Source organism: Amblyomma mixtum, chromosome 7, assembly GCF_055824585.1.
Source record: "Amblyomma mixtum isolate Tamu chromosome 7, ASM5582458v1, whole genome shotgun sequence".
Classification (NCBI taxonomy): Eukaryota; Metazoa; Arthropoda; class Arachnida; order Ixodida; family Ixodidae; genus Amblyomma; species Amblyomma mixtum.
Window position 1 is genome coordinate 92,420,429 of NC_143018.1, and position 143,699 is coordinate 92,564,127.

At 48.9% G+C, this 143,699-nt stretch overlaps 4 protein-coding genes and 1 long non-coding RNA gene across 5 annotated transcripts; 4 read left to right on the forward strand and 1 right to left on the reverse strand.

Annotated features, from left to right (window-relative positions):
* Positions 1-20,754: 20,754 nt before the first annotated feature.
* LOC149336846 (uncharacterized) lies at positions 20,755-83,944 on the reverse strand. The gene is made up of 2 exons (XM_089554254.1): positions 82,475-83,944; positions 20,755-20,928 (listed from the first exon to the last, which is right to left on the reverse strand). The coding sequence occupies exons 1-2, from the start codon at positions 83,669-83,671 to the stop codon at positions 20,755-20,757; spliced, it is 1,371 nt and encodes a 456-aa protein (XP_089410380.1). The 5' UTR covers positions 83,672-83,944.
* LOC149336847 (uncharacterized) lies at positions 23,556-28,659 on the forward strand. Its single transcript, XM_089553165.1, has 2 exons — positions 23,556-23,951; positions 28,119-28,659. Exons 1-2 carry the CDS (start codon positions 23,637-23,639, stop codon positions 28,176-28,178), a joined length of 375 nt encoding a protein of 124 aa, XP_089409291.1. The 5' UTR covers positions 23,556-23,636; the 3' UTR covers positions 28,179-28,659.
* On the forward strand, positions 52,166-57,810 carry LOC149336848 (uncharacterized). Its single transcript, XR_016284340.1, has 2 exons — positions 52,166-52,924; positions 57,201-57,810. It is a non-coding gene; the product is annotated as an uncharacterized LOC149336848 (long non-coding RNA).
* Positions 83,945-91,166: 7,222 nt separating the features above from the next.
* LOC149336849 (uncharacterized) lies at positions 91,167-102,185 on the forward strand. Its single transcript, XM_089554778.1, has 2 exons — positions 91,167-91,686; positions 101,562-102,185. Exons 1-2 carry the CDS (start codon positions 91,372-91,374, stop codon positions 101,622-101,624), a joined length of 378 nt encoding a protein of 125 aa, XP_089410904.1. The 5' UTR covers positions 91,167-91,371; the 3' UTR covers positions 101,625-102,185.
* A 20,894-nt stretch (positions 102,186-123,079) lies between these two features.
* Positions 123,080-134,858, forward strand: LOC149336850 (uncharacterized). The gene is made up of 2 exons (XM_089554779.1): positions 123,080-123,478; positions 134,325-134,858. The coding sequence occupies exons 1-2, from the start codon at positions 123,164-123,166 to the stop codon at positions 134,385-134,387; spliced, it is 378 nt and encodes a 125-aa protein (XP_089410905.1). The 5' UTR covers positions 123,080-123,163; the 3' UTR covers positions 134,388-134,858.
* The last annotated feature ends 8,841 nt before the right edge of the window (positions 134,859-143,699 follow it).

Here is a 143,699-nt window from a genome sequence, read left to right on the forward strand (position 1 = left end):
CCTGAGGGTAAAATAATTCATTGCAGCATTGCCTCGCGGTCCACCTGCCTGGTATGGAGGTCAGTGGTTCGAACTCGCGCGTACCCACAGATGAATTCAGGCGACTGTGTTGTGTGGCTGCCTTCTCGTGGAACCCAGTACGTTAATCTTAAGGACCATCGGTTATCTTGCCTTCGCGTTACATGCCCTAACCAGGCCCACTTCTTCCTGTTGATTTCTGCTAGGATGTCATTAACTCGTGTTTGTTAGGCGGACATATTGGCGGACATATTAGGATAAGGTCCTAGCGTTATAGGTTCTAGCAGCCGCTAGGGACCTAGGGCCTAGTGTCAATTTGTTTACTCATATGGATTTAGTCATTTACTGATAAGTAATCTTTCTTGAAGAACCTGCTTACCTTTTTTGCTTACGCACCACTGATCAGTTTTTTTGTCCGGTGATATAATAATTCTTAGTTAGGCAAAATCTTGAGTTGGTTTTTACCGAACTAGAAAATGGAAATTTTTGCTATAGCAGAAGGTGTAAAACAGACGCTTGGGCGAGTTTGTAACCCATGTTTGCAGACAGCGTGAAAAAGACGGGGACGTGAGAAGAACACAGTGTGTTATTCGTACGTCTTTCTCGCGCTGTCGGCAAGCGTAGAAGTTGAATGTTGCGGTGGACCCAGGCAATGACAATGCGGATGTTGGAGAGCAGCTACCTGGAGCAGAGGAACGGTAGGAATAAATCGACACCTGACCTAGCGCTTTTATTTCTTTTTTCTACCGCTCCCTTCCTCCTGTGAGGATCCGCAGAGAGCGGCTAGAAGCGACCGAGGCATGTACAGTGCAACTCGCCCTCCAACGCTCATGCAACACATGTGGCGCACCATCGACTCTGGAAATAATGCAGTGTTTTCGGCTGCTTTTTGTAGACAACGCGTGTAGAGTGCTCTCATAAACATGTCATGCTTTCTGCTTGCCCGATATTAGTTTCCGTGCGTGTTTGCGTTGGGTCAATTAGGGCGCGAAAGAGTCGCCATGTGTTCCGGCTGGACATTTGCCGCGCGGCCGTATTGCATCGGGCCACCCAGTTGGAGTCGGCGAGTTGGGCCGCATACTCAGCCGCTCGTTGAGTGAGCTCGGCGATGCGAGCTTTAAGTTTCCGGTTGTGCTTCTGCCGGCGCCACCGACGGACGAGGCAATGCCGGGCCTCCCAGAGATGGAGCAGGTGGTTGTCCACGTCCGAGACCGCCTCTGAGAGCTGAATTTGAGTTTCGGAGGAGCGAAGGCCAGAGACCAATTGTTGTGACCAAGACTGGTAGCCCTGCTCATGTATGGGTGTGACATTGTTCTAATTTTGCCTGAACTTGGTCCAATCTGGGAGTCGGGCTTGTGTTGTTGGTCGCGCGAAAGGAAGGGTCCTAATCGTAGTATTCAGAAGGCAGTGGTCGCTGCCGAGGGTTTCCTCGGTGTTGACCCAGTCTGCATATTGAATGTTGCGGGTGAAGGTCAAGTCCGGACATGTATCCCTAGTCACGGAGTTGCCTATACGAGTTGGGTGGACTGGGTCAGTGTGTAGAGTGAGGCCCAGCGTTGACGCAAGCTCCGCCAACTTGCGTCCCCGCTTCTCTTCACGGCAGTAACCCCACATCCGAGCGGGAGCGTTGAAATCGCCCACAATCAGGAGGGGGTCTCGACCCGCAACTCTCAGTGCGCGGCTAAAGAGGTCCGCGAATGATACATTCGGCAATTTCGGATTGCAGTATACATCGAGTATGTGTATCGGTGGGTCCTGTTTGCGGAGTGGGAGGAGGGTCACCATTACATAGGAGTATTCAGGTTGCACGTCTAAGTCGACCTGGTTGGCTGTATAATTTCTATGGACTAATAGACAAGACGCGGGATCCTGCTGGAACGTCGTATAATTTGTTAGTACGGCGCCTTTCCCTGGCTCTTGGAGGGCAACTACGGCAGGCAAATGCTGAAAGGTTGAAAGGAAAAGTCGGAGGTCGGCCCGCTTGGAACGGGACCGGAGCCCCCGACAGTTCCATTGAGTAATCGTAATGGGGGAAGCCGATTTGGAAAGAGGGGAGCGCCTACACCGGTGGTGTCCCGCCATGATCAGATTTAGAGGTGAGAGGTGGAAGTGAGGTTGCTCCCGAGCCAGATACCAGGGGCTGAAGCTCAGCAACTGGAAGGGGGCAGCTGTCTTCGTCATCGTCAAGGTCATTTACTCGGCGGGACAATCTGGAGGGCCGACCAGATACGTCCTTAAGAGGACCGGTTCTGCGAGAAAGGCGGGTATTAGTCGCGACGTGTTGAGCGATCATAGAGGGGATAGCCTCCATGACTCTAGCGATGAGGCGTTCCATCGCAGTTTCCAACAGGGTGTCAATTTTCGCATTAAGACGGGCTTCGAGTTCGGCAAGGGAAGGTTCCAGAGCCGACGCCACCGCCGTCTCGCTCTTCATAGCGTCCGCGTCGGGGGTACTAGGGGGAGGGGGAGTTGTTTTAGCTTCTAAGGCTTCAATTTTGGCAAGTAGCATCTCGTTTTGTGCCCGGAGAGAAGCTACAAGGTTGTGGAGCTCAGCGTCAGCCGCCGAGCGAGGGGGAGGGGAGAGGGGGTGTGAGGAGGAGGCAACCCTGCCTGAACCGCTCACCTGTTTGCCATTTTTGACGACGCTGGCCCAGGAACCGGCCGCGCCATTCTTGTCCTGAGAGCGGGCTTGCTTCTCCTGGCCGCCGTGTGGAGGCGGTGTTTGTACTGGACAGCTCTTGACGTCCTTCCCGCTAGTAGGCGTCTCTCGTTTTGAAGCATCGCTGCTTGGGTGACGTGGCTGCCTGCCCGTCCCGCTGGATTTCCCGCCCTTAGGGGCGGCTGGCTTGGTATGCCGATATTTAGCACTGCAGTCCCGCGAGTTCGTGGCATGGCCACCACCACAAACCGCACATTTTGGCATACACTGGTGAGGGGCCCGCACCCCCTCTTTTATGGGTGCCTGCTGTCCACACAGGCCACACTTGTCTTGTGTTGGGTTGGGACAAGAGTCCGCCCGATGGCCGACAGTTCCACACAAACTGCAGGCCGGAATAGTGCGCAAATATTGGTGCACTGTGACAATCTCGGAGTTGTAGTGTACGTATCGAGGCCTCACCGTGCCGGCAAAAGTGAGCCGAGCCTTGTTTGAGGAGCCGAATTTGCGGATATCGAGTAAAGTGCCGCTCCTCCACTGCACGCAAGGTTGGAGAGACTCAGACGTCTCTTGGTTGGCCACCGTAATGACCCCATAGCATACGTCCGCTTCGTGTTCTTTGAGATGGCCGGCGAGAGGCACATCTCCTATGGTCGATTTGATATGATGATGAAATAACTTTATTGGCACCCGTCAAGGAATCAGAGGGCGAAAAAGACGATTCTTGACCGCCGTCATCTTCCTCCCCTTTCAGCAGGCTGGGATCCCTTGGGATTCAGCGGTGTCCAGGGCCAGACGGATAACTTCTTTTTGTCCTTCTTCTTTCTGGCTGGCCATTAAAGCCTCCCAGGACTCTATATTCCTGTCTGGTTTGTTGTGGCTAGGGCATGTCCACACCATGTGGATCATGTCTGCTATTTCATTACAATGTTTACACCTGGGGTCTTGGATCGCCGGATGCCATCTGCTTAGTGCGAGTGGGTTCGGAAAAACTCCCGCCTGTAACTTTCTCCATATGACCTCTTCCTTTTTGCTAAGGCCCTTGTATGCTCCAGGTAATGTCTGTCTTCCTAATCTGTAATGGCTAAGAATATCTTGGTACGTGTTCAGCTCCTCGCTCGTCTGAAAGGGCTCTCTGCTTGACGAGACCGCATTGGGGTCCCGGTGTGTGAGTCCTCGGGCCAATGCGTGCGCTGTCTCGTTTCCCCGGAGGCCCTCGTGGGCAGGAGTCCAAACAAGGTTAATTAGTTCTGCCGGTGTCGGGCCGGCATTCAGAATTTTGACTGCTTCGACAGATACCCTGCCTGCGTTGTAGTTGCGGATAGCCGATTTGGAATCTGTTATAATCACCCTGACATTCCGTTGAGTTAAAGCCAGCGCAATGGCTACCTCCTCAGCCGCTGTTGCATCTCTCTGTTGGGTGCTGCAGCACGAGACTCGGTCTCCGCCCTCCCTGGTTGCTAGGGCTACGAAACCCGTTCTGCCTTCATATTCCGCAGCGTCCGTGTAAACCACGTCCTGTCTATTGGCTATTTTTTTCTGCAGAGCTTTCGCTCTGTCCTTTCGCCTACCCTCATGGTGTACCGGATCCATATTCCTTGGGAGTGGTGGGATTCTGATTTTGTTCCTTATGTCTGTTGGGATATTCTCCGTGTGTTTGAGCCGCGCTCGAGGTTCGAAGCCTAGCTTTTCTAGTATTTTTAGCCCCGAATGGCTGCGTAGGAGTCGTTGTTGTTGCGCTACTCTGGTGGCCTCAATGAGCTCGTCTAGTGTGTTCGAAATCCCCATGTTCAGAAATTTCTGGGTGGATGTGTACGGGGGGAGGCCCAGAGCGGTTTTGACGCCTTTCCTAATTAGGATTTCAATCTTGTTTTTTTCTGCTTTGGCTAGCCGTAGATATGGTGCCACGTATGTGATTCTGCTGATTACAAATGATTGAACTAGTCTTAAGAGGTTCGTCTCCTTCATTCCCGCGTGTTTATTTGCTATTCTTTTGAGTAGCCTACACGTCTGGCTTACACTCGATTCGAGTTTTCGTATCGTTTCGGTGTTCTTACCGTTTGCCTGTATCCTAAGACCCAGTACTCTAATCATCTCTACTGAGGGTATTTTGTCCCAGTTTACCGTTAGCGTTATCCCATGTTCATGGGGCTTTCTTTGTCTCTTTTGTGGGCCGAGGAAGAGCGCTTCCGATTCCTCGGCAGAACATTTCAGTCCTATTTGTTTTAGGTACGACTCAATTTCCTCGATCGCTCTTTGCAGGGTACCTTCCATGTGCGCGTCACTGGCTCTGGTAACCCGGAGGGTGAGGTCGTCCGCGTATATTGTGTGGTTGAGCCCTTCTATACACGCCAATTTATGTGGTAAGCCAATCATTGCAATGTTGAAGAGTGTTGGTGATAGGACCGAGCCTTGGGGAGTACCTTTGTTGCCCAGCCTTATGCCTTTCTCTTCCTTCCCTCCTAGGCTGATAGTAACTGTTCTGTTTGAAAGAAAGTCCTTCACGTAGTTGTATACCTTTCCCCCTACATTTAGACTTTCTAAGCGTTCTAGTATGGCTGCGTGGTCAACGTTGTCAAAAGCTTTGGCCACGTCAAGGCCGACTATTACTCTGGTATCAACTGTTTCGTTGTCTAGCACTTGTTGTTTAAGTTGAAGCATAACATCGCATGCAGAAAGATGTGTCCTGAATCCGATCATCGTGTCGGGGTAAAGCTTTTGTTCTTCTAGGAATCTGTTTAGCCTCGTTTGAATAACGTGCTCCATTAGCTTACCTACACATGAGGTAAGCGAAATGGGCCTCAGGTTTTCGAGACTTAGTTTCTTACCTGGTTTTGGAATAAGGACTAGGTTGGCCTCTTTCCACGAAAGTGGGATTCGGCCCTTATCCCAACATTCCTGCATGTACGCTGTTAGGTTTCTAATTGATGCATCATCCAAATTCCTCAACATGCGATTGCTGATTCTGTCTGGACCTGCCGCAGTTTTAGTTCTGAGTATGTTCAACTCCGCCCTAACCTCTCCGATGGTGATGGGCCCATCGAGAAGAGGATTCTCTGCGCCCTTGTACTCGGGGAGGGGTGTGGGTCGTGTGCACCTCAAGTACTTGTCCCTCACTTCAGAGATTAGTTGATCACTAGTGCCTTCGTATTTATATACGAGTTTCTGTAGTTGTTGTCGTGCCTCATACTTTGTCTTGTCCGGGTCTAAGAGATGTCTGAGCATTTTCCACGTGTTGGCTTTGCTGATTCTGCGGTCCATCTGCTCGCAGATACTACCCCAGTTTTGTCTGGTTAAGTTCAGCGCGTGCTCCTCGATATCTCTATTCTGTTTGGCTAGGAGCTTACGTATGTTTCTGTTCCCCTTGTTTTGAGCAAGTTTTTCTTCTAGCTCCCTTTTCTTACGCCACAGGCCTATCATACGCCTGTCTACCTCTTCTTGCGTTTCGTCTGCTTCCACCTCTTCGGTGGCTTCTTTAACTGCCGCGAGAATGTCTGTGCCCCAAAATTCTATGTCCCTGATTGCGTCTCGGGTATGAAGGTTCGCCCTGAATAGACCCCAATTTACCGCTGCGACCTTTTTGGGTTTCGGTGTGGGCGGTCCGTCTTCTACCACGATCTCAATAATTTTGTGGTCGCTTCCTAGGTCCTCCCCCGTGTTACACCACCTTGCCGTGATTTGGCCTCCGGTGAGAGTTAAGTCAGGTGTAGTGTCCCTACTCACGCTATTGCCCTGTCTTGTTGGTTTGATGGGGTCAGTGATCAAGATGAGCTCATTGTGGAGAATACTGTCCCAGAGTTCTCTGCCCTTGATTTGCTTATATTTGTATCCCCATGCGGGATGATGAGCGTTAAAGTCCCCGACAATGACGATAGGGTTTTTGCCCGCTATCTGTTTCGTTTTTGCGAATAGCCTGCCGAAGCCGCAATCCTTTCTCTGTTTCGGAGAGCTGTATACGTTTAAGACGAATAGGCTTTTCTCTCTCCGCTTACGCGGTATCATTTCGATTAGAGTGTGATCTAATTGGACGTGCCCTGTCTCGTGCTGCAGCGCGGTAATGTTGCGTTTGACAAGGGTGGCAACCTGCGTGTTGTCCCCTCGGCCCGGGTACGATTTGTAACCGGGCAGCTTCGCGTTTTTCCCGCACTCTTGTAAAGCTATAATTTCGGGTTTGTCTCCGTTTGCAAGGAACGATTGTTAAACAGCCCGTTTACGCAGAAAGCCCCTACAGTTCCACTGCCAGATAGTATTATTGTTCTTTGGCCAAGGCATTTTTGGTTGCTTGGAATTCCGCGTATATCCATTGGTCCCTTTTCTCAAATTCCGCCGTGAGAGCAGCGTCTCGCTTTGCAAATTCTACTCTGATCGTTTCTGTGACTTGTTTCATGAATTGCATTAGTGTTCCGTTCAGTAGTTTCATATCCTGTTGTTGTTTGTCGTTTAGTTGTTCGAATTTGGTCTCAAGATTCGACTCTTTGGTACGTTTCTTTTTTGAAGGGGTTTTTTCAACCTTCGCTGTCTCTACCTCTTTATCCTGCTCCACTTGCATAGGCGCCATTGCCTTTTCCTGTTGCGGTTTGTTTTCCTCGGGTTCTTTAGCTGTCGTTTCTAGCATTTTGATCCGCTCTTCTTGCTTCTTAATATAATCAGTTAAAGTCTTAATCTGATCTGCCTGCTGTTTAATAAGTTCTTTTAATTCTTTAACTGTCTCGGAGTCCTGGGAAACTTTAGTTGGCCAGCTCACCTTTGCAGCTTGCTCCTTGCGTGGCTGTTGCTGTCCGGTTTGTAGCCGGGGGAAGGACTCTGACCGAAACCTCGTTCTGCTGCCGGATCTATTACGGGAGCGGCTGTTCCTTCCGTCTTCTTGCTTCGCTTCTTCAGCCTCCTGTTTGGCTTCCCATTGGCGTTTCTTGACAATATAAGGGGTGCGAAAGAGATTTTTGCACCTCTTGTCCCCGGTGTAGTGTTCTTTGCCGCATAGTTGGCACTGCGGTGTACATTGGTGCCCCTCGGGGGGCGATGTCATGCCACAGCCGCGGCACTTGGTCACCTCACTGTCGCAGACGTCCGAGCGGTGGCCAAGTCCTCCGCACTTGTAACAGACCTCATAGCGTTTCTTGTATAGAAAGCATTTGAAAGTGATTCCGCTCAAGACTACTCTGCGTGGTACTTTCTCTTCTTCGAAGGTGATTAGGAAAGATTTGGTCTTCCCCATTCTTCGTGCATCTATGACTGAAGGGTTGAATCCGTTAATGTTCAGTCCTTCTAGTACATACTTGTGTGTGTATTCCTCATCGATGCCATGTATGACTCCCCTGCCGCAACTCTCTGGTGCGTTCATGTAGGTGGTCACACCGCGTTCCTTGTCTCCGATCTTGACAGTTTCAATTTTCTCCACCTTCCTCGCGTTTTCGTAGCTAGGCGAGTGGTAGGTAATCGTACCTTGCTTGACGTTTATAGCTAGTCTGTCCTTCAGTGCCTCCTCGTCCTTGATTCCGGCTTTCTCCCTGATGGCCGCCGCAATTCTCATCTCGGTGGTGCTCTTCAGCATTGTTAGTCCTTCTTTGGGACTCAGAACTACTTTCCATCCGGTCGCTGGAAGTCTCGGGAGGTCTGAGGCTATTGAACGTTCAGCGAGTTTCCGTCCCACCTCTCTGTAGGCTCTCGTGTCGCTGCCGTCGGTCGCCGCAACAGTGGCGGCGTTCGCTGCCGCCGCGTCTCCGGCACCATGTTGGCGTCCTAGGTGGCGTTCGTCGTTCTCCAATTTTTCCGCTCGCTTCTTCAGTCTCATAATCCATTCCTCTTTTTCTTTTTCTTTGGGGTCGATGTCGGTTCCCACCACCGTCACTTCCATCGTCATCGTGGAGCCGGGCGTGGTCGGCGGTGGCGGGAGCTCGCCGGTCGCCGCCTTCTCGGAAGTAGGCCTATCGTGGCGTGTAGCGCTGGCGAACTTGGAATGACGATACAGTCTTTAAAGATGCACTTACAGGCACAAATGTGGTATCCTCAGGTTGCTTGCACCTTAGGAAACAGGTTTAAAAGACATTTACGGTCAACGTAGGAAAAAATCCGCCATGAAATCACTGATTTCGCGGAGCCGACGTGAACGCGTCCGTACTCCTCGACGCCCCCTGGCGGTCCTCTCGATTTGATAGAAAAGTCGCCTAGCAGACGGTCTGCGACGTGAGCGTTCCGGGTGCTGGCGAGGATTAAATTTTGTTCCTTGCTCAAAAGGAGGCTCAACTCAAAAACACCTCCAAAGAGCAATACACAGCTTTCAGGGCAACACAAATCAATTGGCGCACAAGCTCCGGGACCAGTACTTGTGCACCACCCAGGACTCCCGCGGGCCGGCGTACTCTTATGCAGGTTCTGAGAACGTTGAGCTGGATCAACCGTTCTAGCTCCATGACCTGAGGGCGGCCCTGGCAAAAATGAAACGTGGCACCGCTCCGGTTCGGGACAAAATTACAGTCAAATTGTTAGCCAACCTCCCCGACCCAGCATACCTGTCTTTATTGAATTACATTAACTCAATCTGGCTTGGGGAAGTGCCACTACCCATCGAGTGGAAGACCGCCCTGGTCACCTTCATTCCTAAAGCTGGCAAGGCCATCAACACGGACAACCTCCGCCGCATCTCTCTGACTTCCTGTGTGGGCAAACTCATGGAGACGATGGTACGTGACAGGTTGTCCGAGTTCATGGAATCCAAACACCTTTTCGCAGACACCATGTTCGGGTTTCGCCCACACAGATCTGCACAAGATGTCCTGCTACAACTGAATCGGGCTGTCCTCGACCCCGTGGAATACCCTCACAATGACAAGGTCGTACTCGCCTTGGGTTTGAAGGGTGCATTCGACAGCGTTACCCACGAGATCATTCTCACCCACCTCTCACAAACTAACTGCGGCAGAAATGCCTTTCAATACATTCGGCAATTTTTAACCGACAGACAATCTTACATTCGGATCCAGGATAAAGAACATGGCCCCTTTCATTTAGGAACCAGGGGTACACCCCAGGGCGCGGTGCTCTCTCCCCTCTTATTCAATTTGGCTATGATGCGCCTACCGGCCCAGCTGGACGCTGTCGCCGGTGTGCAACATGCGCTGTATGCTGATGACATCACCCTGTGGGCCATGCAGGGTTCCCTTGCAGACATTGAGGCTAACCTGCAGGAGGCGGCGACCATAGTGGACCGTTATGCTCGCCGCTGCGGCCTCCAATGCTCCACCCAAAAGTCTGAATTTGTGCACATACGCCCCTCACCAAAGTGCACAGCCAAAAATTTCATTGTCTCTCGAGACAGGTCCAATCCCTGAAAATATCGAAGTCCGGGTACTGGGGCTCTTTATACATCAAGACAGACGGTCAGAAACAACATTGGCCAAACTCCGTCAGGTGGGGGACCAGGTGGGCCGGTTGGTCCGCCGGGTTTCTAACAAGCGCGGGGGGTTACGATGTAAGGACGCCTTGCGGCTGGCGCATGCATTTGTAACCAGTCGAATTCTATATTCGACTCCATACCTCCACCTGCGGAAGCAAGACGAGGATTCACTCGAAGTCATCCTCCGCAAAATTATTAAGCGGGCTCTAGGCCTCCCCGTGACCACCTCCAACAAGCGCCTCCTGTAGGCATGGTGAACACATTTCGGGAGCTCCGGGAAGCCCACTTGACGAACCAATACACACGTCTCTCGAAGACATCGTCGGGTCGCCGCCTTCTTGCCCGACTACACATCCAACATACCACTCTCATGGAAGAGCGCGTACGTATTCCATCCCAGTGGAGATGCGCCCTCCACGTGCGCCCTCTTCCCGCGAACATGAACCGTGAGGACCATAATGGCCGGCGCCTGGCGCGGGCAGAGCCCTGGCCCGCCACTATGGATCGAAACCCGGCGTATTCTACGTGGATGTCTCAGGCCCCCACCATGGGGGATGGTACACAGCCGCAGTCATCCACCAATCCAAAACAGTGAACGGCCTTACTTTCCGAGCCCGTGACATAACACACGCGGAGGAGGTCGCCATTGCGTTGGCTGCATCTGATTGCAATTCAAAAACAATTATTTCCGACTCGCGAGGGGCATGTTGGAACGTCGAGCAGGGCTGGGTACCGTATCTAGCCTACCGCATTCTTCAAAACAGCGTCTACACCGATGATCCCGCGCACCGGAGTATCGTTTGGGCTCCCGCTCACATGGGCCTTGAGGGAAATGAGGCAGCTGACGCCGCCGCCCGCGCGCTTTCTCACCGGACATTCCCCTCCGACCCTGACGATCAGGAACTCGAATTTATTCCAGCTTACACCTTCAAAGACATCATTTTACTCTATCAATCTGGCCATGGTCTTTATCCCCGCCCGTGTAAAGGTCTGCCAAAGGCGGAGGAGCGGCTTCTGCTCCGCCTGTATACTAATACTTTGCTGTGCCCGGCAGCTCTGAAACACTTCGACCCTTCTTTCTCGGGCAGCTGTCCGCACTGTGCGGAGAAGTCTTCGGACATCTACCACATGGTGTGGGCCTGCCCCTCCAACCCTGATATCCCCCCTCACCCCAACCCAACCCGGGAGGACCGGGAGGCGACCCTGCTCGGCTGCTCTGACCTGCAGGCCCAACGGGCCTTGGTCGGGCGAGCCTGGGCGGCGGCTGATGCCACTGGGGTCCCGAACTAGGGACCTCCACCTAGTATTTGTAAGGGCTGGCCCCCTCAGGGTCAGCTCACCTCCTGTATTATACCTGTACATAAATGTTTTCCACCACCACCACCATGTCCGATATTATCCGCGCCGCATAGGGCTCTGGATGAGGTGGTACTTCTTGTCGCCTGTACAGAGCGACATTTGTTCAAGATGCAGACACTACAGGTTACCTTCCATTTTATGAACTCGTCAACTGTGAACACCTTGTTGGTAAACAGCCGAGCCAGGTGCACCGTGCCTCGGGTCTGATAAGCACATTGATGCGCTGCAATCCGCGCTAAGCTTTAGTGAAGCGCTTTATGAAGCTCTGCAGTAGAAGGAGCTACCGGTACAGCCTTTGTCAAAAGTTTGGAGCCCAGGGGGATTTCTTTTGAGCCACACTGTGTTGTTCTTAGTAGATTCTAGTGCTCCAAATTTCCTGGACATGAGAAGCTTTCTGGTACTGCCTCCTGCAATAGGTATGACTTCCATGAATGCTCCTGGAGTCCCAATATAAAGCTTAGAAATGAACCCCCTCGGCTCTAAACTTCTGACAAATACTGAACATACGTGGAAAGCTTTCGTTTTGTCTACAGTCACCTTTCAGGTAGGCTATGCAATTTATGAACATGTATGCTGTGACGTGACATATTATCAGCTCTAGCACTCGCCCGTCTGCGACAAGAGCAAGAAGGAACGGACCATAACGCAATGAGTACAGGTGAGAGGGGCATCATCACTGGCAAGTGAGGGAGGGAGCCATCTATCCCGTACAAAGTAAAAAAAACCGTTTTAGAGTTCTACATTCTGCAAAATAGGACAGTTTTTCGTTAGCTTCTTTGGGGTGAATGGCGGTAAACAAAGCGGTCCCAATCAAATTTCATACCCACTGTGCCCTGATGTCCTATTTTGACTTCATACATCTAAATCCACTGATAGTTGCACCACGATCTCCCAATTTTCGCTGCACTGACCTCCACTCAAACCCAGACTCATCCTTTCAAACACAAATAACTTACTTCGATTTTTCCAAGGCTTTCACCCCGTTCCCAACCAGCGCCTCATGACCAGACTCTCTTCCCTGTCTCTGAACCCTCTAATGTTATCCATTCAGTGCTTTTTAACTAATCGTTCGCGATACACCGTCACTGATAGTCGTTCTTCTGCAGCTACAAATATAACCTCTGGAGTCCCTCAGAAATCAGTTTTTCGCCCGATTCCGTTTTTAATCTTTTTGTTAATGACCTTCCTGCTGAAATTTCGTCTTCCATTAGTCTCTTCGCACATGATTGTGTTCTATACCGTCGTATTTGTACTAATAGGGATCATTCTCTGCTGCAGGACGACTTAAACTTAATCCAAAACTGGTGCTATACCTGGCTTATGAAGTCAAATATGACTAAATTGTCTGTTTATGCACGTGTCCCGGAAACGATCTAACGCTCTACTCATATACGCTAAACACGACCGTGCTATCGCAAGTTGAATATTATAGGTATTTTTGCATCGAAATAGCAAGTAATCAGAACTGGTTGAAGCATGCACGTCAAGTCACTTGTTGCACGCGTCTCGAAATCATACGTTTTATTAGACGATCACTCACATCTTCACCGCCCACGATTAGACTAATCGCATATGAAACATTCATCTCTACCAAAATTTAATATGCATCGACTATTTAGGACCCCCATCAAGAATACCTAATACTGGCGTTAGAAGCAGTCCAAATCCGAGCTGCTCGTTTCTTAACATCCAAATATGATTCTCGGCTTAGCGTTACCAACATCAAATCTTCCATCGGTCTTGATAGCAAGACTTTGCCTATTTGACAAACTTTATCACAGTTTCCTGCATTTACGTGAGAGCCTTATTCTGCCCCCCTTGAGATCCTCCCGACGTTTGTTTAATTGCAACAATGTTCAGCGCGTTCACGGTACCACTAACGCTTTCAATAATTCCTTTTTGCCAACTGTTATATCCGAGTGGAATGTACTTCCTGACCGTATGGTCACTGAAATCAACTCAGTAAAATTTAAACACTTATTGATTGCTTATTTCTCTCGTCATTTCCTGTAGAAGCCTTTTTATTTACCTTTTTAACCTTAAAATCTTCAGGCCCACTGAAGATGACTTCAAACCACTTTCCCTTTTTATGCACAGGTGCTTATTACGTCTAGACATATAGCGCAAGCAAACTTACTTTTGCATAAGTTTGGTACGGGTAGACACAGATTATCTCTCTCAATTACACTTTTTGCTCAATGTCAACGCTTCTTGTCGCACAAATGACGCGTACAATGCGAGGACCCCTGCATTTGTCTCCTCAGATTCTGTATGCATAAAAGCTAATGTTGGCTATTTGCATTACTGTAATTCTTTTAAGTTCAGGTACACTCCAATCAAGACAATTCCGCAGTAAAACACAAGAACTAACGGCTCCTGGTATCAAGGACCGCTGCGCCAATGCTGGCGAAAGGGGACTTCAGTAAATAAAGCCCACCTCTCCTCTTTGTTAGAGCGACACACCGTGTATTGAATGTTTTGTATATAATTTTAATAAATGGATTCTTCAGAAAACCATTGGGCAGGAACCTGACAAATTGGAAACTATTAAAAAGAATCCTTGAGAGAGAGCCATGATCACAGCCGCTTCTTTTACGGTCGAAAGCGGTTTGGGGTAGAAGCGGCTGGAGGCTCACAGTAGTCGGCCCACCAGAGCCCAAAAATATCAGGATGAGAGTGGCGTGCTACTGCGCTATGCTTCCGAAAAACACAAAATAACGACGGCGTGAAGAGGATGACGAGTACCCGCGGTGTCCCGGGAAGACAAAAAAGAAATGCTCTTCCCTGACTCGCTCCGTCAAATACGCACCAATACCTGGAGCTAAGAGCGCGTGACATGAGGACCACTCATTCCCTCACCCCTCTCTTTTCTTCCGGTCGATCGCACAGTCATCTTCTTCGCGCTTTCTCGCCACCGTCTTAAACCAGGTATATCCCTTTCTTCTCCGGCCACCTCTTCAACGACGAGCGTTTATAATCATAACAACCTTTTAAGAGGTGCCCGCCTGGGCGGCTCTTAAAGAGGACGCCCAGTGCTTCTGGGTACTTCACGTAATTTTGTTGATGTTGCTTTATCGCGGTTTTGTTTCTTGTCGCAGGTTGAAAATTTTGGCCCGCGGCCAATGAAGAATGATAAGTAGTATGGTTGGTAGAACGCTTTTAAGGAAAAGAACAAGCTACACGCGTGGCAGGCAGCAGAACAACAAAAAGGAACTCATCGCCTGTCATCTTCACGTGCTAGCAGATAGCTAGAGGAGTGCACCACAGCGCAGGAAGACAAGGACAACACCAAGTAACCTAACATTTTGTTGGCATCGTTTTCTGCGCGACTGTGTATACGTAAAAGAAACTCGGCTAGCTTTTCGTTGTTCTTTGCTAAAGGCGTCTGTTAAAAGGGCAAAGAGAGCAAACACGAAGTAGCGTTCACTACTAACCTGAAAAGATAATGCTTTTTCAAGCAAGACTACATTCTGCACGCAGTTGAGTATCAAAGCTCCCAAAAAGAAAACTTTTTACTGCCAAGAACGTCCGAGATCTCTAGATTTAGATGTGCGTTCAACGTTTATTCCTAAATTGTTCATTTTCATTGACTCGGGTATTCGTAAAGTGTTGTGGCTGAAGCATCGACTGTGAAGATATGGCTGAAACATCAAAGTGGCTGGAAAAATAAATGTCAGTCGATTTGAGTAATTAGGCCAAATGAGGATATGAGCATGACTTCAAATGAGCATGACTTCAATTGTCGGTTAAAGCTACGACAAACTAGGTGGTACCAGGTTCAAACTTGATTACCACCTTCTCTCGTTAAACTACTGTGCAGCTATCATCATTGCAATCACGTTCTCCTCCTAACCACTGCCGATCATTCTGATTAGCTCGGTGCTCTTAGGGGTGGTGCCGCCTAATTAGCACCCAATGTTCTCGCCTGGTTACCACCGGCTACATATGGGTAAGTAAGTCATCCAGCATGGAAGTGCTATGTCAAGCGTCAGCATCGATGGGACTTGGGTTGCTTGTGTTCGGCTGCCACCCAGGTTGCTCTTCCGGAGCACCGTCTCACGATTAAATGGGCTACCGCGGGTGAGCGGCTAGCCCCTAAACCCCCGGCTTCGCACAAACTAGCAGACAAAAACACATTGCTCAGATGCAAAGAATAGCCACTGTAAGTGCTGGCGCACTAAAATTGTTTCTGATCGCACTGCTACCTTTTGCGCACTACGCACCAACACGTGGGTGTATAAACCAGGAAGACAAAGCAAACTCTATACTCCGTTTCTTTTCCTTATCAGGATTATGAGACGAGCTTGTTCCTGCCGATGACGGGCGAAGTTGAGCACTGATAGCCACTGTAAACAACCCGAAGTGATAAGAATATTTAGTCAAAATGGGCTAAAATAGAGCAGGAAGTCCGCGTGAGAATGCGAGGAGAAATAAAAGAACGCTAAAATAACGAGACATAAAACAACAGATGCAGCGGTCACTGAAATGATATGACGTGCATTCTTCAACTGATCAGTTGACTTTGGCTTGAAATTTTCGTGTCTGTGGCTGGCAGAACTGGACTCAGTTTTCCTAACTCTATGGCCACGTTGCCACGTCAGAGTAAAACGGTTTATTAAATTGTAGTAAAACGGCCTTGTCACGATTCATGGTTTCGCTTTGTGCAGTTTAACGCCACAAATTGACTCCTGCTATGAGGGACGCTGTATTGGAGAGGTCCTGATAATTTTGACCACCAGGGGTTCATTAACCTGCCGTGATATCGCTCAGTACTCTAGCTTTTTGTTTCCATCGAAATAAGTCAGCAGCAGCCAGCGGCTTATTAAGTAGTACCAGCTGATTAAACGTCAACCAAATTTTATGCCGTGTGGATAGCTTTATTTAAAGCAATATTTCATTTTATTTTGAAGGGGAGGGGGGGGTTATTGGAAAGCTGGAAGGGCTGGCAGCGGAACGGTGGCATAGGCTGATCGAGTATCGGTGGTGGTGGTGAAAAACTTTAATCAAGAGAGCTTGAGGGTTAAAAAAAATAAATAACCCTGCTGCATGGTCGGTATCCTTAGTCCGGGACACCGCATGACGAGGCCCCGTCTCGCGCCCGCTTGACCAGAGCCCTTTGGGACTCCAGTGTGGAGCAGTTGAGGAGGGCAGTCTCCCATGCCTCTCGGGTGGGGGTGGGGGAGGGGGGAAGGTGAGGATTCTGAGTACATGCCCACACCATGTGAAAGATATCGCAGATCTCTCCACAGTGCGGGCAGCGCCCATCTGTGTTCGCATCGAAGTGTTTTGCTATTGCAGGGCAGAGAAGGGTTCCTGTCTGCAGGCGTTGCAGAGTTCGCTCCTCCGCCTTACTCAGCCCCTTGGCAGGTGCCGGGTAGAGACGGTGGCTGTCGCAATAATAAATTAGGATTTCGCGGAACCGCAGAAGCGGTTTATGAGCTTCTGAGCCATGAGAGCTAGGATGAGGAGCCCGGTGTGTGAGCGCTCGGGCGGCCGCATCAGCGGCCTCATTGCCTCGTAGACCCTGGTGGCCAGGAGCCCAGATCACTTTTGTGCGAGTTGGATCGGCGAGAGCGCGTCTTAGAATTTGCGAGGCCAGAGGTGATATTTCGCCTGCAAGATAATGTTCACAGGCCCGGCGAGAGTCTGTAATAACCGTTTTCGATTTTGGATCGGCGGCAGCGAGAGCTATTGCGAATTCCTCCGCTCGTGTTGAATTTGGGGCCCGAAAAGATAGCCCATCGATATTCATTCCCCGGTGGACTACGGCAGCCGTGAAGAATCCTGCGGGCGACGGCCCTGTGATGTCCACGTAATAGACGCCCTCTTTATACCCATATTGCCTCTCAAGCGTGCGAACCCGCGCTTGTCGTCTGCCTTCATGTGAAGCCATGTCCATGTTACGCGGGAGCGGAGCGACCAAGAGCATGTGGCGCCACTGCACCGGGTGTTCTCCGTCCCCTCTGGTATGCATGTGTGTTGGATGTGTAAGCGGTTTAGCAGGCGGCGCCCAGGCACCGTCTGCGATAGCCGCGTATATTGGTTCACGAGGTGGGCCTCCCGCAACTCCTGATAGGAGTTTACCACTCCCAACACCTTCAGTTTGGCGTTGGAGGTAGCCACCGGAAGGTCCAGTGCTCGCTTTGTTGCCTTCCTGATGATGGCGTCAATGCGCTCGTCTTGTTGTTTGGTGGTGCGTAGGTACGGCACGGCGTAGAGGATCCGGCTGGTCACGAAGGCATAGGCGAGCCGTAGCGCGTCCCTGCCCCGCAGACCACCCCGCTTGTTGGAAACACGGCGGATCATGCGCCCTACCTGTTCACCTATGCTCTTGAGTTTCGCTATAGTAGAGTCCGGCCTAAGTTTGCTATTGATGAACAGACCCAGGATCCGGAGCTCCGCCACTTCTCTGATGGGACCGCCTGACAGAGATATGTGTAGAGACGTGTTGTCCTTGTGGTTTGTATCGGCGGCACCAGGACGAAACCAAGAGCGAGCTCGAGCTCTCGACGCGCGCGGCTGCCGGTTGGTTGGTTGGTTGGTTGTTTGGCCGCTAATAAAACGGCACATACCCACAATGGGGGAGTGGCCAAGACACAGGCGGTGGTATCGGAGGGCGCACAAATCGCTTCGTTGTCGTCGGTGCTGGCGCATTGCCTTCCTCATTCCACTCTATGTATTTATTTAGTTTGAACAGATATGCAAGGCCTGCTGCAGGGGCAGAGGCTGAAGGCTGCAATGCTTGACTAGGCCTCTGTCCCTCTGCAGTCAAATGTAGTGCGCGTATAGAAATGGAAATATGAAATACAGGTGGAAGCATATCTAGGGTTTGCTTAAAATGCAAGAGGAAACTGAAACACCACTAGAAACAGCTATAATTTTGAAACACAGCTGTTTAAACACAAGAACATGAGAATAATTGAAGAAGTAGTGCCATGTACAGATAAGAACGGTCTTAGATTCATTTACTATACGATCTGAACAAAAAGCCTGGTAATCTCAATTGGCGTAGAATCCGGGCTATCGGGCGTTGGAGTTGACGGAACCTCGGACCAGGTCACGGTGTGCGGCTCGAGTCGTAGCCACGTTGAATGTTTTGAGATGCTACGACTCACTCGGGGCGCGCCGCCGGCGTAGACGTTAGGTCGTAGGCCGCCGCCACGATACGCAAGTGAAGATCCGCCTTAAAATTACCGAATACACTTTGCAAATTCTAAAGTGTGCTTGGCGAAAGCCTTGTGGTCAACCCACCACCGCTTCCCCGAACCGCTAGGGGCGTGGCGGGATTCCCGCATTTGCGGTTTTTATTTGGTCACTGCGGTCTATATTTTGATTGTAGTGTTTTAGAGCCCAGCTTTTTGGCGCGTGTTTCGAGGCGTCGCCGTTCTTCGTTCGGCGTTCGTTGTGTTCATTGGCGTTGGCGTGGAAGTTTTACACTCAGATCATTTTAAAGAAAGGAAGCGCTCATAAGTGGCGCCCTGGGTCAGTGGACGCCTGAATCGCGCTTTTGTGTCGTTGTTGCGGCTGCAAGAGCCGTTGCCTAGCAACCGTCGCGGTGGGCACCCGAACCGCACCGTACAGAAAGGGAGGAAGTGGGAGTGAAAGAAGAAAGACAAAGAGGGGCCGTAGTTAAGAAAATCAAAATTGTATTTGAGGAGAGGAAATTCCGTAGTAACTGTATCCGTCATCCTTTTGCGGAGGAAGTGGGAGTGAAAGAAGGAACAGAAAGAGGACCCGTAGTGAAGAAAATGAATTTCAGGAAAGGAAATTACGGAGGAGGTTGCGCCGCTGGGCGGAGGAGAGGCCACACTTGGCACGATTCTAGAGCAAAGACGGACGCCGCGAGCTTGAGCCATTAAAGGCTTTCGCCTTAAAAGAGGCGTTTTACATACAGCATTTAAGATACATCGGCGTTTTGAATTCCTTCCAAACGAATTTAATTCTATTCGACTGCCTAACTTAGGCTTCTGAACGAAGTTTTTATGCGAAGCATATTACTAGAGCTACACTACAGCCCGTCGAGCGCGGCGGTTGAGCTACCACCGTGACCACTTGACACCACGTGACTACATGACGTCACAGCAGAGGAGAGATGGGCTGCCGGCTCGCGCGGTCGGCCGCGGCGGTGGAGGCTCCACATCAGAGGCGCTGCCTGCTGCTGCTGGGGGTACATCAATACAGTCTATAGGGAATGGTGGCGGTGGTGGAATAACTAAGGGTGTTTCCAATGTACTTTCCAAGGGTGCCAAGAATGCTGTTGTAGCCGGTGCTGGGGCCGCGGTTGTACACTCTGCATTGAATTCACCAATGATCCCGTATATAGCTGCCACGGCAATCCTTGCTAAACTTCTAGTGGTTGTATTAAAATGACCAACTATTCAACCAAGGAAAGCCATGTATTACCAAGCCCAGCCATCAATATGCTTCGCATCTGACTAGGCTTTACCTTAGGTAAGCCTCAGCCATTTTTCTTTTCAACGGCGTCCGCTTCAGTTGAGATCCGCGTCGACATAGCGCCGCGAAGACATTAGAGATTTTGCAATGCCTTCCAAGCACGAACATAGTCATCTCCCCCCCCCCCCCCCCTCTGACCAATTGCCGTTGCTGTCGCCATTCCTTCACCACGCCCGCAACCGCGCCGTGTAAATGCTTCGTCTCCGTGGCTGTTGATTGCGATATCTGCTGCTCGCTCTTTATTGCGAGCAGCAGATACGCTCATGAACAGCCTTTCGCCTAGCGGCGGCCGGTAGCCACGTTTGACCTTTAGAATGACCTCTGACGTCATGCAGTGTGAGAGATGGGCTACCAAGTCGAGTAGACATGCAGCGTCTTCCGGTAGCCACGCGTGACATTTAGAATGACCCCAGACGTCATACCATGCCTAGTGACGTCCCAGCGTGACGTCATACCAGGAGCGAGAGACGGGCTACCAACTCGGCTCGTTCGGTAACGGCGGCCGGTAGCCATTCATGACCTGTATACGCGGCGCACTGCGTTCCTACTTTAGACGCGGCGCGCCGCGTTCGTTCCGTTAGAGGACTGCGCTCGCTTTCGCAACCTACCAGGCTTAAAGAAAGCTACCCTTAAACAGCTACCAAAAGCTACCCAGGCTTAACCAAAGTTATACGAGCGCAATTCGTAGTGATTGCCGAGGTTTCGTGCTCCTCCTGTGCCCCCACAGTTGCCTTGCCATGCTGCCGGCGCGGTGATGGCAGCGGCGGCGGTACCATTCACCAACAGTTGGGGTGGACAGCAGCCTCGTCGGGGCGGTAAGGAGCCACTCACTGTCTTTATCCCAGCGTGGGACACAGCGATGCCAGCGAGGGGATCATCCCTTTTTGACTTGACAAGGAGCGCCGACCAGCCGTCTTGTCGGAGGAGACCAAGGGCGGAACAAAGCCACTTCCCCGAACTGAGTAATGAAGGCCTCTAATCCCACTGGTGAAATGTCCGGACAGGTGCTGTGACCTTGGCGGGATATCTCAGCCGTCGGTTTGTTTCCCTGTCATCGAAATGAATATCACTCGCGTAAACGTTAACACAAAGAATGAGTGATGGTATAACATCTATATCATTCGCCATTTATTTTTCAACAACAAAGCGCACAAAATTTTTGTGTAAATAAAATGGTTGGTTTGGCTTATGGGGTTTAACGTCCCAAAGCGACTCAGGCTATGAGAGACGCCGTAGTGAAAGGCTCCGGAAATTTCGACCACCTGGGGTTCTTTAGCGCGCACTGCTATCGTACAGCACACGGGCGCCTCTTGCGTTCATTGAGGCGGCCCTCCTGGCCCAGCGCCAACGCCTCTCCCTAACTTCCGCAGGCCGCTCTATCCTCGAACGACTTCGCATCGCTCCCTTCCGTCCGCCATCCTCGGTGGTCAATCTCCCACCTGCCATCAGGGCCAACATCAAGACTCTCCCTCTCCCCCGCAACATGCATCCAACTCACCATCAAGATCGCAGAGAAGCCCGGGCCGCGTCACTCCAGCAGCGATATGCTGGCCGACTTGACGTGCTTTACACAGACGCGGCAGACCATCCTACCCGGACTGGTGCAACAGCAATTGCCACAGATGAGAACATGACTCTTCATGCCTCCTGCTCCGTACGCATTTCACATATCACTACAGCGGAGGAAGTAGCTATTGCTCTCGCGCTGTCCACTTCTAAAGCTAGAGTAGTCATAAGTGACTCACAGCGCGCCATTCTTAATTTTACTCATGGCCGTATTTCAGTCGAAGCGTTTCGCGTACTCGTATCAAATCCTCCTAAACACCTGACCCTACTGATATGGGCTCCAGCCCACATGGGTCTGAAGGGTAATGAGGAAGCACATGAGCTAGCTCGAGGGCTCACTTTCCGAGCAGCTTATCACCCCGCCCCCAGCATGCCCGCCTTGGTCAGGAAGGACACCATAATCACTTCACGCGATCTGCACCAGCACTATCGTCTTTCTCGCCAACTCTATCCAGGTCCTCACCAAGAACTTACAAAGACAGAGGCCATCACATGGCGCCAACTCCAGACGGACACTTTCCCCAATCCCAAAAGATTCCATAATATATTTCCTGAACGGTATATGCCGATGAGTAAACGCTGCAATATCCCAGCAGACCTCCTTCATATGGTCTGGACTTGTCCACGACAACACATCCCAACACCCACACAACGTACCTGGGAGGCTCGTCTACGCAGCTCTACCCTAGACGACCAACGAACGCTCATCGGTCTCGCTCTAGAGGCTGCCAGATTCCAAGGAGTCTTGGCCGACCCCTAGATCTGGGCCTTCGGCCCCTTGACTGTTTTAATAAATGTTTACCAACAAACCAACCTCTTGCGTTTCGCCTCAATCGAAACGCAGCTGCCGCGGTCGGATTTTGAACCGTGTGCTGTGCGATGTCAGTGCACGTTAAAGGTCCCCAGGTGGTCGAAATTATTCCGGAGACCTCCACTGCGCACCTCTTTCTCTCTTTCTTCCTTCACTCCAACCTTCCTGCCATCCCTTACGGCGCGGTTCAGGTGCCCGCCTAGATGTGTGTGACAGATACTGCGCCATTTCCTTCCCTCAAAAATCAATTTATTATTATATTTATTATTTAAATTCTAGAGTCTCATGTGCTGTGTGATGTCAGAATTTAACCTTCATCGATATTCGGCCGCCGCCGCCGGGATCGAACCCGCATATTTTAGGCCAGCAGCCGAGCACCGTAGCCACTCAGCCACCGCGGCGGCATAAAATAAACAAAACATTCTTTCTATTTTCTTTTCTCACATATCTCACTCATCACCCCACGTACCTATAAACGCGCTTCAGGCGTCCGCTGACCCAGGGTGCCAGTTATGCGCACTTTCTTTCCTTGAAATGATCGGAGTGTAAAACGACAACGCCAATGAACAAAATAAACGCCGACGGCCTATGGCTTCTGCTCCGCGTTTCTGGCACAACGTTGTCAATGACTGCAACTCGCCTATCTCTCTCATCACCCCACGCACCTATAAGCTCGATTCAGACGTCCTCTGACCCAGGGAGGTAGTAATGCACACTTCCTTTCCTTGAAATGATCGGAGTGTAAAACGTTTTCAACGCGAACGCCAATGAACAGATGAACGCTTCAGCGCCCCGTTTCTGGCACAAAGTTGTCAACGCCTGTAAGCCACATCTCTCACCACGCCACGTAGCTGTGAGCGCGATTCAGGCGTTCGCTGACCCAAGGAGCCAGTTATGCGCACTTCCTTTCCTTAAAATGATTGGAGTGTAAAACGTTGACAACGCCAACGCTAATGAACAAAATGAATGCCGACGGCCTATGGCTTCAGCGCTGCGTTTCTGGCACAACATTGCCAGTGCCTGCAACGCGCCTCTCTCTCTCATCACGCCACATACCAGTAAGCTCGAACCAGGCTTCCGCTGACCCAAGGAGCCATTATGGGCACTTCCTTTCTTAAAAATGGTACAACGTTGTCATTGCGAACGCATGCAGCACACATCTGTCACTACCGCCACGTAGCTTAAAGGACGATTGGGGTGTCCACTGTTCCGAGAGGGCACTTATGCGCCTTTGCTTTCCAAGCTCGCGCTCCATTGGTTTCGCAGATTAAAAGCGCGAGTAAGGTGTCCACTGCTCCAGTCCTGCTGCAGTCCGCAGCAGCAGCAGCAGCAGCTGGGTTGTGGGCCACAGACGGAGTTCGTGCAAGACAACGAGAGCCATGCTTAAGCGCTTCGTTGAGATGACTCGATTCTGCAACGCCGCTCTAGGCGACGAGGTGCCAAACGCTGCACACAGTGGACCTACGGCCGGTTCTGCGGACTCCGACTTAGAAGCTTTCTTGTGTGGTACGGGCATCATGGTGTCCCAGAGGTGTCCCATGCCCCGCCGTCGCAGCATCCGTGAGCTGATTCATCTTCGATGGAACTCTTGGCGGCCTGTAGCCCGGAACGCAATCCAGGGTGACGTCCCCGTCGCCGCCGCAGCGTCTTCATCCGCGGCGCGTGACCAGCCAGGGCTTCGAACGGCAGACGAGGTATGGAACAAGCTGTGGCTGCTGTCGATAAGTCTAGGTTAGGCAACTGCTAGTTGTATTTTTAGCTACGTTGTCTGTGCTCGTATGGATGAGAGGGCGGCTCAAAAGGCATTAGGAACGCGCTGGAAGTAACAAGTGCACTATGGGCGACACTAAGTTCGAGAAAACTGCACTGCCGATGCTGTACGCATGTAATGCAGTGAAGCCTCCATTGCTAACCGCAAGAAATTCCTGGTAACACAACCTGCCGTAAGAGTGCAGAACGCGGCAGGATCCCTCCCGCCTGTCCCAAAATCTCTTACTTAAGGTCATGTGCGATTAATCAGGACACCGTATCTATAGAGCTCGGAAGTCTTTCGTGCTGTTTGAGCGAAATATTTTCCAACGTATCATTCAGATGTACGCTTCTGATTTGTCCCCCTCATTTGGCTATTTGGCCCCGTAAATTCCGTCGCGAAAGAACGCGAAGACCGTTTTCTGTCGACGAATAGCATTTCTGAGCAGAAGTCGCTATAACCGACTGGTCGTAGCCAAAGGTGGACGCTCATTATCTGCTTCATGCGCCTTTTCTTCACTGATGGAAGTAAATATTTGTTTTTAAGGCGAAAGATTTTAATGCGTCATACAATTTGTGGTAGCAAGTGCGTCCGCGTTTCGTTCTCACTACTTTAAAAAAAATTGTGGGGGGGGGAGCACATTGTTGACCTTAAGTGCGTGAGGCGAAAGCCTTAAGCGCAGTGTTGCTGCTTGTGTCACTGATGTGTGGTTAAGATGTTAAGCTTCGCCTCTGAGTGGAACGCGACAGCGTCTTGCAACGCTGCCAGGGAGTCTACAGAACGCCGTCGCCCATTCGACTCACGCCTTGCTCGACGGTAAATTGGTTTTTGAGGAAAGGTTCGCTCGCATATCTCGGTGGACACCAGAACCTCGCTGTAACGGGAAGGTAGGACGATAGGAGTGAACGAAGAAGTCGTATTTGCTAGACGCGCCTTTGTTCATTCCAAACCATCGAGCTGGCTTGGCGGAGTTAGCGTGCTCGTCTCGCACTCCAGAGACCCTGGTTCGATTCTCCAACTCAACCAGTTTGCTACTCGGTTTTATTTATTTATGTGGTCTGACTAGCAAAAGGGTTAATTAGGCTAACTGGTTTTTACCATTGTTCTAATGCAATCCATCATGTCCTGTCACTCACCTGCCGTGACGTAACTCTCTAGAAAGTTCGACACAATACCTATGAAGCGTCTAGCTATTATTAATGGCTAATGATACTTAAGCATGACTTGCACATTTCGTGATAGTAGTTAATGTATGGTTAGTGATAAACGTGACCTTAACTAGTACACTGATTAGTGCTAAGGTACAGGCGCAGTGCACAGTCCCACATGCACTTCTTTACTACTAATCACCGATGATTCATTAGTTACAATATTATAATCATGAAATCCCTATATATCATGTTCCGATGTCTTTCGATTGCACCCGATAAAGTATCGATTGGTCCATGCCCATATAAGGCATGTATCCAAAACGCGGACACATTTGCTAACACGTCTTGGTCACGAGAGTATGAGGCATTAAAGGTTTAGTTTGGTTTATTGGGGTTTATCGCCCCGAAGCAACTCACGATATGAGGGACGCCGTAGTGAAGGATCCGGAAATTTCGACCACCTGGTGTTCCTTCACGTACACTGAAATCGCATAGCACACGGGTCTCGTGAATTTCGCCTTCATCAAAATTCGGCCGCCGTGGCCGGGATTGAACACGCGTCTTCCGGGTCAGCAGCGGAGCGCCGTAACCACTGAGCCACCGCGGCGGGGAAGGCATTAAAGGCTTTCACCTTAAAAAGCCTGTGTCGAGGCTCGGAATCGAACAAGGGCGTTTGGCTATTGAAGATGTGACGCTACCACTCCGCCATCTAGTGAATGCACGTGTTTCGTAAATAAACGAAATTACGAGGAATTTTAGCGGCTAAAGTGGTGAAAGGCGAAAGCCTTAGTGCTGCATTCTGCTACGCGATTGTTCACTTCACATTCTGTTGGTGCAATAATTAAATGCCAATTAATGACGTTTAATCTTTGCCTTTAGGAGTGGAATGCGACAGCGTGTTGTAGCGCTTCCAGGCAGTCCACAGAACGCCACCACCCGTTCGGGGAGAAGACTTGCCATTTGAACGCGACGCTTTTTTGAGGAAAGGAAATTACGCAGTAATTCTCTATCATCTCGGTGGACACCCGAACCGCACCGTACGGGAAGGAATGCCACCGCCCGTTCGGCGCGATGCCTTGCCCTTTGAAGGCAACGCTTTTTAAGGAAAGGAAATTGCGCCGTAATTCTCTGTCATCTCGGTGGACACCTGAACCGGACCGTACAGGAAGGGAGGAACGCCACCACCCGTTCGGCGCGAAGCTACCGGCACTTGTATGCCGGTCCTGTAGGAGGGCTTAGAGAGTCTGGTTAAATCTCGCACGGTGCCCGCACGCTCTCGGTTCAGCTCCCGGATGTGTGGAATTAAGTGCCCGGATGTTGGCTCTCGGTCTCGGCGTGATGTCACCACACTGCCGACAGCGGGACCTGAAAAAATTTCATGCTTAAAATTACCGACGATTACGTTACTTCTTAATGCGAATTTTAAGTGAAACACCTCATCTGTTTCAGCTTTTCGATAGATTGCGGCAAAGAATTCGGGCAAGGCATGTATGTACAATTAAAGAAAAATAATTTTTCGCACATACTCCTTCTTCAAGAAACACTCCACTAACAGTTCTTTATTGTCATGAAGGAAGCTTTGTGTATGGAGAAATAGACGAATATATATGCTCGACAAGTTGCACTAATGCCTGGATCTGAAAGACGAGGTCTGCGCAAGTATTTCGCGACGTTGTCACAACTGTGGGAGCCGTTACGAGGGAGAGCAACGGGATGTTCTCCCGCATAAATGGTCAAAAATTCCCGCTTGTCTTTGTATCTACATTAAAGTCCCCATCCACCCTACTACCCTGGCAGGTGGTAGCGTTTCTGGCACAACGTTGTTAATGCCACAGCATGCAGCGCACATCTGTCACTACCGCCACGAAGCATAAAGCACGATTTAAGGGGCCACTGTTCCAAGATGGCATTTATGCGCCTTCCCTCTGGTTCAGGTGTCCACTCAGATATGTGAGACAGATACTACGCTTTGCGTTTCCTCAAAAACCAATTTACAAATTTTACCCACTGCTTTCGAAGCCCTCGCTCTATTGGTTTCGCAGCTGTGGGGACAGATAATGCGCATTTCCTTTCATCAAGATTTGTTCCCTGAAGCGTAAACGACAGCTCGGGCGGTCAACGCCCTTCTTATATAGGCTGAGCGCTCCACGTCTGTCTGTTCTTCGCGCCAAGGCAGGCGTGCACATACGCACAGTGTCGACTGTCCAGTCTCCTTCTCCTTCTCGCGCTGGGCGTGCGTCCTCATTGGTCAAAGGCCAGGAGTGGCTTCGAGGAGCATCTGGAACTTTCTGGCGTGACGACATCGCGCGAGTGAAAAGGTGTAGGGCATCCCTTAGCACAGTCAAGGCTACGCCCTCTCCGTCAACATCGTGTAGAAATTACTTGTAATGTCTAGAACAATCGACAGCAGTGCTCCCGCGCGCTGTGGCGGCAAGCGGTGGGAGAGAGGGCAGCCACACACGCAAGGCTAGTCGCTCTCCAGGGGTTCCTTCTCCCCTTTTTTACCACGCGCTCCGGCGAGAGCCGTCTGCGTGGCGCTGTTTTTATTTTAATTTCTTGCTAAGGAGGGGCCGAGGCTGCGCTTTTACCCTCTGCAGATGGCTGCAAGCTGGTTGCAGAGCGCTGTGAGGCATAGGGGGGGGGCCGTTTTCTTGAAGCAGTCGACGAAGAAAACTACGGCTTGCCTAATTTCACGTTCATGCCACTTACTTGAACTGTATTCGAAAAATTCTGAATTTATTCGGCTCTTCGAAATTAATTTGATCATGCGTTATTTGATTCATTCGACGCGTCAAATAGGAGGATATTCGATTAGTTCTATGCTCTAATGAGTCAGGGCAGAAGATAATTTTAGAAGTTTTAAATGAGCCAGATAAAGTGCCTCGCCCGCACCACTACTCTATTGCGGGTGCTCTGACGAGGCAGTAGAAATTTATGCTTTTCGTTTTTCTCACGCGCAGGATCACGGCGCTTTTGGGGTTCGCTCGCCAGGCAAACTGCAGTCCAAACCTGTGGATTAAGGTGGCCCTACTACCAACGACACCTGTCTAAGTCGTCACTGCAGTCATCCATCTACGCAGTTGATTCGCGTCCAGCACGGCGACTTTTTCCGCTCCACTACCCCAAGGCTGCAGGTCGACAACATGGATCTGCCGTTTTTCCCTCGCTGCGACAATGCACTCGCCTCATACTCATTCTGCGAAATCGAGGCTTATGGAAGACAGGATTTTTATCGTGGCCTCCTGCTATGCCCTCTGCTCAGGCGGAAACAGTATGGGCGAGTTTTGTGGAGATTCGGAGCAGCGTTACAACTTCGCTGACGCTGCATTTTTTTTTTCGCTGTGGACGGCTTTTTGGTGTCTTTGCAGTAATGCACACGGCGATGTTAATTTTTTTAATACGTGATTTGTATATGTAGAGCTTTTCGGCTAGAAATTTCTCTTTCTGCAGCTTGATGTACACGAATAAATTGTGTTGTGGACATGTGCACTGCCCCCTCGACAGATGTGTGTGTGTGTGTGAATGTTGCAGGTTAAGTGGGCAGCGTTCGGGGGGGTATTCCGGCCACGGGAGCTTCTCGATCTCCCAATGCGCTTTCCATGTGAAGCCTGTAAGGGTTTCGTTACCTCTGAAACGCAGCTCCGATTTTCTCGTATTTCGAGAATCGGAAGTTTGCTCTCTATTACAGTCTGAATTCCAATAAAGCTTTCCAAAAGGAGTCGCAACACGAACGTGTAGACATACCTTAACCTGAACGTAAAAATAGATCTTCTAATACGCCCATGCTCACCAGGTTCTTATGCTCAGCAAAATTTTTGTTTTTTCGTCGTCGTTGTTGTTGGTGCCTAATTTCTCTTTTATTGTTATTTTTTCCTTTTCTAAACCAAATTACAGAGTGTCCTTTGTATATCTGCCCCCCCCCCCCCCCTCTACAATGCTTTTGTAAGCCCTGAGGGTAAAACAATTCATTGCGGCATTGCCTCGCGGTCCACCTGCCTGGTATGGAGGTCAGTGGTGCGAACACGCGCGTACCCACAGATGAATTCAGGCGACTGTGTTGTGTGGCTGCCTTCTCGTGGAACCCAGTACGTTAATCTTAAGGACCATCGGTTATCTTGCCTTCGCGTTACATGCCCTAACCAGGCCCACTACTTCCTGTTGATTTCTGCTAGGATGTCATTAACTCGTGTTTGTTAGGCGGACATATTGGCGGACATTAGGATAAGGTCCTAGCGTTCTAGGTTCTAGCAGCCGCTAGGGACTTAGGGCCTAGTGTTAATTTGTTTACTCATATGGATTTAGTCATTTACTGATAAGTAATCTTTCTTGAAGAACCTGCTTACCTTTTTTGCTTACGCACCACTGATCAGTTTTTTTGTCCGGTGATATAATAAATCTTAGTTAGGCAAAATCCTGAGTTGGTTTTTACCGAACTAGAGAATGGAAATTTTTGCTATAGTAGAAGGTGTAAAACAGACGCTTGGGCGAGTTTGTGACCCATGTTTGCAGACAGCGTGAAAAAGACGGGGACGTGAGGAGAACACAGTGTGAAGAGGGGTTTATTGGCAAGTTCGAAGGACTGGCAGCGAAACGATGGCACAGGCTGTTCGAGTAGCGGCGGCACCAGAACAGAACCAAGAGCGAGCTCGAGCTCTCCACGCGCGCGGCCGCCGGCATCGGAGGACGCACAAATCGCTTCGTCGTCGTTGGTGCCGGCGCTCTGCCTTCTTCATTGCAACTGCCCCGGCGAAAACAGGGAGCCATCCTGGCGACTCAGGGCGAGCAGGTGACGATGGGGTCGTAGTAGGGTTTTAGCCGGCTCACGTGAACAATTTCGCGGCCGCGACGGCGGTGGTCCGAGGAAGGCGTGACCGGTTCGACTGTGTAGTTCACAGGTGAAGTGCGCTGCACGACACGGTAGGGACCGAGGTACTTAGCCGCAAACTTGGATGCAGCCGGTACAGACAGCCAGACGAGCGAGTCAGTTGGAAAGTCATGGGCACGGTGGTCATGGGTGGGCTTGCCTTGGTCAGTCTCATATTTGCGGAGGCTTTGAGTGGCGGATGTCAACGAGCGAGCCAGCTGGCGGCACTGCTCGGCATGACGGGCAGCGTCGGAGAAAAAGGTGCATTCAGAACTGTTGGGGTTGTAAGGAAGGATAGTATCCAGAAGACAGGAAGGTTCACGGCCGTATAAAAGAAAGTAAGGGGAAAATCCGGTGGTGGCCTGGGAAGCAGTATTGTATGCATAAGTTACGAATGGTCGGACTTGATCCCAATTAGTGGCGTCAGAGGAAATATACATGGCGAGCAAGAGCTGAGCACTAAAAATTCGACGACATATAAAACGTCCGCGATGACGACACGTGCCGTGCAAGCGGCAGAAGGATGAATGGGCTCGGCGCTAGCGGTGCAAAGAGAGAGTCCAGAAGTAGAAGTGGTGACTTTACGAGTGAACGGCAGAAGTTTTCGGCTATCACGGAAACGGCAGCACCAGTGTCCACAAGGGCAAGTGCTCGAATGCCGTCAACTAACACGTCTAAAAAGTTCGGTGGTGAAAGGCGAGGTCTTGAGCAGGTCGAAGTGTGCGCAGTTCGTGCCCCCAGAACTGCGGCTCCTAGTTTTCCGGATTGTCGGTCATGTTACGACGCCGCATAGGTGACAAGGACCGACGACGAGGGGAAGGTGACCGATCAGAAGAAACGTGGGGCCGGCGTGGCAAGTGGTCAGCAAAAGCCTCCCCAGGTAGCCCTGAAGGTGTGCGAGCGGCGCGAGACGGGTAGTAGTTCGGCACAGCGGGCACAGGCGCAGCCAGAACCTGACGACAGTGGCGGGCGACGTGGCCTGGGAGACCGCACGTGTAACAAATCGGCCGGTTGTCAGGAGTGCGCCAAGAACTGTAGGAAGTAGGCGCCGGTCGGAGCCGGGGAGCACGAGGTGTAGGCGGCGTTGTCCGGACGTATGGAAAGGCCAGCGGTTGCGGTGGTAGGGCGACGGCTTCGGCATACGTGAGAGGCGCACGCATAGGGGCAGGCGGCGTAGCAATAGGAGTGCCGTAGCTCAAAGGTGCAGCGACGGGGGCGGTCTGCATCGAGAGGAGATTGACTTCAGGAGCCAGTGGAGCCGGAGCCGGCTGCCGACGAACGGGAAGCGCATCGGCGACCTCCTGTGCTATGGTCTGCCGTATCTCAGGGGTCAGGGTGTGGGGCGTAGAGGGCGCGCCAGAGAGGAGGGAAAGCTGCCGGGCCACCTCATGACGCACGAAGTCTTTGATGTGATCCAAAAGGTCACTATTGACGGCCAGGCCGGAGATGGACTCTGCAGGTGCGGGCGGGCGACGAGCGTTAAGTCGCTGCTTGCGCAACTCATCGAAGCTCTGGCACAGGTTGTACAGAGAGAGAGAGAGAAAACTTTATTTACAAAGGAATTCGGGGCACGCCCCAGGGTCCCCGCACGACCCCACTGCACTCAAGTGTTATGTTCCTGAGGTCCATAACACTGGCAGCACGGCCGGTGGCGATGGTCTGCACGGCTGGGTCCTCCGAATGCAGCAGGGTCTCCCAGTCCTCCCAGGTCTTGAGGTTCTCTAGGTCCCGCGGGGGAGGGTCCGCAGGGCAGAGGGAAAGGATGTGGAGGGAAGAAGCGAAGGGTTCTGGGCATAGGGCGCAAGCAGGAGTGGGGAAGGAGGGATGATAGTGGGTTAGGGTAAGGGGCGAGGGGAGAGTATGTGTTTGTAATCTGCGCCAGAGTGTTGCGTGTCTGTTATCTAGGGAGGGGTGGGGCAGGGGGTAGAGCTGGCGAGAGGCTCTGTATGCCTGGGTCAGCTCACTGAATGAGTGCATGCGATCCTTCGTGAATCCCCGATCCGAGGCCACCTGAGCCCGGTTTAAAGAACCTCGGGCTAAAAGGTTGGCGGCCTCGTTTCCGGGATTCCCGGAGTGCGCAGGCACCCATATCAGCTCCACTTGGCGGGGCGGGGGTGCATCGGGCGAGTCCAGTATGCCAAAAGCAGGGACATGAACTCGGCCTCGAGCAAAATTTAGAATCGCAGTTTTAGAGTCAGTTAAAATATACCGGGCTTCCGTGCGGGTTATAGCAAGTGCAATGGCGGCTTCCTCTGCAGCCTCTGGGGACGTATCTGGAGGGAGAGGTAGTGTGAGGAGGATGGATGAAGAGGAGTCCACCGCAGCTGCTGTCGCTTCATCACCCGTGCAGGCAGCGTCCACCCATACGGCGTCCGGCTGGGGGCCGTACGCTCGATGGAGTGCCTTCGCACGGGCTCTGCGGCGCTGCTCATGGTGGGACGGGTGCATATTCCTCGGGAGCGGCCTGATGAGAAGCTCTCGGTGAAGGGATCGTGGGATGGCGAGAAGGGTTGGGTCGTTGGCCGGTATTTTGATTCCCAGGGAGTCCAGGATATACCGACCTGTGGAAGTTTTTGTGAGCCTGATGTATTGGGCCTGTCGGTGGGCCTCCACCAGTTCCCCGATCGTGTTGTGGAGGCCCAGGCCTAGTAATCTGTCTGTGGGTGTGTTGAGCGGAAGATGAAGTGCTACCTTGAATGCCTTGCGAATCAAAGCATCCAAAGCGTTTATGTCATGTTTGGATAGTTGTAAGTATGGGGTAGTGTACAGTACACGGCTGAGGACAAAGGCATGAATGAGGCGACATAGGTCGCGCTCCTTCATGCCTCTATGATGTCCCGAAACCCTGCGGATGAGGTGCGATATCGTGCCTGCAACCTGCTTGAGTTTCTTGAGGGTAGTGGTGTTTTTGCCATCGTTCTGAATGTGCAAGCCCAATACACGGAGGGTGCCAACCTCAGGTACCGGGTAACCATTCAATTCAATGGCAATGGGGGAGCGGGGACAGCGGTGGTTCTTAGGCCGGATGAGGAGCAGTTCGGACTTCTCTGGGGAGCAAGACAGTCCGATGGTCCGTGCGTAATTTTGGGTGAGCGTGGCTGCTTCCTGTAAGGTGTTCTCTATGTCGCCGTCACTGCCGTGGGTGGTCCACAGGGTGATATCGTCGGCATAAAGAGTGTGCTTGAGGTGGGGAATAGTTGACAATTTCCGGGCGAGGGGTATGAGGGTTATGTTAAAGAGAAATGGGGAAAGGACGGACCCTTGAGGAGTGCCGATACTCTGAAGTGTGTAGGAGGTGGAAGACAGAGGCCCGAAGTGTATCTCAGCCGTGCGGTCAGTCAGGAATGCTTGAATGTAGGCATACGTGCGCACACCCACATTCAATGGGGATAGAGCAGTCATAATCGCCTGATGTTCAATGCGATCAAAAGCTTTGGAGAGATCCAAAGCTAAGACTGCCTTGGTGTGACCTGGAAGAAGCGGGTCAAAAAGGTCGTGTGTGAGTTGCAGCATGGCATCCTGTGCGGATAGATGAGGGCGGAATCCCACCATGCTATGCGGCTAGAGATTGTTGTCCGCCATGTGACTTGTGAGTCTCGCTAACACAACATGCTCGAGGAGCTTCCCGAGGCATGAGGTTAGCGAAATCGGGCGAAGGTTTTGAATGGTGAGTGGTTTGTTGGGTTTTGGTATAAATATTACCTTCGCGTGGCGCCAGGACTGCGGGAGGTTACCCTCCCTCCAGCACTGGTTGAAGTATTTCGTAATGAGGTTGTACACGGAGGCGACGGTTGTGGGACTTTTGGCCACCAGCATATGGAAAGCGTCGGCGTCGATGCCCTTCATAATATGGTTGATCTTGTCGGCCTCAAGCATAGACGGGTCGACACGCTTGCATAGATCGACCACATCTTCGATGTAGGCGGTGAAACTTTCACCCGCACACTCAACACGAGCGCGCAAGCATTGTTCAGCGCGAAGTTTACGCACGGCGGGACGGCCAAATACTTCGGCAAACGTTGTCTTGAAAGTAGCCCATGTTGGAATATCAGCCTCGTGATTGCGAAACCAGAGATTCGCGACGTCGCTCAGGTAAAATATTACGTTGTTTAGTTTCATGCGGTCATCCCAGTTGTTGTGACGGCTCACCCGCTCATACGAAGCCAGCCAATCCTCGACATCTTGGTCGCAGTGTCCGTTGAAAACGACGGGGTCTCTCTGCCGGACGGCACCGGAGCAAATGACGGGCTGCGATGGGACTGCTGGCTGCTGGCTTTCGTTGGTCGTCGCCATCGGAATTGTGCGGCTGCGGAGCTCCAAGTTGGTAGTGTACTAGGCGAACCCGCACGCTCCACCAAATGAAGAGGGGTTTATTGGCAAGTTCGAAGGACTGGCAGCGAAACGATGGCACAGGCTGTTCGAGTAGCGGCGGCACCAGAACAGAACCAAGAGCGAGCTCGAGCTCTCCACGCGCGCGGCCGCCGGCATCGTTGTTGTTGTTGTTGTTGTCCTCTAGAAAATGGCGCATACCCACTTCGGGGGATTGGCCAAGACACAGGCGGCAACTGATAGGTGTACAAAATGTTAAACAAGAAAATAATTGTGGGGAAAAATAAAATAATCATGATAATAATAGCAATTAGGAAATAAATGAAAGGATCTCAAATGTGTAATTGAAATAGGTTAAACAAATGCTGTGAGATCGGTGACTGAAATAGAGAACGGGGCTAAATATTCCACGTTTCAGAAAGCTTTCATTCCAGAGAAATATTGGTCATGAGAAAGACCAGAGCTTAAGACGGCAGCCGTTTAGTGTCTGTAAGGAAGTTTTGCATGGCGGAGAGCACATTCCAGTTGCTGTGCCCAAGGGAGGAAGCCCCAAGAGACAGAGCAACCCCAGCTGACAGACTTAGACCAAGCTGTCGTAACGGAAGCTCCAGCAGGCGGCTCCGTAAAGAGGAGAAACGGCGGCAGGTCAACAAGAAATGATCTATCGTTTCGGGTTCTCCGCAGAACGGGCACAATGGGGAGACCGCCAGACCAGATCTATAAAGGTAGAAGTTTAAAAGAGGCACGCGACAACGTAGACGAGTGAAGGAAACCTCAAGCTTGCGTGATCGCCATCCTTTACTGCACCACGGGTAAAGGAGATGCCGGAATTCGGGAGAGGAGGTCAGAGCTGATGCTGCGAATTCTTTCAGGAGCAGATACCTGCGAAACCTGGCCGCGGTAATATATGCGCTGGGTGGAAGCACAGATACGACTGGGCCTTGAAGAGATGCCTTTGCCAGGGTATCAGCAACCTCATTCAAATGGATTCCTCTGTGCCCAGGCACCCAGACCAACCGTAATGAACACAGGTGGGGTGGAACCAAGCATTTGAATAACCGAAGTGCCTGAGATGTTGTAGGCGCGGTGAGAGAGGAACACAACGATAATGAATCTGTCATAATTATGACAGAAGACAAGGAGCTGTTTAATTTGCGCAACGCTAAGACTACTGCTAGAAATTCGGCCAAATAAATAGGTGTGTAATCGGGAAGGCGGTGTGAGAATGACCAGTCAAGGGAGATGGAGAAAATGCCAACTCCGGCCTTTTCTTCACACTGTGAGGCGTCTGTCGCTATGAGCACATGAGATTTAAAGCACAGCAGGTAATCCTGCAATAAACCGCTGAGCAAATGAAAAGGCATTAACTTTGCATGTTTTGGAAAGATGTCATCGAAGAAAATCTGAATAGATGAGTTGGCGCATACCGGACGGATGTCCGAAATGCGGACGTTTAAGGGGTCCAGGAGGGATTGCACCAAACATATCTGAGGGGTACGGAAACGAGACCAGGTTTCGTTGAAAAATAGCCTAGGCTGACGAAGGAAGATCAAATTGGAGGCATGGAGCGAAGAATCGCACATTCTTACGAACGTTTTCACCGTTAAGAGCCTAAATCTAGAAGTCAATGATGGAGTACGCGCTTCCAGGTACAAAATGGAATTCGCCACAAATTTTGGAAGGCCCAAACAAAGGCGCAACGCCTCCCGCTCCAAGAGAATCAAGGGGCGAAGTTTATACGCTGGTGCACCAGAGAATAAAACACAGCCGAACTCTAAGACTGGACGGACGTATATTCTATAAATCATAAGAAGTGAGTGCCTTCTCATGCCAGAATGAACACTGCTCAGCCTGCGCAGCATACCGACTGCTCGGACTCCTTTCACAGTGATCTGCTCGATATGGGCCGCCCAGGAAAGAGAAGGATCATAAATTACTCCAAGGTATTTGACACTTTGCACTTGAGGAATTACATGGTTCCGGTAAACAATAGAGATATTAACTGGACGAGAGAGCGGAAAAACCAATAAAGCACATTTATTGACATTAAGGGACAGATTAATGTCTCCTAACCATTGGTCTAGGACATTGAGGTAGGACTGTAAGGACTGGTACAAAGAGGAAATGTCGTTCTCTGAAGCAAAAAAGGCGATGTCATCAGCATACACATAGGTGGCCACCTGAGGACTGCAGGCAATACTGCTGAGTAAGATGTTAAAAAGTACAGGGGAGAGGACCGCCCCTTGGGGCACTCCTCTCGATTGTCGAAATTTGCTTGATGAAACACCGTTCTGAAAGCAGTAAAATTCCCTGTCAGCAAGGAATTCAGCAACCCAAGCCACAGTATCTCGGAAGTCCTACTGCCTGCAGTCTTTGCAAGAGCGTCCTGTGCTCAACGCTGTCATAGGCTTTAGATACATCTAAAGTAACAAGCGCTGCGTATTGATTTCGGCGCCGAGCTAACTGTATGCGGCTCTCCAGATCGGTATGGGCACACCATATAGAGCAGCCTGGTCTGAAACCAATCTGGCAAGGGTTCAACAACCCAGCCTCTGAAATAACAGACATTATTCTACCATGCAACACCCTCTCAATTAGCTTAACGAGATTCGAAGTTAAAGAAATTGGCCTTATATTGTCTAACACATAACCATCTCCCTGCTTTTTAAGCAACGGGATAATCTTTGCTAAACGCCACTCATTTGGAATCCATGGCCCCTTAAGAGAGTAATTTATAAGCGCCAGTAAGTCGGTGGGAGATTCCTCGAACAATATTTTAATCATAGAAGAAGTCACACTATCAGGGCCAGGGGCCGCGGGTGGAAGGCGGGATACAGTGTTCGAGAGCTCAGTGAGGGTGACCTCCTCGAAATCGTCCAAAGTGGCAAGAAATCTCTGAGGAGAAGGAAGAAGAGCCGTAAACCGGCGCTCAAGACCTCTGCCTATCTCTTCCAGGGACTGTGCAAGTTCAGCCGGTGACTGAACTAGGGAGACAGCGTTCATGGTGGACGAGATTAGTTTCCTGGATTTTAGGTAATTGAATAGAGCACGCCTATTACCAGATTTTGAAAGGAATTCGTAGCGTTCAGTATCGTGCAACTCCTTTGCACGAGATACGGTGCGCTTAAACGTAGCTGCAACGAACTTATAATCGATCCAGTTTTTGGGACACTGATTATGGAGGAGTTTCTTCCAAGCAGCCTTTCGGCGCCTATAATCGCGAGCGCACTCTGCGTTCCACCAAAGGCACGGCGATGTTCCCTTATGTGCCTGAACCAAGAACTCCGATTTTTTACGAGCTCCATCCAAAATTGAACAAATGCGGATGGCATTATCTCCACTGTTGGAATGAGATAATTCCTGAAGGTCTGCTTTGAGGGCATTTTTAAAACTGTCGTAATTTATGAATGTGCGCCGTGTGCTGTTAGGAGAGGTCAACTGGCACATAACTTGGAAGCTGATCGGAAGGTGATCACTATTGGAGGCACAGTCAACTGGCGCCCAAGAGGACACAGTTATTCCGGGGGAAGAAAATGACAAGTCTAACGCTGAGCGAGCCTGACCACGGACAAATGTGGGGAGACCCGAATTTAAACATATTAGGTTATTCACACAAGCCCAGTCCCATAAGAGCGTACCGCAGCGATCTGTACGAAACCCCCACGAAACATGATGCGAGTTGAAGTCTCCAACAATTAAAACCTGTTTCCTGCAACTAGACAAAAACGAGTCAAGAGGCCGAACGTCATGCACACCTGTTGGAAAATATACATTAGCCAGAGTGAGTGGCTGATATCCAGGAATATTGAGATCAAGAGCCTGAATTTCGCACTGCCTGTCCATATATTGAAATGACACAGTTGCCCTGTGGCAAAATTTTGTGGATACGAACAATAGCAACCCACCACCTCTTGAGGGCCGGTCAAGCCTGAAAGAACGATAATTTTGTAAATTGTACCTAGAATCTTTAGAGAGTCACGTTTCCTGAAGAGCAATTAAATCTGGACTTAATTTACTGATTAAACAAACTAAATCTGTTGAAGCAGAAAGAATAGACCGGCAGTTCCACTGCAACACCTTCAACGACCCTATGTCGCCGAAAGGGCCGCAGCGGAGACCGCCTGATCCAAAATGCTGCCTTTGGGTGTAGATCTAGGGTGATTCTTTTTATTCTTCGACTGAGAGCAAGACGGACTAGCACCACCTATCGGAGACGCACTGCGCTTTTGAGCACGCATCTCAGTCTCCATATCAACGCACTCTTCAGATGAGAGTTCTGTCTCACTGTGATGTGAATAACTGGTTGTAGGGATAGACGAAGGCTGTGATTGAGTCTGACTCAGTGGATTGGAAGTCACGGGCACAGAAGGTTGGGGAGGTGCAACCAATGGAGAAGTGATTGTGCCACAAAGGGGGGCAATAGAAGCTTGCAATAAAGTGGACATTTGGGATGCCATGACCTGCGAAATGCACGCGGACAGATTTTCAACTATGCGATCCATGGCACTTGCCATTGCTTTCTCCACCGCCGCCGCAATCGCTTGCGACAAGGAGGAATCCACAACGGTTGCATGCCGCGCTGCCACACTTGCATAGCCAGATGTCCTATCTTTGATGACTGCAACTGCCTCACGTCTTGAGCACCTGCGCTTGTCAATCAACTCTAATACTTGCACTTCCTCAGCCCGCGCTGGGCATTCGGAATGGCTTGCTGAGTGTCCACCGCCACACAAACAGCATTTCTCTTGTTGAGCAGAACACCCAGCGGGGTCGTGGCTCTCTCCGCACCCACAGCAGCGAAAACTCGATTTACAGGCCTTGGCGCTATGGCCAAACCTCCAGCAATTACGGCACTGAAGGGGCCGAGATGTAAATTGATCCACACGGAAAATCAAAGGCCACACCTTAACTTCAGATGGACAGGACAGCCCCGCAAATGTAGCAATAACAGTCTCCGTCGGTACCTTTGTTCCATCCACCACACGACTGCATCGGTGAATGGCGATCACGCCAGCCGAAGTGAGCTTTTCTAATGTCTCGGACGCGCTTAGACGTGGGTCTACGCCACGGACTAGCCCTTTCGAACACGCCAGATGAGGAGGTATGAACGCGCTCACCGGGTGATTGGCAAACGACGAACACTTCAGCAGGTCGGCTACGCATGCCTGGTCTGGCGATCTGCATACGATCCCTCCACGGCCGAACTGCCGGACGCCTGTAATCTTCATGTAATGGGGGGTGGTAGATTTAAGCGCAGCCTGAACAGCCTCGGGGTTATTCAGCTTGATGGAGCCGTCATCCGCGGGGACGAGAGCAACCGGTATGCTGCTAACTCCGCCACGGAGGAAACAATCAAGAGGCAGCTCATCTGGGGCGAGACAAGCTGACCAGGGGGTGTTCCCCTGGCCGGGAGAGTTTGTGGACATCAGTCCACGTTCCCGCGTTCAGTCACCCTGGAAAATGGGAAGAAAACACAAGAAATCAAGCAGAAATTCGAGGAATAACTCAGCACCGCCTGGTACTTAGCCGCAACCCAACAGCAGGGCCTGTGAGGTCGAACTGTCGGCTCGCATCGGAGGACGCACAAATCGCTTCGTCGTCGTTGGTGCCGGCGCTCTGCCTTCTTCATTGCAAGTGTGTTATTCGTACGTCTTTTTCGCGCTGTCTGCAAGCGTAGAAGTTGAATGTTGCGGTGGACCCAGGCAATGACAATGCGGATGTTGGAGAGCAGCTACCTGGAGCAGAGGAACGGTAGGAATAAATCGACACCTGACCTAGCGGTTTTATTTCTTTTTTCTACCGCTTCCTTCCTCCTGTGAGGATCCGCAGAGAGCGGCTAGAAGCGACCGAGGCATGTACAGTGCAACTCGCCCTCCACCGCTCGTGCAACACATGTGGCGCACCATCGACTCTGGGAACAATGCCATGTGTTTTCGGCTGCTTTTTTTCTTGAGAACGCGTGTACGGTGCTCTCATAAACATGTCCTACTTTCTGCCTTCCCGATATATATCCGCGCCGCATAGGGCTCTCGATGAGGTGGTACTTCTTGTCGCCTGTACAAAGCGACATTTGTTCAAGATGCAGACACTGCAGGTTACCTTCCATTTTAAGAACTCGTCAACTGTGAAAACCTTGTTGGTAAACAGGCGCAAGCCATGGCACTGTGCCTCGTGCCTGATAAGCACATTGATGCGTTGCAATCCACGCTAAGCTTTACTGAAGCGCTTTATGAAGCTCTGCAGTAGAAGGAGCTACAAGTACAGCCTTTGTCAAAAGTTTGGAGCCCAGGGGGTTCCCGTTTGAGCCACAGTGTGTCGTTCTTAATGGATCTCTAGCGCTCCAAATTTCCTGGACATGAGAAGATTTCTGGCACTCCTTCCTGCAATAGGTATGACTTCCATGAATGCTCCTGGAGTCCCAATATGAAGCTTATAAATGAACCCCCTCGGCTCTAAACTTCTGACAAAGACTGTACATACGTGGAAAGCTTTCGTTTTGCCTACAGTCGCCTTTCAGGAAGGCTATGCAAGTTATAAACATGTATGCTGTTGACGTGACGTATTATCAGCTCTGGCACTCGCCCGTCTGCGACAAGAGCAAGGAGGAAAGATCCATAACGCAATGAGTACAGGTGAGAAGGGCATCATCACTGGAAAGTGTGGGAGGGAGCCATCTTTCCCGTACAAAGTAAAAAAAAAGCCGTTTTACAGTTCTACATTCCGCAAAGTAGGACAGTTTTTAGTTAGCTTCTTTATGGCGAATGGCGGTAAACAAAGCGTTCCCAATCACATTTCATACCCACTGTGCCCTGATGTCCTATTTTCACTTCATACGTCTAAATCCACTAATAGTTGCACCACGATCTCCCAGTTTTCGCTGCACTGACCTCCACTTAAACCCAGACTCATCCTTTCAAACAAACATAACTTACTTCGATTTTTCCAAGGCTTTTCACCCCGTTCCCGACCAGCGTCTCATGAGCATACTCTCTTGCCTGTCTCTGGACCAACTAATATTATCATCGATTCACTGCTTTTTAACTAATCGTTCGCGATACACCGCCACTGATAGTCAATCTTCTACCGCTACAAATATTCAATTTGGAGTCCCTCGAAAAATAGTTCTTCGCCCGCTTCCGTTTTTAATCTTTATTATTGACCTTCCTGCTGGGATTTCGTCATGAATTCGTCTGTTCGCAGATGATTGTGCTCTCTACCGTCGTATTTGTACTAATAGGGATCAGTCTGTGTTGCAGGACGACTTAAACTTAATCCAAAACTGGTGCTGTACCTGGCTCATGAAGTCGAATGTGACTAATTGTCTGTTTATGCACGTGTCCCGGAAACGGTCTAACTTATATTCGCTAAACACGACCGTGCTATCGCAGGTTGAATATTATAGGTATCTTGGCACCGAAATAGCAAGTAATCTGAACTGGTCAAAGAACATCAAGTCATTTCCTGCACTAAATCTCTAGATGGTTTTTGGCGATCACTCACATTTTCTCCGTCCACGGTTAGTGTAATTGCTTATGAAAGATTCATCCGTGCCAAACTTGAATATACATCGACTATTTGGAACCCTCATTTAGAATCCCTAATTCAGGCGTTACAAGCAATCCGAAACCGAGCTGCTCGTTTCATAACATCCAAATATGATTCTCGGCTTAGCGTTACCAATATCAAATCTTCCATTGGTCTTACTCCCCTGTCATCACGACGTAGGATAGCAAGACTTTGCCTATTTGACAAACTTTATCACAGTTTCCTGCATTAGAGAGTTTTAGTATTGCGTGCTTTGCGCAATTGCGTGCATAGCGGAATAGCGGGTCCAGAGTGCGCATGCGCAGAACGCTAACGGGGAAATAGCGTGAGCGTACGAACGCAATTTTCAGAATTTAGCGTTGCGGCAGTTGCGGCTTTTGCGCCCTTAGCGTGGAAACATGGCGGCGTCCTTCCAAGCGACAGCCGCCCGCTTCAGCCGATTCAGCAGTCCTAGAGATTCCGGTCGGCATGTTTACCGGCAACTACTGGTGTAGCTGGTTTTCTCTGTGACTTACCTTGCTTCGACGATAAAGTATAAGCTGCCATTCAGCCCAATTTTTGAGCTACGCTCTCGATTCTGGAGCGCGCAAGCCTAATGGGACCTCCAGCTGCACTGCTACCGTCTGCAACTGCCCAAAACGCAGCCGAAACCTAGCACAAACGTCCGGAACAAAACAAAAATAAATCTGGAGCATTTTTGCGATGTTTTATGGACTTAAATGATGAAAAGCGAGTTAATATTAAATTTATAATAGTTTTTTGACATTACACGTGATTTGATGGCAAATATTCTTGCTGGAACGGCTTGTAGTTAACACTGCCTTGACTAGATGGCGCCACTGCTTTACGTTTGTTTCTTCATTTTATTTAAATTTCGGGGTCATTTTGCAGACGAAAATAAGCACTACAGTACTAATTCGTTTAAAAAACTCGGAAATATTATATTTTGGCAAGTGAGTGGCAGTGTCCACCATTTAAGAAGGACCGTTCGCATCCATGTCAAGCATGTGGCGTTTAACGTTTTCAGAACGCTATACTAAAACTGTCTGTGGGGATAAGTTGCTTGCGGCACGCTAACGTAATTTCCTTAGGTCCGCTATCCCGCTAACGCTATACTAAAACTCTCTATTTACGTGAGAGCCTTATTCTGCCCCCCTTGAGATCCTCCCGACGTTTGTTTAATTGCAACAATGTTCAGCGCGGTGATGGTACCACTAAACCTTTCAATAATTCCTTTTTGCCAACTGTTATATGTACTTCCTGACCGTATGGTCAATGAAATTAACTCAGTAAAATTTAAACACTTATTGATTGCTTATTTCTCTCGTCATTTCCTGTAGAAGCCTTTTTATTTACCTTTTTAACCTTAAAATCTTAAGGCCCACTGAAGATGATTTCAAACCACTTTCCCCTTTTTATGCACAGGTGCTTATTACGTCTAGCCATATAGCGCAAGCAAACTTACTCTTCCATAAGTTTGGGACGGGTAGACACAGATTATCTCTCTCAATTACAGTTTTTGCTCTATGTCAACGCTTCTTGTCGCACAAATGACGCGTACAATGCTAGGACCCTTGCATTTGTCTCCTCAGATTCTGTATGCATAAAAGCTAATGTTGGCTATTTGCATTACTGTAATTCTTTTTAGTTCAGGTACACTCCAATCAAGACAATTCCGCAGTCAAACACAAGAACTAACGGCTCCTGGTATCAAGGACAGCTGCGCCAATGCTGGCGAAAGAGGACTTCAGTAAATAAAGCCCACCTCTCCTCTTTGTTAGAGCGACACGCAGTGTATTGAATGTTTTGTACATAATTTTAATAAATGGATTCTTCAGCAAACCGTTGGGCAGGAACCTGACAAATTGGAAACTATTAAAAAAACTCCTTGAAAGAGAGCCATGATCACAGCCGCTTCTTTTACGGTCGAAAGCGGTTTGGGGTAGAAGCGGCTGGAGGCTCACAGTAGCCGGCCCACCAGAGCCCAAAAATATCAGGATGAGAGTGGCGTGCTACTGCGCTATGCTTCCGAAAAACACAAAATAACGACGGCGTGAAGAGGATGACGAGTACCCGCGGTGTCCCGGGAAGACTAAAAAGAAATGCTCTTCCCTGACTCGCTGCGTCAAATACGCACCAATACCTGGAGCTAAGAGCGCGTGACAGGAGGACCACTCATTCCCTCACCCCTCTCTTTTCTTCCGGTCGATCGCACAGTCATCTTCTTCGCGCTTTCTCGCCACCGTCTTAAACCAGGTATATCCCTTTCTTCTCCGGCCACCTCTTCAACGACGAGCGTTTATAATCATAACAACCTTTTAATAGGTGCCTTCCTGGGCGGCTCTTAAAGAGGACGCCACGTGCTTCTGGGTTCTTCACGTCATTTTGATGATGTTGCTTTATTGCGGCTTTGGTTCTTGTCGCAGGTTGAAAATTTTGGCCCGCGGCCAATGAAGGATGATAAGTAGTATGGTTGGTAGAACGCTTTTAAGGAAAAGAACAAGCTACACGCGTGGCAGGCAGCAGAACAAGAAGAAGAAACTCATCGGCTGTCTCCTTCATGTGCTAGTAGATAGCTAGAGGAGTGCACCACAGCGCAGGAAGACAAGGACAAGACCAAGTAACCTAACATTCTGTTTGTATCGTTTTCTGCGCGACTGTGTATAAGTAAAAGAAACTCGGCTAGCTTTTCGTTGTTCTTTGCTAAAGGCGTCTGTTAAAAGGGCAAAGAGAGCAAACACGAAGTAGCGTTCACTACTAACCTGAAAAGATAATGCTTTTTCAAGCAAGACTACATTCTGCACGCAGTTGAGTATCAAAGCTCCCAAAAAGAAAACTTTTTACTGCCAAGAACGTCCGAGATCTCTAGATTTAGATGTGCGTTCAACGTTTATTCCTAAATTGTTCATTTTCATTGACTCGGGTATTCGTAAAGTTGTTGTGGCTGAAGCATCGACTGTAAAGATATGGCTGAAACATCAAAGTGGCTGGAAAAATAAATGTCAGTCGATTTGAGTAATTAGGCCAAATGAGGATATGTCCGCTAGCATGACTTCAATTGTCGGTTGGAGCTACGACAAACTAGGTGGTACCAGGTTCAAACTTGATTACCACCTTCTCTCGTTAAACTACTGCGCAGCTATCATCATTGCAATCACGTTCTCCTCCTAACCACTGCCGATCATTCTGCTTAGCTCGGTGCTCTTAGGGGTGGTGCCGCCTAATTAGCACCTAGTGTTCTCGCCTGGTTACCACCGGCTACATATGGGTAAGTAAGTCATCCAGCATGGAAGGGCTATGTCAGGCGTCAGCATCGATGGGACTTGGGTTGCTTGGGTTCGGCTGCCACCCAGGTTGCTCTTCCGGAGCACCGTCTCACGATTAAATGGGCTACCACGGGTGAGCGGCTAGGCCCTAAACCCCCGGCTTCGCACAAACTAGCAGACAAAAACACATTGCTCAGATGCAAAGAATAGCCACTGTAAGTGCTGGCGCACTAAAATTGTTTCTGATCGCACTGCTACCTTTTGCGCACTACGCACAAACACGTGCGTGTATAAGCCAGGAAGACAAAGCATACTCTATACTCCGTTTCTTTTCCTTATCAGGATTATGAGACGAGCTTGTTCCTGCCGAGGACGAGCGAAGTTGAGCACTGATAGCCACTGTAAACAACCCGAAGTGATAAGAATTTTTAGTCAAAATGGGCTAAAATAGAGCAGGAAGTCCGCTTGAGAATGCGAGGAGAAATAAAAGAACACTAAAATAACGAGACATAAAACAACAGATGCAGCGGTCACTGAAATGATATGACGTGCATTCTTCAACTGATCAGTTGACCTTTGGCTTGAAATTTTCGTGTCTGTGGCTGGCAGAACTAGACTCAGTTTTCCTAACTCTATGGCCACGTTGCCACGTCAGAGTAAAACGGTTTATTAAATTGTAGTAAAACGGCCTTGTCACGATTCATGGTTTCGCTTTATGCAGTTTAACGCCACAAATTTACTCATGCTATGAGGGACGCTGTATTGGACAGCTCCGCATAATTTTGACCACCTGGGGTTCATTAACCTGCCCTGGTATCGCTCAGTACTCTAGCTTTTTGCCTCCATCGAAATAAGTCCGCAGCAGCCAGCGGCTTATTAAGTACTACCAGCGTATTAAACGTCGAAGAAGTTTTCTGCCGTGTGGATAGCTTTATTTAAAGCGATATTTTATTTTCTTTTGAAGAGGGGGTTTATTGGAAAGCTGGAAGGGCTGGCAGCGGAACGGTGGCATAGACTGATCGAGTAGGAGCGGCACCAGGACGAAACCAAGAGCGAGCTCGAGCTGTCGACGCGCGCGGCCACCGGTTCGTTGGTTGTTTGGCCTCTAATAAAACGACACATACCCACAACGGGGGAGTGGCCAAGATACAGGCGGTGGTATCGGAGGCCGCAAAAATTGCTTCGTCGTCGTCGGTGCTGGCACACTGTCTTCCTCATTCGACTTTATGTATATATTTAGTTGGAACAGACATGCGAGGCCTGCTGCAGGGGCAGAGGCTGAAGGCTGCAATGCTTGACTAGGCCTCTGTCCCTCTGCAGTCAAGCGTAGTGCGCGTATAGAAATGGAAATATGAAATAATGGTGGAAGCATAGCTAGGGCTTGCTTAAAATGCAAGAGAAAACTGAAACATTACTCGAAACAGCTATAATTTTGAAACACACAGCTGTTTAAACACAGGAACATGAGAATAAAGAAGTAGTGCCATGTACAGATAAGAACGGTCTGAGATTCATTTACCGTACGATCTGAACAAAAAGCCTGGTAATCTCAATTGGTGCAGAATCCGGGCTATCGGGCGTTGGAGTTGACGGAACCTCGGACCAGGCCACGGTGTGCGGGTCGGGTCGTAGCCACGTTGAACGTTTTGAGATGCTATGTTGCTCCGGGTGGACGACTCACTCGGGGCGCGCCGCCGGCGTAGACGTTAGGTCGTAAGCCGCCGCCACGATACGCAAGTGAAGATCGGCCTTAAAGTTACCGACGACACTTTGCAAATTCTAAAGTGTGCTTGGCGAAAGCCTTGTGGTCAACCCACCACCGCTTCCACGAAACGCCTAAGGGCGTGGCGGGATTGCCGCATGTGCTGTTTTTATTTGGTCACTGCGGTCTCTATTTTAATTGTAGTGTTTTAAAGCCCAGCTTTTTGGCGCGTGTTTCGAGGCGTCGCCGTTCTTCGTTAGGCGTTCGTTGTGTTCATTAGCGTTGGCGTTGAAGTTTTACACTCAGATGGTGGTGGTGAAAACTTTATTTACAACTGGGGAGTTTCGGACACACAGGTCCGTGGGCCCCCGCACGGCCCCACTGCAATAAAACGTTCATGTCCCGGAGGCTCATGACGGTGGCAGCCCGGCCGGTGGCGATGGCTTGCTTGGCCGGGTCCTCAGAACGCAGTAGGGTCTCCCAAGCCTCCCAAGTGGTAAGGTGCTCCAGGCCCCGCGGGGGAGGATCCGCCGGGCAGAGGAAAACGATATGGTCTAGAGTGGCTTTGGGGTGGTGGCAGAGGGTACAGGTGGTGTTTGTGTGGACTTGGTGGTAGCGCGAGCGTATATAAAGGGAGGGTAAGTGCGTGTTTGAAGCCGCCTCCAAAGTGTCTGATGATAATGGTCAAGGGAGAGATGGGGTGGAGGGTAGGGCCGACGCTCGGCTTTGCAGGCCTGCGTCATTTCACTGAATGAGTGCATGCGCTCCCGCGAGAACCCCAGGTCGGAGGCCGCCGGTGCCCGGTGGAGAGAACCTCGGGCTAAAGCGTTGGCGGCCTCGTTTCCGAGATTCCCGGAGTGGGCAGGCACCCATATCAACTCCATGTGGCCGGGTGGGTGTGCGGCGAGGGAGTTCAGTATGCGAAATGCAGGGACGTGAACTCTCCCGCGAGCAAAATTTAGTATGGCAGTTCGAGAGTCGGGTAGAATATATCGGGCCTCCGTGTGTGTGATGGCCAGGGCAATGGTGGCCTCTTCGGCCTCCTCCGAAGTGGCAGTAGGGGTTATGTGAAGGGTGGCAATGGTTTGGAGGGAGGGGTTCGGGATGGCTACAGGTCATTTTAAAGAAAGGAAGCGCTCATAACTGGCGCCCTGGGTCAGTGGATGCCTGAATCGCGCTTTTGTGTCGTTGTTGCGGCTGCAAGAGCCGTTGCCTAGCAACCGTCGCGGTGGACACCCGAACCGCACCGTACAGGAAGAGAGGCAGTGGGAGTCAAAGAAGAAAGACAAAGAGGGGCCGTAGTTAAGAACATGAAAATTGTATTTGAGGAAAGGAAATTACGCAGTAACTGTACCCGTAATATTTTGCGGAGGAAGGGAGGAAGTGGGAGTGAAAGAAGGAACAGAAAGAGGACCCGTAGTGAAGAAAATGAATTTGGGGAAAGGAAATTACGGAGGAGGTTGCGCCGCTGGGCGGAGGAGAGGCCACACTTGGCACGATTACAGCGCAAAGGACGGACGCCGCGAGCATGCACGGACGCCGCGAACACGGGCGGACACCGCGAGCATGAACGGACACCGCGAGCATGAGCCATTAAAGGCTTTCGCCTTAAAAGAGGCGTTTTCTTAAGCATGAAATGCTTTTAGCCCCTGTTGTCGGCAGTGTGGTGACGTCACGCCGAGACCGAGAGCCATCATCCGGGAACTGAAATCCACTCATCCGGGCACTGAATTCCAGTCATCCGGGCTCTGAAACGAGAACATCCGGGCACCGTACGAGACTTCACGAGATTTCACGAGACTCTCTAAGCCCTCCTACGCGACCGGCATGCAAGCGCCGGTTGGTCTCCAAAGGAGTCACAAAAAATAACTGCTGCCAGTGCCGTCTCAATGTTTATCAAGATATCAGTCGCTGTGCGCTTGATAATGCACGGAATTATAATTTCCGATTTCTAATAACGCGTGCAAAAAGCACATAAATGCCACGATACACTTCGTTGTCATACGTGATCTCTTAGGGGCTTCGCGCATCGAAGCAAAGCCGCGCAGGCGCACAGGGGCCCGGGGAAGAAGCGCTGCGTTCAAAGGGCAAGGCATCGCGCCGAACGGGTGGTGGCGTTCCTCCCTTCCATTACGGTGCGGTTCGGGTGTCCACCGAGATGGCAGAGAATTACTGCGCCATTTCCTTTCCTCAAAAAACCTTGCGTTCAAATGGCAAGGCATCGCGCTGAACGGGTGGTGGCGTTCCTCCCTTCCTGTACGGTGCGGTTCGGGTGTCCACCGAGATGACATCAGGCCCGTAAACATTTCATCCTTACTCTACTCTCGGTTACGGGAGAGGCAGAGATTTTTACATACAGCATTTAAGATACATCGGCGTTTTGAGTGCCTTCCAAACGAATTTAATTCTATTTGACTGCCTAACTTAGGCTTCTGAACGAAGCTTTTCTTTTCAACGGCGTCCGCTTCAGATGACATCCGCGTCGACATAGCACCGCGAAGACATTAGAGATTTTGCAATGCCTTCCAAGCACGAACATTGTCACCTCCCCCCCCCCCCACCCCCTCTGACCAATTGCCGTTGCCGTCGCCATTCCTTCACCCCGCCCGCAACCGCGCCGTGGGAATACTTCGTCTCCGTGGCTGTTGATTGCGATATCTGCTGCTCGCTCTTTATTGCGAGCAGCAGATACGCTCATGAACGGCCTTTCGCGTAGCGGCGGTCGGTAGCCACGTTTGACCTTTAGAATGACCTCTGACGTCATGCCAGGGTGAGAGATGGGCTACCAAGTCGAGTCGTCGTGCAGCGTCTTCCGGTAGCCATGCGTGACATTTAGTGTGACCCCTAACGTCATACCATGCCTAGTGACTTCCCAGCGTGACGTCATACCAGGAGCGAGAGACGAGCTACCAACTCGGCTCGTCCGGTAACGGCGGCCGGTAGCCATTCATGACCTATATAGGCGGCGCACTGCGTTCCTACTTTAGACGCGGCGCGCCGCGTTCCTTCCGTTAGAGGACTGCGCTCGCTTTCGCAACCTTCCAGGCTTAATGAAAGCTACCTTTAACCAGCTACCAAAAGCTACCCAGGCTTAACCAAAGTTATACGAGCGCAATTCGTAGTGATTGCCGGGGTTTCGTGCTCCTCCTGTGCCGCCACAGTTGTCTTGCCATGCCGCCGGCGCGGCGATGGCAGCGGCGGCGGTACCATTCACCAACAGTTGGGGTGGACAGCAGCCTCGTCGGGGCGGTAGGGAGCCACTCATTGTCTTTATCCCAGCGTGGGACACAGCGATGCCAGCGAGGGGATCATCCCTTTTGGACTTGACAAGGAGCGCCGACCAGCCGCCTTGTCGGAGGAGACCAAGGGCGGAACAAAGCCACTTTCCCGAACTGAGTAATGAAGGCCGTTAATCCCACTGGTGAAATGTCCGGACAGGTGCTGTGACCTTGGCGGGATATCTCAGCCGTCGGCTTGTTCCCTGTCATAGAAATGAATATCACTCGCGTAAACGTTAACATTGAAAGAATGAGTGATGGTATAATATCTATATCATTCCCCATTTATTTTTCAACAACAAAGCGCACAAAATTTTTGTGTAAATAAAATGGTTGGTTTGGGTTATGGGGTGTAATGTCCCAAAGCGAGTCAGGCTATAAGAGACGCCGTAGTGAAGGGCTCCGGAAATTTCGACCACCTGGGGTTCTTTAGCGCGCACTGCCATCGCACAGCACACGGGCGCCTCTTGCGTTTCGCCTCCATCGAAACGCAGCTGCCGCAGTCGGGTTCGAACCTTGTGCTGTGCGATGTCAGTCCCCAGGTGGTCGAAATTATCCGGAGACCTCCACTACGGCACCTCTTTCTCCCTTTCTTCCTTCACTCCCACCTTCCTGCCATCCCTTACGGCGCGGTTCAGGTGCCCGCCAAGATGTGACAAATACTGCGCCATTTCCTTCCCTCAAAAATCAATTTATAATTATATTTATTATTTAAATTCTAGAGTCTCATGTGCTGTGTGATGTCAGAATTTAACCTTCATCGAAATTCAGCCGCCGCCCCCGGGATCGAACCCGCATCTTTTAGGCCAGCAGCCGAGCGCCGTAGCCACTCAGCCACCGCGGCGGCATAAAATAAATAAATAAATAAAACATTGTTTCTATTTTTTTTTCTCACATATCTCACTCATCACCCCACATAAATATAAACGCGCTTCAGGCGTCCGCTGACCCAGGGTGCCAGTTATGCGCACATTCTTTCCTTGAAATGATCGGAGTGTAAAACGTCAACGCCAATGAACACAATGAAAGCCGACGGCCTATGGCTTCAGCTCCGCGTTTCTGGCCCAACGTTGCCAATGACTGCAACTCGCCTCTCTCTCTCTCATCACCCCACGCACCTATAAGCGCTATTCAGGCATCGGCTGACCCAGGGAGCAATATGGGCACTTCCTTTCCTTAAAATGATCGGAGTGTAAAACGTTTTCAACGCGAACGCCAATGAACAGATGAACGCTTCAGCGCCCCGTTTCTGGCACAAAGTTGTCAACGCCTGTAAGTCACATCTCTCACCAGGCCACGTACCTGTGTTCGCTGACCCAAGCAGCCAGTTATGCGCACTTCCTTTCCTTAAAATGATTGGAGTGTAAAACGTTGCCAACGCCAGCGAACAAAATAAATGCCGACGGCCTGTGGCTTGAGCGCTGCGTTCCTGGCACAACGTTGCCAATGCCTGCAACTCGCCTCTCTCTCTCATCACGCCACATACCAGTAAGCTCGATTCAGGCGTCCGCTGGCGCAGGGAGCCATTATGGGCACTTCCTTTCCTAAAAAAATCTCTGCCTCTCCCGTAACCGAGAGTAGAGTAAGCATGAAATGTTTACGGGCCTAATGTCATCTCGGTGGACACCCGAACCGCACCGTACAGGAACGGAGGAACGCCACCACCCGTTCGGCGCGATGCCTTGCCCTTTGAACGCAGCGCTTCTCCCCCGGGCCCCTGTGCGCCTGCGCGGCTTTGCTTCGATGCGCGAAGCCCCTAAGAGATCACGTATGACAACGAAGTGTATCGTGGCATTTATGTGCTTTTTGCACGAGTTATTAGAAATCGGAAATTATAAGTCCGTGCATTATCAAACGCACAGCGACTGATATCTAGATAAACATTGAGAAGGCACTGGCAGCAGTTATTTTTTTTACTCCTTTGGAGACCAACCGGCGCTTGCATGCCGGTCGCGTAGGAGGGCTTAGAGAGTCTCGTGAAATCTCGTGAAGTCTCGTACGGTGCCCGGATGTTCTCGTTTCAGAGCCCGGATGACTGGATTTCAGTGCCCGGATGAGTGGATTTCAGTGCCCGGATGATGGCTCTCGGTCTCGGCGTGACGTCACCACACTGCCGACGACGGGGGCTAAAAGCATTTCATGCTTAAAATGGCACAACGTTGTCATTGCGAACGCATGCAGCACACATCTGTCACTACCGCCACGTACCTTAAAGCACGATTGGGGTGTCCACTGTTCCGAGAGGGCACTTATGCACGATTGGGGTGTCCACTTTCCCGAGAGGGCACTTATGCGCGATTAGGGTGTCCACTGTTCCGAGAGGGTTTGCTTTCCAGGCTCGCGCTCCATTGGTTTCGCAGCTTAAAAGCGCGAGTAAGGTGTCCACTGCTCCAGTCCTGCTGCAGTCCGCAGCAGCAGCAGCTGGGTTGTGGGCCACAGACGGAGTTCGTGCAAGACAACGAGAGCCATGCTTAAGCACTCCGTTGAGATGACTCGATTCTGCAACGCCGCTCTAACCGACGAGGTGCCAAACGCTATACACAGTGGACCCACGACCAGTTCTGCGGACTCCGACTTAGACGCTTTCTGGGGTGGTAGGCGCATCATGATGTCGCAGAGGTGTCCCATGCCCCGTCGTCGCAGCGTCCGTGAGCTGATTCGTCTTCGAAGGAAGTCTTGGCGGCCTGTGGCCCTGAACGCAATCCAGGGTGACGTCCCCGTCGCCGCCGTAGCGTCTTCATCCGCGGCGCATGACCAGCCAGGGCTTCGAACGGCAGACGAGGTATGGAACAAGCTGTGGCTGCTGTCGATAAGTCTAGGTTAGGCAACTGCTAATTCTGTTGGCTACGTTGTCTGTGCTCGTGCGGACGAGAGGCCGGCTCAAAAGGCATTACGAACGCGCTGGAACTAACAAGTGCGATATGGGCGATACTAAATTCGAGAAAACTGCTCTTCATGCACTGCCGGTGCTGTGCGCATGCAATGCAGTGAAGCCTCCATTTCTAACCGCAAGGAATTCCCCGTTACGCAGCCTTCCGTAGTGTGCAGAACGCGGCAGGATCCCGCCTGTCCCGAAATGTCTTACTTAATGTCATGTGCGATTGATCAGGACGTCGTATCTATAGAGCTGTGAAGTCTCGCATACTGTCTGAGCGCAAAATTTTCCAACGCATTATTCAGATGTACGCTTCTCATGTCTCCCCGTCATTTGGCCATTTGGCCCCGTAAAATCCGTTGGGACAGGATGTGAAGACAGTTTTCTGTCGACGAATAGAATTTCTGAGCAGAAGTCGTCATAACCGATTGGTCGTAGTCAAAAGGTGGACGCTCATTATCTGCTCATGCGCCTTTTGTTCGCTGATGGAAATAAATAGTTGTTTTTAAGGCGAAAGCCTTTAATGCCTTGTACAACTTGCGGTAGAGATGTGGTAGAAAGTGCGCTCGCGTTTCATTGTCACTAAAGAACAATTGGGGGGGGGGGCACTTTGTTGACCTAATGTGCGTGAGGCGAAAGCCTTAAGCGCAGTGTTGCTGCTTCTGTGACTGATGTGTGGTTAAGATGTTAAGCTTTGCCTCAAAGACTGGAACGCGACAGCGTCTTGCAACGCTGCCAGGGAGTCCACAGAACGCCATCGCCCGTTCGGTCTTGCTCGTCCGTAAATTGGTTTTTGAGGAAAGGCAATTTATCTGCCTCGAATATCTCGGTGGACACCTGAACCTCGCCGTAAGGGAAGGTAGGAAGATGGGGGTGAACGAAGAAGTCGTATTTGCTAGACGCGCCTTTGTTCATTCCAAACCATCGAGCTGGCTTGGCGGAGTGCTCGTCTCGCACTCCTGAGACCCTGGTTCGATTCTCCAACACGACCAATTTGCTACTCGGTTTTATTTATTTATGTGGTCTGACTAGAAATAAGGTTAATTAGGCTAATTGGTTTTTACCATTGTTCTAATGCCATCCATCATGTCCTGTCACTCACCTGTCGTGACGGAACTCGCTAGAAAGTTCGACACAATATCTATGAAGCGTCTAGCTATTAATGATGGCTAATGATAGTTAACCATTTCTCGCACATTTCGGGATACTAGTTAATGTATGGTTAGTGACAAACGTGATCTTAACTAGTACACCGATTAGTGTTAAGGTACAAGCGCAGTGCACAGTCCCACATGCACCTCTTGACTACTACTAATTACCGATTATTCATTATGTACAATAACATAATTGTGAAATCCCTATATATCATCTTCCGATGTCTTTCGCTTGCACCCGATTAAGTATCGATTGGTCCATGCCCATATAAGGCATGCATCCGAAACGCGGACACAGTTGCTAACACGTCTTGGTCACGACAGTATGAGGCATTAAAGGTTTAGTTTGGTTTATTGGGGTTTATCGTCCCGAAGCAACTCACGATATGAGGGACGCCGTAGTGAAGGGCTCCGGAAATTTCGACCACCTGGTGTTCCTTCACGTACACTGAAATCGCATAGCACACGGGCCTCGTGAATTTCGCCTTCTTTGAAATTCGACCGCCGCGGCAGGGATCGAACACGCGTCTTTCGGGTCAGGAGCCGAGCGCTGTAACGACTGAGCCACCGCGGCGGGGTAGGCATTAAAGGCTTTCACCTTAAAAAAGCCTGTGTCGAGGCTGGGAATCGAACAAGGGCATTTGGCATTTGAAGATGTGACGCTACCACTCCGCCATCTATTGAATGCACGAGTTTGCTAAATAAAATAAACGAAAGTACGAGGATTTTTAGCGGCTTAAGTGGTGAAAGGCGAAAGCCTCAGTGCTGCATTCTGCTACGCGTTTGTTCACTTCACATTGTTTGTGCATTCATTAATTAACTGCCAATTAATGACGTTTAATCTTTGCCTTTAGGAGTGGAACGCGACAGCGTGTTGTAGCGCTTCCAGGCAGACCACGGAACGCCACCATCCGTTCGGCGCGAAGCCTTGCCATTTGAACGCGACGCTTTTTTGAGGAAAGGAAATTACCCAGTAATTCTGTCATCTCGGTGCACACCCGAATCGCAACGTACAGGAAGGGAGGAACGCCACCACCCGTTCGGCGCGATGCCTTGCCATTTGAACGCGACGCTTTTTTGAGGAAAGGAAATTACCCAGTAATTCTGTCATCTCGGTGCACACCCGAATCGCAACGTACAGGAAGGGAGGAACGCCACCACCCGTTCGGCGCGATGCCTTGCCATTTGAACGCGACGCTTTTTTGAGGAAAGGAAATTACCCAGTAATTCTGTCATCTCGGTGCACACCCGAATCGCAACGTACAGGAAGGGAGGAACGCCACCACCCGTTCGGCGCGAAGCTGCCCGCGCTTGTATGCCGGTCCTGTAGGAGGGCTTAGAGAGTCTGGTTAAATCTCGCACGGTGCCCGGACGCTCTCGGTTCAGCTCCCGGATGTGTGGAATTAAGCGCGTGGATGTTGGCTCTGGGTCTCGGCGTGATGTCACCACACTGCCGATAGCGGGAGCTAAAAGCATTTCATGCTTAAAATTTCCGACGATTACGTTACTCCTTAATGCGAATTTTGAGTGGAACTCCTTATCTGTTTCAGCTTTTCGATAGATTGCGGCAAAGAATTCAGGCAAGACATGTATGTAGAATTACAGAAAAATTATTTTTCGCACATACTCCTTCTTCGAGAAACACTCCACTAACAGTTCTTGATTGTCATGAAGGAAGCTTTGTGTATGGAGAAATAGACGAATATATATGCTCGACAAGCTGCACCAATGCCTTGATCTCAAAGACGAGTCCTGCGCAAAGTATTTCGCGAGGTTGGCACAGCTGTGGGTGCTCTTACGAGGGAGAGGAAAGGGATGTTCTCCCGCATAAGTGGTAAAAAATTCCCGCTTGTCTTTGTATCTACACTAATGTCCCCATCCACCCTACCACGCTGGCAGGTGGTAGCGTTTCTGGCACAACGTCGTCAATGCCAAAGCATGCAGCGCACATCTGTCACTACCGCCACGTAGTTTAAAGCACGATTGAAGGGCCCACTGTTCCAAGAGGGCACTTATGCGCCTTCCCTCTGGTTTTAGTGATCACAGAGATGTGTGAGACATATACTGCGCATTGCGTTTCCTCAAAAACCAATTTACAAATTATACTCACTGCTTTTCAAGCCCCCGCTGTATTGGTTTCGCAGCTGTGGGAGACAGATACTGCGCATTTCCTTTCCTCAAGATTTTTTCACTGAAGCGTAAACAGCAGCTTTGGCGGTCAACGCCCTTCTCATATAGGCTGGCTCCACGTCTGTCTGTCCTTCGCGCCAAGGCAGGCGTGCACATCCGCACAGTGTCGACTGTGCAGTCTCCTTCTCCTTCTCGCGCTGGGCGTGCGTCCTCATTGGTCAAAGGCCAGGAGTGGCTTCGAGGAGCATCTGGAACTTTCTGGCGTGACGACATCGCGCGAGTGAAAAGGTGCAGGGCATCCCATAGCGCAGGCAAGACTACGCCCTCTCCGTCAACATCGGGTAGAAATTACTTGGAAAGTCTAGAACAATCGACGGCAGTGCTCCCGCGTGCCTCGTCGGCAAGCCGTGGGAGAGAGGGCAGCCACACACACAAGGCCAGTCGCTCTCCAGGGGTTCCTTCTCCCCTGTTTTACAACGCGCTCCGGCGAGAGCTGTCTGCGTGGCGCTGTTTTATTTTAATTAGTTTTTGCCCTCTGCAGATGGCTGCAAGATGGTTGCAGAGCGCTGTGAGGCGTAGGAGGGGCCCTTTTCTTGAAACAGTCGACGAAGAAAACTACGGCTTGCCTTATTTCACGTTCATTCCACTTACTTGAACTGTATTCGAAAAATTCTGAATTTATTCGGCTCTGAAATTAATTTGAACATGCGCTATTTGATTCATTCGACGCATCAAATAGGAGGATATTCGAATAGTTCTATGCTCTAATGAGTCAGGCAGAAGATAATTTGAGAAGTTTTAAATAAGCCAGATAAAGTGCCTCGCCCGCACCTCTACTCTATTGCGGGTGCTCTGACGAGGCAGTAGAAATTTATGCTTTTCGTTTTTCTCCCTCGCAGGATCACGGCGGTCTTGAAGTATTCGCTCGCCAAGCAAACTGCAGTTTCAAGCCTGTGGATTAAGGTGCTGCTACTAAAAACGACACCTGTCTACGTCGTCACTGCAGTCATCCATCTACGCAGTGGATTCGCGTACAGCAGGGCGATTTTTTCCGCCCCAGTACCCTAAGGCTGCAGATCGACCACACGGATCTGCCGCTTTTCCCTCGATGCGACAATACAGTCGCCTGACACTCATTCCGCGAAATTGAGCCTTATGGCAGACAGGATTTTTATCGTGGCCTCCTGCTATGCCCGCTGCTCAAGCGGAAACAGAAGGGGCGTGTTTTATGGAGATTCGGAGCAGCGTTGCAACGTCGCCGTTAGGGCGCTTCTGTAGTTCAGGAGAGCCTTCCAGTGTTACGGCTATAAGGGCTAGCCGCTGACACCGCATTGTTTCTTTTTTTTTTCGCTGCGGGCAGCTTTTTGGTGTACTTGCAGTAATGCACACGGCGATGTTATTTTTTTTTACTACGTGATTTGTACATGTACAGCTTTGAGGCTGGAAACTTCTTTCTGCAGCTTGGTTTACACGAATAAATTTTCTTGTGGACATGTGCACTGCCCCCTCGACAGATGTGTGTGTGAATGCTTCAGGTGAAGTGGACAGCGGTTGGCGGGGGTATTCTGTCCACGGGAGCTTCTCGCTCTCCCAACGCGCTTTCCAAGTGAAGCCCGCAACAGTTTCGTTACCTCTGAAACGCAGCTCGGATTTTCCCGTGTTTCGAGAATGGTAAGTTTGCTCTCTCGTCCCAACAGGAACGTGTAGACTTACCGTAACCTGAACGTAACAATAGACCTTTTACTAAGCCCATGCTCACCAGGTTCTTGTGCTCGGCAACATATTACAGCATTGCCTCGCGGTCCACCTGCCTGGTATAGAGGTCAGCGGTTAGAACACTCGCGTATCCGCACTTCAATTCAGGCGACTGTGTTGCGTGGCTGCCGAATGCACAGCTCTCCTTCTCTTGGAATCCATTACGTTACCCTTTAGGACCATCGGTTATCTTGCCTTCGCATTACATGCCCTAACCAAGCCCATTTCTTCCTCTTCATTTCCGCTAGGATGTCATTAACCCGCGTTTGTTACCCCTCCTGTAAACAAGCAGTGAATAGCAGTGGCGACATCGTGTTTCCCTGGCTTTCGCTCTTTCTTTTTTAGGAATTTTGTTAGTGACTTTATGGAGGTCTATGGTGGCTCTGGAGCCATTATAGTTATCTTCCAGTATTTTAATACAGGGCTCTTCCACAGCCTGATGCCGCAATGACTGCTGAGGTTTCAACTGAGTTCAATTTTCTCGTAATCTATGTTCGCTATGTATAGGAGCTTTTTATAGTCTGCCCATTTCTCTATCACCTGGTTGATAGTGTGAATATCTGTATTGTGCGAATATGGTCTATTGTATAGTATCCGTTACGAAGGCCTACCTGATCATTTGGTTTGCTTGAAGTCTAAAGTTGTCCTGATTCTATTAGCAATTGCCTTGATATATATCCTAGAGACAACCGACAGTAGTCTGATCGGTCTGTAATTTTTAAAGTTCATTGTGTCTTCTTTCTTGTGGATGAACATGATGTTAGCGTTAATCCAAGCTTCTGGTACGCTCGAGGCCATAAGGCATTGCGTATTCAAGGTGCCTAATATTTCTAGAACAATCTCTCGTCTGACCTTTAACAGTTCTGCTGCTAAACGATTCTCACCAGCTGCTTTTCTCCTTTGCATTTCTCATAAGGCATTTTTCTTTGTCTTTCGTTGCTTGCGGGATGTCCCATTGCCGAGTGGTACCACATATCTCATTTATGCCCTGATTTGATTGACTACTGTATAGATTTGTGTAGAACTCTTCAGCTACTTTATCCATATTGCTAATGACGTTTACCTATTTGTCTCTGAACGCATACATCTGATTTCTGCCTGTGCCTAGTTTATACTTCACCGCTTTTAGGCTACCTCCGTTCTATAAAGCATGCACGATTCTCTCCATATTAACCTTCCTTTTATCGGTTACCTTGCGCCTATTGGTTATATTTGATAGCTCTGCCAGTTCCATTCTGTCTGTAGGGTTTGAAGCTTTCATGCTTTCGCCTTTCTTAAACAGATTTTTCCTCTCCTTAGATAGCTTGCCAGTATGCCGTCGAGCCATCCTATCGCCTACTTCTACTGTGCACTCCGTAATGACAGCTCCGAGATTATCGTTCAGCGCTCGAACATAAAGGTCGTTATCCTCAGTTAAAACTGGAAAGCTGTTCTGCAGCGAGGTCCTGAATTCCTGTACTTCAATTCTCAACGCTAACCCGTTGATGGGCTTCCGCTTAGTAATTTCTGCAAAGTCTAGGCTAACACGAGAGCTTACCATCCTGTCGTTGCTGCTGCTCACCTCTCCGATGACATCCATATCCTGCACTATGCCAGGGTCAGCACATAGTATAAGTTGATTTATTTTTAGTTTCACCACTGGGGCTCTTACACGCCCACTTCCGCTCTCCTGTCCTTTGCGAAAGAAGCTATTAATGATCGGAAAATTTTTGTCTCTGACAACTATACTAATAACTCACCCAGGCTGTTCCTTCAATCTGTGCCATAGTCGCCGACTGCCTGGTCTGCAACATGCTTCTTTCGTTCCTTGGCATTAGAACCACCCATCAATACAGTGTGCTGTGTTTTTACTTTGCTCACTGCTGATTCCAAGTCTTCATAAAAGCGTTCGTCGATCTGGCCATCATGGCTGGTGTAAGTGCGCAAGCTTTTGAAACCTTCAGTTTGTGCCTTTTATTAAGCCTAGTTACAACTGCCACCATCTGGTTAATAGTATAGATTGCCTCTGCGTTGCCAGCTATATCCCGATTGATGAGGAATCCCACACCTAGTTCTCCTCTGTGCGCTAATCCACGATAGCTTGTGTGTTTGTTTGTTGGGTTTTATGGCACATAGGGAACCGAGGCCATCATGCGCCAAGCTCGAGCATTGTGTGTAATGCGTATGCAGCGCCCTTTTGCGCTGCATACGCATTTTCTGTCCTCCTAGCCTCACTAAACCCTAGGATAGCCTCACTGGATAAACGTCTAACTTAAAGCGTTGCGAGGTTCAGTTTCTAATGGAGTGTTAATTTGTTTGGTCATATGATTTTGGTCATTTAGTGATGATAGGCAATCTTTCTAGAAGAACCTGCTTGTATTTTTTGCAGATGCACCAGTGATCAATTTTTTTGGTCCGGTGACTTGCTAATTCATAATTAGACGACATCTTGAATTATTTTTTGATGAACGGGAAAATGGAAATTTTCGCTGCCGTAGAAGGCGTAAAGCCGACGCTTGGGCGTGTTAGTAATCCATGACTGTAGACATCGCTAAAGATACGAGGACTTGGGAAGAACACAAAGACGAGAAACCGTCTTTGTGTTCCTCCCACGTCTCCGTCTTTTTCGCGCAGTCTGCAATCATAGAAGGTGAATGTTTCGACGGAGCCAGGCACTGACAATGCGGAAGTTGGCGAACAGCAAACGAAACAGAGGAACAGTAAGCATAAATCGACCCCTGACCTCGCGCTTTTAATTCTCTTTTTACCGCTCCCTTTCTACTGTAAGCATCCCCAGAGAGCGACCAGAAGCGAGCGGGGCAAGCACACTGCAGCTCGCGCTCCATCACTCTTGCAACACATGTGGCGCACTCTCGACTCTCGGAACAGTGCAGCATCTTCGGTTGCTTTTTGTAGTGAACGCGTGTACGGTGCTCTCATAGGTTCTGCTTTCTGCTTACCCGTTATATATCCGCGCCGCATAGGGCTGTGGATGAGGTGCCACTTCTTGTCGCCTGTACAAGACAGCATTCGTTCAAGATGCAAACAATACAGGTTATCTATCATTTTATGAACTCGTCAACTGTGAACACCTTGTTGGTAAACAGGCGCAAGCCTTGTGCACTGTGCCTCGTTCCTGATAAGCACAATGATGCGCTGCAATCCGTGCTAAGCTTTACTGAAGCGCTTTATAAAGCTCTGCAGTAGAAGGATCTACAGGTACGTGGAAAGGTTTCATTTTGTCTACAGTCACCTTTCAGGAAGGCTATGCAAATTTTAAACATTTATGCTGTTCCCATGACGTATTATCAGCTCTAACACTCGCCCGTCTGCGACAAAAGCAAGGAGGAATGATACATAACGCAATGTGTACAGGTTAGAGCGGCATCATTTTTGGCAAGCGAGGGAGCCATCTATCCCGTACAAAGCAGAAAAAAAATGCTTTAAAGTTCTACATGCTGCAAAATAGGAGAATTTTTGTTAGCTTCTTTGTTGTGAATGAAACAAAGCGGCCTCAATCGCATTTTACACCCACTGTGCCCTGATGTCCTATTTGACGTCATACATCTAAATCCACTAATACTTGCACCATGACCTCCCAGTTTTTTGCTCCACTGACCTCCACTGAAACATAGACTCATCATTTCAGACAGACATATTTTACCTCGATTTTTCCACGGCTTTTCACCCCGTTTCCGACCAGCGCCTCATGACCAAATTCTCTTGCCTGTCTCTGGACCCACTAATATTATCATGGCTCCACTGCTTTTTAACTAATCGTTCGCAATACACCGTCATTAATAGACGTCCTTCCACCGCTACAAATGTTACATGTGGAGTCCCTCAGGGATCAGTTCTTGGTCTGCTTCTGTTTTAATCTTTATTAATGACCTTCGTGCTGATATTTCTTCATCCATTCCACTGTTCGTAGATGACTGTGTTCTCTACCGTTGTATTTGTACTAATAGTGACCAGTCTCTACTGCAGGACGACTTAAACTTAATCCAAAACAGCTGCTGTACCGGGTTCATGAAGTCGAATGTGACTAAATGTAAGTTTATGCACGTGTCCCGGAAGCGTGTTTATTTTTCAGCGCAAGCCGAGCCAGGCCACTGCTCATTGGCTCGCTGTACTGTGTACGTCACTTCCGCTCCGATTAGTACGCAAGCATTAAAAGTAAATGGCTGTTCTAAAGAACTATCTATACAAACGTTTCATATGCATACAAAATATAATGAATCTTTGAGAAACTAGATTTCAACGTTTAGTTTGGTCACGTGACTAGGCGCACACGAGCAGACGACGCCCAAGAGTGCGATCACGTGACATGACGTCACTTTTGTCAACAATCAAAATGGCCGCTTTAAAGGTCGTCGCGGCATGCATGGAGGAAGAAGTTTTTTTTCCTCCATGGCGGCAAGTCACGGTAGAGTGTCACGGTTACAGGTTCTAGAGCGCTGTATCACAGTGTTTTCGGGGAGTTGTACGCAAGTGGTTCCAAGACCAGTGCAAGCTGCCTAGTTGGATCCAGGATACTTGCCTCTGAATGGTTAAAGTGCGTCGATTCCAAGGTGCTATGTAAGCCGCGCGGTTAGATGCTAGATATGCGTATTGCATTGCTCTTCAAACCGACGTAGGACCTACGCGGTGGCGATGTCACAAAGCGTTTGTGACCGTGTTGCAAGCGTTTCTAATTCGTGTGGGGATCACCACGGACAGCGACGAGTAACAGCTGCTCACCTTGGAGAAAGGAAGCTGCTCATGGTGAATTTCCTGTGCGTGCATAAGCTACACAGCACAGTGACAGTGTCCGAGAAGTGAAAGTGGTTGCGGTCGGAGCAAGCGCTTCTCCGCCGAGGCAGAGAAATACACACGTGCGAAAGCTCACTACGCACGCAGTGTTTTCCGAATGCTGAAATGAACTTGGCGTTGTGCAGCTAGTCGTACTGGTTGCAGTGATTGCGACCGCAGCGAGCGTTGTTATACGACGTTGTTTCTGTTACGTATCCATCACCGACTTTGATCGCGGTTCGTGTAGGTTCGTGTAGGTACTGTGCTTCGAAACTGCTGTGTGTGCGACGTGACGCGATCTTGGCTGTGCGGCCGTCGAACTGTTTTCTTCCGCGACAACAACAGCGTCGCCATTCTTCGGCGTGTTGCTGCTTCATACAGTACATTTTGTGATTATGGATGCTCGGGTTACGACGTGCGAAAACATCCGTGTGTAGTGCACTGGTCTCATGTGGAGCGTCGTTTTTTTTTTATTTCCTGCCTGCTATGTGGACCTATGTCTGCAAAAATATTTGCGTGAAGAATTGGTGACAACACAAACTTCTCTGCATGATGGTGGGCTGAGCCAGAGGAGTAGTTCTCGGTTTAGGTTGTGACATGGTGCACTCCGTTTAAAAAGTGCTATAGCAGTGTGGGCGGCGGAAAGGCATCTGTGAGTCTATAATGTAAGCCTTCGACTCTGTTCTTTATTGTTAAGCAGCTTAATTTATTTTGTGCAATGAGTAATCTGAGCCAGGATGTGAGTCGCCGAGCACTGACAATGCTTTTGACACCAGAAAAAGAAGTGCTTTGGCATCCAGAAAGTGTGTGAGCAGGAGTCGTCGCTGGGCCTGGCAGTTCATGGGTTAACACAAAACTCTCTGCACACAGTGCGACAAACAGTATGATAGCAATTACAGTGTGTAAAAAAAGCATATGATTAAGGCTGTGCTTGACTTATCTACTCAAATTCAAGAAGTCTTAACAGTCTTTGCACTCTGCACAATTATGCGACAAAGGGCTGTATTTATTTTCACTCTGTCCACTGTGTTATGAGCGAGTTTCCATGTTATTGAGGTGTGAGTGCATTGAAAATGTTTTGACCCCAGAAATACTGTCCATAATTTGAATCCATAATGGGGTCTGTATTAACGAGCAATGACCGTATAAATGAAATTAGTTATTTTTAGTCCTGATGATGACACAAGTTATTCAGCTGTGTTATTTGCCTAGACGACTTATGAAGTAAATTTGCCATTGCAAATTATGAAAGCTGATTAACAGAATGTTGTATGGCACAGCAGTTTGGTGGTTGAAGAATAACAATTGGCTTTACCTGACACCACTTTGAAACAGCGGATAGGAAAACAAGGCCTGTGGAGCTAGTGAAACTACAAGGAACAAAGACGACAGGAAAGAACACCACCACCACCGCACCCAGTAGCCATTCTTGTTCTGTCATTCTCGTCCTTAGTACAGCGTCGACATGCCGTCTTTCCAGCAGTTCACCCGACAGCACACTTAAGCCCTGTGAAACTTTGAGAATGCAACAGCAGGACAGGACACAGTGTGTACATATATCTTGTGCATGCCATGAAGATAGCCTCCTGTCTCATCATAGCTTGGCCCCTGTATGTGTCTTGCCAGTCATCACCCAGCACCTATGACCCTATTTGTGCCGTTGGCATGTGCGCCCAATTGTAAACATAATTTATACTCTTGTGGTGCTATAATGTTATGGCCAATTAAGTTGTTTCATCCAAATTGGCAAGGCTTTAGAAAGCATTCCTGCGATAGCCAACTTGCTCTCATTCTCCTTCAACGGCAACATCCCCCTTAATGCTTTTTTTTTCTGGGCTTTGAAAGAGCGTGTGATGAAATCCCTCATTTATATAAATGTGGCGTAATTTCTCATGCTATAACTTGTATCCAGTTGCTCTAAACTGGTTGCAAGCTTTAACAGCCAGCCGTCGACAGAATTCCCACACTAATTCTTACGCGTCCTGCTTTTTTCCTGCAGTCTCTGGCGTCCCCAAGACATTGCCCTTGGGCCTGAGGTTTTATTAAATACAATATGACCTTCCTTTCAGTGTTTCCTAACATGCCTTCATTGACGACTATGGAGTCTGCCCTCTGCAATCAATAACAGTATTTCAATTCTCAGAACAATATTTCGGATGCTCTCGACTAGCCTGTTTGCTAATGTTATTAAGAATGCACTAACGTTTTTTACTTTCAGGATAACTACATCTTGCCCACTTATAAGGCCTTACTGAGAAAGGCATATTCACTGCATACTGAAAAAAAGAAATTGGTTATTGAGGAAAGGAAATGACGTAGTAACTGTCACATATCTCGGTGGATACCCGAACTGGGTGACAATGTAACATCGTCTCACCCAACGTTCTCACCTAACAATCCTTCATCATCATCATTTATTGGCCATTAAAGACCCCTGGAGGGGTATTACATAGGGGGGGGGGCGAACATCAAAACAAGTACTGACATTATTAGGTCCAAAACAAAAACAAAAAATATACAATGAAACAGTGAAAAAAAAACAGTGATACAATCGTTGCTTGGGGAAGAGAAAAAAATAAATACACGTTCATAAATCAGGCAGACAGGTGCAGTAGTAAATTAAACAATCATAACATAAAAATAAAACGCAAAGGCAACAGTTACCCACATTGGGATTTCAAGTGAAATGACAGCATTTGGCGGAATTTAAGAGCATCGCGTTCAGTGACAATACATTCGGGTAGCGAATTCATTCTTCAATGGCAAGAGGCAGAAATGACTTGTTAAATGCGTTTGAGGAGCCATGGAGTCTTAGGATGCTCATGGAGTTGAAAAGACGGCGTGATGTTCGGAGGGGAGGGAGCAGAAGGGAGTCTCAAAGTGAGGGAAAACAATAGTACAATTTATGCAGTAATGATAAACGGGCAATTTTACGCATATGCGCGAGAGGCTTGATGTCGGCAGATAATTTTATTTTGGCAATGCTAGAGCGGGTGTCATAGTTGGAGGAAATAAAGCGGGCTGCACGGTTTTGGACGGCTTCTAGGCTGGCTATTAAGTTGGCTTGATGTGGGTTCCATATTGGGGATGCAAATTCAAGTTTGCTACAGACAGAAGTTTTGTAGGCTAGGCTGCGAATGGAAGAAGGGAAGAAACTGAGGTGACATCTGATAAAGCCGAGTGTTTTCGATGCATCAGCAGCAATCTTCGTGATATGCTCGGACCAAGTGAGGTTTCTCATGATATGGATTCCAAGATACCGGTATGATTCGGCTTTAGTGAGGATGGTTGAACTGAGTGAATACGTGTAGTCGATATTAGTGCGCTTGCGTGATACCTGCATGTATTTGCATTTTGTTACATTGAGCGTCATTAGCCATGTGGAACACCGGCTTCCAATCCTGTTTAGGTAGCTTTGGAGCAATTCCTGATACAACTACCCACAGCTGAGGATATTTACACCATAGCATGTCCTTACCCTGCTGAAAAAAGTTCTATGATGCAATAAATACCTGCAATATGATGCAATTCGCCCAGACGAAGACAAGTCCCCTTGTCGAAACGTTGGCTCAAGCAACCTGAGGTTTTCCCCTCCCTTGTTCATTTTGTGGTCGCCAAGGACCATCTACCACACCCTCTCTCTACAATAAACTCATACAGTTTATCATACAAATATCATAGACTTATCATACAAATCATAGAAAATTATCATTCAAATGTCATACATTTCTGTAAAATCATACAGTCATCATAGAGATGTCATAGGATATCATACTAATTGTATGATATATCATACAGATTGTATGATATTCTATGATGAATGATCTATGAGGTTATTGCATCATAGAACTTTTTTTCAGCAGGGTAGTGTCACCGTCTTCCATGTTGCTTGCATTCAAAACTCCTGTGCGGCATCAGCAGAATATTGTTATGCCATATGGCACAAATCTAATTTTTCTCAGATCCTGGGATGAATTCAGAACTGAGCCGCTTGTTTTATTCTCTCAGACTATTGTAGAAGCTCCAGCGTCCCAGCACTAAAGATGAATCTTCTCATTTCTTCGTCTCATGTAGAAACTGCAGGTTTCTTTTGCTCTTTACTGTCACATAACCAACTAATCTTTTCCTGCTCATGGTTACTTCTGCACTAGCTGCACAAGCACTGTCCATCCCTTAGCTTATGCCATTGCATTTCAAGATTCAATTTTGTTTTTGCCACGAAAGGCTAGAATGGTCTTCCATCTCGCAAGGCTATGCTTACTAACCTCTTGTCCTTCGAACTGGTCACTGTAGAAATCCATGCAGTTAATGACAATTTAAGTCCAATATTTTTGAGGAATCCCCCAGTGTGGAGAACGTCTGTAATAAGGGAGTAATTATTCATTATCACCCACCCAAGCGTAGCCATACTGCTACAAAAGAAAGCTACTCAGGTTCCACAGAAACTTTGTAGTTAGAGGAAAAGTTACCCTAGTCTGGGGTTCGAACCCGGGACTACTGCCTCACCGAGTTGCCCTACCAAGTGCGCGAACCGGGATGGCTAGCATATGATGGAGCGAGCTCGAAATGGGAGCGGTGTTGGTCCAATATTTTAGCCGAATCCCTCAAGGTTGAAATGATTTTTAATAAGGCAGTCATTATAATTATTGGCATCCACCCAAGCACGGCCATACGGCTACAAAAAGAGCTACAAAGCTTTTCATTGCAGCTGTATGGCTGCGCTTGGATGCTAATGAGTAATTATTCCCTTCTTAGTACATTGCGAACTCATCAATCACCTACTTGCCTCACCATGTCAAAGTTCACCACTCAGGTATTGCCACTTAGTACCGTTGAGGTATAATAAATATTAAAATAAATTGATCTAATAAAGTGCCTAGTGAGTCGTTCACTCGGGCAAACCAATAAAATGCTCTATTATGCATAATGTGGTCATCGAGAACTTTCCTCTATTTCAAGTAATATCATGGCATATAAATATGTCCTTTGCACAGCCGCTTTTAGAAATGTTATCCTTTACTATGATACATGTAATGCCCCTCTGCTAAAGTTTTAACCAGAGGCTGGCAGTGTTCCAAATAAATAAATGTATGCGCACAGTAGTTGCATTCAGGCTAACTTGCACACTGCACACGAATCCTCTATCGGGTCGTACACACTGAGTGGAACAAGCCAGACTGCAGTACAAGCTGCTAACAACCGTCATAATTACAAAATCACATTTTTCAAATAGCTAAGGTTATATATTTTAAATTATTAGTGAGTTATTCAAAATAGCACACAGCAGTGGTTTTACATTTGTGATAGAAAAAAAAATATTGGGCAAGGGAAGGCGCAAAAAAGGACGATCACGAGAGAAGAGACAGGATGGGACGAGCTTTTCCCTAACAGTGCACAGTAGTTGTCACTGTAATATGTAAACAGGCTTCCTCCCTGCTGACAGTTATTGCAAAAGAGATATGCGTATAACAACGCTCGCTTCGGTAGCGATCACTGCAACCCGTGCGACTAGCTGCACAACGCCAAGTTCATTTCAGCATTCGGAACACACTGCATGCGTAGTGAGCCTTCGCACGTGCGCACTTCTCTGCCTCGGCGGAGAAGCACTTGCTCCGACCGCAACCACTTTCACTTCTCGGACACTGTCACTGTGCTGTGTAGCTTACGCACGCACAGGAAATACACCATGAGCAGCTGTTACTCGTCGCTGTCCGTGGTGGTCCTCACAGGAATTAGAAACGCTTGCAACACGGCCACAAACGCTTCGTGACATCGCCAACGAGTAGGTCCTACGTCGCTTTCATAGCATCTTGGAATCGACGCACTTTAACCATTCAGAGGCAAGTATCCTGGATTCAACTAGGCGGCTTGCACTAGTCTTGGAACCACTTGCTTACAACCGCCCGAAAACACCGTGACTGCTGCGACGGGCGACGACCTTTAAAGCGGCCATTTTGACTGTTGACAAAAGTGGCGTCATGTCACCTGATCGCACTCTTGGGCGTCGTCTGCTCGTGTGCGCCTAGTCACGTGACCAAATTAAACGTTGAAATCTAGTTTCTCAAAGATTCATTATATTTTGTATGCATATGAAACGTTTGTATAGATAGTTTTTTAGAACAGCCATTTACTTTTAATGCTTGCGTACTAATCGGAGCGGAAGTGACGTGCACAGTACAGCGAGCCAATGAGCAGTGGCCTGGCTGGGCTTGCGCTGAAAAATAAACACGCGTCCCGGAAACGATCTAACGATCTACTCATATCGCTAAACACGACCGCGGTATTGCAAGTTGAATCTTACAGGTATCTTGGCATCGAAATAAGTAATCTGAACTGGTCAAAGCACATCAAGTCATTTGCTGCACGCGTTTCCAAATCACTGGGTTTCATTTCACGATCACTCAGATTTTCTCCGCCCACGGTTAGACTAATCGTGTATGAAACATTCATCCGCGCCAAACTTGAGTATACATCTACTATTTGGAACCCTCATCAAGAATCCCTAATTCAGACGTTAGAAGCAATCCAAAACCGAGCTGCTCGTTTCATAACATCCAAATATGACTCTCGGCTTAGAGTTGCCAATATCAAATGTTCCATTGCTTTAACTCCCCTGTCATTACGACGTAGGATAGCAAGACTTTGCCTAGTTGACAAATTTTATCACAGTTTCCCGCACTTACGTGCGAGCCTTATTCTGCCCCCCTTTAGATCCTCCCGACGTTTGTTTAATTGCAACAATGTTCATCGCGTTCACGGTACCACTAACGCTTTCAATAAGTCCTTTTTGCCAACTGTAATATCCGAGTGGAATGTGCTTTCTGACCCTATTTTCAATGAAATCAACTCAGTAAAATTTAAACACTTATTGATCGCTTATTTCGTCATATCCTGTATAAGCCTTTTTATTTTCCCCTTAAAAAGAACCTTAAGGCTCACTGACGATGATTTTAAACCGCTTTGCCCTTTTTATGCAGAGGTGCTTATTAAGTTTAGACATATAGCTCAAGCAAACTTACTCTTCCATAAATATGGTACGGGTAGACACTGATAATCTCTCTTAATTACAGTTTTTCCTCAATATCAACGCTTCTTGTCGCGCAGATGATGCGTACAATGCGAGGACCCTGTTTCCTCAGATTCTATACGCATAAAAGCTAATATTGGTTCTTTGTATTACCGTAATCTTTTTTAGTTCAGCTACATTCCAATCAAGACAACTTCGCAGTCAATCAGAATGACCAAACGGCTCCTGCTATCAAGGGCAGCTGCGCCGATGCAGACGGAAGTGGAGCATACTCCTTCTCCGTTAGAGCAACACGAAGTGCATTAATGTTTTGTACATGTTTTGAATAAATGCATTCTACAGCATACCGTTGCGCAGGAATCTGTCAAGCTGAAACTATAAAAAAAAAACTTTGAAACAGAGCCATGATCACAACCGCTTCTTTTACGGTCGAAAACGGTTTTGGGGTAGAAGCGGCTGGAGGCGCAGAGTAGCCGGCCCACCAGAGCCCAAAAATATCGGGATGAGAGTGGCGTGCTAGTACGCCATGCTTCCGAAAAAGACAAAATAACGAAGGCGTGAAGAGGACGACGAGGACCTGCGGTGTCCCGGGAAGACTAAAAAAAATGCTGTTTCCTGACTCGCTGCCTCAAATACGCACCACTACCTGGAGCTAAGAGCGCGTGACATGAGGACCACTCATACCCTCACCCCTCTGTTTTCTTCCTGTCGATCGCACAGTCAACTTCTTCGCGCTTTCTCGACACCGTCTTAAACCAGGTATATTCCTTTCTTCTCCGTCCACCTCTTCAACGACGAGCCTTTATAATCAGAACAACCTTTTAAGAGGTGCCTTCCTGGGCGGCTCTTAAAGAGGACGCCAAGTGCTTCTCGGTTCTTCGTGCCATTTTGTTGACGTTGCTTTATTGCGGTTTTGTTTCTGGTCGCAGGTTGAAAATTTTGGCCCGCGGCCAATGAAGAATAATAAGTAGTATAGTTGGTAGAACGCTTTTAAGGAAAAGAACAAGCTACACGCGTGGCAGGCAGCAGAACAACAAAAAGGAAGTCATCGCATGTCATCTTCATGTGCTAGTAGATAGCTAAAGGAGTGCACCACAGCACAGGAAGACAAGGGCCCATAACTACCGCGCAAATGCTTTTGTCGAAGACAAGGGCAACACAAAGTAACCTAATATTCTGTTGGTATCGTTTTTCTGCGCGATTGTGTATAAAAAAAAATCGGCCAGCTTTTCGTGGTTCTTTGCTAAAGGCGTCTGTTAAAAGGGCAAAGAGACCAAACACGAAGTTTCGTTCTCTACTAACCGGAAACGCTAATGCTTTCTTCAAGCGAGACTACATTCTGCCAAGAACGTCCGAGATATCCAGATTTAGATGTGCTTTCAACGTTTATTCCTAAATTGCTCATTTTTATTGAGTCGGGTATTTTTAAAGTTGTTGTGGCTGAAGCATCGATTGTAAACATATGGCTGAAACATCGAAGTGGCTGGAAAAATAAATGTCAGTCGATTTGAGTAATTAGGCCAAATGCAGATATGTGCGCTAGCATGACGTCAATTGTCGGTTGGAACTACGGCAAACTAGGTGGTACCAGGTTCAAACCTGATTTCCACCTTCTCTCGTTCAACTACTGTGCAAGCATCATCATTGCAGTCACGTTCTCCTGCTAACCGGTGCCGCTCATTCCGCTTAGCTCGGTCCTCTTATGGGGCGGTTCTAGCGAATTAGCACCCCATGTTCTCGCCTGGTTACCACCGGCTACATATGGGCAAGTAAGCCACGCAGCGTGCAAGTGCTAAGTCAGGCGTTAGCATCGATGGGACTTGGGTTGCTTGGGTTCGGTTGCCACCCAGGTTGCTCTTCCTGAGCAGCATCTCAGGATTAAATGGGCTACCGCGAGTGAGCAGCCAGCCCCAGAACCCCCGGCTTCGGACAAACTAGCAGACAAAAACACATTGCTCAAATGCGAGGAATAGCCCCTCTACTCAGAAACAAAAAATGTTTCTGACCTGCACTGCTACCTTTAGCGCACAATGCACCAACAAGGAAGAGAAAGAAAAGTCTATACTCCGTTTCTTTTTCTTTTCGGGATCATGAGACGAGCTTGTTGCTGCCGATGACGAGAGAACTTGAGCACTGATAGCCACGGTAAACAACCCGAGGTCATAAGAATTTTTGTGTCAAAACGGGCTAAAATAAAGCAGGAGGGCCGCGTGAGATGGCGAGGAGAAATAACAGAACACTAAAATAACGAGACATAAAAGAACAGATGCAGCGGTCACTGAAACGATATGACGTGCATTCCTCGACTGATTAGTTGACCTTTGGCTTGAAAATTTCGTATCTGTGGCTGGCCGAAACTCCTAACTCTCTCTATGGCTACGTTGCCACGTCAGAGTAAGTCGGTTTATTAAATTGTAGTAAAACGGCCTTAGTCACGATTCATGGTTTCGCTCTATGCAGTTTAACGCCACGAATTGACTCATGCTATGAGGGACGCTGTGTTGGAGAGCTCCGGATAATTTTGACTACCTGGAGTTCATTAACCTGCCCTCATATCGCTCAGTACTCTAGCTTTTTGCCTACATCGAAATAAGTCCGCAGCAGCCAGCGGCTTATTAGGTAGTACCAACGGATTAAACGTCGGAGAAATTTTATGCCGTGTGGACAGCTTTATTTAAAGTGATATTTTATTTCAATTTGAAGAGGGGGTCTATTGGAAAGCTGGAAGGGCTGGCAGCGCAACGGTGGCAGAGGCTGATCGAGTAGCGGCGGCACCAGGACGAAACAAAGAACGAGCTCGAGCTCTCGACGCGCGCGACCGCCGGTTGGTTGGTTGGTTGGTCGGTCGGTCGGTCGGTCGGTCGGTCGGTCGGTCGGTCGGTCGGTCGGTCGGTCGGTCGGTCGGTCGGTCGGGTCGGGTCGGGTCGGGTCGGGTCGGGTCGGGTCGGGTCGGTCGGTCGGTCGGTACGCCTCAAATAAAATGCCACATACCCACTTTGGGGGAGTGGGCAAGACACAGGTGGTGGTATGATGATGATGATGATGTCCACAGGCTTATAGGGATACTGAGGCGGTTTTCGAATCAGCTAATTTTTTAGGGTTTTGAAGTAGTGTCATTGCTGATCACGTCTGCGAAATTATTTTTTCGATTTTTGCTAAAACAGTGGCGCAATCACCAATTAAAAACTCGATGTTCAAATCTCCCGCGCCCCGCTCGAGCGCAGGAGAGGAGGACAGCGGAGAGGGAAACCTCGTCCATATCGGCCAACGTGACGTCACGTTGAGGAGCCGGGGATACTTCGGCGCACCCGAGCGAGCTTTCAGCGCGCGTTGTTTCTCGTGCTGCGTGCGTTGTGACGTGCGAAGTGTGTCAGCCGACCTTGAGAATCAGATTCAACACGAGGTACTACTCTGCGTTCGTGTCCATGAACAAATACGGCCGAGACTGTGTCGTCTTCCACTGTTTTTCGCAAGATCATAAGCTCGCAGCGCAAGCGCTCGCTGCTGTGACCAAGAATTCAAGCTGACCAAAGCAAGCATACTCTGCGCGAAGCACTTTCGTAAGAGCGGCTACATGCAGAGCTTGTCCCTAATGTGACCTCTGGAGATTTCTATCGAAAAGGCGCGGCTGAACCATGACACAGTTTTTCCGATTTTCTCGCGCATGAGAGGCTTGTCACCATTCCGAAGAAGCCTCTTTTAAAAGTAGAAACATGCTCACTTAGCCCCTGAAGAAACCTTATAAAGGCTTAAGCATGTGTCGCTCTCCTCAGCTTAGGTGCGGCCAGCCACCTGAGACGTGTTCAGCAAGGCTCGGTTAGTGATTTTATACTCGGTTCGACGTGTCCAAGCAGGCAAGCAAGCAAGCAAGCAAGCAAGCAGAGCAAAGCACAATAAAGCAAAGCAAGCAAGCATCGAAGCTCTTCACATGCGGCATCTCGTTTAATCGTAGCTAAGCGGTTAAAATGAAAGCGTTCGACGTTGATTTCGGATGCAAATTTATGAGTTAAATGAATGCCAACCGAGTTTTTGCAAAAAAACACCGCAACCTTACTCGGTTTCTTCATCAAGTTGTGTTAGCGGGCGAGTTGCAGCTAGCTTGGCTTTTAAACACACATATAGTTGGCAACTACTTCACTGAACCTAAACTGCAAATCTAGGAAAGGCGAACGTTTCCGAGGCAGCGATTAATATTTTCTGGGATCTGCTCAACGCGCCACGAGTGAAGCAGCAGCCTTGTGCGCGTATTTGGCTTGGTTTCCAGCGCACAATGATTGCGTCACTATTCTGTGGTCACATGCCTCGCAGTGCTTGGCCACTGGGCTCCGCTAATTTTGACATCAACTTCGTGCTCCTTCGTCGTTTCCTTGAAATACTTTCTTGCCCCAACCTGCAACGCCGGGTACTGAGAACAGGATTTTTTGTACACAGTGCTTTACGCCTTTTCTTTAGGATGACGCTCTTCCGGGTGAGCCAGGAGTCCGGGAGTGGTAATTGACTTGAGTATTGTTCACACCCCTTCCTTTCCGAGAACACGAGCCGAGGTTGTGCTGCCACCCTTTACGCATGGTCTTCATCGCGACTTTGACGCTGGCGTATGCTTTTGCTAGGCGTAGAATTTTTTGCTTGTGTTTATTTTGGTTTCAGGCGATACGTGGAATTAGCAAGCTGTAGTATCCTTTTCTTCGGAGGTCAGTAAAAGAAAATAGTCGCCGTATTCGCTTTTACAACGACACGGAAAGCTGCGATCTGCACTCAACGCAGCGCCGGATCCGCATCGGCAGCTTCTCCAGTCCTCAAAGTGACGTCACGACCTCTCTTGACGAATCACGCGCGGCGGCGCGCCGCGCGGCGTGCCCCGTGGCACAGGCCGCATATTTCGGGTAAAAAAGGCAACTCGCGCTTGTTTTTGCCTTATTTGGATACGATATTCCAGTATAAAGCATGAAAAACTATACCACGCCGCTGCCAGCCTGATTTTCAAAAAAAGTGCTTCAGTCTCCCTTTAATGGCACATACCCACGGCGGGGGATCGGAGGCCGTATAAATCGCTTCGTCGTCGTTGGTGCTGGCGCACTGTCTTCTTCATTCCACTTTATGTATTTATTTAGTTTGAACAGACATGCAAGGCCTGCTGCAGGGGCAGAGGCTGAAGGCTGCAATGCTTGACTAGGCCTCTGTCCCTCTGTAGTCAAGCGTAGTGCGCGTATAGAAGCGGAAATATGAAATACAGGTGGAAGCATATCTAGGGTTTGCTTAAAATGCAAGAGGAAACTGAAACACCACTAGAAACAGATATAATTTTGAAACACACAGCTGTTTAAACACAAGAACATGAGAATAATTAAAGAAGTAGTGCCATGTACAGATAAGAACGGTCTTAGATTTATTTACCATACGATCCGAACAAAAAGCCTGGTAATCTCAATTGGCGCAGAATCCGGGCTATCGGGCGTTGGAGTTTACGGAACCTCGGACCAGGCTACGGTGTGAGGGTCGGGTCGTAGCCACGTTGAACGTTTTGAGATGCTATGTTGCTGCGGGTGGACGACTCACTCGGGGCGCGCCGCCGGCGTAGACGTTAGGTCGTAGGCCGCCGCCACGATACGCAAGTGAAGATCGGCCTTAAAATTACCGAAGACACTTTGCAAATTCTAAAGTGTGCTTGGCGAAAGCCTTGTGGTCAACCCACCACCGCTTCCCCGAACCGCTTGGGGCGTTGCGGGATTCCCGCATGTGCGGTTTTTATTTGGCCACTGCGGTCTCTATTTTGATTGCAGTGTTTTAGAGCCCAGCTTTTTGGCGCGTGTTTCGCGGCGCCGCCGTTCTTCGTTCGGCGTTCGTTGTGTTCATTGGCGTTAGCATTGACGTTTTACACTGAGATCATTTTAAAGAAAGGAAGCGCTCATAACTGGCGCCCTGGGTCAGTGGACGCCTGAATCGCGCTTTTGTGTCGTTGTTGCGGCTGCAAGAGCCGTTGCCTAGCAACCGTCGCGGTGGACACCCGAACCGCACCGTACAGGAAGAGAGGCAGTGGGAGTCAAAGAAGAAAGACAAAGAGGGGCCGTAGTTAAGAACATGAAAATTAAGAAAGTAACTGTACCCGTAATACTTTTGCGGAGGAAGGGAGGAAGTGGGAGTGAAAGAAGAAACAAAAAGAGGACCCGTAGTGAAGAAAATGAATTTGAGGAAAGGAAATTACGGAGGAGGTTGTGCCGCTGCGCGGGGGAGAGGCCACACTTGGCACGATCCCAGCGCAAGGACGGACGCCGCGAGCATGAACGGACGCCGCGAACACGGGCGGACACCGCGAGCATGAGCCATTAAAGGCTTTCGCCTTAAAAGAGGCGTTTTACATACAGCATTTAAGATACATCGGCGTTTTGAGTGCCTTCCAAACGAATTTAATTCTATTCGACTGCCTAACTTAGGCTTCTGAACGAAGTTTTTCTTTTCAACGTCGTCCGCTTCAGATGACATCCGCGTCGACTTAGCACCGCGAAGACATTAGAGATTTTGCGATGCTTTCCAAGCACGAACATAGTCTCCTCCCCACCCCCTTTGACCAATTGCCGTTGCCGTCGCCATTCCTTCAGCCCGCCTGCAACCGCGCTGTGGAAATGCTTCATCTCCGTGGCTGTTGATTGCGATATCTGCTGCTCTCTGTTTATTGCGAGCAGCTCGCTCTTTATTGCGAGCAGCAGATACGCTCATGAACAGCCTTTCGCCTAGCGGCGGCAGGTAGCCACGTTTGACGTTTAGAATGACCTCTGACGTCATGCCAGTGTGAGAGATGGGCTACCAAGTCGAGTCGTCCTGCAGCGTCTTCCGGTAGCCAGGCGTGACATTTAGAATGACCCCTGACGTCATACCATGCTTAGTGACGTCTCAGCGTGACGGCATACCAGGAGCGAGAGACGGGCTACCAACTCGGCTCGTCCGGTAACGGCGGCCGGTAGCCGTTCATGCTGGGCCCGTATTACGGAACTGTCAAATCAAAAACTTGCCAAAAACTCGTCAAAAAGCCCCACCGTCGCCGCGCTCCTATTGGTCGGCCGTGGCCGGCGGCCATGTTTCTTTCTTGCGTCATGGGTGGCTGGCGTTTACGTCACGGACATGACAGAAGTGGTGACGTTGCACACCTAATTATGCAGGCGCATTTTGTCGTTTTTTTTTTGACGGCTTCGAGGCGGTCAAAATTGGACCGTTCCGTTTTTGACAGAAAATGGCGGCGGCGGCAGCGGCGACGCGAGCAACGGCGAAGGAGGGCGCACGAAGACGCGTTTGACTTGCCGGACGAGCTGTTCCGACGCCTTTTTCGACTGGAGAGGCAGACTGCGGTGTGGCTGTGCGACGAACTCGCCGATGAATTGGGAGGTTTGCATGCAAGTGCGCTGTCGGTGCAGCGGCGGGGTCTGCACCGACACAGCTGGGCACGTATTACGGAACTGTCAAATAAAAAATGGCTGAGGCTTAACTTGGTTAAGCCTGGAGAATGCGAAGCATCATCGTGTCGCGTAATTTGGAGGCGCACAACCACAGCGACGGCGCGAGGTGGGCCCCCGTTTCTCCACTGTCGTGACGTCATCGTGTCACGTGGTGTGACGTCATGTATCACGTGATTTGGAGGCGCATAACCACAGTGAAGGGCTGAAGTGGTAGCTAAAGTAGTATGCTTCGCATAAAAGCTTGTCAAAAACTAGTCAAAACGCCCCGCCGTAGCCGCGCTCCTATTGGTCGGCCGTGGCCGGCGGCCATGTTGCTTTCTTGCGTCATGGGTGGCTGGCGTTTACGTCACGGACATGACAGAAGTGGTGACGTTGCACACCTAATTATGGAGGCGCATTTTGACGTTTTTTTTTCACGTCTTCGAGGCGGTCAAAATTGGACCGTTCCGTTTTTGACAGAAAATGGCGGCGGCGGCAACGGCGTCGTATGTGGCTGAGGCGGCTGCGGCGACGCGAGCAACGGCGATGGAGGGCGCACGAAGACGCGTTCGACTTGCCGGACGAGCTGTTCCGACGCCTTTTTCGACTGGAGAAGCAGACTGCGGTGTGGCTGTGCGACGAACTCGCCGATGAATTCGGAGGTGTGTGCGTGCGAGCGCGCTGTCGGTGCAGCGGCGGGTGCTGTGTGCACAGCGGTTTGTTGCGACCGGCGGCTTTCATGCAAGCTTCGGCAGCCGACGTCACCTTTGTGCCACAGCTACACACAAATAAAACATGCTTATGCTGACAAAGAACTTTATTTCCCCCTGCAAATCGCACTTCGTGGTCGTCTTCTGTTTACCGGTCGATGAAAACGAAACAGACGACCACACATCACATACAACGCTTCACGCTTTGACACTTTTTTCATCGACCGTAAGAGCCGAACAACACAGACTTCAACACGTTGGTGGTGAAAATATTTTAATGGAATGGTTTAGGAGGTTGTAGCCGTGGTTGGAGCTCTCAGTCCGGAACCCCATTGGCGTAGGCTGCTGTCCGGGCTCTTTCGATGAGTTGCTTTTGACTCTTTCCGTCCGAGCTGGACAGAGCTGCCTCCCACCCCTCCTGCGTTGGCTGGTTATTAACAGTGATCGCCTGATTTCGTTGGCAGGCCCATACCATATGGTACAGGTCCGCCTTCTCCCCGCAGAATTTGCATTGTGAGTCAAATGACTCCGGGTCTATGGCATGTAGTCTTCGTGGGTTGTTGTAAGTGTTGGTCTGTAGCTTTCGGAGGTGGTGTTCCTCCCCTTTATCTAGTGTCTTAGCCGGCGGAGGGTAGACCCGACGGGATAATCTTAAGTGCTGAAGTATGTCATTGTAAGTTAGTAGTGGGGTAGGAGGTTCCACGGCATCCGCACTGGGTGCCCGGGGGAGAAATGCTCGGGCTGAGGCGTGTGCGCTCTCGTTCCCTGGGATGCCCTGGTGACCTGGTACCCATATTAAGTGTTTGTGTGTGGGTTGGTAGCCACGGATGTAGCTATCTTGCAGGATTTTAGCTGCTAGCGGTGCGACCCTGCCCCTGAGGTAATTGCGATACGCTGTCTGTGAATCTGTGAGAATGTATATTGAGCTAGTGTGTGTTGCAGCTAGAGCAATCGCCACTTCTTCCGCAGCCAGTATGTCCTGGCTAGCCAGTACTAGTCCGTCGACTGTTGTATTTTGGTGCACTACCGCGACGGCCGTCATTCCCTGCTCGGGACCCGCAGCATCGACATAGAACACGCCCTCGCGCCCGCCGTAGTGTCTTTTCATGGCTTCGGCTCGTGCTTGTCGTCTTGACTGGTGAAAATCAGGGTGCATATTCCTGGGTAGTGGAGCTGCCTTGAGTTGTCCTCTCCATGAGGCTGGGATGTCGGTTTTGGTGTCTAGCTGTCGGGGGCAATTGATGTTTAAATCACTCAGGACTTGTCGGCCAGTTCGAGTTGTGGAGAGCCGTACCACCTGCGCCGTAAGGTGTGCCTCTATCAGCTCATCGATCGTGTTGTGCACACCCAGTCGCAAGAGCCGGTCCGTGGATGTCGCAAGAGGGAGTCCCAGGGCCTTCTTGTAGGCAGTTCTGATTATGATGTCGAGGTTTTTGATGTCACGCTTCTTAAGGCGGAGGTAGGGCGCTACGTAGACGACGCGGCTTACAACGAAAGCCTGCACCAGTCGCAGAGTATCGTCTTCTCGCATCCCCGATTTGCGCGTCGTTATCCTGGCGATCATCCTGGCGACTTGCTCGCTCACGAGCCGTAGTTTCTGGAGGGCAAGAAGGTTGTTGCCGTTGTTATTTATGTACAGACCCAGTATCTTCATGGTCTGAACTTCCTTGATGGGTGAGTTGTCTACGCGGATATTGATGGTGTCTTGATTCTTGCGTTGACGGAAGACTATCAGTTCGGATTTTTCGGGTGAGCACGTTAGTCCACACGCCCGGGCATAATTTTGAACTGCTGTCGCCGCGGTTTGTAGTTGTTCTTCAATCATTCCCATACTTCCCGTGGTTGTCCAGATGGTTATATCATCAGCGTACAGGGCGTGGCGTATGCCCTGTACCTGATTGAGAAGAGGTGGGAGATTTAGGAGTGCAATGTTGAAGAGAAGTGGGGATAGTACTGCCCCTTGCGGAGTGCCTCTCGTGCCCATCTTCACTTGCGTTGTGTGTTTTGAGCCGGTGCTGATGTTGACGGTTCTGTCCGTAAGGAAATCGCAGATGTACGAGTAGGCTCGCTGTCCGCAGTTCATGCTGTGGAGGTTGTTGAGGATTGTGGAGTGTTTGACATTGTCAAACGCTCCCTTGAGGTCAAGTGTTAGAAGCGCTCGGTTACTGTTCGTGCGTGCGGGATCAATGATTTCACGTTTGATTTGCAGAAGCACATCATGGGTGGACAAGTGTGCCCGAAATGCAAACATCGTGTGTGGCAGTAGCTCATTGTCCTCAAGATAATTGGAGAGACGGGTGTGGACTGCCTTTTCCATGAGTTTGCCTGCACACGACGTGAGGGATATGGGGCGCAGGTTTTCAATGCTGATTTTCTTGCCGGGTTTGGGAATAAAGTGTACATTGGCTGTTTTCCATGCTTGTGGAATGGTGCCGGTACGCCAACATTCGTTTATGTAATCCGTGAGTTGCTGCAGAGCCTCCGTGCCGAGGTTGGCCAGAAGTCCGACAGTAATTTTGTCTTGTCCCGGGGCTGTGCCTCGGCGCATATCTGCTAGTGCTGCAATGATTTCCTCTGAAGTGAAATCTCTGTCTAGGTCTTCGTTCGGTTCCCCACGGTACTCCTTATTGTAGGGTTGTGGGTCTCGCGCGGTGCAGATATAGCGACGCGTGAGTTCATCCACGAGTTCATGATCCGTGCCTTGAAAGCTGTGTAGGGCTCGATGTAAATTTCTGTGTTGTTCACTCTTCGCTTTCGGAGGGTCAATTAGGCATCGCAGAAGGTTCCATGTAGCCTTGGTGTCTAGGCGGCCTTTGAGGGATTCGCACTTCGTTAGCCAATTGGTGCGAGCGAGGTCCCATGCGTATTGGTCTGCTTGAATAGTAAGCTTGGCTATTCGAAGTCTTAGTTTCCGATTGTGTCTTTGTTTTTTCCACCGTTTTATAAGACTACGTCTTGCTTCCCAAAGGTGTAGGAGGTGGTTGTCAACAGCTGGGTGGTCCTCCGTGGTGGCAAGAGACTTTGTGAGCTTTTCTTTAAGGTCGAGAATGGAAGCCGCCCAATCTTCGTACCTGGTTATTTGTTCGGATGTGGTTAGTTTGGTGTCCTTTCTGAATGTCTCCCAGTCTGTAATTCTGGCTTGCCCTCGTGGTTTGCTGTGCTTGTTGCTTTCGAAGATGGTCTGCAGCACGTAGTGATCGCTGCCTAGGGTCTCTCCTGTATTGAGCCACTCATAGTTGCGGGCATTGCGGACGAGCGTGAGGTCGGGAGAAGTATCCCGCGTTACGCTGGTGCCGACTCGCGTCGGGTGCTGCGGGTCCGTGAGTAGGGTCAGGGCCATGTCAGCGATGGCGGATGCTAGTTTTCTGCCTTTCGTGTCTTCCCTGGGGTATCCCCATAGGGGGCTAGAAGCATTAAAGTCGCCAACTATAGCTAGGGGAGCTTTTTGGGCTTCTCTTAGGGCTTTAAGAAAGATCACGTCGAAGGCTACGCGGTGCTCTTTGGGGCGACTATATATATTGAGTATATAGGTGCCCTTGCTGTTTCTGTGCTGTGGCAGTATTTTTATGAAGGTATATTCAATGTCGCTGTCTAGATTAAGGTCTACAGTTATTGCCGTGCATGATTTGTGGACCAAGATGCATGTCGAGGGATTTGTTTGATGTGTTGAGTATCCTCTGATCTTAGCCTCCATATTCACTTCTTGCAGGGCTATTATTTGCGGCGTATCGGGATGACAGTCTATGTATTGCTGTAATGTTTCCCTCTTCCGTTTTAGTCCCCTGCAGTTCCACTGTAGGATGGTAAGTTTATGTCTACGTTGTGGAGCCATGCTGAACACTAGAAACTTGTGCCTCATCATGTGGTGCGCCCTCAGGTTGTAGATCTGGCTGAGTGCTTGGCAGGCGACGAGTTCCCATTTTACCCTGCAGCTTTGTGCCTCTGTTGTGAGAACCATCTGATAATTCCTGAAGTTTGCGGTCAATTCTGATCTCCTGCGATTGCATCCTTATTAAAACTGGTTCGAGGTTTTCCATCATGGGTTTAATAACTGATTCGAACATACTTTTGATTGTCGTCTCGATCATAATTTGTAATTTATTTTCAATGAGGTCTTGAATTGTTTTTTCCAAGCGAGTGATGCGTTCCTGGGTTTGGGGGTGCTCTGTATATTGCTGCTTTAGTGCCTGCGATGGTGGTGCCTGCGGAGTTGGTGCCTGGTGGGGTGCGTCTGGTGTAGTTGCTTGCCTCTCGGGGGTGCTAGCATCTAACTGGTGTGGAGACGGAGGGTGTAGCTCTGCCCTATCTTCTTCCATCGGACATGCCTGTTGCGTCGATGGAGGTAATGTGTTGTTTGGATTGACTGCGATGACTAACTGCTGTTTCAATGTGCTATTTTCTGATTTTAGTTGTTCAATCTCTGCTTTAAGTCGTTTGTAAGCCAACGCTTCGGGGGAGGAGGCAGCTACATCTGCCCAGCTCACCTTGCTGCCGTTGCGCTGCTCCTTGTTATGGGGTCCTGTTGTCTTCTCGGCTGGACGACTGCCGTTGTTGTGCGACACATTATCGGTAGTCCCAGGTCCATTGCTTGAAGAGCGTGAGCCGGGTGGTGCTGATTTGTTGCTGGACTGGTCCTGGTGGGTCAGTCGGTCCCCGCTGCTCGATGGACCTCTGCTGCCGGACCGGTTCCGAAGCCTGGATCTTGACCGGTGGTTGAATTCTCCTGTCTTGGGCTTGGTTTTTTGTGATGTTCGGTACTTGTACTTGCACTGATTCGACCCCATGAGATGTGGACCTTCGCAGACCGTGCACTTGGGTTGGCAGTCGTGGGATTCTGGAACATCTTGCTGACCGCACTGCGGACATCTTGACTTCGAAGGGCAAGGGCAAACATCCGCCCGGTGTCCAAGTTTCCCGCACAGTGCGCAGGCTGGCGTTGTTTTCTTGTATAGGCGTACTGGAACCACTTCACCGTAGTAGAAGACGTGAAACGGAACCTTTCTTCCTTCAAACGTGATGGCCGCCACGTTGGAGGAACCTAATTTTCTCACGCTCACCACTGGTGCGTCCGGGGAGCGAAGCGCGTTCGTGATGTCTTCGTTGGAAACCCTCGGGTCCACTTGTATTACTCCTTTGCAAGTGTCGTCGGAGGGGCGGAGGTAGGAGTACACTGCCTGTGCCTTGTCCCCCAGCTGAATTTCGTGAATTGCCAGGATCTTTCTGATTATTTGGGCGTCTCGCACCCCGACGACGATGATGTTCTGTTCCCATATGGGCCAAACGCTGAGCTCGGCTGAGCCCTTGTCGACGCCAGCAGCAATGTGCAAGGCGTTTCCGACCGCGTTGCTTCCCCTGAATTTGCTGAGATCCAGCGTTCCTTTAGGTTTGATTATGATCACTGCATCTTGCTTGTCCAGACGCGGCTGCGGAGGAGGCTTCCAACGCTTGACTTGCGTGCGGGGCGTCTGCTGCAGCGGCGTATCCCCTGCCGCGGTGACGCGTCCATCTGGCGTTCGACCTTTTTGCCGTGCCGAGTGGTTGTCACGGGCTGATGCGCGTTCCCACTCTTCTATCTTGCGTTGGATAATCGCCTCCGTAACCTTGTCGAAAACTGGGGTTTTCGCCTGCGGCATGGTGACAATCTGCATCCCCTCCGGGTCGTATCCCATCAGGGTCGTCATGGTTTGCGGCAGAATTTGCCCGCGGAGCCGCGGCGGGCAGCTGAGTCGTGGCCTAACTGTTAGGCTTAGCAACTCGCGCGATCCGCTTGGTCTTCAAATTCTCGAAGGATTTGAGAAAACGGTCCCACCTGAACAAGGGTGGGTGGTCTCCTCGTTGTTCTGGAAGTGTAGCCAGATGGTGTCGCAGCGCTTCGGCAAATGCTTCGGGAAAGGATCATAAAATTCGGCGGAGCCGACGTGAGACACGTCCGCTCTTCCCGACTGCTGAGGCGCGTCCCCCTCAACACGTTGGCTTCGTCGATTTTTCCGCGCTTAGAACAACCGCACAGTACCTTGATTTTCGTCGCCACGTAAGAAAACAGTATCGAGGCGTGGAACAGCTGTTTCCGTGCAAAGCGGATTGTTTACGTTTCACCGCCGTCTGCGCACACCCGCGGCAGCAAAAGTTACCCACCAGGAAATTTAATAGCCTAACTTCTTGCGCTTCTTGTTTTTCTTCATATTTTTTTAGCTTTAAACACAATTTTTTGGCAAAATAAAATAATTATTATTTTTATCGCTGTGCATTTATTTACTCTTTTAGCAAAAATTTAGCAGACGGTCCCTCGTCATGCAGGCAAATGCATCGGGACGCCGCTCTGGTGTAATTGGCTGATTCCTCGTTGCGTCAATTTTGCGTCAGGCGTCGACGTCACATCGTTTCGTCATTTTGACCTCACTGTCAATAACTTTTGACAGATTTTTGACAAAGTTCCGTAATACGGATGCTGTATACGCGGCGCACTGCGTTAGGTGTGTATCTGTCCTTGCTTCGGCGAGCGCGGCTTCGGCCGCTTATCTGATTTTTTTCAGCAGCGTCCGCTCCGGCGGACGCTGTTGTTGCTGCGACGCGCGTCTTTTCTTTCTTTTTATGCGAAGCATATTACTAGAGGTACACTACAGCCCTTCGCCGTGGTTACACGCCGTGCACACCACGTGGTACAGTGACGTCACACCACGTGACATACCACGTGACACATGACGTCACGACAGAGGAAGACGGGGGTCCACCTCGCGCCGTCGCTGTGGTTGCACGCCGTACAGACCACGTGGTACAGTGACGTCACACCACGTGGCATACCAAGTGACACATGACGTCACGACAGAGGAAGGCGGGGGTCCACCGCGCGCCGTCGCTGTGGTTGCACGCCGTGCAGACCACGTGGTACAGTGACGTCACACCACGTGACATACCACGTGACACATGACGTCACGACAGATCGCCGTCACGCGCTGGTAGACGGAGAACGATGCCATCGCTCAGACGCCGGAATGTCCTCGAGCGGCACTCCCACGCATTTCGAACGCACGTTCACACTCGGTGTAGGTGAAACGCTCGGTCCACCGGGCAGGCAGACGCGGCTTCCGTGGCAATCCAGGCGCTCACCCAACGCGCGTCTCGGGGTTAGTCGGCGTTCCGCTGTACCGTTGTCTTCCCCCACGACGAAGGCTTCTAGCGGTTGTATTAAAATGACCAAGTATTCAACCAACGAAAGCCATGTAATTCCAAGCCTACCCACCAATATGCTTCGCATCTGACTAGGCTTAACCTTAGCTAAGCCTCAGCCATATTTTTTTTCTCTTTCCTCTGATCTCTCACCTCTCCTCTATCTGCACGTGGCAGCGGTGGTGCCTTGGCTCGCAGGCCCATGCAATTTCCTTTTCATCCTTCTCTCAGTCACAACAACAACAACCTACTTTAGACGCGGCGCGCCGCGTTCCTTCCGTTAGAGGACTGCGCTCGCTTTCGCAACCTACCAAGCTTAATGAAAGCTACCCTTAACCAGCTACCAAACGCTACCCAGGCTTAACCAAAGTTATACGAGCGCAATTCGTAGTGATTGCCGAGGTATCGTGCCCCTCCTGTGCCCCCACAGTTGTCTTGCCATGCCGCCGGCGCGGCCATGGCAGCGGCGGCGGTACCATTCACCAAGAGTTGGGGTGGTGGTGGTGGTGAAAACTTTTAATTTCTGAAATAGAGTTTGGGAGCCACAGAGTGGCCCCGCTACATGGTCGGCGTCCCTAGTCCGGGACACCGCATGGCAATGCCCCATCGCTCGCCCGTTTCACTAGAGCCCTTTGGGACTCAAGCGAGGAGCAGTTGAGGAGGGCACTCTCCCATGCCTCTCTGGAAGGGGTAGGGGAAGGGGGGAGGTGAGGATTTTGAGTACATGCCCACACCATGTGGAAGATATCACCCATCCGTGTTAGGATCGTAATGCTTTAAGATTGCAGGACAGAGTAGAGTACCTGTCTGCAGGCGCCTTAAAGTTCGCTCCTCCGTCTTACGCAGCCCCTTTGCAGGGGCCGGGAAAAGGCGGTGGATGTCGCTATAATGCGTTATAATTTCCCTTAATCGCAGCAGCGGCTGGTTAGTCTCCGAGCCAGAAAAGCTGGGATGAGGAGCCCGGTGAATAAGCGCTCGGGCAGCCGCGTCAGCGGCCTCATTACCTCGTAAGCCCTGGTGGCCAGGAGCCCAAATGATTCTTTTGGGTGTTGGATCAGTGACAGTCCGTCGTAGAATACAAGCAGCTAAGGGGGAGGTCTCCCGCGCCAAGTAATTATCACATGCTTTTCGGGAGTCCGTAATGATGATTCTCGAATTGGCGTGGGCGGCAGCAAGCGCTATCGCTACTTCCTCGGCTCGCATTGAATTCGGGGCTCGAAAAGAGAGTCCATCACCGTGCATTTCTTGGTGAACGACAGCGGCCATGTAAAATCCCGTGGGCGATGGCCCTGCTACGTCTACATAATATACACCGGGTCGGGAGCCGTGTTGTCTCTCAAGAGCCCGAGCCCGCGCTTGTCTGTTTTCGTGCATGTCGGTGTCCATTTTACGGGGGAGCGGGGAGACCCAGTGCATGTGGCGCCGCAGTACTAGGATACGCTCCGCCTCCTCAGGAGTGCAGTCGTGTTGGATGTGTAAGCGGTTTAGCAGGCGGCGCCCAGGGGCCGTCTGCATGAGCCGCGTGTATTGGTTCACGAGGTGGGCCTCCCGCAGCTCCTGGTAGGAGTTTAGCACCCCCAATGCCTTGAGTTTGGCATTAGAGGTAGCCACCGGGAGATCCAGGGCTCGCTTAGCTGCCTTGCGGATGATGGCGTCTATTCGCGCCTCGTCTTGCTTAGTAGTGCGGAGATATGGCACGGCGTAGAGGATCGGGCTAGTCACGAAGGCATAGACGAGCCGAAGCGCGTCCTTGCCTCGCAGGCCACCCCGCTTGTTGGAAACGCGGCGGATCATGCGCCCTACCTGTTCGCCTACTCTCTTGAGTTTCACAATGGTGGAGTCCGGTCTGAGTCTGTGGTGAATGAAAAGGCCCAGAATAGGGAGCTCCTCCACATCTCTAATAGGACCTCCTGACAAAGAGATGTGAATTGCTGTCCTATCCTTTGGGTTCGGTCTGACATGCGGAAGCTCTGATTTCGCTGGAGCACATTGTAGCCCACAGTCAATAGCATACGCATCGACTATGGAAGCGGCCTGCTGAAGGCGGGCCTCCATGTCCCCAAGGCTCCCCTCAGTGATCCAAATTGTAATGTCATCTGCATATAAAGCGTGTTGAATGCCTTCCACCCGAGCCAGTTGGCTTGGGAGGCGCATCATAGCTATGTTGAACAAGAGCGGTGATAACACCGCTCCCTGAGGGGTACCCCGTGTTCCCATCATGTAGGGGCCGTATTCCTCGCCCTCAATCCGAAGAAAGGCCTGGCGATTAGTCAAGAAATCTCGTACATACGCGCAGGCCCTAGCCCCACAATCGGTAGAACTCAAGTTTGCCAGGATGCTTCCGTGTTTAACATTGTCGAAAGCCCCTTTCAGATCAAGGGCGAGGATGGCTTTGTCATTGTGTTGCATATTTGTGGGTCGTATTACATCCCTGAGCAGCTGGAGAAGGACATCCTGTGCAGACATGTGGGGGCGAAACCCGAACATGGTGACTGCGAAGAAGCCCTTACTCTCTAGGTATGGAGAGAGGCGATCCCGAACCATCGTCTCCATAAGCTTGCCCGCACATGAGGTCAGTGATATGGGCCTCAGGTTGTCCGTATTCACGGCCTTACCTGTTTTAGGGATAAACGTCACAAGTGACGTTTTCCACTCGGGAGGGAGTGGACGCCCGTCCCAGATCTGGTTGATGTATTCTAATGAATGGAGGTAGGCTGAGTCCGGTAGGTTCGCCAACAGGTTCACTGTTATGTGATCCCGTCCCGGAGCCGTACCCCGGCGCATTTTTGCTAAGGCCGCCTTAAGATCGTGCAACTCAAAAGGGGCATCAAGTGTTTCATTAGGCCTGCCAGAGTAGATGTACTCAGGCCCAGGCGGGTCCTCCGTACGACAGAGATATCTGTCGCACAGAGTGTCCGCAAGTTGCGCCGTCGTACCTTGATACCCTTGCAGAGCCCGCCGGAGCTGCTTTTGCGTCTCCCCTCTCGTTTGGGAGGGGTCGATTAGACTGCGAAAGAGACGCCACGTCCCCTTCGAGCTCATCTGATGAGCTGCGGCGTCGCAGCGTGCTATCCAATTGAATCTGAGAGTTCGGCAGCATACGCTGCAGCCTGCTCTGTGAGTTTGGCTATGCGCTCGCGTAATTTGCGATTAGTTTTCTGCTTTTTCCACCGTTTAGTTAAGCTCCGGCGCGCCTCCCACAAATGCAGGAGGTGGGTGTCCACTGCGGGGATCTCTTCGGTGGTTTGTAGTGTTGTGGCGTGCTGTTTCTGAATGTTGTATATGTGGTTAGCCCACTCCGCGTAGCCACCGGAAAATAGTACGCGAGGGATAGTGTGATTTCGGAATTTGTGCCAATCGGTCAGCTTGGCCTGACCCCATTTTTTGCGCGCTGCCTACGCACGAGTGTAATCCTGAGAAGGAGGTGATCGCTGCCTAAAGAATCTCCCAAGTTCTCCCACGCAGCTGCTCTAGCATTTTCAACGAGAGAAAGGTCTGGACACGTGTCGCGGGTTACCGAATTCCCCACTCGGGTGGGATACGCCGGGTCCGTGAGCAACGTGAGGCTGAGGGTGGAGATGAGCTCCGCCAGCTTACGTCCTCTTGCCTGTTCGAAGTGGTAGCCCCAATGAAGGCTGGGAGCATTGAAGTCTCCAACGATCACTAGAGGCTCTTTGGCTGCCATTTTTATCGCGCGAAGGAAGATTTCATTGAAAGTTACGCGCGGCTTATGCGGAGGGCAGTATATGTTAAGGATATGTATTGACGGGTCGCGGTGTCTGAGAGGCAGTACCCGGACCATTGTATATTCTTGCTCGGTACTCAAGTCTAAGTCGACCTGAACCACGGTGTAAGCCTTATTCACCAGGATGCACGTAGAGGGGCCCCCCTGAAAGGTGCTGTAGCCTGATAATTTAGCGTCTATGCCGGGCTCCTGCAGGGCAATGAGTGCCGGCATGTCACCTAGGGACTGCAGGTAGAGCTGGAGTTGTGACCGTTTTTTCCAAGCTCTGAAACCCCTGCAGTTCCATTGGATGATCTGGAATTTTTTCAAGGTTTTTATCATTCCTACTAGATCTGCTAGCCATCTTGTTCTATTTATTTACGGGCGAGCGGACTAGCTCTGGCCGGGAGCGTGCGCAACCCCAGCGAGGGGCCGCACCGACCCCCAGCTGCCGAGCCTGAACCGTTTTCCTCCGCTGCCTGGCGGGAGGCTGTCTTACGTTTGAGGTGAGGGGATTCGCAGCTAGTGGCGTTCTTAATTTGGGTACTGACCCAGGGCTGCACGGCTTTAAGGACTGGACAGCAGCCTCGTCGGGGCGATAGGGAGACACTCATTGTCTTTATCCGAGCGTGGGACACAGCGATGCCAGCGAGGGGATCATCCCTTTTTGACTTGACAAGGTGCGCCGACCAGCCGCCTTGTCGGAGGAGACCAAGGGCGGAACAAAGCCACTTCCCCGAACTGAGTAATGAAGGCCGCTAATCCCACTGGTGAAATGTCCGGACAGGTGCTGTGACATTGGCGGGATATCTCAGCCGTCGGCTTGTTTCCCTGTCATCAAAATGAATATCACTCGCGTAAACGTTAACATTCAAAGAATGAGTGATGGTATAACATCTATATCATTCGCCATTTATTTTTCAACAACAAAGTCCACAAAATTTTTGTGTAAATAAAATGGTTGCTTTGGCTTATGGAGTTTAACGTCCCAAGGCGACTCAGGCTATGAGAGACGCCGTAGTGAAGGGCTCCGGAAATTTCGACCACCTGGGGTTCTTTAGCGCGCACTGCCATCGCACAGCACACGGGCGCCTCTTGCGTTTTGCCTCCATCGAAACGCAGCTGCCGCGGTCGGGTTTGAACCGTGTGCTGTGCGATGTCAGTGCGCGTTAAAGGTCCCCAGGTGGTCCCAATTATTCCGGAGACCTCCACTACGGCACCTCTTTCTCTCTTTCTTCCTTCACTCCCACCTTCCTGCCATCCCTTACGGCGCGGTTCAGGTGCCCGCCTAGATGTGTGTGACAGATATTGCGCCATTTCCTTCCCTCAAAAATCAATTTATTATTATATTTATTATTTAAATTCTGGAGTCTGATGTGCTGTGTGATGTCAGAATTTAACCTTCATCGAAATTCGGCCGCCGCCGCCGGGATCGAACCCGCATCTTTTAGGCCAGCAGCCGAGCGCCGTAGGCACTCAGCCACCACGGCGGCATAAAATAAATAAATAAAATATTGTTTCCATTTTTTTTGCCACATATATCACTCATCACCCCAGTACCTATAAACGCGCTTCAGGCGTCCGCTGACCCAGGGTGCCTGTTATGCGCACTTCCTTTCCTTGAAATGATCGGAGTGTAAAACTTCAGCGCCAATGAACACAATGAACGCCGACGGCCTATGGCTTCAGCTCCGCGTTTCTGGCACAAAGTTGTCAATGACTGCAACTCGCCTCTCTATCTCATCACGCCACGCACCTATAAGCGCTATTGAGGCATCCGCTGACCCAGGGAGGTAGTGATGCACACTTCCTTTCCATAAAATGATCGGAATGTAAAACGTTTTCAACGCGAACGCCAATGAACAGATGAACGCTTCAGCGCCCCGTTTCTGGTACAAAGTTGTCAACGCCTGTAAGCCACATCTCTCACCACGCCACGTACCTGTGAGCGCGATTCAGGCGTTCGCTGACCCAAGGAGCCAGTTATGCGCACTTCCTTTCCTTAAAATGATTGGAGTGTAAAACGTGGCCAACGCCAATGAACACAACGAAAGCCGACGGCCTATGGCTTCAGCTCCGCGTTTCTGGAACAACGTTGTCAATGCCTGCAACTAGCCTCTCTCTCTCATCACGCCACATACCAGTAAGCTCGATTCAGGTGTCCGCTGACCCAGGGAGCCATTATGGGCACTTCCTTTCCTAAAAATGGCACAACGTTGGCATTGCGAACGCATGCAGCACACATCTGTCACTACCGCCACGTAGCACGATTGGGGTGTCCACTGTTCCGAGAGGGCACTTATGCGCGATTGGGGTGTCCACTGTTCCGAGAGGGCACTTATGCGCCTTTGCTTTCCAAGCTCGCGCTCCATTGGTTTCGCAGCTTAAAATCGCGAGTAAGGTGTCCACTGCTCCAGTCCTGCTGCAGTCCGCAGCAGCAGCCGCTGGGTTGCGGGCCACAGACGGAGTTCGTGCAAGACAGCGAGAGCCATGCTTAAGCGCTCCGTTGAGATGTCTGGATTCTGCAACACCGCTCTAGGCGACGAGGTGCCAAACGCTGTACACAGTGGACCCACGGCCGGTTCTGCGGACTCCGACTTAGAAGCTTTCTGGTGTGGTAGGGGCATCATGATGTCCCAGAGGTGTCCCATGCCCCGTCGTAGCAGCATCCGTGAGCTGATTCGTCTCCGATGGAACTCTTGGCGGCCTGTGGCCCGGAACGCAATCCAGGGTGACGTCCCCGTCGCCGCCGCAGCGTCTTCATCCGCGGCGCATGACCAGCCAGGGCTTCCAACGGCAGACGAGGTATGGAACAGGCTGTGGCCGCTGTCGATATGTCTAGGTTAGGCAACTGCTGCTTGTGTTAGCTACGTTGCCTGTGTTCATGCGGACGAGAGGCCGGCTCAAAAGGCATTACGAACGCGCTGGAATAAAGTGCGCTATGGGCGATACTAAATTCGAGAAAGCTTCTCTTCATGCACAGCCCATACTGTACGCATGTAATGCAGTGAAGCCACCATTGCTAACCGCAAGGAATTCCCGGTTACACAAGCTGCCGTAGTGTGCAGAACGCGGCAGGACCGCGCCTGTCCCAAAATCTCTCACTTAACGTCATGTGCGATTAATGAGGACACCGCATCTATAGAGCTGCGAAGTCTCGCATGCTGCATGAGCGCAAAGTTTTCCAAGGCGTTATTCAGATGAACGCTTCTCATTTGTCCCTGTCATTTGGCCATTTGGCCCCGTAAAATCCGCCGGGAAAGAACGCGAAGACAGTTTTCTCTCGACGAATAGCATTTCTGAGCAGAAGTCGTCATAGCCGATTGGTCGAAGTAAAAAGGTGGACGCTCATTATCTGCTTCATGCGCCTTTTGTTCGCTCATGAAAGTAAATATTTTTTTTTCAGGCGAAAGCCTTTAATGCCTCGTAGAAGTTTTGTTAGCAAGTGTGTCCGCGTTTCGGCGCCACTACCTAAAAAAAAAATTAGGGAACACTTTGGCGACTAAAGTGGCGCAAGGCGAAAGCCTTAGTACAGCATTCTGTCACGAATGTGGTTGTGAATGATGATTCAACTGTCGCCAGCGAATAACGCGTTCATTGGCTGACTGCTTGTGTCACTGATGTGTGGTTAAGATGGTAAGCTTGGCCCCTAAGAGTGGAACGCGGCAGCGTCTTGCAACGCTGCCTGGAGTCCACAGAACGCCATCGCCCATTCGGTTCTACGCCTTGCTGGACGGTAAATTTGTTTTTGAGGAAATGAAATGTATATTTTTCGCATATCTTGGTGGACAACTGAACCTCGCCGTAAGGGAAGGGAGGGAGATAGGAGTGAACGAAGACGCCGTATTAGCCAGACGCGCCTTTGTTCGTTCCAAACCATTCAGCTGGCATGGCGGAGTGGCTAGCGTGCTCGTGTCGCACTCCGGAGACCCTGGTTCGATTCCCCCACACGACTAATTTCGTACTCGGTTTTAATGATTTATTGGTGTCACTAGAAGGGTTAATTAGGCTAATTGATATTTAGATTATTGCAATTCCATCCACCATGTTCTGTCAGTCACCTGTCAAATGGTTTGGTTCGGTTTAAGGGGTTTAACGTCCCAAAGCGACTAAGGCTATGAGAGACGCCGTAGTGGAGGGCTCCGGAAATTTCGACCACCTGGGGTTCTTTAATGTGCACTGACATCGCACAGTACACGGGCCTCTAGAATTTCTCCTCCAAAGAAATTCAACCGCCGCGGCCGGGATCGAACCCGCGTCTTTCGGGTCATCAGCCGAGCACCATAACCACTGAGCCACCGCGGCGACACCTGTGAAATGTTGGAACTGTCTAGAATGTTGGACACACTGTATATGAAACGTGTAGGAACGTCTAACTGGGTTATCTGTTTTTCTAACCAACGCCTGATTCGGCGGACGCGGTTGTTGCGACGCGCTTCTCTTGTTTTCTGTTATTTTTCCTCATGTTTTAAGCCGTCTCTGTTTGCACGTGGTGGCAATGGTGGTGGTGGTGGCTCGCCTCGAGTTAGTCGGCAGGCACGTTCTCAGTCGCAACAACGTCCAACTATTAATGATAGTTAAGCGTGACGCACATTTAGTGATACTAGTTAATGTATGGTTATGTGGTAGTTAACGTGCCTTTAACTAGTACACTGATTAAGTAGTGTTAGTTAAGGTACGCCTGCAGTGCGCAGTCCCACATGCCATTTCTTAACTGCTACTAACAAGTCCTGGTCACGACAGCATGAGGAATTAAAGGCATTCGCCTTAAAATTCGCGCGCACTGACGTCACGACCATTTCGACCAATCCGAAACGAACAAATTTGCTTTCAGGTCTTGGTCACGACAGCCTGAGCCATTAAAGGCTTTCCCCTTAAAAAACCCGTGTCGAGGCTGGGAATCGAACAAGGGCCTTTGGCATTTGAAGAGGTGACGCTACCACTCCACCATCTAGTGAATGCATGGGTTTCGTAAATAAAATAAACGAAATTAGAAAAGGAAAAAAAGGAAAGAGACAAAAATCAAATTAGCAGTGGCTAAAATTGGTAATTTGGTTTTATAGCCCAGCTCTTTGGCGCCTGTTTCTGTGTTTCGGGGTGTCTGTGTCGGTATTGTCCGTTGTAACCAGCAGTGGACACCTTAGTCGCGCCTTAAACAGCGAAACCAATGGAGCGGGAGCTTGGAAAGCAGAGTGTAAAATTGGCAAATTGGTATTAGAGCGTAGCTCTTTGGCGGCTGTCTCTGCGTTTCGTGGTGTCGGTGTCGCTGTTGTCAGTTGTAACCAACAGTGGACACCTTAGTCGCGCCTTAAGCTGCGAAACCAATGGAGCGGGAGCTTGGAAAGCAGGGGGTAAAATTGGTAATTTGGTTTTAGAGCGCAGCTCTTTGGCGCCCGTTTTGCCTTTCCCGGTGTCGCCGCCGCCGCTGTTTTGTTGTATCCAGCAGTGGACACCTTACTCGCACTTTAGGCTGCGAGGCCAATGGAACGGAAGCTTGGACAGCAAAGGCACATAACTGCCCTCTAGGAAAAGTGGACACCGCAATCGTGCTTTAAGCTACGCGGCGGAAGTGACAGATGTGCGCTGCATGGCTTGGCATTGACAACGTTGTGCCATTTTAAGGAAAGAAAGTGCGCATAACTGGCTCCCTGGGTCACCGTGGGTCAGTGGACGCCTGAATCGCGCTCATAGGTAGTAGGTGGGCTGATGAGAGAGCGACGTGGGCTGCACGCATTGACAACGTTGTGCCATACAAGCGGCCCTGACGCCATAGGCCGTCGGCGTTCGTTGGGTTCATTGGCATTGGCCTTGACAGCTTTTTACACTCCGATAATTTTGAGAAAAGGATGTGCGAATAAGTGGCTCCCTGGATCAGTGGACACCCGAATCGCTTATAGGTACGTGGAGTGATGAGAGAGAGATGTGGGCTGCAGGCGTTAGCGCTGACAACGATGAGCGAACTCTCGCGATCAACCATTAACTGCCACCTGCAAGGGTGGCAGAGAGGGTGGGGGTTTAATGTATTATCGGGGACAAAAGTTGTATACTCCACTCGGCGGGAGCCGGAGCAAAGAAAAACTGCCTTGCAACGCCATGTACAGGCGGCATCTGGGATCGAGACAGCCAGTGCGTGACCTTTATTATCATCAGTCATGTCGCTTGGCTCGTTTCAATGTTTCGTGCTTTAGCTCGGTAAAATGTCGCAGTTTTCCGTTGCTCCGGCTCCCGCCGTGTGGAGCATACCACTTTTGTCCTCGATAGTACATAAAGACAAACAGGAATTTCTTACTACTTATGCCGGAGAACATCCCGTTCCTCTCGCTCGTAATGCCTCCCGCAGCTGTGACAGCCTCGCGAAATACTTGCGGAGACCTAGTCTCTGAGAACCAGGCACTGCTGGAGCAAGTCGAGCTTATATGCATCTATTTCTCCGTCCACAAAGCTTCCTTCATGACAATCGAGAACTGTTAATCCAGTGTTTCTTGAAAAAGGAAAGTTTGGGAAAAGTACCAGTTTTCCGTAATTGTACATACATGTCTTGCTCGAATTCTTTGCCTCAATCTATCGAAAAGCCGAAACAGCTGATGAGCTGCGCTCAAATTTCGCATTAGGAAGTGACGTGATCGTTGGCAATTTTTATAAGTTCTTCCCTCAACATTGCCTTCAATACGGCATTCAATCGGGCCTAATTAGGTAATGGCATCTTGCGGCAGATATGTTCACGTCGTCGGCCGTATGCACGATGTACGATTGCTTTCATGCTATATGCCGACAAAAAATGAAATAATTTCATCAGAGGATTCGCGTACAGTATACGTATTCCCTTTCCCAAAAGTATGCAGTCCAAGAAGTTTGCTTTTCATCCGCGCTGTGTGGCTTGTTAAGCATCGCCAGCGTTCTAAAGCTTTTGAAGGTGAAGGGAACTCGTCTACTCGTTTCTCTAAAAGTTCACGGTTGCTAAAAGAACCCCACTAGAGGGCTTAGAAGCAAGCCCCTTCTATTTGACAAAGGGTGTGCATCTACAGTGCTCGCGGTACTACTGGATGTATTCAACCTACTGCGCTGAATTTTTATGTATTGTGGTATTCGCAGTCAGCTCCGTGAGAGGGCAAGCCGAAATTTAGCAAACCTGTAGAGCTACCCGTCGTGTATTCGCATGCCTTTTTGCCAAATTGCGGCCGGTGAAGGAAGAGGTGGCTGCACCACGCAGGTGGCAGCCGTTTAAGCCTAATGGTTACCAGCACTCGCAGAAGGCAACGTTCGCATCGATGTTGTGCAGTAGTAGGAGTCAAGTTAGTGTCGATTAGCAGCGTTCCTTGGTCGCCATTTCGAAGGCGATTTCTGATAGTAACGTTATCGCTCTTTTCTTCTAGTTCAAATAGGCCCTGGGTGTTCATTACATATTTAAGTAAATGCTCAAACGTCGCTTAGGCTGTTAAAGAAGCTTTGAGGTGCGACCTTTCTTTAGTCTCTCCTTTTGAGTTCGTGCATACATTTTTGTTTTAGGCTCACAATTTCCCTATGCGTTATTACTTAACGGTCTCTTTTAATTCGGTGTGTTATTCATTATAGGGCAGCTCTTGAAGTACTTATGAGTTTGCATCGCTGTAATTAATATGCCGTTTTTGACCTCATGGCTGTACAGACCACATTTGATGAATCGGCGACCGGTACGCCTGTTCGGTCAGCAGTCCTTCCGTACAAAGAGAAAATCGCCTCTAGGCCGAGGGTCTTTACAAACGGTCTGATTTAATTTCTTAAAAGTCAGTGTTGTGAGGCGCTTTGTCCATAGTAATAGGCGTCGTTGACGGCATGGTACGACTTAAAACTACCGCGCTCTCACTGGTCAAAGATAATATTAACCGGATTGTCCCGAAAATAGCGAACATGTGTACCTGCCAGTGGGCGTTTTCTTTTTGGCGCAGCAGTTCTTGACACGTGTCAGGGCACTGAAGACAATTACTGCGTGAGTATTAGACGAGTCTGTCCAAGCGGAAATGGCGGGTCGCCGTCTTTCAGTAGCCTGGGGAAATCAAGTTGCCCACCGTGGCAGGTAACTGTATGTCACCTCGGATATAACGACCTTTCGTGAGTTAACGTCGGATATAACAAACTTTAGAGAGTCAACTTCGAATATAACGAACGTTGGGCTGCTGACACATTCAAGCGATTCACCAAGGATCAATCGCCTTAGAGTTTTAAGGCGAAAGCCTTTAATGCCTCATGCTGTCGTTAGCAATCCGTGTCGGCAGCCGTGTCTGCGTCCGTGTTGGCAGCCGTCTCGACAGATGTGTGCGCGTTTTGAGGGGTGTCCACCGAGATATGCGAGACAGTTACTGCGTAATTTCCTTTCTTCAAATACAATTTTCAGTTTCTTCATTACGGCCCCTCTTTCTTCTTTCACTGCCACTTCCTCCCTCCCTGTACGGTGCGGTTAAGGTGTCCACCGAGATGACTGAGAAATGCAGCCCCATTTCCTTCCCTCAAAAAGCGTTGCGTTCAAAGGGCAAGGCATCGCGTGGACGGGTGGTGGCGTTCGGTGGACTCCCTGGCAGCCCTACAACATGCTGTCGCGTTCCACTCCTAAAGGCGAAGCTTAAGCGCCATTAATTACCAGTAATTTAGTGCTGAGTGATTAATCAGTAATTAGTCATTGATTAGTAATTTGTCATTACTTCGTCATCAATTATGTATGACGTCATCCGGTGGTGACGTCACCAGTGTCACATAGGCAAAGTGGTGCCGAAAACGCTTTCGCCTCTACGCACTTTAGACAGTCAAAGTTCCCCCTGAATTTTTTTATTGCTAGCACCTCTGGCGGGCTTTGGACTGTTGACCGCGAATACGTGACGGGTCACTTCGCCCATGTAGGGATTACAAGACGCTCCAAAATGTAGATTCCAGAATAAGGAAAACCTGCTCGACGACGCCCTGCAACGGATGCCGTTTTAAACCTTTGTTTGGTAGGGAACCATATCGACGAAAAGGCGGGAGTCGAAGTGACCATATCATCGGTAGAGTACAGTGGTGTATGCTTTATAGTCGAAACGCAGTTGCCGACGATAGGGACGCCGTTGGAATGCGTCGGGGTGCGGAAATCTTGTGCTGTCCACGTAAGGATTCACGTTTTGTTGAATGAGCACTTTACTGACCAGGACAGAGAACGCTTATTCCTGGACTACTTTTCGAATTTCACCAGCTTTTTTAGAACCCGGAAGAGAGGATCCCAAAAGCGTATAGCCTTTTGACTCCTTTGGCAAAACGCTAGAGGTCGAATTAAGAGGAGCGGGCTGGGAAGGGTGACCGCTACCCTTCCCTTATTCCAAAGCGGGAAATTCTCTGGATGGAAAAACCGCACTATGCCCCATATTCTGTGAGAGAATGTTTAAGAAATGCTTTACGGAAATAGGATCGTGCCAACCGCATTTGCTTCTTAGCCCCTTTATTATATTTCAAATTTTGCACTAACGGATGCAACATAAGTCTGTTGGGTACCTCCACCCACATTCAGGACCACCGCGCAGAATTCCTTCACGAAAAAAAAGTAGAACAGTGTCAAAAGTTTCTTCTTGCCTCTTCTTGATTCCAAGTTTTTTTACAAATTTTCGCTACTAGTGCGAATAATCATACAAAACTTATAAACCGCTTGAAATTGGCTATGTACATATTACCGAAAGTTAACACCGACTACACACATTTATAGCCCAGCATTACAGCCTAGATACATGTCACTACTTACTTACAACTCCTATTATTACCGACATTCCACGCACTAATTACGGCAAGCAAAAGGCTCCCTATCAGATCGCGCTCCTATGCAACGAATCTACAAGCATCATTGAAATAGCAAAAAGGGCTCTTACAGCTCTAAGCTTCAAATTTAAAATGCGGGCCTTTCTTCCATTTTGCCATTTTGTTGACCTAAAGTGCGGTGAGGCGAAATCCTTAAGCGCGGTGTTGCTGCTTGTGTGACTGATGTGTTGTTAAGATGTTAAGCTTCGCCTCCAAGAGTAAAACGCGACAGCGGCTTGCAACGCTGCCAGGGAGTCCACAGAACGCCATCGCCCGTTCGGTTCTACGCCTTGCTCATCGGTAAATTGTTTTTTGAGGAAAGGAAATGCATCTGTCTCGCATTCCTCGGTGGACACCTGAACCTCGCCGTAACGGGAAGGAAGGAAGAAAGATGGGAGTGAACGAAGACACCGTATTCACTAGACGCGCCTTTGTTCATTCCAAACCATCGAGCTGGCATGGCGGAGTGCTTAGCATGCTCGTCTCGCACTCCGAAGACCGGGGTTCGATTCCCGAACTCGAACAATTTTTTACTCGGTTTCACTAGACGCGCCTTTGTTCATTCCAAACCATCGAGCTGGCATGGCGGAATGCTTAGCATGCTCGTCTCAAACTCCGGAGACCGGGGTTCTATTCCCGAACTCGACCAATTTCCTACTCGGTTTTATTTATTTATCTGGCCTGATTAGAAAGGTTAATCAGGCTAATTGCGTGATTAAGCAATTAACTAAACTTGTCCCTCGCTTGTCTTTGTATCTACATCAAAGTCCCCACCCACCCTGCCACCCTGGCAGGTGCTACCGTTCCTGGCACAATATTGTCAATGCCAAAGCATGCAGCACGCATCTGTCACTACCGCCACATAGCTTAAAGCACGATTGAGGTGTCCACTGTTCCAAAAAGGCAGTTATGCGCCTTACCTCTGGTTCAGGTGTCCACCGAGATATGTGAGACAGATACTGCGCATTGCTTTTCCTCAAAGACCAATTTACAAATTTTACTCTCTGTTTTCCAAGCCCCCGCTCTATTGGTTTCTCAGCTGTGGGAGACTGATACTGCGCATTTCCTTTCCTCAAAATTTATTCACTGAAGCTTAAATGGCGGCTCGGATGGTAAACGCCCTTCTTATATAGGCTCGCTCCACGTCTGTTTGTTCTTCGCGCCAAGGCAGGCGTGCACATGCGCACAGGGTCGGCTGTGTAGTCTCCTCCTTGTTCTCGCTCTGGGAGCGCGTCCTCATTGGTCAAAGGCCGGGAGTGGCTTCGAGGAGCATCTGGAACTTTCTGTCGTGGCACCGTCGCGCGAGTGAAGAGGTGGAGGTCCTCTCTTAGCGCACGTCAACATCGCGTAGAAATAACTCGGACAGTCTAGAACAATCGACGGCAATGCTCCAGCGCGCCGCGTCGGCGAGCGGTGGGAGAGGGGTCAGCTACACACAGAAGGCTAGTCGCTCTCCAGGGGTTCCTTCTCCCCCGTTTCACGACGCGCGCCGGCGAGAGCCGTCCGCGTGGCGCTGTTTTAAGGCGAAAGCCTTTAATGCCTCATACTGTCGTCACCAAGACCTGTTAGCAAATGTGTCTGCGTTTCGGATGCACCCCTTATAGGGACATATGCCAATAAATAGCCAATCGATACTTAATCGAGTCCAATCGAAACACATCGGAACATGATATAAACTGATTTCATGACTACATCATTGTACTTAATGACTAAATGACTGATTGGTAATTAGCAGTAGTTGAGAAGTGGCATGTGGGACTGTGCACTGCGCCTGTACCTTAACACTAATTAATCAGTGTACTAGTTAAGGTCACGTTAGCTATCACTACCCATACATTAACTAGTATCACGAAATGTGCAAGTCATGCTTAATTATCATTAACCATCGCTAATAAAAGTTTCTAGACGTTTCATAGGCATTGAGTCGAACATGAGCCATCACAGGACAGGTGAGTGACAGGGCATGATTGGGGGCATCAGAACAATGGTAAACACCAATTAGCCTAATTAACCTCTATAGGCAGACCACAAAAATTAATAAAACCGAGTAGAAAATTGGTCGAGTTGGGGAATGGAACCAGGGTCTCCGGAGTGCAAGACGAGCGCGCTAACCACTCCGCCATGCCAGGTCGATGGTTTGGAATGAACAAAGGCGCGTCTAGTGAATACGGCGTCTTCGTTCACTCCCATCTTCCTCCCTTCCCTTGCGGCGAGATTCAGGTCTCCACCGAGATATGCGTGAGAGATATACATTTTTTTCCTCAAAAACCAACTTACAGTCGAGCAAGCCGTAGAGCCGAATGGGCGATGACGTTCTGTGGACTCCCTGGCAGCGGTGCAAGACGCTGTCGCGTTCCACTTTCAGAGGCCAAGCTTAACATATTAACCACACATCAGTGACACAAGCAGCAACACTGCGCTTAAAACTTTCGCCTCACCGCACTTTAGGTCACCAAAGTGCCCCCCTGAATATTTTTTTTTGTTTCTTGCAAAGGAGAGTATGAGGTTGCGCTTTTACCCTCTGCAGACGGCTGCAAGATGGTTGCAGAGCGCTGTGAGGCATAGTATTGGGCCCTTCTCTTGAAACAGTCGACGATGAAAACTACGGCTTGCCTTATTTCACATTCATGCAACTTACTTGAAATGTATTCGAAAAATTCCGAATTCAATCGGCTCTTTTAATTATCTTCAACATGCGCTATTTGATTCATTCGACGCATCAAATAGGAGGATATTCGATTGGTTCCATGCTGTGATGAGACAGAGCAGAACATAACTTGAGAAGTTTTAAATAAGTCAGATAAAGTGCCTCGCCCGCACCACTACTCTATCGAGGGCGCTCCGACAAGGCAGTAAAAATTTACGCTTTTCGTTTTTCTCACACGCAGGATCACGGCGGTCTTGAAGTGTTCGCTCGCCAAGCAAACTGCAGTTCCAAGCCTGTGGATTAAGGTGCTGCTACTACCAACGACACTTGTCTACGTCGTCACTGCAGTCATCCATCTACGCAGTGGATTCGCGTCCAGCACGGCGACTTTTTCCGCCCCACTACCACAAGGCTGCAGATCGACCACACGGATCTGCCGCTTTACCCTCGCTACGACAATACACTCGCCTGACACCCATTCCGCAAAATCGAGCCTTATGGAAGACAGGATATTTATCATGGTCTCCTGCTATGCCCTCTGCTCAAGGGGAAACAGTATGGGCGAGTTTTACGGAAATTCGGAGCAGCGTTGCAACGTCGCCGTCAGGGCCCTTCTGTAGTTCAGGAGAGCCTTCCAGTGTTACGGCTATAAGGGCGAGCCGCTGACACCGCATTGTTTCTTTTTTTTTCGCTGTGGACAGCTTTTTGGTGTCTTTGCAGTAATGCACACGGCGATGTTATTTTTTTTTACTACGTGATTTGTATATGTAGAGCTTGTCGGCTGGAAACTTCTCTTTCTGCAGCTTGACGTACACGAATAAATTGTCTTGTGGACATGTGCACTGCCCGTTCGGCAGATGTGTGTTTGTGAATGCTGCAGGTGAAGTGGACAGCTGTCGTCGGGGGTATTCCGCCCACGGGAGCTTCTCGCTCTCCCAACGTGCTTTCCCAAGCCTGTAGCGGTTTCCTTACCTCTGAAACGCAGCTCGGATTTTCCCGTGTTTCGAGAATCGGAAGTTTCCTCTCTATTACGGTCTGAATTCCAATAAAGCTTTCCAAAAGGAGTCCCAACAGGAACGTGTAGACGTACCGTAACCTGAACGTAACAATATATCTTTTACTAAGCCCATGCTCACCAGGTTCTTGTGCTCGGCAACACATTACAGCATTGCCTCGCGGTCCACCTGCCTGGTATGGAGGTCAGCGGTTAGAACATGCGCGTACCCGCACTTCAGTTCAGGCGACTGTGTTGCGTGGCTGCTGAATGTAACGCTTGCCTTCTCGTAGAACCCAGTACGTTTTAAGGACCATCGGTTATCTTGCCTTGGCATTAGATGCTCTAACAAAGCCCATTGCTTCCTCTTGATTTCCGCCAGGATGTCATTAACCCGCGTTTGTTACCCCTCCTGTAAACAAGCAGTGAATAGCAGTGGCGACATCGTGTTTCCCTGGGTTTCGCCCTTCCTTTTTTCGGAATTTTGTTAGTGACTTTATGGAGGTCTATGGTAGCTGTGGAGCCATTATAGATATCTGCCAATATTTTTACACAAGGCTCTTCCACAGCCTGATGCCGCAATGACTGCATGACTGCTGAGGTTTCAACTTAGTCAAATTCTTTCTCGTATTCTATGAACGCTATATATAGGAGCTATTTATAGCCTGCCCATTTTTCTATCACCTGGTTGATAGTGTGAATATCTGGTGTGAGTATGGTCTATTGTCGAGTATCCGTTACGAATGTCTGCCTGATCATTTGGTTGATTGAAGTCTAAAGTGGTCCTGACTCAATTAGCAATTACTTTGCTATATACCTTAGTGACAATAGACAGTAAGCTGCTCGGTCTGTAGTTTTTAAAGTTCTTGGTGCCTGTTTTCTTGGGGATTAACAAGATATTAGCGTTAATCCAACCTTCTGGTATGCTCGAGGCCATAAGGCATTGCGTATGCAGGCTGCCTAATATTTCTAGCACAATCTCCCATTTGGCCTTCAACAGTTCTGCTGTTACCTGATCGTCCCCAGCCGCTTTCCCCCTTTGCATTGCCCCTAATGCATTCTTTACTTCCTCCTTCGTTACTGGCGGAATGTCTCCTTTCTGAGTGATATACTACCTATCTTATTTTTGTCCTGATTACATTTAGTACTGTACAGATTTCTGCAGAACTCTTCGTCTACTTTAACTATCTGATCCATATTGCTAATGGCATTGCCTATTTGTCTCTGAACGCATAAATCTGATTTTTGCCTCTGCCCAGTTTATACTTCACCGCTTTTAGGGTACCTAGGTTCTTTAAAGCGTGCTCGATTCTCTCCATATTAAACTTCTTCATATCGGTTACCTTGCTCCTATTGGTTAAATTTGATAGCTCTGGCAGTTCTATTCGGTCGGTGGGGTTTGAAGCTTTCACGCTTTGGCCTTTCTTAAATCAGATCTTTAGTCTCCTGAGGTAGCTTGCCGTTATGCCGTCGAGCCATCTTATCGCCTACTTCTGTTTTGCACTGCGTAATGATAGCTGTGGGATTATCGTTTATTGCTAGAACATAAAGGCCATTGTCCTCAGCTTAAGCTGTATATCTTTTCTGCATCGAGATTCTGAATTCCTCTACTTTCCCTCTCGCCGCTAACTCGTTGATCGGCTTCCGCCTGATGTCTTCTATTACCACTTCAAGTCTAGGCTAATGCGAGAGCTTACCATCCTGTGGTTGCTGCAGCGCACCTCTCCGAGGACATACATATCCTGCACAATGCCAGGGTCAGCGCATAGTATGAAGTCGATTTATTTTTATTTTCACCACCGGAGCTCTTACACGTCCACTTCCGCTCTCCTGTCCTTTGCGGAAGAAGCTATTAATGATCGGAAAATTTTTATCTCTATGAATTATACTAATACCTCACCCATGCTGTTCCTTGAATCTGTGCCATAGTCGCCTACTGCCTGGTCTCGAACATGCTTATTTCGTTCCTTGGCATTAGAATCACCCATCAATACAGTGTGCTGTGTTTTTACTTTGCTCACTGCTGATTCCACGTCTTCATAAAAGCGTTCGTCGATCTGGTCATCATGGCTGGGTGTAAGCGCGCAAGCTTGTCAAGCCTTCAGTTTGTACCTTTTATTAAGCCTAGTTACAACTGCCACCCTCTGGTTAATAGTATATTTTGATTTGATTCAATTTTATTTCTCAACATTCATACAAGGCATGCTTGTGAAAACATCTGGGTCCCTAGCTAAAAGCTAGTTGGGATACATGGAATTCAGCTTCAAAGTAGAAAATTGCAGGCATAACAAAAATTAATTACATACATATAAAAGCTCATGAAATTAGAAATGCATAAATAGGCACATAGAGCAACAATATTGAGAGCACCAAGCCTCTTTTACAAACACATACAAACACACAAAAATATATGGAAAGAAAATACGCTGGCTTCACTCATTGTTTATGATATTTCTTCAATGACACAGGAAAACAATTACAATGTTTGAGTTCACTTGGAAGCTTGTTCCACAGCTTAATACCAACATGGGCCATCCTTCTTTCTCCATAGACATTTTTCGTTTTCGGAAAAAGGAAGTTTCTATGAGTGGCGTTGCGAGTGTATAGTGGTGGGATACAGAATAGCGATGAGTGTAACGGGTAATTGTCTTTAAGGCATGTGTGTATTGTCAAGACAGTCCTTTATTCAAGTAATGATTGTAGTGGCAGTATACCCATGTGTTTAAAAAGAGTAGTAGTGTGGGCGTTGTATCTTGAATGTGAAATGAATCGAATTGCCCTTTTTGGAAGAGCCTAAGTGGTTCCAAATAAGGTCGGTAGGTGTGGCCCCATGATTCAATGCAATATGATAACTAGGTTCGAAAAATTGAAAAATAAATAATTCTGAGCGTTACATTACAAAAATAATCTCGGCATTTGTACAGTGCAAAGCATGTTGCAGCTAACGTTTTACAAAGCGCCTGAATGTAGGGCTTACTTTGCAGGTTCCCATCTAGAATTATTCCAAGGTAAATGATGTTATTGACAAGTACAATAGGTGTTCCAGCCATTGCACGGAAGGCAGGTCTTCATGTATTGTTTTTCTGGAGCTCCTAAACATTATGCATTTTGTGTTATTAACATTTACAACAAGTTTATTGAAAATAAACCAGCTACATAAAGTTTCCAATTCTCGGTTCGCGGTGCTAATAAGTTCCGTTGTAGATTCATGAACACATAGAAGAGCAGTGTCGTTAGCATACATACAAACAGAGAAGTGGTGTGTGAAATGCGGCAGATCATTAATATACAAGGAAAAAAAATCGGACCAAGGACTGAACCCTGAGGCACACCCACCGTAACTGTTTCAAAGTCAGATTTTACACCACTAAGTTGTATCATTTGCCGCCGATTATAAAGAAGAAGAAGAAGACTTTATTTCCACCATGTATAGTACACAGATGGAGGACGACGGAAAAAACCCGTCAATAGCCGGCTTGACGAGTCCGTCGCCCCACTTAATGAGCAGCGTTTGGTCAACAGCAAGAATTCATACAGTCAAACAAAAGAAAATGAGAACACTTGATCAGTGCAGAACAGAAGTAAAACAGAGTGGTCCGAAAAATGAAATCCCTGGATAAGTAAAATCAGTTATTCATCCTCAGTAAACATAGATCGAAGCTTAGCAGTGGAGCAAATAAATAATTCAAAGTTAGTAGATACATAATGGTTTAACAGTGATGGTAAAGAATAACATAGGCGTTCCATGCCAGAGTTCAAACGGGGTGCAACAATTTTCCAATATTCTTCATGTCTTGTACCATAATATTGCTTATTTTTTCTAAATATGCCAGAGTACCAAGATTATGTATATTATGTCTTACTTCATATTTAAATCTAGTACTCAAACGGTAGAGATATAGTTTATGAGCCGTAATAACATGCGCTCTATGAAAAAACCTGCAGTTGTTGCATTATAACCAGCGTTGTACACATGACGTAGGTATCGCTTCTGCGTGACATAAATTCTTTGTAGATTAGAGAATGTAGTTGTACCCCAGACAAGTTGGCAATAGTTAACATGTGAAGAAAAGAGTGAATTATAAACCAATAGTTTAAGTTTTGTAGAAAGAATGTAGCTGAGACGACCAATTATTCCAGTTATCCGAGCTAAATTCGTCACTAGTAAGTTCATATGAGTTTCCCAGGACACGTGAGCAGTAAATATCACACCAAGGCTTTTGAAATGGTCGACAATGTCAACAGGACGAGAGTTAAAAATAATGTCGGCATGAGGAAGGAGTGGCTTATTCTTTGCCTGAAAGATAACCGCTTTTGTTTTATTTGCATTAACCGTCATAGAATTATAGGACGACCATTGTTGTAGTTGAACTATTGTGTCATTGCAACTAGAGATAAGTTGATCGATGTTATTACCAGAGAAAAATATGCTGGTGTCGTGTGCGTATATGATAAATTTTGCATCCTGGTTAATATTAACAGTCATTTATATAAAGGTTAAAGAGCAAAGGCCCCAATATGCTGCCTTGTGGGACACCACAAGCCAGTGGTAGGACTTGTGATTGAGAGTTATTAATTTGGACTACTTGTCGCCGGTGGGATAAATATGACCGTAGTAAATGTAACGCACATCCAAGTACACCGTAAATATCCAACTTATTCAATAAAACTTCATGACTGACCAAGTCAAAAGCCTTGGAGAAGTCAAAAAATAAGCCAACCACGATTTTCTTGTTCTCAAATTGTGTTAAAATATATTCTTTTTGGTGAAGCAAGGCTAATTCAGTTGACATATTCTTCCGTAAACCAAATTGGTAAGGTGTTAATAGATTGGAGATTTCGATGAAATTCGAAACCCTGCAATGAATTATTTTCTCGAAAGCCTTTGAAAAAAATCGGCAATATAGATACAGGCCGGTAGTTACCCAATTCGTTTCGATCCCCCTTTTTAAAGAGCACTACTACTTTGGCAACCTGCAGCTTTACTGGGAATATAGACGTAGTTAAACACATATTAAAGATATTCGCATGAACTGGTGCAATTACATCTGCGACGTATTTGACCGGTTTTATTTGAATTTCATCGATATAGTACCTACTGCTGCTGTTGTTTAAACTTCTAATTGTTGAAATCACTTCCTGCACTGTGACTGGCTGTAGAAATAAAGTTCTATCATTCCTCCTGTTCACATATTGACATGCGTTGTGGGAACTACCTGGTGTACTCATATTTGTAAATAAAGTGTTGAAAGCATCAGCCAGTTCCGCCCCTTGCAAGTCCTTGCCCTTAATAGTAAGTTTGGACATGCAGCTTCTGCTATTACCACGACGCAGTAACATGTTTAGTTTGTCCCAAAGCAGTTCGCTCGATGCATTTTTGACATCCACAAAATATGAGAAGTAATCTTTGCGCGCAATGCACAATTTCTTGGTTAGTTTGTTTCGATATTGTTTGAAAATCGTCAAGTCATCAAGATTACGCGTGTGAAGAAATTTTCTGAACAGCCTGTTTTTTGTTCTCATTTGTTGGTAGAGTTCGTATGTTACCCATGGTTTCCGAATTTTCTTATTTCTTTGGTGCTTTTTTACAGGAAAGTGAACTTGGTAAAATCCTTTAAAGATATCTAAAAATGCATCATAAGCATTGTCAGCATCGACCAAAGTCAGGACGTTTCGATAGTCTACTGGAATCAATTCTTTTGTGAATGCATCGAGAGCCGCGTGAGTTACTGGCTGGTAAAGGTTTTCAGCAGGCGGATGTTTAGGAATGATGGCAACATTTAGGAAAAAAACACAGGAAGATGATCACTAATAGAACATGCTAATGCACCAGCTTTTACATCCGATAATACAAAATTTGTTATGAAGACATCTAATACTGACTGGCAATCAGTTGTTATTCTTGTTGGATTATTTATAACATTATTAAACCCATTTGACAGCACAATATTGGTAAAATTGGTACAAACAGGAGTATCAATATCCATATCAATGTTGTAATCACCTGCAGCTACCAACATGCACCTGCTTTCCACAACAAACGAAAGAAAGCTTTCATAAAATTCAAGAAATGTTGGAACATGCCCACTTGGCGGCCGATAACAAACCGAATACAGTACTTTATCTGCAAATAAAGATAAAACTTCGTAATCGGGAGTTACAATACTGAAAGCGTCTACTAGTTCGCAGTCCATTTGTTCTAAAGTTAGAACTGCAACACCACCACCGCGACCACAAGGTCGGTTGAGATAATGTGTATTATAGCCTTCCATTCTAAAAACGTCACTCTCATTTTTGCTCCATGTTTCACTGAACATGAGAACTGAAAAACTGAAAGAAAATTGGCTAAAGAATTCATCTAACAAAAGCGCTTTGCTTCGGACAGATCTGGCGTTTAAATGCACAGATTTCAACGCATGACGTCCCAAATGAGATACCACATTGTTCAAGTCATCTGGTGAATAGAAATCATGTTCATCCATCTCAAGATACTCTGTTCAAGAATGATACTGGCTGGGCGCATCATTTGGGCAGAAGGCGGTCGAGGTCATCACGGCTTCTAACGTGAATTGCGTTTGCACCATCAGACATTCTTAAAAGAACCTTTCCATGCGTATGCCACACGTATTTAAAACCAGCTTCTTTGGCCCAGTTCTTTGTTGCTTGTAGTAGGTCTCTGTTGTGACGGGTTAAGTTTTCCTGGATGAAGATGCGTGGATGGCTATCATTTAGCTTGTTCTTTTTATTTAACCAAGATTCCCTTGTCGACTGCCTTGTGAAACGGACGATTATTCCGGGAATTTTGTCTTTCTGTGCGGGTAGCCTGTGTACCGAGGCAATGTCATGCTCGACCAAATGTGGCGTTTGCAGCTGGTCTGCAACTCCGTTTAGCACACTATGCAAGTTTTCACCTTGCACGAGAGGCACCCCATGGATTTCTAAATTAAGCTGCCTATTTCGGAATTCAAGTTCGTTCACTTCCCGCCGAAGCTGAGCCTGAGCAGATTGGTTCTCATCCTCCTTCATCTCCAGTTCCTTTCTAAGTACCTTAATTTCATTTTCTTGCACGAAAATCGTTTTTTTTCAGTTCCTCAAAAATGGCAGACATGTGCGTAACAGACTCCACCATAGTTTCTACTCGAGCGGCGAGGGAAGGTAGGCATTCTAGCTTTAGATTAATAGATCCAACGATAGCCTTTATATCCATGTCAATCTTGTTTTCATCAGTGCTACTACCACTTTGTGCCGAGCTCCGGCAATTTTGGCATCGCCATGTTTTCTTTGCAGCTTCGGATTTTCGTTTGAATGACTTTTCAGCTATTCCCGCGCATTTTCCAAAATGGTATTCGTGTACACATTCAGAACAAGCTACACGCCCCTCATTTTCATGGAATGCTTCATCACAAGTGAAACAGACATGGGGCATTGTTTCCACTACAGCAGAAAACCACAATAGGCCCGGCAATACAGCAAAATATACAAGTCTTTGGCAGCGACAGCAGCACAAGCACCACTACGCGTACATTGAATAGGAGAACAAACTAACCTGCACAGTTGAAATAGCAGGTCAAGAGATGTTCGCTGGATGCTGCCGTCGCTGCCAAATGACTGCCTCCCCGTGTGCTCTTGATTTATTCGCCTTGGATTCCTTCGTCAGGCGCGCAAGTGCAGTAGGGGCCTGCGGCGGTAATTGCTCCGGTGATCACGGCGGTGACGGTGTACGCAGCAAGGGCCTGGGCGTCACACAGCTCTTGGGAGCGCTTTGCAGTTCGAGCGGTAGAAAAAACCAGGCAAATCCGCAATGTCCGATGGATCCTTCACCGGGCAGCGCTTGACAATCCGGGAAAGAAATGCCAGTCGTATCTGCACAGTTGAAATAGCAGGTCAAGAGATGTTCGCTGGATGCTGCCGTCGCTGCCAAATGCCAACTGAGATAACTTCTGAAGAATTCGAAACTAATATCTCTAAATCCGTAATCCACTAGCTTTTTCAGTTAAATTTCGTGATCAACAGTGTCGAATGCTTTTTTCATGTCGAAAAAAAAATTCCTAAGACTATTTTATTATCATTTAGGAAAGTGTTGATCGTGTTTGCTAGCGATATGACGGCCGTACCAGTTGATCTGTTTGGTCTAAAGCCGTGCTGCTGAGGAGATAGCAAGGCGTCTTTCTCGAGAAATATTTTCACTCTCTTAGCAACGAGTTTTTCAAAAAGTGTGTTTATTCCGCTTAAAATGGAAATTGGGCGGTAATTCTCAACGTGGTTACGGTCACCATTTTTGTGAATCGGTACTATTCTATCTAGCTTAAGCAGATCGGGATAGGTGGAGGAATAGAAGGCAAAGTTGAAGATTTTTTAAGTGGCTTGCATATGATGTCAACGCATTCCTTCAGCGCAATAGAGGCAGCGCCATCACACCCAGTAGATAATTTCGATGGAAAATGATTAGCTGTATATACAATCTCATCCACTGTAATATCATGGTATGCAAAGGTCACTACAATGTTTTGCGGAGGAGCGAGGTACTCAATGGAGGGGAAAGTATTTCCTATACTTGCACCAACAGTGGAAAAATATACATTGAACGTTGTAACTAGATTTTCAGTGGATATCTCCAAAATTTCTATGTCAGGCATAATAAAACGATTTGCTACGGGTTTGATAACAGAGTTAATGATCTGCCACGTGACGTTCGTACTGTGGGCATTTTTCAAAATTAATTGGGAGTAATACTCTTTCTTGCGGGACCTTATGGAAGCAGTAACAGAGTTTCTTGCTCTCCGAAACTTTACTGAGTAATATGAATTACCTCGCTTTTGTTTACATTTGGTATGCCAGTGATCTTTTTCCTTAATAAGCTTCATAATAGCTTGTGTCATCCAGGGACAGATAGGCGTACTATAGTATCTTTTGATTTGAGTTGTGGAAGATTGCAAAACTGCCGTGGTTAGCCTGTCGTTAAATGCTTGGTATAGGTCGTTAACATCAGCTGAGTTGATCAAGCTAAAATCTACCGCTTCAAGACATTCCCTCACCTGAATAACATCGATGCTGCAGTGGGGGGTCAGATGTTTTACCCGGGGCAGCTTCTTCCAGAGGAAAAAATATCGCAACAGGATAATGATCTGTAAGGGATGCTTTATATATGGAACTAGATGATGTGTCGAAGTTGCACAATATATGATCCAATGACGTCAAAGAAATGGGAGTCACTCGTGTAGGGCCTATAACTACATTACTGAAGCCATATGACTGCAATAAGTTAGTATATACCACACTGTTATCACTTAAACAATCAATATTTAAATCACCACACATTAATACTTTGACTCTTAGATTAGATAAGTTCGTGAGCAGTGATTCAAAATGGTCAAGGAAGAGTGATAGAGGGCTATTTGGAGCACGATATACGACAGCAATTGTAAGGTTCATACACTGAACAGCCAAAAAATCGAAACCAGCAGAATATGAATTTGTCAACCCAGGAAGAAGCGAGGAATACAAGGATGTTTTAACGTATAGGCCAACTCCACCTCCTCTCGTAGAAGTTTTTCTACTGCAGGAAAAAAATTTGAACCCTTGGATATTGTGGCATTTCCCTCATGTAGCCAAGTTTCAGAAACGGCTGTGTAGTCAAACATAAATGAGTGCTCAGCCATTAGACAGCAGACATTATCTATGTTCTTATTCAAGCTTCGAACATTGCAATGAAGCAGAGAGGCACATGCATTTTTTTATAAATTGGTTTTCTAGCTGCACACTCTCCGTGATTTACTGTCGATTTTGGTTTAACTGATCAGAGCTAAGTCGGCCTCGGAACGGATCTGAATCACGTTCGAGTTCTCGGCCTTCCTAGCAAGGATCTTTCCATTAGCGACCCAGGCGAACTTCCAGCCCTTTTCTCGCTTTCGTGCAATTGCTTTTCCAAGCAATACCTTCTACTCAGGACAGAGGTGCTCATTAATATAGATTGTGTCTGTGCTTTCATAGTCGAAGTCCACCGGCGACAAACTGATATTTTTCACTGCGTGTAGTATTCTGCTACGCACGGAGCGAGATGTGAGCCTCACGATCACGTTTGGATTTTTCTTCTCCTTTCCGGATACGTGATGAATCACATCAATATCAGAGCTGAGTATTGGAACACCGCGCCTTTCACCAGACTGTATTAAGGCGTCAGCAAGTTTTTCGTCAGTCAGGTAGTCCTTTGATTTCAATCTTCTGTTGTCTTGAATACTGCTTAAATTCTACAATCTTAGTTCTCGCACTGTCTAGGGCTGCTCTAAGATGGTTGTTTTCTGTTTTAAGTGTCTGCTGTTCCCGCTTCGTGTCTTCTACGTGGACTTCAATTCTTCAAATTTATCATTTAAGAACGACAGCGACTGTTTGATGTCTTGCAGTTCTGTCACAACGTTAGCTCTGTGGTCGTCAAACTTTGTGGAAAGTTCTGAGAGCATCTTTGCTACTTCTTTAATAGTTGATGGCTCTTTATCACCCATCTCAAGGTAAAACAAAAACCACCGCAGGGCAGCTCAGGAACGCGCTCAGGAAAAGCTCAGGAAAAGCACGTACCTGCGCAAAGAAATCAATCCGGTCAACTACGTAAGGTGCCTAGGCACGTGTGCCTGAGCTGCCCGCAGTTGTGATGAGGTCCGGGAACGCAGCTTGCTTATGAAGGTTTGCCCCGGAAGTTCACGCCCGCTTGTTATGACGTGGTTCCGTCCTGTTCCGGTCTTGTGATTGCAGCTTCCACATTGCTAAGTTGATAATGGTTCCAGCCCAAGGTGACGAAGTTATCGCAGAGCCATGAAGATGGAATTTTCACCGAGCGATGAGCAGCGACCTGTGCAAAGAAATCAATTCGGTCAACGACGTAAGGTGCCGAGGCGCCTGTGCCTGAGCTGCCCGCAGTTGTGATGAGGTCCGGGAACGCAGCTTGCTTATGTAGGCTTGCCCCGGAAGTTCACGCCCGCTTGTGACGTGGTTCCGTCCTGTTCCGGTCTTGTGATTGCAGCTTCCACCTTGCTAAGTTGATAATGGTTCCAGCTCAAGGTGACGAAGTTATCGCAGAGCCATGAAGATGGAATTTTCACCGAGCGATGAGCAGCGACCTGTGCAAAGAAATCAATTCGGTCAACGACGTAAGGTGCCGAGGTGCGTGTGCCTGAGCTGCCCGCAGTGTCTGAGCTGCCCGCTGCCCGCAGAATTCCTCTACGTTGCCAGCTATACGAGGTCTGTTAGAAAAGTATCCGACTTTTTTTTTGCGAACACCTGATGGATATGAAGCAAGAGCGCTTGCGTCAGCCGACCTTGAACCTTCGTGCGCAAGCACGAATTTTTTTCCTGCCTGCCGATAACGTGAGTCGCTGGGACGCAGAGTTTGAGTGAGGCAGTGCGCAGTGCTCTCGTCGGTTTTTTATTGCAAGGAAAATGGCGGAGCGAGAGGAGCAGCGCTACTACCTCAAATTTTGCCAGAAACTTGGCGATAGCCAAGTGGAAACCAGTCGAAATGTTCAGACGGCTTTCGGTGATGATGCTATGAGCAGCACACAGATTCAGCTGTGGTACAACTGGTTTAAAGACAGCCGCACATCGGTGGAGAGAGAGCCACGCTCCGGTCGGCCATCAACATGCCGAAATGACCAGGACATTGCCAAAGTGAACGCTGTGGTGATGCGGGACCGTCGTGTGACTATCCGAGAAATTGCGGAAGAGGTGGACATCAGCAGTTTTCCTGCACATTCCATTATCACCGGAAATTTAGCCATGAAGAGAGTTGCGGCGACATTCGTGCCGAAGCTGCTGATGGTGGAGCAAAAGCAGCTTCGTGTTGAAGTCTCGCAGGACGTCCTGGATTCCACAAACAGTGACGCCGACTTCAACTACACCATAATCACTGGTGACCAGTCTTGGGTGTACGGGTACGACACGGAAACCAAATCCCTGTCGTCACAGTGGAAGCATTTCACGTCACCAAGACCAAAGAAGTCCCGCCAAGTGCGCAGCAATGTTAAAGTGATGCGGACTGCTTTCTTTGACTCCCTCTGTGTGGCACATCACGAGTACGCACCCCTCAATGTCAAACAATGACCAAAGAGTACTAGAGGTGTCCTCCGTCGCCTACGTGGTGCTGTGCGGGGCAAGAGACCGGAGTTGAGGTCAACAGGAAATTGGCGCATCCATCACGACAATGCTCCTGCACATTCCTCGCACTTGATTCAAACTTTTCTGGCGAAAACCCAGACTCCTGTAGTTCAACAGACTGCTTACTCTCCTGATATGGCCCCCTGCGACTTCTGGCTGTTTTCCAAAATAAATAGGCCATTGAAAGGAGCGCGATTTCAGACAAGATAGGACATTATGGCTGCAACGGCAGCTGAGCTAAACTCCATTCCGAAAGGGGCCTTTTCGGAATACTTCCATCAATGGCAGCACCACTGAGAGAGGTGTGTGGAGTCCCAAGGAGACTACTTTGAAGGTGAATAGGTTTTAACGTTCCAGTTATGCCAGTTTTTTTTCTTCTGTCAAAGGTCGGATACTTTTCTAACAGACCTCGTATGCCGATTGATGAGGAATCCCACACCTAGTTCTCCTCTGTCCGCTATCCACGATAGCATTGTGTGTTTTCGCCATTTAGCGCTGCATACGCATTTTCTGTCCTCCTAGCCTCACTAAATCCTAGGATAGCCTCACAGGATAAAGGTCTAACTTAAAACGTTGCCAGGTTCGGTTTCTAATGGCGGCGTGTCAGGAGCTTGAGATTCTTAGCACCCTCCGCTGCGTCACAGGTCTCAGCGCCGACTTAGTCAGTTGTTCCGCAGCCGCTGGAGACTTAGGGTAGAGTGTTAATTTGCTTGGTCATATGAATTTGGTCATTTAGAGATGATAGGCAATCTTGCTAGAAGAACCTGCTTGTCCTTTTTCCGGATGCACCAGTCATCAATTTTTTGGTCCGGTGACATGCTAATTCATAATTAGACGAAATCTTGAATTATTTTTTGATGAACGGGAAAATGGAAATTTTCGCTGCCGTAGAAAGCGTAAAGCCGACGCTTGGGCGTGTTAGTAATCCATGACTGTAGATATCGCTAAAAATACAAGGACTTGGGAAGAACACAAAGACAACCGTTCGTTTTTGTGTTCTTCCCACGTCTCCGTCTTTTTTCGGGCTGTCTGCAATCATAGAAGGTGAATGTTTCGGCGGAGCCAGGCAATGACAATGTTGGCGGATGTTGGCGAACAGCATCCGAAGCAGAGGAACAGTAAGAATAAATCGACCTCTGACCTCTCGCTTTTAATTCTTTTTTTACCGCTCCCTTTCTACTGTGAGCATCCGCAGAGAGCGGCCAGAAGCGAGCGGGCCATCTGCAACTCGCGCTTCATCGCTCGTGCAACACATGTGGCACACCCTCGACTCTGGGAGCAAAGTAGTGCTTTCGGTTGCTTTTTCTAGTGAACGCGTGTATGGTGCTATCACAGGTTCTGCTTTCTCCCTGCCCGATATATATCCGCGCCGCACAGGGCTCTGGATGAGGTGCCACTTCTTGTCGCCTGTACAAGACAGCATTCGTTCAAGATGCAGACACCACACGTTATCTTCCATTTTATGAACTGGGCAACTGTCGGGTTCGAACCGCGGCGGCCGCGTTTCGATGGAGGCGAAACTCAAGAGGCGCCCGTGTGCTGTGCGATGTCAGTGCACATTAAAGATCCCCAGGTGGTCGAAATTATTCCGGAGACCTCTACTACGGTACCTCTTTCTCTCTTTCTTCTTTCACTCCCACCTTCCTGCCATCCCTTACGGCGCGGTTCAGGTGTCCGCCGAGATATGCGACAGATACTGCGCCATTTCCTTTCCTCAAAAATCAATTTATTATTATATTTATTACTTAAATACTAGAGGCTCGTGTGCTGTGCGATGTGAAAATTTAAATAACTAAATTGGTAAATTGGTTTTTGAGGAAACGAAATGGCGCAGTATCTGTAACATATCTCGGCGGGCATCTGATCCTCGCGCTAATGGAAGGGAGGAAGGCACCGTTATTGAAATTCGGCCGCCGCGACCGGATTCGAACCAGCATCTTTTAGGTCAGCAGCCGAGCGTCGTAACCACTCAGCAACCGCTGCGGCATAAAATAAATAAATAAAACGTTGTTTAAATTTTTTTTTGTCACATCTCTCTCTCATCACCCCTCGTACCTATACACACGCTTCAGGCATCCGCTGACCCAGGGCGCCCGTTATGCGCGCTTCCATACCTTAAATGATCGGGGTGTAAAACGTTGTCAACGCCACTGAACACAATGAACGCCGACGGCCTATGCCTTGAGTTTCGCGTCTATGGCACAACGTTGTCAATGACTGCAACTCGCATCTCTCTCTCATCACCCCACGCACCTATAAGCGCTGTTCAGGCATCCGCTGACCCAGGGAGGTAGTTATGCACACTTCCTTTCCTTAAAATGATCGGAGTGCAAAAAGTTTTCAACGCGAACGCCAAGGAACAGATGAACGCTTCAGCGCCCCGTTTGTGGGCGGTTAGCCGCCAGGGGGCAACGCGGGTCGGACGCTCTGCACATGGGCTCCGGCTAAATGTGTGTGTTTCTCCGGAAATTTTCATCACAGCGGCCAACCAACTGTCCAAGCAAGCGCCAAACATCTCCAGGGATTCGCAAGTCCAGGTGTGTGATTTGAACTCTTCCTTTCCTGGATTCCGGCCCGGTTTTGTGCAGCCGCTGAACGCCACCTAGATAAGCCTGACGGCAGCCTCACCAACGCACCAAGCCGGCGAGCCCGGCCTCCCCACGGAGATCCAGGTGGAGGGACGCACCGTCCCAGAACACGAACTTCAGTCCGGCGACTGGATCGCCGCGTTGGGCCGTTCGTACAAGACTCGGGCAGAAAGGCAAGCGATTGCAGCAATTACCCATAAACTGCTTCAAACGCCTGGCACCGCCGGCAATGCTCACCCAAACGGCAGGACCGCCCAGCTCTCCGCCGCGACAAACGCCGTTGCGGCGCCGCAACGGCCGCCGCCGATCACACGTGCTTCACTCTTCGTCTCCCAGCGCAACAGACGAATACCGCCCCTGCCGTTAGAGGCAATCAGGGTTGTCTTCCGGCCGCGAGGTGAGCTCCTGCTCTCTACCATGCCCGGAATGAAAATACGAGCTGCAGTTCAAGCCCAACTAACAAAGCCTCTGCCAGCCGACGCTGTGCTGCGTATCCACCCAACCAACAATACATTTACCATAGCCACAGCGCACACCGAAACCGTTCAACACCTGATAGGAGTCACCCACCTGTCCATCGACGACACACGGTACGAGTGCACAGCTTATGCGGCACCGCCCCCGGGCGCCACTAGAGGAGTACTGACGAACGCCTACTATCAAGAGACGCCCGAGGAAATCTACAAATATATCGTGCAAGGGAATCCAGACCACACTAGCTTGGCTGCACGCAGAATGGGGAAGACCAACTCCACCCTCATTACATTCGACGCGGACAAGGTCCCCTACGCCATCAACTATATGGGCACCACCTACAGATGCACGCCTTACAGAGATAGCCCAGACGCCTGCACGAACTGTAGGCAACCGGGCCACCGTTACGACGTCTGTCCCTTACCAAAGACTCATCTATGCCCCAGATGTGGGACACAACATCCCAGTACTGACCCACAGTGCATACCTAAATGTATCCACTGCAACGGCCCGCACCTCACGGGCACAGGACCCTGCAAGGCACGGAACCCAGGCACAAAACGGTTTCAGTACCCTGCGAAGCAAGCCTTCCAACAACTAGACCAGCATCCGTCGTCTTGGCCTGCCCTTACCCAGCCGCAGCAAGACCTCACGGGGTCCACCGCAAGCAAGCAGGATACATGGGCGCAGAAAGTGGCGGTCACCGCGAGGCTCTACACCGCCGGCGCACAGCACAATACAGCCAACCTCAACGCCGGAGAATGCAGCACAACGGCGGCTGCAAGAAGAAAACGCCATGCTCCTCCAACGCATCGCATTACTGGAAGCCAAGCTAAGTGCTACCTCTGGGGGACCATCCCCTTCTTCCTCACTTCCTTCCCCCACTTCTAACCCCACTCACGATCCTGTCTCACCAGATCAACAAGACACTAACCCTCAAAGCAATGACCATCCCCCCACCGCACCCATGCATGAGGACCCAGAGCCCGATCTCGAACCGCTACCCTCCCCGAGCAATAGCGCTAGAACAAGCGTAGCTCTCTCGGATGCAGACCTCCAAGCAGTGGCAGATCGCCTTGAAAACATTCTCTGTGCTCGGCTAGAAGCTCGCCTGGTCGAACGTATTGAACACACCATAGTAACTAAGCTAGAAGCAGCGCTTTCGCAAAAAATCGATCAAATGTTCGTCCAAATCTCTACAACTTTCCATAAAGCGCTGTAAGAGCATGCAGAACGCACAGCCCGCAGATTTCAGGAAATAGAAGAGCATCTGGCTGGATTTGACAGTCACCCCTATCGTAAGCGCAAACCAAAGACACCAGAGCATCAGGACCCCCCAACCCCGAACATAAGTCACACTCCTCCCACTATAACGCAACAGGCACTCCCATCGCTGCCACATGATGGCGCCCTCTAAACCTTTATGCACGGTCTGGCAGTGGAACTGCCGGGGTTTTGGGAGAAAATGAGGGATCCTCCAACAACTTCTACAACGTGCTTCAGGCCCGGATGTCTTGGCGCTACAGGAACCGATTAATCGCATTACCCTGCCGGGATATACGCCTTATTTACCCTCATCGGAGGCACCACACAACGTAGCATTTCTTGTTAAACGTACGTGTCCCGTATTGGTGCACAGCCTCCCCGTTTGCGACATTGACCATATCTGCATTGAGCTTGTACCCAATAACCCAAAATTCCACAGTCTCTTTATTCTCAATACTTATAGCCCCCTAAAACGGTTCTCCCAAACTTCGACCGGCTTTTCTCACTTGTCAAACAACTTGCGCATAAGCGACCCTTGCTAATTGTAGGGGACTTCAATGCCCCACACACAGCATGGGGGTACCCTACAGACACTCCAAAGGGCCGCCGAGTCTGGCTGTCCGCACAGCAGGAAGGCTTCACACTTCTTACTGATTCCGATCACCCCACTCGTGTGGGAACAAGTGTGAGCAGGGACACCACACCAGATCTCACATTCACACACTCCATTCCTGATGCAAAATGGTGCAACACTAATGAAAATGTAGGCAGCGATCACTACATTATAGAGATTACGCTCCATAGCCAAATTGGCAAGCCCTCCCCTAAACACCCAACTATCACGAACTGGGAATCTCTCAGAAAATGCCGAAGCAATCGAACGCACACGTCCATAACGGACATAGAGGCGTGGACCACAAAACTACAACAGGATATACGAGCAGTTACTCGCACTACCCCCCCGGATTGCCCCAGTGAGGCGGTAGACACACGCCTCTTGCGTTTGTGGGAGGCAAAAACGGGCCTTGAGCGCCGCTGGCATAAACAACGGTGGAACCGAACTCTTAAAAGAAGACTTTGTAGACTAAATGCAGAAATAGAGAAGCACGCAACCACTCTGATGAGGCAAAATTGGGAGACCTTATGCACTCGTCTCAATGGAAACATGAGTCTCTCTCAGACATGGCGCCTATTTAGGCATCTTCTAGACCCAACGCAGTCCAAAACGACCCAGAATCATAACCTCACTAAACTCATTCATGGCAGCACAGTTCAACCACAGGACCTCTTACAACAGCTTAAAGACCTCTACCTTCCACCATTCCCTGCCCAAACTCACCCCGACTACGAAGGCGCCCCAAACGCACTCTTAGACCAGCCCATTACAGAAGCTGAGGTAAGGGCAGAACTCCACAAACTGAACACATCCTCCGCTCCGGGACTGGATGGGATCACGAACAGGGCACTACGAAATCTGGACACCCCCTCTATCGAAGTCTTAACAGCCTATTTCAACGAGTGCTGGCAAAACGGTTCCCTACCTCCTCAGTGGAAAACAGCGAAAGTTGTATTTCTGCCCACGCCAGGCAAGCCGCTTCACCATACTAATCTCCGACCCATCTCTATTACTTCATGTGTAGGCAAGCTCTTCGAGCATGCCATTCAGACGCGACTCAGCAACTACTTGGAGGATAATGAGCTCCTCCCTAACAGCATGTATGGTTTTAGACCAGGATTGTCAGCGCAGGATGTATTCCTCCAACTACAACATCAGATACTGGAACCCAAAACAAAGGATACGAAAGCCATATTAGGAGTAGATCTCAATAAGGCCTTTGATCACGTTACCCACGCGGCTATCCTAACGAACCTACAATCCCTCGACTTTGGACAACGCATGTACAACTGCATTCGCGATTTCCTCAGTAATCGCACGGCCCATCTCTCATTCGGCCCGCATTCCTTAAACGACATCAACATCGGCGCACGAGGCACTCCACAGGGAGCGGTCCTCTCCCCGACTCTCTTTAACATAGCCATGATGGGATTACCTAAATTACTCAAGCCGATACCCAACCTACACTTCAGCTTCTATGCCGATGACATTACACTATGGACATGCCGAGGTAGCGACGCGCAGATAGAACACCGCTTACAAACAGCACTAAATATCATTTGCACGTACGTCCATGATAGAGGGCTCTCATGCTCCCCCACGAAATCGCAACTTTTCATATACAAACCCCACCGAATGTCTGGCACACCTCCGAATATTCAGCTCGTTTTGGGCAAGGAACCGATTCCCACAGTGCCAAAGGTTCGCATACTGGGAATGTTTCTCACTGCTTATGGCTCTCACCCTGACACGATCCAAGCGCTACAAACGCACACACAACAAGCCACTAGGCTCATCAAACGTGTGGCACACAGAAAATCGGGCCTACGGGAACCAAACACGCTTCGACTAACACAGGCTTACATCACCAGTAGAATAACATATGCACTACCGTATCTGCCCCTCTTAGCGAAAGATAGAGAACGCCTAGACGGCCTCATTCGGAGCAGTACGCGCACAGCTTTACGCCTTCGCCCATGCACTTCCACAGAGCGCCTTCTTCGACTAGGAATACATAACACTTTCGAGGAACTCTGTGAGGCCACCAAAACGGCACAACTAGCCAGACTCACACGCACCCCTGCAGGACGAGCTCTGCTGCAGTCTCTTCGCATATCGCCTGTCGGCGTTATACCCGGCACTGACACAGTCCACTCCCATAAGAGCTGCAGTTCAGATACCCCCCCTCCCTAAACACATGCACCCGGAGCGCGATAAAAAGCGCAGAGAGGCCCGGGCCTTAGCACTACACAGAGCTTACGCAGAGGATCCCAATGTAGCATATACTGATGCCTCGCTCTACGCATCAGGCGCACAGGTAGCTATAGCGGCTGTTCGCAGTGACGGCCGCCCCATCACGGTAGGAACCATTCTTACCTCATCCATAACCACGGCAGAGGAAGCGGCTATCGCTCTAGCCATCTCCTCTTCAGCCGCTACCAAAATTATATCCGATTCGCATACAACAATCCTAAATTATAGCACTGGTCGTATCTCTCGGCAAGCCAGCAGCATACTCCGACGCTGGAATCCCTCCAGAACCGTAACGCTCATCTGGGCGCCAGCACATGCCGGACTACCCGGAAACGAGGAGGCGCATGCCCTTGCCCGAGATCTTACCCTCCGGGCGGGTGAGCACACCGCCTCCTCCGTCGAAGGGGAGTGCCTGTTAAATTTCAGTGACATCCTACAACACTATCGTTCCAACAGAAAGATATACGCACCTCCTCACCCTTCGCTATCAACCACGCAATCAACTTTCTGGCACAGGCTTCAAACGCGCACACTCCCATACCCGACAGTCATGCACGGACGCTTCCCTGACCTATTCTCCTCCTCCTGTCGACTATGTGGCAAACCAGGCGACTTTATGCATGTTCTGCTCACCTGTTCCACTTACCCGCACCCCTCTCCCCCAGAGGTGGCACTCACTTACTGGGAACAGCTGATGTCCAGTTCAGCACTCCAAGACCAACGACTCGCCATCACCAGTGCCTCTAACAGGCTGGCCCTCCAGGGTCTGGCACACCATTTGTAAGGGAGGAACCCACTGTGTGGGCCACTACCGCAGGCCATGAGGGGGGCTCTGCCCCCCACCTGTAATTTGTCATGGCCAATAAAGTTTACACCACCACCACCCCCTGTTTCTAGCACAAAGTTGTCAACGCCTGTAGGCCACATCTCTCATCACGCCACGTACCTATGAGCGCGATTGAGGCGTTCGCTGACCCAAGGAGACAGTTATGCGCACTTCCTTTCCTTAAAATGATTTGAGTGTAAAACGTTGTCAACGCCAACGCTAATGAACAAAATGAATGCCGACGGCCTATGGCTACAGCGCCGCGTTTCTGGGACAACGTTGCCAACGCCTGCAGCTCGCCTCTCTCTCTCATCACCCCACGCGCCTATAAGCGCGATTCAGGCATCCGCTGGCACAGGGAGCCACTATGGGCACTTCCTTTCCTAAAAATGGCGCAACGTTGTCATTGCGAACGCATGCAGCACACATCTGTCACTACCGCCACGTAGCTTAAAGCACGACTGGGGTGTCCACTGTTCCGAGAGGGCATTTATGCACAATTGGGGTGTCCACTGTTCCGAAAGGGCACTTATGCTCCTTTGCTTTCCAAGCTCGCGCTCTATTGGTATCGCAGCTTAAAAAGCGCGAGTAAGGTGTCCACTGCTCCAGTCCTGCTGCAGTCCGCAGCAGCAGCAGCTGGGTTGCGGGCCACAGACGGAGTTCGTGCAAGACAGCGAGAGCCATGCTTAAGCGCCCCGTTGAGATGTCTGGATTCTGCAACGCCGCTCTAGGCGACGAGGTGCCAAACGCTGTACACAGTGGACCTACGGCCGGTTCTGCGGACTCCGACTTAGAAGCTTTCCGGTGTGGTAGGGGCATCATTATGTCCCAGAGGTGTCCCATGCCCCGTCGTCGCAGCATCTGTGAGCTGATTCGTCTTCGATGGAACTCTTGGCGACCTGTCGCCCGGAACGCAATCCAGGGTGACGTCCCCGTCGCCGCCGCAGCGTCCTCATCCGCGGCGCATGACCAGCCAGGGCTTCCAACGGCAGACGAGGTATGGAACAGGCTGTGGCTGCTGTCGATAAGTCTAGGTTAGACAACTGCGGCTTGTGTTGGCTACGTTGCCTGTGCTCATGCGGACGAGAGGCCGGCTCAAAAGGCATTACGAACGCGCTGGAATAAAGTGCGCTATGGGCGATACTTAATTCGAGAAAACTTCTCTTCATGCACTGCCCATACTGTACGCATGTAGTGCAGTGAAGCCTCCATTGCTAACCGCAAGGAATTCCCGGTTACACAACCTGCCGTAGTGTGCAGAACGTGGCAGGACCGCGCCTGTCCCAAAATGTCTTTCTTAATGTCATGTGCGTATAATCAGGACACCGTATCTATAGAGCTGCGAAGTCTCGCATGCTGTATGAGCACAAAATTTTCCAATGCATTATTCAGATGAACGCTTCTCATTTGTACCCGTCATTTGGCCATTTGGCCCCGTCAATTCCGTCACGAAAGAATCCGGAGACAGTTTCTCTCGACGAATAGGATTTCTGAGCAGAAGTCGTCATAGCCGATTGGTCGAAGTCAAAAGGTGGACGCGCATTATCTGCTTCATGCGCCTTTTGTTCGCTCATGAACGTAAATATTTGTTTTCAAGGCGAAAGCCTTTAATGCCTCGTACAAGTTGTGTTAGCAAGTGTGTCCGCGTTTCGGCGCCACTACCTAAAAAAATATTAGGAGACACTTTAGCGACAAAAGTGGCGCAAGGCGAAAGCCTTAGTACCGCATTCTGTCACGAATGTGGTTGTGAATGATTATTCAAGTGCCGCCAGCGAATGACACGTCCATTGCCTGTCTGCTTGTGTCACTGATGTGTGGATCGGATGTTAAGGTTTGCCTTAAGAGTGGAACGCAACAGCGTCTTGCAACGCTGGCAGGGAGTCCCCAGAACGCCACCGCTCATTCGGCTCTACGCCTTGCTCGACGGTAAATTTATTTTTGAGCAAATGAAATGTCTTTTTCGCATATCTCGGTGGAGAACTGAACCTCACCGTAAGGGAAGGGAGGAAGATGGGAGTGAACGAAGACGCCGTATTAGCTTGAGGCGCCTTTGTTCATTCGAAACCGTTCAGCTGGCATGGCGGAGTGGCTGGCGTACTCGTGTCGCACTCCGGAGACCCTGGTTCGATTCCCCAACTCGACCAATTTCGTACTCGGTTTTATTGATTTGTGGTCTGACTAGAAAGGTTAATTAGGCTAACTGATATTTCGATTATTGCAATTGCTTCCATCATGTTCTGTCATTCACCTGTCAAATGTTGGAACTGTCTAGAATGTTCGACACAATGTATATGAAACGTGTAGGAACGTCTAACTGGGTTATCTGTTTTTCTAGCCAGCGTCTTATTCGGCGGACGCGGTTGTTGCGACGCGCTTCTCTTGTTTGCTGCTCTTTTTCCTCATATTTTAAGGCGTCTCTGCACGTGGCGGCGATGGCTCGCCTCGAGTTAGTCGGCAGGCAAGTTCTCAGTCGCAACAACAACGTCCAACTATTAATGATAGTTAAGCGTGACGCACATTTAGTGATACTAGTTAATGCATGGTTATGTGATAGTTAACGTGACCTTAACTAGTACACTGATTAAGTAGTGTTAGTTAAGGTACACCTGCAGTGCGCAGTCCCACATGCCACTTCTTAACTGCTACTAACAAGTCCTGGTCACGACAGCATGAGGAATTAAAGGCATTCGCCTTTAAATTAGCGCGCACTGACGTCACGACCATTTCGACAAATCTGAAATGCGGACAAATTTGCTAACAGTCTTGGTCACGACAGCATGAGCCATTAAAGGCTTTCGCCTTAAAAAACCTGTGTCGAGGCTTGGAATCGAACCAGGGCCTTTGGCATTTGAAGAGGTGACGCTACCACTCCACCATCTAGTGAATGCATGGGTTTCGTAAATAAAATAAACGAAATTAGAAAAGAAAAAAAGGAAAGAGACAAAAATAAAAAAATCAAATAAGCAGAGGGTAAAATTGGTCATTTGGTTTTAGAGCGCAGCTCTTTGGCGCCTGTTTGCGTTTCGTGGTGTCGGTGTCGCCGTTGTCAGTTGTAACCAGCAGTGGACGCCTTAGTCGCGCTTTAAGCTGTGAAACCAATGGAGCGGGAGCTTGGAAAGCAGGGGGTAAAATTGGTAATTTGGTTTTAGAGCGCAGCTCTTTGGCGCCCGTTTCTGCGTTTCGCGGTGTCGCCGTCGTCGCTGTTTGTTGTATCCAGCAGTGGACACCTTACTCGAGCTTTAGGCTACGAAACCAATGGAACGGAATCTTGGACACCAAAGGAAAGGCGCATAACTGCCCTCTTGGAAAACCGGACACACCAATCGGGCTTTGAGCTACGTGGCGGAAGTGCCAGATGTCCGCTGCATGCGTTGGCATTGACAACGTTGTGCCATTTTAAGGAAAGGAAGTGGGCATAACTTGCTTCCTTGGTCACCCTGGGTCAGCGCACGCTTGAATCGCGCTTGTAGGTACTTGGGGTGGTGTGAGAGCGAGTGGGCTGCACGCATTGACAACGTTGTGCCAGACAAGCGGCGCTGACGCCATAGGCCGTCGGCGTTCATTGTGTTCATTGGCGTTGGCCTAGACGACGTTTTACATTCCGATCATTTTGAGGAAAGGAAGGCAGCGTGACTGGCTCCCTGGATTAGTGGACACCTCAATCGCGCTTATAGGTAGGTGGGCTGCAGGCGTTAGCGCTGTCTACGGTGAGCGAACTCTCGCTATCAACCGTTAACTGCCTCCTACCAGGGTAGCAGAGTGGGTGGGGGTTTTAAGTATTATCAGTAAGAAAAGTGGTATGCTCCACTAGGCGGGAGCCGTAACAAAGAAAATCTGCGTTGCAACGCCATCCACAGGCGGCATCTGGGATCAAGACAGCCAATGCGTGACCTTTATTATCAGCAGGCATGTCGCTTAGCTCGTTTCAATGTTTCGTGCTTTAGCTCCGGAAAATGTCGCAGTTTTCCGTTCCTGTGGCTCCCGCCGCGTGGGGTATAGAACTTTTGTCTTCGGTAGTACACATAAAGACAAACAGGAATTTCTTACTACTTATGCCGGAGAACATCCCGTTCCTCTCGCTCGTAATGCCTCCCACAGCTGTGACAACCTCGCGAAATACTTGCACGGATCTCGTCCTTGAGAAGTAGGCTTTGGTGAAGAAAGTCGAGCTTATATCCATCTATTTCTCCAACCACAAGGCTTCCTTCATGACAATCAAGAACTGCTAATCCACTGTTTCTTGAAGACAGAAAGTGTGGGAAAAATACCAGTTGTCTGTAATTGTATATACATGTCTTGCTCGAATTCTTTGCCTCAATCTATGAAAAAGCTGAATCAACAGATAAGCTGCGCTCAAATTTCGCATTAGGAAGTGACGTAATCGTCGGCATTTTTTTTTTAGTTCTTCCCTCAACATTGGCTTCAATACGGCATTCAATCGGACCTAATTAGTTAATGGTATCTTGTGGCAGATATGTTCACGTCGTCGGCCGTATACACGACGTACGATTGCTTTCATGCTATATGCCGACAAAAAAGCAAATCATTTCATCAGAGGCTTCGCGTACAGTATACATATTCGCTTTCTCAAAAGTCTGCAGTCCAAGAAGTTTGGTTTCCAGCCGCGCTGTGTGGCTTGTTAAGCATCGCCAGCGTTTCTAAAGCTTTTAAAGGTGAAGGGAACTCGTCTACTCGCTTTTCTTAACGGTTGCTAAAAGAACCCCCCTAGGGGGCTTAGAAGCAAGCCCCTTCTATTTGACAAAGGGTGTGCATCTACAGAGCTCGCGGTACTACTTGGTCTATTCCACATACTGGGCTGAACTTTTATTTCTTGTGGTATTCGCAATCAGCTTCGTAAGAGGCCAAGCCTAAATATAGCAAACCTGTAGAGCTACCCGTCGTGTATTCGCATGCCTGTTTGCCAAAATGCGGCCGGTGTAGGAAGAGGTGGCTGAACCACGCAGGTGGCAGCCGTTTAAACCTAATGGTTACCAGCAGTCACAGAAGGCAACGTTCCCATCGATCTTGTGCAGTAGTAGGAGTCAAGTTGTTGTCGATTAGCAACGTTTCTTGGTCACCATTTCGAAGGCGATTTCTGATAGTAACGTTATCGCTCTTTTCGTTTAGTTCAAATAGGCAATGCTCAAACGTCGCTTACGCTGTTAAAGAAGCTTTGAGGTGCGACCTTTCTCTAGTCTCCCCTTTTGAGTTCGTGCATACATTTTTGTTTTAGGCTCACAATTTCCCTGTGCGTTATTATTTAACGGTCTCTCTTAATTGGGTGTGTTATCCATTATAGGGCAGCTCTTGAAGTACTTATGAGTTTGCATCGATGTAATTAATATGCTGTTTTAACGTCATGGCTGTACAGACCGCATTTGACGAATCGGCGACCGGTACGCCTGTTCGGTCAGCAGTCCTTCCGTACAAAGAGAAAATCGCCTCTAGGCCGAGGGTCTTTACAAACCGTCTGATTTAATTTCTTAAAAGTCAGTTGTGTGAGGCGCTTTGTCCATAGTAATAGGCGTCGTTGACGGCATGGTATGACTTAAAACTACCGCGCTCTCACTGGTCAAAGATAATATTAACCGGATTGTCCCGAAAATAGCGAACACGCGTACCTGCCAGTGGGCGTTTTCTTTTTGGCGCAGCAGTACTTGTCACGTGTCAGGGCACTGAAGACAATTACTGCGTGAGTATTAGACAAGTCTGTCCAAGCGGAAATGGCGGCCGCCGTCTCTCAGTAGCCTGGGGAAAGTAAGTTGCCCACCGTGGCAGGTAACAGTATGTCACCTCGGATATAACGACCTTTCGTGAGCTAACGCCGGATATAAGAAACTTTAGAGAGTCAACTTCGAATATAACGAACGTTGGGCTGCTGACATATTCAAACGATTAACCAAGGATCAATCGCCTTAGTGTTTTAAGGCGAAAGCCTTTAATGCCTCATGCTGTCGTTAGCAATCCGTGTCGGCAGACGTGTCTGCGTCCGTGTTGGCAGCCGTCTCGACATGTGTGTGCGGGTTTTGAGGGGTGTCCACCGAGATGTGCGAGACAGTTACTGCGTAATTTCCTTTCTTCAAATATAATTTTCAGTTTCTTCATTACGGCCCCTTTTTCTTCTTTCACTGTCACTTCCTCCCTTCCTGTACGGTGCGGTTAAGGCGTCCACCGAGATGACTGAGAATTGCAGCCCCATTTCCTTCCCTCAAAAAGCGTTGCGTTCAAAGGGCAAGGCATCGCGTGGACGGGTGGTGGCGTTCGGTGGACTGCCTGGCAGCCCTACAACATGCTGTCGCGTTCCACTCCTTAAGGCGAAGCTTAAGCACAATTAATTACCAGTCATTTAGTGCTGAGTGATTAATCAGTAATTAGTCATTAATTAGTAATTTGTCATTACTTCGTCATCAATTATGTATGACGTCATCCGGTGATGACGTCACCAGTGTCACATAGGCAAAGCGGTGCGGAAAAGGCTTTCGCCTCTACGCACTTTAGACAGTCAAAGTGCCCCCTGAATTTTTTTATTTCTAGCACCTCCGGCGTGCTTTGGACAGTTGACCGCGAATAAGTGACGGGTCACTTCGCCCATGTATACTCCGTTTCATACATAGCTGTCAACGCTGCCAAAGGTACGAAAGTAGTCCGCTGCAAAAAACAAGAAAAATGTATCCGTCCGCCTCGCGTCGTGGCTGAGTGGTACGAAGCGCGCGCCTTTCTGTTCATTTTACAAAGAGCCTTGGTTCGACTCCCGGCTCGGGTGGTTTTTTTTATTTATTTTTATTTTTCTGAAAAGATTCATTAGGTAGAAACTCGAAACTGTCAAACTCTAATACCTACTTTGAAAAACACAGCGCTGTTTACTTGTCTCGAAGGGAAAAGGCAGTGTAGTGTATTGGCAACGGACGTGATTGCGAAGTGCTTTTCTCGGGTACTGAACGACTTTTTAGCATGCGGCACACAATGAATCATTGTGTGGTGATAGAATTCAGTGTGGCGTCGATTATTCGGAGCAGCCTTGGCTAGCGGCAACCTTGTATTGATCGGTGTACTCGGCGGCTTTAAAGTGAGGAGCGTCTGACTCGGGTCTCCTCTTTGAGCTGTTGTCACAAAGAAAATTCTTTGAAGTCCTTCCGGTCGTAGTAATGTTTTGTATTAGATGTCGGATTCGGTGTGTTATGGGAGTGAGCTAGTGCGGCGAGATGGGGATTGTTGAAAGCTCTGCATTTTTAGGCCCTGAGCAGAGATTCCGCTGCACAGGCCATCGAACGCTTCGGCATACATACGATGTAACTTGAGTCGGATGGCGTTCACTGCAAAGCTTTCATATTTAACACTGCGAGAGCTAGATATGGTCACCTGGCTAGGTCGTTTTTGCGGTGATCTTATTCCAGTAGCGAGACCTTCCTTCTTGAACCTCGGAACTGTCCGAGGGCTCACCCCGGTCATCTCGCCCACAGTTTCGAGAACTTCGCGCACAGTCTTCTCCGGGAAGCGCTTCCTTACGCTAGAGTAAACGTTGACAATAACCTGCTTGGAGTCTTTCGAAAATTTCGGAGACTTCAGCTTGGAGAACAGGCGAGCAGGAGATGTTTGTGAAGCCGCAGTGGGCGAAGAAAACAAGCGAGTAGGCGATAGCGTTGCCATTGTCTCCATACTCGGAAACCGAAATACGAACGCGGAAGGCATCACCGGCCGGCCTAGCTGCGAAAACCTGATACAGGAGGAGCCGAAAAAAAACCCAGAAAACTAAGGCACTCTGTTTTGAAGAACATTAAAGAAAAAGCAATCTTTTTGCAAAATAAAACACCATTATTATTATTATGCTGCAATATTAACCAAAAATAACTTTAATTTTGAGTTCATTACTCTTTTCACTTTCGACGCACTACATTACGATGCGGACGAGGAGCGCGAACAGGCGCCGTAGCCTTGGCTGCGTTGACAGCTATGTATGAAACGGAGTATAGGGATTACAAGACGCTCCAAAATGTTGATTTCAGAACAAGGAAAACCTGCTCGTCGACGCCCTGCAATGGATGCCGTTTTAAATCTTTGTTTGGTAGGGAACCATATCGAAACCTTTGTTTGGTAGGGAACCATATCGACGAAAAGGCGGGAGTCGAAGTGGCCATATCAACGGCAGAGTACAGTGGTGTATGCTTTATAGTCGAAACGCAGTTGCAGACGATAGGGACGCCGTTGGAATGCCTCGGGGTGCGGAAATCTTGTGCTGTCCACATAAGCATTCAGGTTTTATTGAATGAGCACTTTACTGACCAGTACAGAGAACGCTTATTCCTGGACTACTTTTCGAATTTCACCAGCTTTTTTAGAACCCGGAAGAGAGGATCCCAAAAGCGTATAGCCTTTTGACTCCTTTAGCAAAACGCTAGAGGTCGAATTAAAAGGAGGGGGCTGGGAAGGGTGACCGCTACCCTTCCCCTATTCCAAAGCGGGAAATTCTCTGGATGGTAAAACCGCACTATGCCCCATATTCTTTGAGAGAATGTTCAAGAAACGCTTTACGGAAATAGTATCGTGCCAACTGCATTTGCCCCTTCGCCCCTTTATTATATTTCAAATTTTGCACAAACGGATGCAACATAAGTCTCTAGGGGACCTCCACCTACATTCAGGACCACCGCGCAGAATTCCTTCACGAAAAAAAAGTAGAACGTTGTCAAAAGTTTCCTCTTGCTTCCTCTTGATTCCAATTTTTTTACAAATTTTCGCTGCTAGTGTGAATAATCATACAAAACTTATAAACAGCTTGAAAATGGCTATGTACATATTCCCGAAAGTTAACACCGACTAAACAGGTTTATGGCCCAGCATTACAGCCAAGATACATGTCATTACTTACAACTCCTATTATTACCGACATTCCACGCACTAATTACGGCAAGCAAAAGACTCCCTATCAGATCGCGCTCCTATGCAACGAATCTACAAGCATCATTGAAATAGCAAAAAGGGCTCTTACAGCTCTAAGCTTCAAATTTAAAATGCGGGCCTTTCTTCTATTTTGCCATTTTGTTGACCTAAAGTGCGATGAGGCGAAATCCTTAAGCGCGGTGTTGCTGCTTGTGTGACTGATGTGTTGTTAAGATGTTAAGCTTCGCCTCCAAGAGTGAAACGAGACAGCGTCTTGTAACGCTGCCAGGGAGTCCACAGAACGCCATCGCCCGTTCGGTCCTACGCCTTGCTCATCGGTAAATTGTTTTTTGAGGAAAGGAAATGCATCTGTCTCGCATACCTCGGTGGACACCTGAACCTCGCCGTAACGGGAAGGAAGGAAGAAAGATGGGAGTGAACGAAGACACCGTATTCACTATACTCCGTTTCATACATCAGGTGCAACGCAGTCAAAGCTAGCGCTCTTTTTTGCGCAGCCTGCATCCGTGACAGAAAATAGTGCGTTGCTTGTGGTGAGCGAAAAATAACAAATGCATTGCCGACAGGCTTCGTGGGTAATACATTTGTCATCAGCGTCACAAAAAGCGATGATATTGCGAGCGAATCAATCGAGATCTGTGATTTTGTTTTTTGCGTGTGTCGTCTTTTTCCATTTCACGTTTTCGCTGTCCCCGCTGGCCGCCGTGTTTACTCTTTCTGTCCGCCTCCCTTTTACTTTTGAGAAAATGGCGTCCAGCTTACGGCGTGACGACAATGTGGACCAATCGGAAACGCGGACAAATACGCCTTGCTCGTCGGTAAATTGGTTTTTGAGGAAAGGAAATGTATCTGTCATATCTCGGTGGACACCTAAACCTCGCCGTAACGGGAAGGGAGGAAGATGGAGCGACGCCTTAGACCGCACGGCCACAAAACAGCGCGGAGGGATACACCTCTCTATTTTTTTCTGCAGACTACTTCCCTAGCCTTCACCGCGTTGCACATGATGTATGAAACGGAGTATAGACGCCCCTTTGTTCATTCCAAACCATCGAGCTGGCATGGCGGAGTGCTTAGCATGCTCGTCTCGCACTCCGGAGACCGGGGTTCGATTCCCGAACTCTACCATTTTCCTACTCCGTTTTATTTATTTATCTGGCCTGATTAGAACGGTTAATCAGGCCAATTTGGTGATTAAGCAATTAACTAAACTTCTCCCCCGCTTTTCTTTGTATCTACATCAAAGTCCCCACCTCCTCGTTCTCTCCTCCTCGTTCTTCTCGCTCTGGGCGCGCGTCCTCATTGGTCAAAGGCCGGGAGTGGCTTCGAGGAGCATCTGGAACTTTCTGTCGTGGCACCGTCGCCCGAGTGAAGAGGTGGAGGGCCTCTCTTAGCGCACGTCAACATAGCGTAGAAATAACGCGGACAGTCTAGAACAATCGACGGCAATGCTCCCGCGCGCAGCGTCGGCGAGCGGTGGGAGAGGGGGCAGCTACACACATAAGGCTAGTCGCTCTCCAGGGGTTCCTTCTCCCCAGTTTCACGACGCGCGCCGGCGAGAGCCGTCCGCGTGGCGCTGTTTTAAGGCGAAAGCCTTTAATGCCTCATACTGTCGTCACCAACACCTGTTAGCAAATGTGTGCGTTTCGGATGCACCCCTTATAGGGACATATGCCAATAAATAGCCAATCGATACTTAATCGAGTGCAATCGAAAGACATCGGAACATGATATAAAGTGATTTCATGACTTATCATTGTACTTAATGACTAAATGACTGATTCGTAGTTAGCAGTAGTTGAGAAGTGGCATGTGGGACTGTGCACTGCGCCTGTACCTCAACACTAATTAATCAGTGTACTAGTTAAGGTCACGTTAACTATCACTACCCATACATTAATTAGTATCACCAAATGTGCAAGTCATGCTTAATTATCATTAACCATCGTTAATAAAAGTTTCTAGACGTTTCATAGACATTGAGTCGAACATGAGCCATCACTGGACAGGTGAGTGACAGGACATGATGGGGGGCATCAGAAAAATGGTAAACACCAATTAGCCTAATTAACCTTTATAGGCAGCCCACAAAAATTAATAAAACCGAGTAGAAAATTGGTCGAGTTGGGGAATGGAACCAGGGTCTCCGGAGTGCAAGACGAGCGCGCTAACCACTCCGCCATGCCAGGACGATGGTTTGGAATGAACAAAGGCGCATCTAGTGAATACGGCGTCTTCGTTCACTCCCATCTTCCTCCCTTCCCTTGCAGCGAGGTTCAGGTGTCCACCGAGATATGCGAGAGAGATATACATTTTTTTCCTCAAAACCCAATTTACAGTCGAGCAAGGCGTAGAGCCGAATGGGCGATGGCGTTCTGTGGACTCCCTGGCAGCGGTGCAAGACGCTGTGGCGTTCCACTTTCAGAGGCCAAGCTTAACATCTTAACCACACATCAGTGACACAAGCAGCAACACTGCGCTTAAGGCTTTCGCCTCACCGCACTTTAGGTCACCAAAATGCCCCCCTGAATTTTTTTTTTTTGTTTCTTGCAAAGGAGAGTATGAGGTTGCGCTTTTACCCTCTGCAGACGGCTGCAAGATGGCTGCAGAGCGCTGTGAGGCGTAGTATTGGGCCCTTCTCTTGAAACAGTCGACGATGAAAACTACGGCTTGCCTTACGTTCATGCAACTTACTTGAAATGTATTCGAAAAATTCCGAATTCAATCGGCTCTTTGAAATTATCTTCAACATGCGCTATTTGATTCATTCGACGCATCAAATAGGAGGATATTCGATTGGTTTCATGCTGTGATGAGACAGAGCAGGACATAACTTGAGAAGATTTAAATAAGTCAGATAAAGTGCCTCGCCCGCACCACTACTCTTTCGAGGGCGCTCCGACAAGGCAGTAAAAATTTACGCTTTTCGTTTTTCTCACATGCAGGATCACGGCGGTCTTGAAGTGTTCGCTCGCCAAGCAAACTGCAGTTCCAAGCCTGTGGATTAAGGTGCTGCTACTACCAACGACGCCTGTCTACGTCGTCACTGCAGTCATCCATCTACGCAGTGGATTCGCGTCCAGCACGGCGACTTTTTCCGCCCCACTACCATAAGGCTGCAGATCGACCACACGGATCTGCCGCTTTACCCTCGCTACGACTATACACTCGCCTAACACTCATTCCGCGAAATCGAGCCTTATGGAAGACAGGATTTTTATCGTGGCCTCCTGCTATGCCCTCTGCTCAAGCGGAAAGAGAACGGGGGCGAGTTTTATGGAGATTCGGAGCAGCGTTGCAACGTCGCCGTCAGGGCACTTCTGGAGTTCAGGAGAGCCTTCCAGTGTTACGGCTATAAGGGCTAGCCGCTGACGCTCTATTGTTTCTTTTTTTTTCGTTGCGGGCAGCTTTTTGGTGTTTTTGCAGTAATGCACACGGAGATGTTTTTTTTTTTACTACGTGATTTATGAATATAGAGCTTTTCGGCTGGAAACCTCTATTTCTTAAGTTTGGTGTACACGAACAAATTGTCTTGTGGACATGTGCACTGCTTTTCCACAGATGTGTGTGTGTGAATGCTGCAGGTGACGTGGACAGCGGTCGTCGGGAGCATTCCGCCCACGGGAGCTTCTCGCTCTCCCAACGCGCTTTCCATGTGAAGCCCGCAACAGTTTCGTTACCTCTGAAACGCAGCTCGGATTTTCCCGTGTTTCGAGAATCGGAAGTTTCCTCTCTATTACGGTCTGAATTCCAATAAAGCTTTCCAAAAGGAGTCCCAACAGGAACGTGTAGACTTACCGTAACCTGAACGTAACAATTGATCTTTTAATAACTCCTTTTGTGCTCGGCAACATATTACAGCATTTCCTCGCGGTCCAACTGCCTGGCATGGAGGTCAGTGATTAGAACACGCGCGTACTCGCACTTCAATTCAGGCGACTGTGTTGCGTAGCTGCCGAATGCACAGCTTGCTTCTTGTGCAATCCAGTACGTTACCCTTAAGAACTATCGGTTATCTTGCCTTCACATTACATGCCCTAACAAAGCCCATTTCTTCCTCTTGATTTCCGCCAGGATGTCATTAACCCGCGTTTGTTACCCCTCATGTAAACAGGCAGTGAATAGCAGTGGCGACATCGTGTTTCCCTGTTTTTGCCCTTTCTTTTTTCTGAACTTTGTTAGTGACTTTATGGAGGTCTATGGTAGCTGTGGAGCCATTATAGATATCTTCCAGTATTTTTATGCAAGGCTTTTTCACAGCCTGATTCCGCAATGACTGCATGACTGCTGAAGTTACAACTGAGTCAAATTCATTCTCGTAATCTATGAACGCTATATATAAGAGCTTTTTATAGTCTGCCCATTTCTCTATCACCTGGTTGATAGTGTGGATATGTGTATGGTTTGAATATGCTCTATTGTTGAGTATCCGTTATTATGATTTGGCTGATTGAAGTCTAAAGTTGTCCTGTCTGTATTAGCGATTACCTTGCTATTTACCTTAGAGACAACAGACAGTAAGCTGATCGGTCTGTAATTCTTTAGTCTTTGACGTCTCCTTTCTTATGAATTAAGATAATGTTAGTGTTCTATCAAGCTTCTGGTACTCTCGCGGTTACAAGGCATTGCGTATACAGGGTGGCTAGTTTTTCCAACATAATCTCTCCTCCATCCTTCAACAAATCTGCTGTTACCTGATCCTCACCAGCTGCTTTCCCCCTTTGAATTGTTCCTAAATTTTTCTTTACTTCCTCCTCCGTTACTGGCGGGATGTCTCATTGCTGTGCTCGACTGCATCTATCAGTAACTTGATTACATTCGCTACTGTATAAATTTGTGTACAAATCTTCGGCTATTTCAACTATCTTATCCATATTGATAATGAGATTGCCCTCTTTGTCTTTTAGCGCATACATCTGGTTTTTACCTATGCCCAGTTTTCTCTTCACTGAGTTTAGGCTACCTCCGCTCTTTAGAGCATGTTCGATTTTCTCCATGTTAAACTTCCTTATGTCGGCTACCTTCGCGGTTATTTATTACCTTCGATAGCTCTGCTAGTTCTATCCAGTCTCTGGAGTTAGACGTCCTCTTGCTTTGGCGTTGCTTAATCATATCTTTAGACTCCTGTCGAACCATCCTACCGCCTACTTCTACGGCGCACTCCGTAATGATATCTGTGAGACGATTGTTTATTGTTTCAACATTACGGTCGTCATCTTCAGTTAAAGCGGGAAATCTGTTCTGCAGCGACATTGTGTATTCCTCTACCTTCCCTCTTAATGCTAACTCGTTAATAGCCTTCCGCTTCACTAGTTTCCTCCGTTCCCTCTTGAAATCTAAGCTAATACGAGACCTTACCATTCTGTGGTCGCTACAACGGACCTTACTGAGGACCTCCACATTCTCTACGATGCCAGGGTGAGCGCACAGTATGAAGTCTATTTCATTTTTAGTCTCACGATTGTTGCTCTTCCACATCTACTTCCTGTTTGCTCGTTTACGGAAGAACGTATTCATGATCCGTAAATTATTTCTATCTGCGAACTCTACTCATACTCTCATACTCATACTCTACTCATAGAAATTAAGAATAGTGATCCTGGGGTAATTATTCAATCAGAAACCGTTCTTTAAGCTGCAAAGAGAATGATTTTGTGTGGTCAACTTTCAGTTTTCCTTCAACGCGCTTCAGCGCTTCCAGGCCTTCGTATTCACATTTTATTTTGTGTAGAGACACTATAACTTTAGCTCATTCGCATCAGCTGTTACCGTTCATTCAACAATTAAGTGTATTAGCTTTTTGTTTTTGATGCCGTTTTCGTGGCGACGCGGATGTTTTTACCATTGCCTCATATATCTATTGCACGTTGGATACTATTAGCATTTATATAGCTACTTTTTAAGGACTTGATGTCCTTCTCCCCTAAAGGCCACACAACTCAGTCTCAAGGTGCTATTTTCCGCATAAGGCGCAGCCGTTTGATTCAAGACAGTGCCGTTGTAGTCCGTGAGCAATGGCGGAGGGAATGGAACTAAATGTCAAAAAAAACAAGCAAAAGAGCTTCGAAGTTTTCTTCCACACCCAGGGACAGTATACGGTGCCAGTAGCTATACCAGGGCTCAGAGAGATCAGTATAGAGCGTGGTATAACCCCATAAAATTGCTTAGCCTGCTTTCTCTTTAGGCAGCTATTGAACAAAAAATTACCGACGATTACGTTACTTCCTAATGCGAAATTTGAGCGCAGCAAATAAGCTGTTTCACCTTTTCGATAGATTGAGGCAAACAAATCGAGCAACACATGTATGCGCTATCACAGAATTTTTTTGTTATTTTTCGCACGTATTCCTTTAACAAAGACTCCACTAACAGTTCTTGACAGTCATGAAGGAAGCTTTGTGGTCGGAGAAATAGACTGATATATGTTCGACTTGGTACACCAATGCTTGATTCTCAAAGACGAGATCTATACAAATGCCTCGCGAGGTTGTCACAGCCGTGGGACGCGTTACGAGCGAGAGGAACGGGACGTTCTCCCGCATAAGTGTTAGGAAATTGCTGTTTGTCTTTATGTCAACATAAAGTCCCCCACTACTAACACCGGTGTGGATCGATGGACGGTTAATGCGAGTTGCAGGAAGTGCACGACGTCTTTCGTGAGTGCGGTAGGGGCGAAGTAGGCAGCTACTACCAGCAAGCCGTTGGGCAACTTTGCGGCGCACAGTTCGCCAACTTCATGTGACGTGCCAAACAACGCCGCCGATGCCGACACAAACAAAAATTAGGAGTCACTTTGGCGACTAAAGTGGTGCAAGGCGAAAGCCTTAGTACAGCATTCTGTCACGAATGTGGTTGTGAATGATGAATCAAGTGCTGCCAGCGAATGACGCGTCCATTGGCTGTCTGCGTGTGTTACTGATGTGTGGTTAACATGTTAAGCTTCGCCTGTAAGAGTGGAACGCGACAGCGTCTTGCAACGCTGCCAGGGAGTCCACAGAACGCCATCGCCAATTCGGCTGTACGCCTTGCTGAACGGTAAATTTATTTTTTGAGGAAAGGAAATGTATCTCTCTCGCATATCTGGGTGGACACCTGCACCTCGCCGTAAGGGAAAGGGGGAAGATGGGAGTGAACGAAGACGCCGTATTAGCTAGACGCGCCTTTGTTCATTCTAAACCATTCAGCTGGCATTACGGAGTGGCTAGCGTGCTCGTATCGCACTCCGGAGACCCTGGTTCGATTCCCCAACTCGACCAGTTTCGTTCTCGGTTTTATTGATTTATGCGGTCTAACTAGAAAGGTTAATTAGGCTTTCATATTTATATTATTGTATTTCTATCCATCGTGTTCTGTCATTAACCTGTCAATTGTTGGAACTGTCTAGGATGTTCGACACAACGTATATGAAACGAGCAACGTCTTACTGAGTGGGGAAGTGCGTGGTGGTGGAGGGAACGCGGCTTCGTACTTATCTGTTTTTTTCAGCAGCGTCTCCTTCCGCGGACGCTGTTGTCACTGCGGCGCGCGTCTTTCTTTTCTTTTCTTCTGACCTCTTCATTCTCCTCTATATTAATTAGGCTAATTGATTAATTAAGCAATTAACTAAACTCAGTCCAACTTAGTTGCAGCATCACTATACGATCCCTTTGATTGGTTGCATGGTTACTAGCCAAAGTACAATTGGCCCCATTTGAAATTCGCGCACTGTGACGTCACGAGCATTTCGACCAATTGAAAAGCGTGACATTGGGGGCGGAGCTGGTTACGAGGCCGACGACGACGCGAAACCCAGGAACGGACGCCAAAGAGCTGCGCTCTAAAAGCCAGAGGGTGTGGGAGTGTTTTACGACTTATAACGACGCCGAAACCATCTTACCGCAGGGAAAGAGCTGCAAAAGGCAGATGATGCCTTCTACGACGAATTCCCTTTTCGATGTTGTTTGGTTGTCTGATTTTACTCGTACGCATTAAAGGGACCATCAAGCTTATTTTGTTTGTTGCTGCTTCAAAATAATACACTGCTCTTTTAAAAACGCACTTCCAACATATTTCTGTGAACTGCCAGGCTTGCAATCACGGCACAAAAACGGATGACCACCAGCGGGGCATATTTCTTCTGTAAGCATTAGAGATCGACGGCGTGATTCTATTGCCTGCTTTCGCTTAATCACAGTCGCTGTCATTATTCGCGAACAAAGAAAAAAACGGCATACAGTGTATCAATAATGCAAGGCTCTAAGAAAGAATGCTTTCTAAAGGTCTCGACGCTCGGTAGTCTGCTTGGAGTTGTACCCGAGACCTGTCACTAACATATGCGTAGTACAGACAAATGAAGTACTCTGCTGCCGCCCAACAAAGTGGTTTATCAGGCACGGTCAACCAGAAGAGTTGGCGCTGCAGCGTACCCTTCTAAATAACGGCCACTGTCTTCCAACTTTCACCATGGAATTGCGTGGATAGTGCACACGACTGCGGAGCACGCCGGAGAAATTGACTTCTCCTTTTAGGGTTTGCCGGCACTGTTTGAATAGTGTTTTATCGAAGAATCCTTAGAAACTTATAACACTGGTCGGTCTTCGTTATGGTGGGAGAGCCAGCAAATAACGTTAGTCGATAGCTAGCAGCTCAGGTGTTGAAGGCGACGCTTAGAATAATAGAAGGGCGCAAAAATGTGTACTTCTATCTGCCCCAAAAAGAAAGTCATGGTCGCTGCAAGGCAGCACTGGATGAAGGCCCTTAATTAACTACGTTATTCTTACCACTTCCGATACTTATAGGAGCGCGTGGTAGATATCACGGACCCAACAGCGGCCTGCTACTGGCTGTTGGCGCCGATTGCTGGTGCACATGCGACTACGCACGCTTCCAGATATAATTTTTAAAAATTAGGAAAGTACCCAATAGAAAAAACTCCGGAACACTTTTCTGTCGAATTAAGTTAAGCGCACGAAGAATGAGTATGTAATGTTGGTGATGTGTAAAAATTCTTTGGCATTTGTTAAGCTATTGTCTCGCCTGCTGACAGATCTGGGCCGCTTTTCAGAAAGTGTTCTTTTTTTAGTGGCTCTGTATTCTGAATTCAATGCTGCGGTATATCTGCCAGCACTGCAAATGATAAGCGCACCAATGTTGAAGGAAGCGCGCCTACACATATTGAGATTAGTCTAGGGGCAATGAGTTAATGCATGTTGTGCTTGGTTTTGGTTTGGTTTGGTTTATGGGGGTTAACGTCCCAAAGCGACTTAGGCTTTTCGAGACGGTGTAGTAAAGCGATCCGGAAATTTCGACCAACTGGAGTTCTTTAACGTGCACTAACATTCACAGTGCATGGGCCTGTAGAATTTCGCCTCCATCGAAATTCGACCGCCGCGGCCGGGATCGAATTCGGATCTTTCGGGTCAGCAGCCGGGCACCATAGCCTCTGAGCCACCGGCGTGTTGAGTTTTACGCCCTAGAGTTACACTGCGGTATATCGACAACATTGTAGTGGGGGTCATGCGCAAAACATGGTATCATTTAGGACTCGTCAACAGATAATGCAGTCTAAGTGCACTCGCGTTTTTCTTTTTTTTTTGCCTTCCACCCAGTGCAGCAAGAGCAAATGGGATCGTATGTACGGACTAGTGTCACCGCCCGGACGACCAAGAGAATCTTCTGCTGCGGCGGGGCAAATTTGTTAGTGCGCAATGACAACATCAAGCGAACAATTAATGCCAACCTCTCGCATACTTTCAGCAAACTCCATAGCTCGTATTCTGTGCACTCTAAAACCGAATACTGCAACCGGCAGCGTTTATTGGCGTGGGCACTGTCAACAGGTAGGCGTGGAAAGGTTCATCAGGCAGTGGCATGACTGTGCGTTTTATTTCTCATTGTTATATCCCTTTAATGGAGTTTATAGCAAGCGAAAGAATTCTAACTGCATTTCTTAGAGCCAGTGTGGAAACGTGATTGACCGAAAGCATAGTGCTTATCCAATGAGTCTAGCTACCAGTGCTGTTCGAGGAACTAGCGGGTATTCAATGAAATCTCATAGGGTTTAGTGAGGATGGGAGGCCAGATTGAGCGTATACAGTAGTAAGGGGTGGGCATGTACTCTTCTATCGTGCATCAGCAAACAGACGAGAAGTAGGTGTGGGATACCTCATCAGTCAGGATATAGCTGGCAAAATGCAGGATGTCTATAGTATTAAGGAGAGGGTGGCAGCTATCGTAATTAGGCTTAATAAGAGGCAGAATCTGCAGGTGGTGCAGGATTATGCGCCTACATGCAGCCATGGTGACCAGATTGTTGAACGCTGCCATGAAAACGTGGATTCGGCAATGAACAAAGTAAAGTCACAGTACACTGTACTAATGAGTGACATCAATGCGAAGATACGCGAGAAGCATACCGCAGACAAGGCGGTAGACGACTATGGCTTAGCCTCCAGAAATAGCAGGAGGGAGTTATTAGTAGAGTTCGCAGAAGAAATAATTTCCGGATCACACATACCTTCTTCCGGAAACGAAATAGTAAGAAATAGGCGCAGAAGAACCCCAATGGTGAGACTAAAAATGAAATAGATTTCATGCTATGCGCTAACCCTGGTATCGTGCGGGACGTAGAGGTCCTCGGAAAAGCGCGTTGTAGGTACCACAGAATGGTGAAGTCTCAAATTAGCTTATACCTGAAGAGTGAACGGTAGGAATTAGTGAAGCCGAAACCCAATAACGAGGAAAGCCAAAACGGAATTCATACTGAAAACTGCGCAAAAAACGAAGACACTGAACGAGAAGGCACGACACGGGCGTTTTTTGCGCAATGTTCAGTATGAATTCCTACCAACTAGCCCAGTTTACCGTTCTTATTAAACAAAACGGAAACCCAATAAGTACAGGAATTCAGGATATGGCTGGAGAACAGATATTCGGCTCTCACTGAGGAAGACGACCTTAACGTTCAAACAATGAACGATAATCTCAGAGCTGCCATTACGGAGCGCGAAGTAGAAGTAAGTGGTAGGATGATTCGACAGGATACCAGCAAGCTGTCTAAGGAAACGGGAAATTTCATTAAGAAATGCCGAAGCATGAAATCGGCTAACCCTACGGAGAGAATATAACTGGCAGAGCTATCAAAGCTAATAAATAAGCGCAAGCTAGCCGATATAAAGGAACAGTATGGACTGGTGGGCGAGTTGGTCTGACATATCTAGTGAAGCAGCGCTACGGCACAGGGCCAAAGGGGAGAAAGGGACGAACACAGCGCTGAACTGACAACAAATGTTTATTCCGGATGCTATCAGCATATATATACTCTTTTGCACCTTAAAAAAACAAAGAAACAAAGAACAGCAGAAAGTATCAATCCCAGTCACTATGCGCATGCAGCTGTATCGCGTGTACATCGATCATTTGAAATCAGGAAGTTGTGCTCTTTCAACGAGATGGCAACGGAAGGAGTGCTGATACAATTCGCACCCAGCTTCATGATCTCAGATGCCTCAATAATCTCTCGTGTAAGCTTATCCTTGTGTTTGGTAACTACTTGGCTGTTTTTGAATTCTGGGTAACATGAACAGTCACGACAGTGAATACCTATGTGGCGGGCCGCGTTCTTAACATTGTTTGCATGCTCTTTAAGTCTTTCATTTAGACACCGGCCAGTTTGGCCGATGTATGACCCAACGCACTTCAACGGGACTGAGTACACCACGTACACACTCAGTTCAGCGCTGTGTTCGTCCCTTTCTCCCCTTTGGCCCTGTGCCGTAGCGCTGCTTCACTAGATATTCGATATAAGGAAGTTTAACATGAATACAATCGAGCATGCTCGAAAGAAAAGAGGTAGCCTGAAAGCAGTGGAGAGGAAACTAGGCCTAACAAAACACCAGATGTATGCGCTGAGAGAACAGGGCAATGTCATTAGCAATATGGATAAGATAGCTAAAGTAGCCGAAGAGTTCCACACAGCTGTACAGTACCTAATGTAATCAGAACGTAAATGAGAGGGGCAGTAGCGCACAGCACCTGGACATCCCGCCAGTAACGAAAGAGGAAGTAAAAAACAAACCCTTAGGAGCAATGCAGAAGGGAAATCAGCTGGTGAGGATCAGGTAACTGCAGATCTCTAAAAATACGAAGGGGAGATTGTGCTTGAAATTCTGGCCACCTTGCACACACAGTGGCTTAGGACTTCAAGCCCAACAGAAGCTTCACAGAACGCTAAGATTATGTTGTTGTTGTTGTAGCCTACGACAGAATGGCACATACCCACTCTGGGGGATCGGCCAAGAATCGGGTGGTAAAGGTTGGTATTCACCTGTACGTAGTAAAGG

Excerpts from the sequence above, each read along its gene's own strand:
- LOC149336847 (XM_089553165.1), top strand. The coding sequence starts at position 23,637 with ATGCTTAAGCGCTTCGTTGAGATGACTCGATTCTGCAACGCCGCTCTA. Across the intron at positions 23,952-28,118 it reads GGCTTCGAACGGCAGACGAG|GATCACGGCGCTTTTGGGGT; the intron begins GTATGGAACAAG and ends TCTCACGCGCAG.
- LOC149336846 (XM_089554254.1), bottom strand. The coding sequence starts at position 83,671 with ATGACGACCCTGATGGGATACGACCCGGAGGGGATGCAGATTGTCACC. Across the intron at positions 20,929-82,474 it reads AGCAGCGCAACGGCAGCAAG|GGAAACAAACCGACGGCTGA; the intron begins GTGAGCTGGGCA and ends TTTCGATGACAG.
- LOC149336849 (XM_089554778.1), top strand. The coding sequence starts at position 91,372 with ATGCTTAAGCGCTCCGTTGAGATGTCTGGATTCTGCAACACCGCTCTA. Across the intron at positions 91,687-101,561 it reads GGCTTCCAACGGCAGACGAG|GATCACGGCGGTCTTGAAGT; the intron begins GTATGGAACAGG and ends TCTCACACGCAG.
- LOC149336850 (XM_089554779.1), top strand. The coding sequence starts at position 123,164 with ATGCTTAAGCGCCCCGTTGAGATGTCTGGATTCTGCAACGCCGCTCTA. Across the intron at positions 123,479-134,324 it reads GGCTTCCAACGGCAGACGAG|GATCACGGCGGTCTTGAAGT; the intron begins GTATGGAACAGG and ends TCTCACATGCAG.